The following is a 126,055-nucleotide window of genomic DNA, read 5'->3' as shown; positions in this document are numbered from 1 at the left end:
GGGCCGTTGTGCTTTGTTTGCAAGTGGCATCTCCTTGGGCCACTGGTTAAATGTGCTTTACCCAGGAGAGGGGCTGTTAGGGCTGCAGAAGGGCTGCCTGCCTGCCGGAGGGAGCAGGCAGGTATAGGTGCTGCATGCCTGGACGTCCACAGCCATCGTCTCAAGCCCGATGTACCCGGCCTGGGTCAAATCTGGGGCAAACCTGGGATCACATCCGAGCCAGAGCCATTGCTTTGCCCCTCTGCCCCTAACAGCACCGACTGCCTTTGGTTGCGCCTCGTCCTCTGCCTTTTGCATCCCCACCAACCCCGCTCCTTGTAACAAGGATTTTTATTTTCCAGCCTAACCTTTGTCTGGTTGAGCCAGTGAGTCATCTCACTCATTAGCTGAACTTTGAATATCTCTTTATCCGCTGGATCCCTTTCAAGCTCGTTCCCTGGCAGCGGAAGCGCCTGCTCGCCTTCGCTCTGCTCTGGATTGCAGAGGAACCGCCTGCGTTGCTCTTGCAGCGGCATCTGTCTCCCCAGCTAAGGCACACTAATAAAATCAGAGGGGAGCAGGGATGGCTTTCAGCCCATGCACGCCTTCCCGTGCCCCGGGGGTTAATTGCTTGGAGGCAGCCCTGACCATTTAGGGACCCCCCCAGATTTTTGGCTGGTGCTCGACCCCCATTCTTCCACCCACCACCTCCGTTATTGCTGTAGTTTGTGTTTGCAAAGTGACAAGGACGCTCTGCAGCTGCTCTTGAAGCCGGTTGTGCTCATAGCTGGCTGCTGGCGGAGCCCGACAAGAGCTGCCCCGAGGATCGGTCTCCTTGCCGTCCTCTCCAGAAGGTCCAAATCCTTCTTTAGTTGCCTTCTCTGCTTTTTCCCCCTCTTGCACAGACCTCCCAGTGAGAGCAGGGATGGCCACATGGCGAGGAGAGGAAATTTAGTCTCTTGCAGCTGAACGAAGAGGGTATGGGTCAGCTGTGAAAGGGCATGGATGATTTAAAGGGTTTTAAAGCAGGTGGGAGCAGTGTAGGTGACCTCAAATCACTGCTCCTGACATACTCCTGGCTGCTTCAGCATGGGTGAAGACTCAGGGAGCCTCTCGCCGGATCAAACAAGAGTGGAGGGTGCTCGGTCAGAGGGAGAAACCCCTTCCCCACTGCTCCCTTGAAGGTGGACAGGAGATGACTTTACCTCCTGGAGAAGACCAGCAGCCTCCTCGGTGTCCCCGCTGCCTTTCGGCCAGGTCATTTTGCCACCGATTATTTTTTTTTCTGGTCTCATCATTTAGCAGCACTAATCACCTTTCCAAATTGCTGGGCACGTGACCGAGAGCATTTCCTTTGGCATCTCAGCTCTCCTGTGCCTGCTTACGTGCACGCCGGTAATTTGTGTCTCTCTGAGCCGGGGAGCTGGAGAGCTCTTCCCCATGAGGAGCTGATGATTCACGTCCCCAGAAAAGGGAATCAATAAAGCATGACTAAGGCAGCCCTACATCAGGATGGTGATTAGAGACTGCCTCCACATCTTTGTCCGGAGTGGCAATTTACTGATTGTCTTTACGATTTTTGTCTTGCGGGGTCTTTGCCAGGCTTCCAGCAGCCCTTTTTATTTATTCATTTATTTTTTACTCCGGCATTTCGCAGGGTTTGGATTTGCTGCCTTGCGTTTTCTGGGGATGGAAAGTTGTGCCTACCTACAAATTTCTCGGTGATCCGGTGAGAACGGTAATTCACGCTGCCCTAAACCATCCCAAACACAGAGATGGGTGTTATTAATCACTGCTATGGGGCCGCTTGGGGATTGCTTGCCCACAAAACCGCTTTGGGGCAGAAGACTTTTTGAGAGTTTTTGATTTATGAACTTGCCACCAAATGCACCTAACACACAGACAAGTGCACGCTGGATGCAAAACTAATTATATGCTATCTGCAGCCAGCCGTTCACGAGAAGGTAGATTAATGCTTGGCCACGAGACAGAGGATACTTGTACACCTTTTGCAGCCCAGCTCCCAAGAGTACATGTACGCGCAGGTACTCCATGGCTCTCATGTGGTTTAATGCTATTCCTCCGTGCTTCTCCAATTCACCATGTGCTGAAGCCTTCTAGGAGCAATGCAGGGATGCAGAGATGTGCCTGGTCACCAAACCAGCCCCACTCCTAAAGACTCCGGGAGCATTTCTCTGGCAGCTGTGCTGTCCGAGCGTGGCCTAGGGAGGGTTTGTCTTTGCAAGATTATTTCACGCCAGATCAATTGCCCAGCTCTGATAATGGTACAGCCCCATGGTAGTGAAGTGAGGGATTTGGGGGCTGTTAAACAGGGAACCCCAACCTTAGCGACAGGTAATGTGAGGATGGGGCTGGGGGCCACCGGCTGGTGCAGGAGGCATCAGGGAAAAGTCTTCTTGTGAGGAGGGGCTGCTTGGAAGACCCTCCATAAGGGTAAGCTCCTGGAATGGGGGGGGGCACAGAGACGGCACTCATCACCTGATGGCATTACGTGGGCATCAGAAACACCACGGGGAGTGGAGACCCTGTCTCGGAGCAGTCCTCAAAGCCTGAAGAGGTGATAACGGGGAAGAGGAAAGCCAGGAAGGAAGAGATGCTTCCCCACACCCATGCCAGGAGGATGCAACACATAATTCCTGGCACAGAGGTTGCAGTTTCCACGGCAGTCCCCGAGGCTCAGCCCAACCTCCCTAAGCACAGGGAACTGAAATACCTCTCTAACCTACCTGCTTGTGAAGCCAGTTATCCTTGTGGTACCCAAGCGATGTCTAACAAGAGAAAACACTCTCGGGATGGACGAGCACAGGAGGAGTGGGACACACCTTAGCTTAGACCCTGGATTTAGGCTCTGCCTCATCCCATCCCCAGTCCAGCATGGTCTCATCTACCCGAAAGAGCTGCTTCGACATCCCCAAAAGGGCAGATTTCTCCCTGCAGCCCTTCAGACGTGCTTAAACCTCTCCATCAATGCACCCTCACACTTCTTAGTACCAGCGTCATTTTTATTACCTCCATCAATGGTGCATGGGGCTGCCTCCAGGGGGCAAGCCAGGATGCCTAAATTAGCTCTAGGGAACCTGTATAGGTGACTTCAGTCTGTCCAGGACCAGCGAGGTATCCCCAGCAGAGACTGAGTCTCCCTGCTGTGCTCAGCCCACCCAAGCCCCTGGCCCTGTGGGGTGCCCTGGGCAAAAGCCTCTCCCTACCTGGGCATCTCCCGCTGGGTAAAGAAGCAAATAGAGGAGGTAATGGCAGTGCTGAAGCACGTTGCTGATGGAGACCTGGAGTTTCGGTGCCCTCAATCCACCCCCCCTCCCAGTTTCAGGGATGCTTTTCCAACAAAAATGAAAATAAAAGCCAGATGCCAGCCATGCGTCACAGGTGTGGGAGTGCTGCTGCACCCAGCATTTGCTTTCCTGAGTGGGGACACACTTTGGCTTAGTCCCCCTGGTCCTGGCTCCAGGTCCTGCTGGGGACGGGGATGTCACGAGCAAGGGTCCCACTGGAGCTGGTGATGCTGTGGGCAAGGGTTCTGCTGGGGTTGGCAATGCCATGGGCGAGGGTCTCACTGGGGCTGGTGATGCTGCAGGTGAGGGTCCCTGCTAGGGACGGTGATGCTGTGGGCAAGGGTCCCGCTGGGGACCCCGCTGGCCCTGGCGATGCTACTGGCTGCTCGGATGCAGGTCCTCATCTCAGCCCGCCTGCGAGGCTCCCGTTCCTGGTCGGTTCCCAAAACCAAGTCAGATGACAGGGTTATTTACTAAGGCTGGCAGGAAGGAAAGGCCATAAATTCCCCAGATATAACGGCTGAGTCAGAGAACGAGGCAGCCGCGGCCAATTCCAGCGTGGCCTGAAAGAGCTGCTTAAAGGGAGGGGAGAGGGTCAGCTGTGGCTCGTGCTGTCCCCCCCTAACCCGGGAGGTCCCTTGGAGGCTAGGAGGGACGAGGAGGTATCAGACAGCAGGTCCTACTATCTCCTGGCAGTCCTGGAGCTGTTTTCCCCAGGCAGGCCACCCTGCCTTTGCTTCCCATGCTGGGAGGCAGCAGTTTTCTTTGGTCTCCTGCCCTGCTCAAGGATCACAGTTTGGTTGAAAGGCCTTGCAGACAGCCTGCCCTTCCACCCCGGGGATCACTGCTTCCCTGGCAGGAAAGCAAAAGGTTCAGCCTTCGGGGCTGAAGACCACGTATTAGCTTCTGCAGGGTTTTTGCAACCCCTTGGGTTCTTTTAAAGAAAATAATTGCATGTTCCTAAAATTAGCCCTGACGCGCTGCAAACGCAAAATCAACACATTTCATTAAGGAAAAAAAAAAAAACCAACAACCCACCATAAGGAGACATTTGGATCCATTCACATGCATTTCTTTTTCCTCTGTTTGTTTGGTTGTTTGGGAGCAAATTCTCCAGCAGGCTTCAAGCAGCCACAAACCAAACCGGATAAATATTGTCTCTCCAGAAGGCTTTACCCCACACCGCCTGCTCCTGTCCCTCGCAGCATATTGCCTCCACAATTGACCCACCCAGACCCCATCCCTCACAATTTTGCTCCTGGTCTCTTCATCAGTCGCTGCATCCATTATTTCTGCTCTCTCCAGATTTCTTCCTGCTCCATCTCAGGGGCACTCTAAACCTCCTGGGAAAGACTTCCAGTGGATGATGATGGAGGGTCCTACAGTTTCCGACCCCCACCCCCCATTCAAGTCTTGACAAAAGCTCTGGGAATTGCAAAACGTGCCGCTTCAGGACCGGATCCCACCACATCTCCAGAACTCTTCGTTGTCACCGTTGTATTTACCTCCCCTCTTCAGGCCTCCTGTTCCTGGTGTGGTGCTGGTGTCTCAGACACCAGCATCATGGTGCTGCAGCCCCCAGGACAACTGGTGATGCTCCGACCAGGGCATCTGCTACAGGCAGACACAGCCAGGAGAGAGGACGGGGTGCTGGGGCCCGCCGTAGAAACCGCAGGTGAAAACAGCACATCTCCTGCCATCTCCACCTCTCCCTCCATCCTCAGCAGATCCTGAGAAGGTTGACAGATGAAGGTCTCCCCTTCCCATCGTGGCTCCTGGCTCCCTCATTGAGGACAACGCTCTTCCCATCGCCAGCGTGATTTCCTTACACCAAGATTTCCTTACACCAAGATTAAGCTTTATCTGCAAGGGAAGACAAAAAGTCATGAAATCAGCCCCAGCAACAGCCTGTGTCCTTCTAGCTTGCTTAGAGAAGACACAAATGCTCCCAGGTCTCTGTCCTCCACTGCTCCCTCTCTCCTGACAGCCAGGAGAGCTTGGCTCAGCGCTTCAGGGACGTGGCTTATGCTACTCGAGCGATTCACGGCTGTTGCTCAAGACCTCACAGATGGAAAGGTCTTGAGCAACAGCCGTGAATCGCCCAAGTAGCGTAAAGAGAAGGCGGTCAGAGGAGCGTGTAGGCAAGCACAGACCTAGGAGGTTTCTGGTGGAACCAGTTTAAGCCACGTTAGCAGGTCGGAGCACTGAAGGCGATGCGGAGGTGGGACACACGTTTGAAGGCACAATGCTCATCACCAGCCTTTCAAGCGGTTTTCATTGCAGGTGGGGAAAAGAGGCAGGTAGTAAACCTGGAGAAGGCAGCTGCCTGCACTGGGCTGCCATGTTTGCTCCAGAAACATCTCTAAATATCAAACCAGCTAAGGATGAGGAAGGCTGGGTCTGCAGAAACACCTGTGAAAGACGCCCATAAGTATATTCGGAGGGTTAAAAAGAGACAGTGAGTGGGCTAAGCGGTGAGTAATGAAGATGTCATTCAACAAGATGAGATGTTTCAGTGTATTCAACACCACTTTATATTGGATGGAAATTTCCAGGTGTTTGGAACAAAACCAGAGAAAACTCTTTTATTATTTACCAAACTGCTTCAAATTTACTATCCTCTGTGTATGTCATTTTATACTGGAAGGCATCGTCCTTCCAGATCATTAGCAAAAATGTTAATGAAACTTGATCTTTAGCCCTGACTTTTGTTCTACCCCGATAAGTGCGCCTTGCTCAGTGTAGCACACTCTTGTTTAGGATTACTTACTGCATTTCAATGTGTTTTCAGTTTGTACAAACCACATTTCAGACCAATGCATTTTTTTTCTAATTTTTTTATTTCCTAAGACAAAGAAGCAAAATACATTAGTCAAAATAAAAACACATGTTCCTAAAGGCTGTGCTGTCTTTATCCTCTGGCTGTGCCATTCTCTAACAGCATTCCTCTTCGCACCAAAAAGAGCTGGAAAAGAAGAAAACCTGGCAGTTTTCTGTGCCCATCATCCCTCGAGTCTGACTCTTGTCTCATTGTAATTTTATTCAGTATCTGGCTTCTGCAAAGTTTCTCCCCATTGACACTATTGTGTGGACAGAACCAAGCTCTAAATATTTCATCATGATTTTTTCTTAAATATTTGTTCTATTATTTTTACAGGCTGGTGATTGCCAGAATTATATTCTCCCCTTCTTCGTTTTAAATCACCACTGCATTTCCTTTCTTCTGCCTCTCGGGATCATGTTGTCCAAAGATTTTAAAATATAGCCACCCGAGGATCAGTATGTTCATTAACTAATCTCATTATTGGCACCTGAGAATGAATACTGGATGATGTCTGCAACCTACACAGACTGATTTCTTAAATATAAAATTTATCAAGAACCCGTTTTTCCTCTTTATCATTCTCCTTTCCTTTCTCCCTGCACTTGGAGGACAAGGTTTTAAGGAGCGCTCAGAATATTGGCCCTTTTGGCTTGTCAATAGTGTTGTTTTCCTCCTCACTCATCTCCCTGCTAGATTTTTGGGTGTAAAAGCCCTTCTTAATCCTTCAGTGAAGTCCAACTAGTTTTGCTGCCTGGCCACTGACCTCCTCCCAGCAATCCTTAACTATCTCAAAGGGCTCCCGCTTGGTTACCTCCCTCTATTTTCCAGTCACAGGCAGATAGATGTTCACCCCGCAGAGGGCTGTGCCAGCTGGAAATGTCACCGTGCCCCAGCTAATTGTTACCGTCCTCAGCTGGAAGGGACAGTCTGCACCGCTCTGTCAATGGCAAATATCATCCTGACCCCAAAACCGCTGCGTCCGCTCCAACAAGCGATGCTGCTTCGTGTTAAATGGGCTGGAGCAGCTGGTGGGTGGGAAGGAGCGGCTGGAGGGGGAGCACGTCCAGTGGCACAGCTGGATCCAGGAGCGCACATCTGTCCACGGCTCCCCATCCTCGAGGAGCCTCTTGAGACTCAGCCTCAGCCAGCTTTTACGTTGGACAATCTCCTGGCCTTCAGCCTTGGGTAGAGCCTTGCATGGGATTTTCCAGCCTTCTCCCTCACTACTGGCTTTTACTGTGCCTTCAAGCATAGATTTAAAAGACCCCAAATCCCTGTTTTGCTTTCTAGCCCTACGCAATCCTCTCTGTGGCCCTGCTGAACTCCATCACAAGCTGTGCGTCCAAGGTTTCCCATCCATTCCCAGTCTGTAAGAAGCAGGTTTAGGAAGGTCTTCCCAAGCGTAACTCATCATACGAGTGCATGCGGTGGACTCTTGCATTGGGATAAGCTGAGTTGGAGAGAAGCAGAGAGGGGGTGGAGGATTGGCTGGAAAAATATAAAAGCTCAGTGCAGTCTCGAAGCAGCAAGACAGCACGACCCAGTAGTTTAAGGGAGGCTGGGGTGGTCCTTCAGGCTTAGAGCAGGATCTGCCTTAGCACTGACGCTGCAACGGATGGTGCCGATTAGCCACGGGCTCCTTTTCAAAGCATCATGCCATCCTCTGGCTCCAAGGAACTGGCGACTCAACCTCACTCGGCGCAGCCGTAACCAGCTGTGACAGCTTTGATTTCGCCTGTGTTTGCCGTGTTGCCTCCAGGCTCTGCTACACCACCCGGAGGAATCGGCCCTTGCTGACAGCTTTGTCACCTTGGGCTGCCTGCAGCTCGGTGCCCCGGCGAGAGACGCCGGCGAGGGCTGCTCCCAAAATAGCAGGGAGGCTCCTGGCTTTGGGTCAGATGTCCCCTGCGCTGGCCTTGTTGTGAGGGACGCACTTTGTGCCGGCGTTTCTGCTCTCAACATCCAGATGTGCATCTGTGAAAGGGGGAAAGGAGAAACGTTTCAAGTGCAGAAGCATTTTGGGGGCCCCCGTCTCATGCCCGAAGCACCACCCCTCTTACACAGAAAGCACAAAAAATGGAAAAAACATCCCACTTTAATCACTACCATGATTAAACTGAGAACCCGTGGTGAGTAAGTATCAGATTGCAGCCCTGCCGTGGGGAGTAATCACTAAATCACATGGACTCGATGGTCATCGCCTTGAGGGGCAAATGTGAGCGGCGATGTCAGCCTGCAAGCCTGCATTCCCCTATAGGGTGGCTGTCGTGTATTTTAGCTTTCAGGCCTTTCTTCTTCCCCAGCACCAGGCTGTGAATGGATTTCTCTGAAAGCAAGTGAGGATCTGGGCGTGATTTTGGCTGCTTGCACCCAGCAGATCCTGGTACACAAAGTTCATGAGCTAATGCAAAGCCCTTGAAGGTCTTTCTTACAATTTTATCTGCTTATTGTGTAACTAGAGGAGACTAAGCAGTGAGGGAAGGTCACAGGCTTAGAGGATCCTGGGGCTGGCAGGGACAAGCCTGGAGGTTTGCTCACCTCCACCAGGACCGCAGCTCTGCAGAAGTCATCCCTGGGAGGAACCACCAGAAATTGCCCAAGGCAGGATCTCTAAAGCCTTTTTCTCCTAAACAAAAGAGTCATTTCCCATGGAAATACCCCAGACAAACCCCAAACACCTCATCCTTTCTTCTTACAAACTCAGCCATGGCAGGGATGCTCTATTATCTTTCAAATCACAGTGATTTGCTTTTCCTCTCCCAACTCCTTAACAACAGTCGGTCTTTAGGGGGCATTTTCCCTACATTTACCCCATGCCAGGGAGCTCTGTTTGTAGTAGTTTATACAGAGGGTAACTGAAGCCAAGAGACAAGGTAAATGCATTTTTCAGTGCTAGAGCTCTCAGGAGTTGTGGCTCCTCTGGACCTTCTCCCCCACCAGCCTGCCAGGGCTGAAATCTCTGGGAAACAGAAAACAGAGATATTTGGGAAGAACTTTCCCCAAACAAGCATTAAATCCTCATCCTACCTCCAAAGACTTTCCTCCACTGCCCTGGGCAAGCCACTGAGTTTATTTCTGAGTCAGAAATAATGACATCTCTTCACTTAGCAGCGTGAGGGTACAGAAAGGAGAATATTGCTTAGCAGTGCTAAAAACCTACCACGCTCCTATTAACTGTGGATTTCTGAACCTGCTTCTGCTTCGCGTGCTTCATCAACATGTTCACAGTTGCTGTTTATTTGATACAATTATTTAGCAGCAAAAGCTTTCCTAGTGGTGTTTTGACATCTGCCTCTTCTCCGAGAGGTTCGCATCTGAGGTGCAGATGTGCCGACTACAACCTGCTGCCTGCAGACGTCAAATTGTCGAAGGAGGTTCAGACGAAACAGTTTTGATATATAGAGCCCTAGGGCCCAATGTACCCCACCTGTATTCTCCAGGCTGTAACAACACTCTTATTTGTACTGAAATCTGTGGTAAAGTTTTCATCGACTCTCACTACGCTGAACCAAGGCCTACAGACGGCACTGAGCCAAAATATGATTGATGATTTTGCAAGCGCAAGCCAAAGGTGGGTGGAAAATGCATCTTGGAAACCGGTTTGGTAGCACTTTGATGCCTTCTGAAGTCTTAACCAGGATGTGAAAATGTACCTGGCATTTTGCAGCTGTAAATATGGTCTTCACAGCCACATACAGCACTTCCAGCTGCACAGACGCTACTTATCTTTGTGTTCTCCTGGAACAAAACCTTGCTTTATTTTTCTCACTTCCAAAATAAACTTCCTTTTCTGCACTCCCACAGAGAATCGCCACCGGGAAGAAAAGCTGTGCAGAGTTTTCTATCCAGCAGATTGCCTCTCTGTTCCCTCTACCCTGAGAACCTGAAAGCAGAGCAGGGCTACTGTTTACAGAAAACCGAAGAGCATTTAAAGATGTCTTGTTTCTAAATACATCCATTTCTGATTGAAAGAAGCTGAGCTAGTCACATCGAAGGAGCTAATTAAAATGTAAACAGCATCGCTTTTAATTGCTAGCGCTAAAAATTGTCATTATTTATTTTAAAAGTCAAGGTGCATAAGAATATATGTTTAATTGCAAAAAGAAGGAGGAGGTGAATTTCAAATGTACTTTGGAGATGCTGCAGTCTGAGCTCTGGCTGGCTGTTTCCATGAGAAAATGCGGTGGGCTTTTTCACCCTGCAAGTCCTTCAATGCAGACACACAGTTTGATTTTTTTTTTTCCCCTCTTTTAATGCATTTGTTTGTTTGTTTGTTTGTTTGGCCTTTCTTTTTCAAAATCCTATTTCCCATCTTCTGCAATTCTCACTCTTGGAGGAGTCTGGAAATCAATCCAATGCTTCCAGATCAGTCATTATTGGATGCTTTTCTGTTCACGCTGGTAAATGGCTCGATTGTGTGTAATTAGTTAAAGATGTGAAGTGCCGACTAAGTGCTAAGTAATGTTACATAAGTGTAATGTATGGCAGACACACTGTGCCACAAAAAGCATAATACTATTTTGTACTTAACTAGCACCTTTTACCCCAGGTTGGCAGAGCTCCTCGCTATCGCTGCTGGAGGTTGTCAGCACCCCGGCAAATTAGGTTATTGTTTTAATACGTGTTTACAGCTGAGAAAACTGAGGCACAGAGCAGTTAAGTGCCTTGTCCCCGTTCCCCTGGTGGGTTAGCAGCGGAGCGGCACAGCAAAGCCAGGCATCCCAAGTCCCACCGCCGGCTCCGGTTACGGGTGATGCTCCGTAACCCCTGGCTGCATGGCTGCTGCCACGCTGGCCATCGGCAAAACCCCGAGGTGACAGCCTGGGGACAAGCCGGGAGCAGAGAGGGAGGACGTTTCGGGTGGGCTCGGCAGACGTTGCAGCCCACCATTGCGCGGGGAAAGGACCACTGGGTGGGTGCGCGGCCATGGGGGCTGCTTGTAGATGGGCTGAGACAAGTGGCTTGTGTCCTCAGAAAGGCTCCCATCCTAGCGAAGGACGGAGACCCCACCTCTTTCCTCTCCATGGCCAACCGCTTGTTAGAAAGATCAATTTCTTTTGAAGGTGGTGAGCTTCTGCTTCCTGCAATGCGTTTTTGTAGGGCTTGCTACATTGAGGAGGAAGAGGAAGAGCAGCTTCATCTCCTGCTGCCGGGCTCACGTCATTTCCCAGCTCATGCCCATCCCATGGATACACACTGGACCAAGATGCCCGTTAACTCGAGGACTTTCCACCTGCGAAATCCAAGCAGCCGTGTAGTGAGCCAGCACAGGTGGGGCCATGGTTGAGCCACGGCAGGCCACTGCTCTGTGCCTAAGGCCACCAGCCAGGAGCTGGGACTTGCCACCTTGATGGGATGCTGGTCCAGACCCAGCCAGATCGGCCCTGGAGGGCTTGGGGCAGGATGTGCATCACCCTGGCTGCCCGAGCACCCCTGCTCTGTCCCTCTTTTGCAGCGTTGCTGTTCCCCCCCCTTCCTCTTTCTGGTGAGCGGAGTACTTGCAGCCTTTCCCTCCCTCCCCAAGGCGTTTTCTCCAAGGCCTTGAATTGCTTTTGTAACTGTGCCCTCTTCGGATTTTCAACATCCTCTGGAAAATTTGATTTCACACCGTATTTGTATGTTTAACAAAAATAATTCCAAACACCAAAAACAAGCCGTGCCCTGACTGGCATTACGCAGCATTTGTGATAATTGGATTCTCAGAAAGCCAAGCACTTTCTGGGTTTTAATGAGATTCAAACTTTAATTACTGCGTCCCTTTCCCAGGCATGCAGTGGAAGCAGGGAGGAAAATGACCATAATCAGGTCTCCGGCATGTTGCAAGACGTGGCCTCAATGGATCGCATTTCGGTTCCTTAATGAGGGGCAATTCTTGCCACGCACAGTTGGAAAGCCAGTTTCTCTTGCATCGTGGCCTACATTTACATCCCTTAGCATTTTGGCCACAAACCACTGCTGCATCCCCTCAGAAGAAGGCACTTCTCCACTGATGGAAAGCCAGGAGAGATGGACCAGCAGGACAAGAGAGGGAGACAAGGACATGTCGCGGACTGGTGTAGACTTTCATTAAGGACTTGATAATGAGTGATATAACACAGGGTGGTCCTTGGGCAGGGTCCAGGACCCCTGCAGGACCAGCATCAGCTTCCTGCAAGCCCTTTGCATGGCTCTTCTCCTCCTGCACAGCGCAGATCCCAAGCAAATCTTGCCTGTAAGGCTGGGATGACTCATTTGCTGGCTTTCTCACTTCCCCGCCTCCATCCCGGAGGATGCGGTGTTTTGCCGAGTCTTATCTGCACTGAGGTTGGAGGAGGCAGATGAATGCAGTGGTTTCATGTCTGCAGAGCGATGGCTTCAACGGAGGAATGGGGTCATTAACAGACACGCTTAAACTTTATCTGGGAGGAATCAAGATACCGCGTGGTCATCTGAGAGGACCTTTAAATTGCAATGTTCAGCCTGTATGACGATGTTCAGATCCAAGTCAAGAGAAATTAATTAAAAAAAAAAAAGGGCTTTGTTGGACACTGCATCAAATTCTTCACAAATTAGTCGATATATTGCCTTATGGTGTTCCCACATCCACTCATTTTGTAGACTGATGAGAAATCTCTCCATCTACGTGTTCTTGGTAGCCCCATAGCTTAACTTTTGTTATTCCATCATCCTTTAGATGGTCAGAGATTTATGCCACGCCCTGTCTTTCCCCTTGCTGTAATCAGGACCAAAGTCAGAATTGCCAGGTAAAAATTTCCAAGTTTGCTCTTCTTTCCACTTCCTGACCTTGTTTCCAAGTTCCCAGCTATCTCCCTGGTTTTCCATCACTTAAAAAAGGTCACCGCTGTTGCTTCTTTTCCTCTCTCAGCAGTCTGGAGTACATGCTGTCCTTGCGTAATACATGCAAGTATTTTCTTGGAATTACCTTCTTTTTAATCGCTAGCTGGTTTTGCATTCAGTCATGTACTTCAGATGCCTACACAGCGAGACGTGACTGCTTATTGCTGGCAGCAAGGGAAGCCAAGGTCTAAGCGGGCAGGAGCAGTGGGTGGCTTGAATCACTCTTGACATGAGACACCCCAGCAGTCCCTGTGGGCAGGTTTAGCACCTCCGGTCTGCCCGTGGCCATGATCTCCATCGGTTCCTGACGTTACCCAGCCGCTTTCTCTGTTGGCTGGACGTCAGCAACTCAGCCGGTTTAGGAGGAGGAAACCCTTCTTCATGGCCGCGGGGTCAGCAGCAAAGGAGCCGCATGGGGAGCTGGAGAGGTGCTCGGGGTGGAGGAGCTCGGTGGGGTAGGTGCTGTGGGGGTAAAGCCTTGCATGGGGTCCAGAGCACCACTGGGGACGTGCTTTTTGTGGCCATCCCCTTCAGCCTTGCCCAGGCAATGTCAGGCAGAGCAGGTTTACATCTTCTAGCCCTCATCCTCTGGAGATAGACCTGTCTCTCTGGTACTCCTTCAACTGGTATTTTTGCAAATCTTTCACTCCCCTTTAACTGTTCTGTAGCACTGATCCCCCAGCTCCGTGCTTTGTTGTTGTTCTTCCCTCCACCTTCCCTTTTCCCGTACAAACCTGGCTTTGTTCATGCTTTCTTCTTCACTTGCTTTGCCGCTTTCCATTTCCAGAATGAGTTATTTTTATCTTCGGAGCTGTGTATTCCTGTGGGGAGCCATGTCTGCTGTTGCTGTCCTGCTGGAGGAGGCAGGGCTGTTCTTCTTCCCCTGGGCTCATTTTTAGGGCTCCACAGCAGGCGTGGGTCGTAGGTGCTCCCCAGACATTCAGGGCAAGCAGAGAGTTGGGAACCGTGAGTAAAGCCGCAGCTTTGGGGCACATGTAGGGCTATATTTGGTGAGGTTATGGCACACCCTCAAGCTTCTTCCAGTTTTGCATGGAGCCATATTCCCCATCTTTGACAAAGATGACCGGATTCATGGCAAAGGGCAGAAACAAGGATCTTGGGGAAGATAAGAGGGTGAGCTGGAGGGCTTCCATGGGCTGAAAGCCTCACCTTGCAGAAGGACACAGGCAGCCTTAGGCCCCATTGAGACAAATCCCAGGAACAAAGTGCCCGCATAAAGGGGCTTGGGCTTATGCAAAGCAAACTCCTTCTCTCCCTGCAGCGATCAACGACCTTGAATTTCCAGCATGTAAGTCTGGACAAACATGAATACATCAGCAGGTAATGCGGGATGACCTGTGTGGAAAGCAAAGTCCCTTGCTAGGTGTCCAGACTGGATAAAGGCAAGCTGCCTTTTGGGCTGTCCATTCTGTCACACCCAGGACCAGGAGCAACTGGGATCTGCTTGGCCTGTGGCACGCAGTACCACTTCAGGATGTTATTTGAATGTCGTCTTGTGTGCCAGTCTAAACCAGCAAGGGAAAACCTGTGCCGGATGGGGTTAGGAGGGAGCTTGTTTTATTCCAGCATGTGTTGGGCTGATACTCCTTGGACCATGCTTTTCGAGGTGCCCACGTTGAAGGACATAGTGGCTTGGGTCATTCTGCTGTCTCTCTTCTCCTTTGGCTTTGGGTAGGGTATCCTTCCCCTCTGGCACATCTGGAGCAGGACCCCTCATTCTCAGCTATGTAGGGAGGTCCCTGAGCCCCACAGCCAGTCCGTGGATATGGGAGCAGGTCAGGAAAGCAGCATGGATGGTACTCACGCAGCCCACAAACCTCTGAGTTCTGGCTGCCAAGCCCACAAATATGACTGCCCGTAAGCATGAGTCCATCCCAAGCCTTCAGCAGTCACAGGACCGTCGTCTCCCTCCTCTTCCCAGGACACAGATTGCAAACCCATGTAACCACAGAGACTAGCAGTGTCTGAATGGGCTCAGGCACCAGTCCATGCCCATCTGTGGCTCCTGGGAAATTGCTTTCTACGTGGTGGGAGAAGCTGAGCATGGTGAGAAACGAAGCCTCCTGCCGGGTATGTGGCTCTCCTGCCTTCCCAGAAAATGGAAATGCTGCCCTGAAATGGACTGGAAACTGTTGGATCTATAGGAAAAAACAGCTCCGTCCCATGTGTCACCCCCCAGCCCCTCCAAACAGCCTTTCGAGGGGATGGGGGGGGTGGCTCTGGACAGTACAGAGGAGGTCATTTAGGTGGATTTGCTGCTGGGGCAACTTCTGGAGAAAAAAAAATGCAACTTGGGACCCATCAAGTGACCTGCACTGAGAGAAGATGCTTATTCTTTCATGTAATATTATTTTTTAGTTTGTTGGAAGGAAAATTCATCCCTCTTCATGGGAGCAGTGGGTCCCACTTATTTTCCACTTGAGCCTGAGTGCCAAAGACGGTCTTAAGTGGAGCATCTAGCCATGGTGGGGAGGGTGATCTTGATGAATAGGCATATCCTTCCCCAAGCCCTGCCCTTCCCAGAACTGCTGCCAGTATTTCCACCTCCTTAGTACAAAACCAGGAATAGACACAACAGGAAGCTATTCTCCAGAATCTTTATTTAAGCCTTTCTGAGATTGGGCACAACCCCTCCCCGGGGAGCGCTGGGATGGGGTGGTGGGTTTGGCACAGTCTGTCTTACAGTGGGCAATGCACCACGACAGCGTGTCCACAGATTTGCATTTCATCAGGCCTGGCAAGTGAAAGGATGCTCTCCTTTTCCAGAGGTCAGGCATTATTCCTCCTTATGGACCTCTCTGCAAAGATCGGGGAATGCAAGTGGTGGAGAGGATCAGTTCCAGGTTATCTGTGGTTTCTCCTCTCCCTACTCCTGACTGCGGAGATTCCGAGTGAGACATCTGTATAGGGTGTAGAGCAGTTGGCAGAAGCTGCTGAGATGGTCTGCGGCTGGCTAACCACCATTGGGGAAAAGAGACGGGAGCTGGCATAATCTCCACGTAGCCTGTGGCTGGACACTCAACAGGAAACGGGGAGAGCCCAGCAACCTCACTGGAAAAGTCATCTTTTGCACATATCAAAGCACGAGACTGTCTCCAGGACGAGAAAATAAATAGAGAGCGTGAGAAACATCGGCTTATTTAGAAAAGAGGTAGAGGGAGAATGGGATTGCCTGGATTGGCTGGAAAGTGAAAGAGCCAGGCTTACAGAGGTGGGACAGCAGATCACAGGGGCGCGACCAGGAGGGCACTGGGACAGCACTGACGGTTTAATAATTTTCATATACAACAAGAAGAGGTTAAAAGCATTCGTTTGCAAATCCAGAGCATAATTAGTAGTGAGTCATGGAAAGTAGTGTTCCAGCTACTGTAAAAACAAGCTGGCGCTGAAGGGTCTGCTGGTCATTTGAAAGCGTTGAGAGCTTCAGCCCAAGATTCCTTCCTTAATTGCACCACTCTCGGCCACTCGCTCTAAATTAAGCAGACAGGAGTACAAGAGAGCTAATGCACTGCACTGAAAGGCAAACTATTAACCAAAGTGTCTCTCAGATGTTTAACTTCAAGGAGGCACGATTGAAATCTCATCAATTATGATCAGTGGACATGAGAAGGGCTTGAAGTTCATCCATAACGTAATTTGCAGAATAATAAAAATTAAAGATGTGAAATCTCTTTTAGGTTGAGTCTACTCCGGTCCCCAGGGTGAGTTAGACAGGTCTCTGTGTCATGCTTCCCGCTGTGCTGCATGCATGCAATAAATGCAGTGCAAGAAAAGTTTCCCTGATGCACTTTTGTTACTCAGAGGATGTTGCTATTGAATATTTACGCTACAGTTACAGACGTAAGCCCTTTCTGTCCAGTCCCAGGCATATTCCCTGCTTTTGTCTTCACTGGCAGTTTTCCCTTTCTGAAATCCACCCAGTTATTCTTACAGCTCTTCTCCTGGATCGCAAACAGCTAGCTCTCCACTGTCCCTGGCATCCTCTTCCTTTAAACACTTTGCACAAGTCCCCTGCCCTCAGCAGACTAGTCAATGGAAACAATGAATTTAGGGGAGACCGTGACATTCCTGATTAAAAAACAAGATTGAGTCCTTCACTTCCCACTGTGCTGCTGACAGCAATACTACTTAGCACTCCTACCCTATGACGCATTACCCAAACATTAGCTAATTATCCTGCCTGACTCCTTAGAAAGTAGGCAATTAAGCATTTAGCTCCATTCTCCAGATGGGGAAACCTGGGCACAAAAAGAGGTTAATAGAGGAAAGGCCAATCCTACTGTGTAGGGTGGAGAACATCCCTGCGGTTTGGAGGAGCAATGTTGAGCATGGGGCTTGTCTTACCCATCTCAGCCGTCTGCACTAAAGCTGAGCTTCTTCTAGAGTTGGCATAAAAAACCAGCACCTTGGGAGAGTGATTCACCCTCTCCCAAGACGTGTCCCATTGAGGTGGGCTGAATCGTCTTCCAGGAAGAGCACCCAAGAGCACCTTCTCCACACTGCCAAGGGAAAGTGGAGCACCTGGGAAGGTGTGGATGCCCCACGCAGGCAGTGTGAGCTGCCTCCAAACCCCAGACAGCAATGTTTCCAGGATCAGTGCTCAAGAGCTCCTGGATCCTGGGAAATGTTTTGCTGGCATCATTTAAGCCGACTTTGATGTGCATCTTGGAGCACCGCGACAGAAAGCAGGCTGTAAGCTCCATCCACACCATCAATTTGGTGACCAGTGCTCCATCGCAACCATGAATTTGAGCTATCTTTGGAGAGAACAAATGCTGAAATAAACTATTTTTAATGCAGAGAGAAAGCATTTAGCAGAAAGGTCTTTAAAATAAAGCAACAGAAGGAGTCCAAACCTAATAACAAGAGCTCTAGCCATTGTGACTAAGTACTCCATAAAATGTGTAATTATGGCACTATAGCAACTATTGAATTCCAAGGCACATTTTGCATCTGAAACACAGGACAGAGCATCCTCTTTGGGTGATTCAGAGAAATAATCACAACACCCAAGCGCTCCACGTAGAAAAGGGAGAAGCGCTGAACTGCAGCGTGCCACGAGCAGCGCGCGCCTGGCGTGCAAGCGCGTCCCTGTGGGAGCAGCCCTGCCCAGGATGAGCGCACCTGCCTGGGGGGAAGAGACAAGCAAATATTTTTAGCCCGCGGCGCAGCTGCGAGCACCTTGTCTGCTTCTTACAAGCACCCGCTGAATCGTGGAGTGGAGCCGAGCACGGGGGCACGTCACGCCGGTGGGCACGGAGAGGGTGGCATGGGGGTGTCATCGGAAAAGCGCATTTTACCAAAGCACGGAGGGTGTGAGTACGATTTGTGCCGCCGTTCCCATCTCACGAGGTTTTCCTGCCCTCAGGTGCCCCGTTTCAGTTCAGACGGGGCCGAGCACGCAAGGGTACCAAGGAGATCTTCTTTCCTCAGCGTGGCTCGGAGCCACTTGCATCCCTTAAAAGGCATCTTCTGACTCAGATACACTCTCCCCCATTGTCTGGGGCATGTTGTTTTGCAGCTGGAGACTGGTGAATGAAGCTGAGTTACTGACCTTGATTCGAAAAAAATGCACGCTTGTGCTTTGTAAAACAAGCCTTTTAAAGCTGGCTTTTATGCAAAGAATTATGCCAATGTGTCTATGGAGGCGCTGGTATTTCAGGCCCCTTTCAATCTTCTGGATTGCCAGTGAGCCAATTTAAGCCTTTAACCAAAGGACGGATGCTACAAGAGGTGGTGAAGAGGACTCAAGCAGGTATTTAAGTGCGTGGCTGAGGAGCAGATGCTTGGATCAGGGCCTAGATCAGGAGAGGTATTTTATTACATTGAAGGAGGTATTGTTTTACTACGTTGTAAGTAGGCACAGATGATCCCTCTCCCCAGTTGGGGAAAAAATGAAATAACCTGTCTTTGAGGCCTGCTCTTACCCCTTTTCAGTGTGGAAATGCATTGAGACCCTGCAGAAAATGGGTCTATTAATCAGCTGTGCCACTTTTTTTCCATCGTGTCATCAAAATGAGAGATGATGATGGTTTGGGGAGTTTTTTGGAATTGCCTCTAGTCCCACTCCAGCCTTGCCGCCAGGTTAGAGGTAATATTCTTTGAAGACGCTATGGGAGGGAGCACATGTTTGGCTTGGGATGATGCTCTCCAGCCGGGGTCCAGCGCAGGCAGGCAGGTTTATTGCCCCTGCACAACATACTGAGTTAAAATGAAGCCCTGGCTCCGCAGAGGGAGCTTGGTTACGTGAGCGAGCATCGCCAAAATCTGGTACGACAATACCCCGTCAGGCCAGCGCTCCGCTTCCGCTCAGAAAACAATAGGAGTTTACACAACTGCAGCCCACTTGAGGTTTTTGCCTTACTTCACGGCTGAGCAACGAGACCCCAAATGTTACAGCTCTGCCTAATGTCCTTGGCTCTGTCCTGCTTTGGAAGGAAACATGCTGTGGCCTGCACTGCCAATGCTATTTCCTCTCACTTGTCTTTAAAGGTCTCTTTTTCCAACAGCTGATCGGCTCTGCAGCTCCGGGGAGTACGTGAGATCCGGCTGGCCCACAATCTAGCTGGTATGGCCGTGTGCCATGTTGTTGTTTGTATTGCTTTCATTTTTTTGGCGTTACTTGGCTCTTCCACGCAACTTGTTTTCATCCTGAACTATGTGCTCATTACATATCCAAACACCCACGCAGGTTTTGCATGAGGAAACTCAAAACACACGCGCAGTAGAGGAGCAAGTTTGTGACGGAGGGAATGAGATATTTGTCTCAAGGCAGACACAAACAATTGTCAAATCCCCGAGCTGCCCGTGGTTGGATTTCAAGCTTACTGACGACAAGCATGTGAACACCGTGCGCGCATCCTCCTGGCAAAGAGATGTGGGGCACATCTCTTGTGGTCACCCTGGCCTCTCCCAGCAACTCCAGCTACCATCCAAGGCACCCGTCCAGGGACCTCCTGGCTCTCTGGTAAGCTGTGCCCTGAACGCCAAAGGGACCCATTTTTGCTGCTATGAAAGCTCTCGCTTCCCCTCTGCAGCCCCGTTCTCACAAAGCAGCCAGCCTCAGGCAGCACAGATCTACCCGGCCAGCTCAGGTCCGGCAGGCATCAAGTTGTGCTGGAGGGTTCCAGCAAGGTCCCAAGCGAGGGGGTCAGAAATAGGACTGTTCTGCATGGTATTTGCTTCCTAAGTGCCCTCTTTGGGGTTTTTCCCTAAAGCAGTCGGTCTGAGTCGCTGCCAGAGGCAGCATGGGCAGCGTTGGTGCCACTGGGCCCCCAAGGTCGCATGGATCCAGCGTTGCATTAGTGCAGCAAACGCAGCATGGCCCTGGACTAGCAGAGCAGGGTTCAGATACTCATGTTTTCCGAGTCTCTCTCATTTTTACGCCCCCACCGCCACCACAGTTCGGCTCTGGCAGCCGCCCTGATCGGGATGCAGAGAGCTCAGCTGGAGGCTCCAGGCTGTCCAAATCTGCCGCATGCCGCTCCCCTGCACATCGTGCTCCTCCCCACCGTGCTCGGTCCACTCAGAGTGTGGAAAAACCCTCTCCCAGTGACTACCAGTAACTGCAGAGCGCTGGGCAGGCTGAGCCCGAGAAACCGGGGGACTCGGTTTGCAGCTCGGAATTGCTTTGCCTTCCCTGCTGCCTATGCTGCAGATGAATAAAGATTTTCCAGGGCTGTCAGTACTGCAGATTTCATCAGCATTCACTTCACTTTAAGTCCAAAATGTGCTAAAAATAAGCTGCCTCGGCATCCAGGTCTTGATTCAAGTGGTAACAGGATAGCGAGCAGAGAAAATCCTAGGGTGGTTTGCACTGTGCAGTGGCGAGCAGGGGGCTGCTGGCTTCTCCTCCTCCCCGCTGCTGCAGGGCTCTCGCCCACTGCTCGCTCGCAATCCCCTAAATTTCATATTCGAAGGTCACAAGTTTTACACAGCATCGCTCCTCTCGGGTGGGTTGTTAGCGAGGCTCCAAATGCTGAGGTAGCATCTCTTCCTCTGGGGTTGGGAGTATATTATTAGTGAGATCTTTAGTAAACTATTTCTTTTAATACTCCTACGGTAATTATGGGAGGGGGATGCCTGCAGACAGAAGTTTGGATAAGTGAAGTCTGAAATGCCACGGCAAGGCCACAAACTTCAAAAAGCCTCATTAGTGCAGGAGTGGAGGGAGGTGTGGACGTTCGCACCTCGTGCATGGACTTTGTTGCGCTGTTGCAGAGCTGCGTGGCTTTGATACCAGTGAAAACGCTGAGAACCCCCCTCCTGGGCAGGGGTCTTGAGAGGAAGCGCTTGCTGCTCCCCCTTGCTTTTAAAATACCAGTTGACGTTCAGCCTTCAAGGCTGCTGAAGGAGTTTTTCATCTGCAGGCAGATTTTGCTGCCACATTCTCACTCGCTTTCCTAAAATAAAGGGGGAAAAAAAAAACAACCTTGTGCTAATTTAATCTAGCCAGGCATCTTGCTGTCCTGCCTGATAATATGTCTCCAATCTGTCATGTCCAACAGACAGCTGTTTATTTGTTTGGCTTTTTTTTTCCCCTGGTCTTGAAATATCTCCTCTGCTTTCTCAAGCAGCCCAGAGCTGCCCCAGGGATGTCCCAAGCCTCCCCCCTGCTTTGGTGGGGGCTGTGGGTGAAAACATCTCCCTTCACCATGAAAAACCCTACAACAACCTCAGATAGAGAAACGTGTCAAAGAATACCCAGCTTACGTGCTGGTCCTTTAGGTGTTTGGGGTTTCAGAGCCAGTCTCCTGGCACGCAGCCATGCAGAGGGCCAAAGCACTGAAAAAAAACCTGGTGCAGGTCTGGAGATCTTGATGGGAGCTTCCCTCCAAACCGAGCATGACACCACAGACCCAGAGTGGTACTGGTGCTGCCAGTGAATTATTCAGCAGCATCAACTGCAAAGGAGGATATGATTAATATTTTAATATCTGTTTAATATCTTCAGAAGTGATCTGGATGATGGGATCAAGTGTACCCTGATGAAATTTGCTGATGATACCAAACTCAGTGGGGAAGCGGACACTTCAGAAGGGAGAGCCACCCTGCGGAAAGACCTGGATAGGCTGGAAGAGTGGGCTAACAAGAACCTTATGAAGCTCAACAAACACAAATGTAAGGTCTTGCACCTGGGAAAACACAATCCACGAGCGCAGCACAGGCTGGGATCTACCCGGCTGGGGAGCAGCTCTATGGAAAAGGACCTGGGTGGACAAGCAGCTCAGTATGAGTGAACAGTGTGCTGCTGCGGCAAAGCAAGCCAACAGGATGCTGGGTTGCATCAACAAGGGCATCACCAGCAGAGATAAAGAAGTCACTATCCCACTCTACTCAGCGCTTGTCAGGCCACACCTGGAACACTGTGTTCACTTTTCAACACTGCTATACAAAGAAGCCTTGGACAGGCTGGAGAGGGTCCAGAGAAGGGCCACAGAGATGATCCAAGGACTGGGAAGCCTGCCCTATAAGGAAAGGCTGAGAGAACTGGCTTTGTTCAGCCTTGAGAAAAGAAGTCTTAGGGGAGACCTTATCACCATGTTCCAGTACTTACAGGGTGGCTACAAAGAAGACGGAGACTCCCTTTTCACAAGGAGTCACGTGGAAAAGACGAGGGGTAATGGGTACAGGTTACTCCTGGGGAGATTCTGATGGGACACAAGAGGAAAATTTTTCACAATGAGAACAATCAGCCATTGGAATAATCTCCTCAGGGAAGTGGTGGGTTCCCCAACATTGGACACTTGTTAAGATTTGGCTGGACAAGGTGCTGGGCCATCCTTAGACCATGCTTTTGCCAAGAAAGTTTGGACCAGATGATCCTTGAGGTCCCTTCCAACCTGGTATTCTATGATTAAATACAAGTTATTTCCTAAAATCCAGAGCAAAAGGAAAAAAAGTTATTAAATATGACAGCGCGCAAGATGTGGGAAACCACTTGGGTTCCTTCCCAACCTGGGCCTCCAGGTTGTCTCTCCATGAAGCACATAGATCAGTTGTTGTATGGACTGAAAAAATGACCCAAGTTAAAAAAAAAAAACAACAAACCCTGATTAATTCTGGCGCCCAGTGCTCAATTTGCAATTGCTTTCAAATGGGAATGTTGGTCAAAAGCTAAATCTGGGCACCACTCAATCATCCACATTTTCATTTTAGTTGTTATTTACTTTTATTTATCTGTTTACAGTTATTTATGGTGACTTCAATAACTCCTTCTTGAAAAAGAAAAAAAACGAGCCCCCCCCCAGCATTTAAAAATTGGCAGAAATGTCAAAACGAGCTTCCTGGGAAGTTTAAGTATACACGGTCAAATATTCAGCTGATAAAATGGAACAAGGGAGGTTAACTGTGCTACCCGCGACAGGGAACTGCTGCAGGAGCCAGCACAGGATCGAATCCCACTGGGTTTTCCTAGATCCCTTTCCCAAGCACTCACCGCCGTGGGGCCGGGAAAGGAGACGTCCCCTTTGGCAATCAACACCCCACTCCCGACCCATGGTGCTTCCCCCTGAGCCCCACAGCCCACCTCAGCCCCACGGGGCATCCCCTGAGCCCCCCCCTCGGCCCCATGGGGCATCTCCCTGAGCCCCACAGCCCACCTCAGCCCCACGGGGCCTCCCCCTGAGCCCCCCCTCAGCTCCATGGGGCATCTCCCTGAGCCCCACAGACCACCTCAGCCCCACGGGGCATCTCCATGAGCCCCCACAGCCCCCCTCAGCCACACAGGACATCTTCCTGAGCCCCCCACAGCCCCATTCAGTGTCTCCCTGAGCCCTCCTGCCCACCTCAGCCCCACAGGGCATCCCCCTGACCCCCCCTCAGCCTCATTCAGTGTCCCCTTGAGCCCCACAGCCCACCTCAGCCCCACAGGGCATCCCCCTGACCCCCCCTCAGCCCCATTCAGTGTCCCCTTGAGCCCCACGGCCCACCTCAGCCCCACAGGGCATCCTCCTGAGCCCCCCTCAGCCCCACGGGGCATCTCCCTGAGCCCCCCTCAGCCCCCTCAGCCTCATTCAGTGTCTCCCTGAGCCCCACAGCCTCCCTCAGCCCCACGGGGCATCTCCATGAGCCCCCACAGCCCCCCTCAGCCCCACAGGGCATCTCCCTGAGCCCCCCACAGACCACCTCAGCCCCACAGGGCCTCCCCCTGAGCCCCCCTCAGCCCCACTCAGTGTCTCCCTGAGCCCCACAGCCCACCTCAGCCCCACGGGGCCTCCCCCTGAGCCCCCCCTCAGCTCCATGAGGCGTCTCCCTGAGCCCCACAGCCCACTAGCAGCCCCGCGGCGGACCCCCCCCACAGCTCCAGGGGCCGTCACCCTCTAGACCCCACAGCCCACTGGAGCCCCACGGCCCGTCCTCCCCACGCGGGCCCCGCCACCCACCCGCGTCCTCCCCACACAGAGGGGAGGACGCGCGGCCCCTTTAAGAGCGCGGCCCCGCCCCCCGCGGTCGCTGCCGGGGCCGCGGCTGCCGCTGCTGACAACAAGATGGCGGCGGCGGGGCCGGCGGGCCCCGAGAGCCGGGTGCTGGGTTATACCCTGCACCGCTGGAGCAGCTTCTCCTCCACCTACCTGCCCGAGTGAGTCCCGGTTCTCGGTCCCGGTTTCGATCCTGGGTCGCTCGGCGCCGCGGCGGGGCTGCCGGGCCTGCGCCGGGCCCTTTGCCGTGGCCTGCTCGGGGAGGCCGCGGCGGGCCGCGCTGCGGTAGCGGCCGTTCTTGAGGCGGGGGGGGGGGAGTACGGTCAGCGCCGGCGGAGGGGTGCTGGGGCGGCCCGGGGCTGGTGAGGCAGGGTTTGTGAGGGGGAAGTGTTTTGTGTGAGGGAGGGGTTGGTCAGCAGGGTTTTTTTTTTGTGGGGGGGGGCTGCGTGTGAGGGAGGGTCTGTGGAGCAGGATTGGGGGGGGTTGTGTGTGTGGGAGGGGGTGGGCAGGAGGATTTTGGGGGGGGCTGTGTGGGGGAAGGGGTGCTTATGAGGGCTGGGAAGGTGTTTGGGGAGAGGGTTGAGCGCCGGCGGTGTGTGTGTGGGGTGTTTGGGGGAGCGGTTGATGAACAGATTTTGGGGGGGGGGCTTTGTGTGGGGTGGAGGGTCTGGGCTGCTGGTTTTTGGGGGGGTGAGCAGGTGGGGAGGGCCTGGCTGCCAGGCTAGGGTCAGGTAGGAGGGGGGGTTGAGCACCAGGCTTTAGCGGGTGGGCAGTGTGCATGGGGGGGTGAGTATGGGTAAGGGGGGGGTGCGCGTAAGGAGGAGAATCTGGCCCTAGATTTGGGGGGAAAACGGGCACTGTGTGTGGGAGAGGCTGGTCACCAGGTTAAGTGAGGAGAAGGGTAAGTAAACCTTTCCCCCCCCCCGCCCTCCAGCCCCACCCCGCAGATTTGGGTAAGTCAGGTGCCTGTGGGCAGTGTGTTTTTTGGCAGCCGGGCTTCCTCTCCTGGCCCTGACCTCTGAAATGCTGGAGGCTCGCTGGGCTACCGTCGTGTGTGGGTTTGGGGGAAGGGGGTCATCTGCTGCCCTCGCGTTCTGCTTTTAGGAATTTGGGGTTTGGCAAAAGGAGGCTGGAGGTGCGTTTCACAGTCATCAGTTTGCGCTGCTGTACTAATGTCACCCTGTCCCAAATGGGAGGCTTGGCTGTATGGCAGTCCAGCTATGGCTTGTTAAATTCCTCTAGTTACTGAAAGTAAAATTTGGAGTGACTGTAATGTGGTCTAAGTGTGCTATTTTCGATACGCCTTTTCGATAAGTTAGCTTCAGTGTTGGAGGTCAGGAGGACCGTTAGGATTACTGCACTTGGACACCTTAGTCATTGCAGGCTGTAGAGTCTTGTCTAATCATTGATTGTGCTGAATTTATTAACCTTTGATTGAAATATCTTTAAGTCACCCACTATGAACAAGTGACAGGGTTGCCTTATTTGTTAATTAGTAATGTTATAAGTTATCTCTACTTTCCAAAATGAAGTGAACCTTTAAAAAAAATAAAAGTTTTTCTGACTAAACTAGTCGTTGTATCTTTCTGTATATTTACTTTGTTAGATATTAAAAAGAACCGGTTTCTTTTCTAATTGATAATCTTTGGTGATAATTTAGTAATCCCTTTACCCTTCTGGTTAAAAAGACTTGACTTTAAGGCATTTCTTTCAGGTCTGTCTTCATGCTTGTGATTTCTACCAGCATTTCTGGCTTTCAACATTGTATTGAAGTGTTGGTCCCTGCATAGAAGGGTGGCAGTCCATTATTGATCTTACTGATGCTATATAAAAAGATAACACCATCTTTCTCCTTGATATTCCTTTCCAAGGCTCCCATTAGTTCTTTTTGCTACAGTCTTGTGTCAGGAATTAATGCTCACGTGGTATCTGCAGTGCTGCCCGAAGTCCTTAATGTCATTGCCTTCCATGATACAATTCCCTTTTCCTATAGTAGGGCTGGTGTTTTACAAATGCATGACCTTGCATTTGGCTGTTTTTTAAGATGATGTTTAAATGTGCTTATCATCAGTAAAAACAATTTTAATGGCTTTTAAGCAGTGTTCAATAATCCCAGCAATGGGGTTATTCTCCAGCATGCAGACCTTGGTCTGAGGGATGCTGGTCCTAACGCTTGCGTGCTGTCTTCTATGAAAGTTTTGGTTTTTGCTTGCTGTCTGCTGACTTTTGATTCCCATCTTCTGGGAGAGAGCTTAAATGGAATCTGAAGTGGAAAAGGGAGGTTTTGACCTGCAGTTTAAGATTAGATTCTTGAAAGGAGAAAATTTGTAAAGAAACATATGGGAGGGTAGGTTTTTGGGGATGGAGTGAAGATGGAAAACTTTAAAATTGCTGGGACAGGAGCATAACATACTGTGGGATGAACACACAGATAGAGCTAAAAGTTGCCTTAGTATTTAATATGTGGAACAGAGTGATGCTTTTCTGGAATGATATTGGGAATTCTGGTTATACTGTAGTTTAAATAAGTTTGCAAGCGTAACTGGGAAGAAACCACTTTAACCTTGAAGTAAAAGAGGGACTCTGCCATAATGTATGTAGGAATACATTACTTTATTTAATAATGTTGCTTGTCATTGGGAGCTGTGGTATTGCAAGCAAAGTGCTTGTGGAAGAGGAACAGAGTAGATTACCCATGTTTTTTGTTAGCTAAGTACAACTTAAACACACTTCTTAAGTAGTTGTATGGTTTTAAATGTAAAACAAAGCAATGAAATATAAAATTTCCATTACTGCTGTCTAGGGAAAAATTAGATGTCTAGTAACTGAGATCGCATCTGCTTATGGGATGCTGAACTGATACTGAAGTTTTTCAAAACACGGAAATTGCCTGATAACTGCTCTTGTTAATTAAAAAACAAAAGTGTTTTTCAAAGACCTTTCTGGTCATGTTCTATTTTAGGATCAGTAGTCTATTGAAAAACACCAGTTTTCTTTCAATGACAGAGAATTTTCTTCTGGTGAATGTCAGCATCTTTCCTGTTGTGTTTGCTGGTGGTATTAGAGGATTAGTTAGTGCTGGATCCAATTTCTGGCTGTTTGACCAGTGCTGCCGCTACCTGCATGTTTGCAAAGACCTTTCCAAACATTAAATGAAGATAGTCCTTCTCTAGGCTGCCAAAGAATAGTTCTACTGTTTTTCAGACTGCTGGAGTTATCCTCTATTGGCTTGTAGCTGCCAGCAGGAAGACTGACTTGGATATTTATTTTAAAAACTCTGTGGGTAGAAGTGAAAGAGCTGGTCTAGTAATAGTGTCTAGTTCAGCCTGCGTTGTAGGGGAGGTTGTGCCTTTGGAAAGAAAATTGATCCAAGAGGAAATTTGTTCTTGAAACATCTGGCGTTTGCAGAGACACTCTGCCTGTGCAGAGGCAACAGTGTGTTGAGAGGCTTCAGCTTGTCCAACTTGGAAAATGTTCAACCCAGCACGTCGCCTGAGATTCCTCCATCAGATCCCTTCCTTGCCTCTCCGCAGTTCCTCCCCGAAGGAATGGAGCCATGTGGGAGGCTGCTCCCTGATAGAATGTCTCATGAGAGACCGGCTTAGGGATTTCCCCACCACTAACAGTCGCTTCACACGAGCCACACAGACGAGTTCTGGTGTCTTTTGACGTACGTTGGGAGAGAGAGACCTGGACTTTATTCCCCTCTCTCTTCTAGCCTTCTGCAGAAAGTGATGAGCTCAGTCACTTCTCTTTTTGGTCATGGAGGGAATAAACAGTTTATAGAAGGTAATGTAGCCCTTGTTCAAACTTGGGTTTTTTTTGGTAAGGAAGAGAACCAAAAGCTGTTGCTGTGCATTCTGAGAGAAGCACTTCATATCCTGATTTTTTTAATAGCCTGCTTTTGTACCTACTCCAGTTTGAACTGGCTGCTAAGGCGAATAAAAGGTGAAGTATTGTGCTCTTTGCCATGGCAGTCATGTACCCTTTTCCATTGCCAAATGCTAAATTACTGTATCCTAGGACCATGATTTCTAGTGGTTGCATCAGACTAGTGACTGATGGTACCTTGTAGTTGGCTAATGCACTCGGGTCCTTCTGTCACTGTTTTGTATGGCTGAAATCCTACTTCAGAGACTAACAAGAGCTTTTTACTGTGTTATGCTAGTCATGTAACTTTGTGAGGAAGTTTAATCCCATTTCTATTCCACAGTCATTCAGGTTTTCCTGTATGGTATCTCTGTAGAAGAAGATCAGTATATTTCCTAGATTTGACTTCAGGATTCTTATTGGTATTTTGTTCAATTATTTCTTGTGCTAAGGTCATTATAAAGAATATAAAATAAGATTGGTTTCTTAGCTGATAATTAAATGCCATTAGCAACCTCCTCCTAATTGGTAGTCACTTTTTCATTGTAACCCATTTTTATCTATTTCACTGTGGACTTCAGTTATCCTGATAATTCCAGTCTTTTCTAGTTTGGCGCCTTGTGTGGTACTGCATCAAATACTGAAGGCTGGATGGGTCTGTTGTCTCTTTCCTAGAAAGCAGACTGAAACAGAGAAAGATCCAGCTGATCTGTTACAATACACTTAAAATGAGTGTGTGCGTTTTTGCTGTTTTTTCTGTATTTCCATCAGACCAGAGGAAGTAAATGAAGTGAAAGATGCTTTGATAGTAAAGTATGAGTGACTTGTAGGCTTCAAAAGTGAGAATGCAAATGTTTTTTGCTTTTTAGTTAAGAGGACGTGACAGTAAGTTCCTGCCCAGTCTAACCAAACATCTACTGCTGTATTGTGTTTACTCTGAAAGAGAGATGTACTCTCCTGTGTTTTCAAATCTAAGGATTGCAAAGCATTAGTAAGAAGATACTGAGAACATGTGTAACAAACTTTTGGGGGTAAAGTCCATAAGGATTTAAAAAAAAAAAAAAAAAAAAGCCTGAAAATAACCTGAATTCCAGCTACCCTGTTCTCTGAGGTTTCTGTAACAGGAAAAAACATGTATTTGTGGCTAGTGAAATGTGACTCAGTTTTGCCTCCTACCATGTGAAACTGATGATTCAGGTCTGTACCTTATCGGTTCATAAATCTTGTTATAGATGCATCCAGGTCTTGAAGACTCTCATGTTCAAGTTGAGATCAGTCATGACGAATGAAAAGGTTTGTTTTTACTGTTTTATTTTCTGACACTGAGCTTTGTTTCCCTGACAAGGTGAAGATACCTTCTGCTGAGGTCTCAGCAGTTTAGGGTTATCTAAACCCGACCAACACAGTGGACTAGCAGAGTGTGCTTTGGAGCTTCTCTGGCAGGGTGAACTGTGTTCATTGTCCATATGCTAGAAGTTTGGATGATACAGCTTATGTCTCGTGGTCTCTTAAATAACTTCAGTTACGTAGCAGTGATGATTTCCATTCTAGTTGTAGAACTGCGACTTTGGGTTTGGGTTTTTTTTTTTCTACATATAAGCATGAATGTATTTTTTTAACTTAAATTGTCAGCATTTGTAGCTTTGAGTATTTTCATGTAGCCAATTCACTTTCCTTGTTCTAATTGCTTTGCCTTTAGATATGGGAAGATGAACAGGTACACCTGTTGGCTATCTGTAATTATGTCCTTGTGATGTCTTTGCAATATTGATCAATACTTTTAACATTTACTAAAATGAGCTAGGAATGCAAACACTGGTTAATGAAGTGAGCTGACTGACTCTGTTCCCCCCTGGTGAACCCTGTGTAGAGAAATGTTCTCAGTTCTGCTTCTCGTTGTTTTCAGTGTCCAGTGAAAAATATTTTTTTTTCCCACTTGTTGGTGTGGATTTTCTGGATGTTTCTAGACAACCTCATGTTCTGACAGGTATTTTCCGCCTTGCTTACATCACTTCTGTAGCCTAGGATTTTTCTCTGGAAGCTGAAATTCAGTATTAAAAAGCAAAGTATTTCTGTAGACAATAAAGTTAATTACAGATTGAATACATAAATATTGGGTGCTTCTCCAGTGTCTGATAAGGTGAAGTGTTGAGAAAGAAAAAGGTCAGAGAGGTGCAGGGAGTGAAAAAAATCATAAAATTATGAAGTTGTTCATTCCTTACATTGGCATCAGAAGTCTGATAGCCCTTGCTTCCCAGGTAAAAGCACAAATGCTGTAGTATGAGAAGAAATTTCTTTAAGCTGCAGTTAAAATATAGCCATTATTTAAGAGATTAGACAGAGTTATTCACTGGCAGAAGTATGAAGGTGAAATGCTAATTGCTCTAGTTCCCTGGTGTGACTAACCTGGCAGAACCTGTATTACTCCGATGTTCAACCTTTTCTGGGATGGCAATTTTGGGGAACATTAAGAATGTAAAATTTTCATAGGAGGTGTTAACATCATCAGATTATGGATCATTTGTTCTGTATGTGGCTTTATATCCTGCAAGCTTAATAAAGGCTTTCAAGCTCCTGATTACTAATTACTTGCTTAAAGACTAAAACATTATTTCAAACAGAGCACGTTTTCCTGGGATAACTGTTGTTACTGCTCAGACAGCATGTACAGTGTGTTTGATTTTTGTCATGGCAAAGAATATAGTTTCTTATTCTGCGCATTCATCTTCTTTTTAGCAGATTCCTCTTAGAATGCATGGTTAGGTTTATTGCAACCATTGATTTTATGATGTGATCATGATTTTTCTGTTGAGGTTAAGTGGTATGTGCAGCATTGATTCAGTCAGCTATCTAGGGGTCAACATGTTCCAAACGTCCAAAGCAAGCCAGTGCTTGACTTACTTTATTTGCATGTTAATATAAACTTCTGAAACCAAATGTAGTTTTGCTTTTTTGACTATGGCCTGTTGAATTTTGTAGGAACAGTGGACTGTAAGTTCAGCTGGGTCCAAATTCAATAATATACTAGTTACTGGAAGGGGAGGAGGGAGTGCTGAAGATGTAGAGTGGTTTGTTACCTTAGGTAGTTGCTATTTTAGTCATTACTTGAAACTTAGTATGCATAATCTTTGAGAAATTATTTCCTGGATCAATTTAAATCAAGGAGCACAACCATATATTTGAGGATAGCAGCCTGCATGTCTGAATTTGAACTGCAAAAGCGAACTGGTTGATAGCGCTTGCTCCTCCTCTGCTGGTGTGTTCTGCAGTTCCTGGAAAATGACATGATCTTGATAATGGAGAAAAATTGCGCACTGGTAATTTTGAGTTTGGTGTTTTCCTCAGTCCTCTCTGCCTTTTCTCCCCAGACTGACTGCTGGGTTCATAATGTCACTCTCAAGCACTGGAAAGGTGCCTGAAAAACGCTGAAACTCTGCTTAGGACATTACCTGTATTTTTCTTGAATGCTTTTCTGTAGGTACATGCTTTAAGCAGTGTTTGGCTCTTATGGTAGCTATTTAAATACTAATTTGCTAGTCTGTTCTATATTTGAAAGTTGTATTAGTAAAGAGGTGCTCTTAACACAAAGTGTTAAAATGGAAGAAGAAAATTTGGATTAGGTAAATTGACCTGTGAGTAAGGAATTGCTGAATGAGTTTCCACCCTGCTTTTTCATGACGGTGTGCTATTGCTAGCTTTCACATTTTGTCTCCTAAAAAACCTGCTTTCTGGTACAGGGTTTGGAAGCTGTACCTATGAAAGTAATGTTGGCTTGGGAACTGGTGTACCCTTTAGCACAAATTATTTATATTGCCCCAAAATAAGGAATTATTCCATAATGTCGCTCTAGGGGCAGATGTTCCTGACTTGTAATGCAATTCCCCAAATAACCAGGACTTAATGACAGGCTGGTATTTCTTTATTTTCCCAGGTCAATATTTTGTCTTCTGGACTCCCTGTGTAGAGTTACATCATTAGTGAGAGACCTTAATTTTGAAAGGAAAGCTAATATGGTGAAGGTGGTCCCAGCTGGAACCAGGAGGCATTTTCCATAGTTCTGGTGAAAAATCTCCATACCTGATATTAGTTTGGGCGGGAGGGGGCTTCATCTGTTTTGTTGAACATAGTCTGCTTTAAATTCTTTTACAGGCATCGTTTTTTTGGGTGAACTTTTTACTAAGTGTGAAGTTACAGTGCTGATGAATGTTAAAGATGTGTTTATGGCTTACACTAGGAATTTATATCTTTACATGTAATCACTTAGTCTGTTTTTGTGGATTCCTCTGTTGAGTGGAAATATTACTAATACTGTGGCATGTAAGAACATTGTTGCAATGCTGTGAAAACATGGAAGACCTAAATCTACTTCCTGGCCTTCATAAAATTTTTCCATGTGTGTGTTAGTCAAACAAAAATACTCCAAGGTTGTGATGCTTCCAAAATACAGCGTAGGGGATTGACATAGATGTGTGCTAGACATTGCTTTCTTCTGATCTTGTAATCTTGTCCATTTCCAAGAAAATGCTTTTGGAAATGAGAAGTGAGAGCAATGCAGTACTGAAGTGCTCTATACCACCAGTATTGTGGAAGATTGTAGTGATTGCTGGCAGTAGGAGAGTGGCTTTTCTGGTGATTGCTGGCAGTAGAAATCCCAGTGTTCACAGACTGACTAAACTATTTTCCCAGCAAGAAGTGAGATTTTTTTTTTTTTTTTAAAAATGAAAACTGAACTTTGTTATAAAGCGGCTGTGGCTGGTGATGTCTTAAACTCTGGCAAATTTTACTACAGTATTTTATTTATTGGCAACAAATCCAGTGAGATGAAGAATCTAATATCTTTGACTTTTTCCTTGAATATTGAAGAGTGGAATTCATCCTATTCTTGGTCTTTTTACCAAGCCAGGGTTTTATTTCTGCTCAGGGAACCTCCTGGAACCTCACATAAGCTAGATTGCATGCATGCCATGTTGCTGGAGTTAGTACTTTGTGGATCACTTAAAAGAATGGATTTCAAGTATCCTTGTGGCTTAGACATGTAGAAATGAACACTGAGTATGAAAAGTGGACAAAAGAAAAGGTTCAAGATAATCTTAGATTTAGTAATATCAGTTCACTAAGTTGATCAGGTGAAGCAGTCTTTATAATTACTGATTTCATCAGCATTTTAAGTTTTTTTTGTTTCAAAAAGTAGATAGACTTCAAGTACATGGAAAAGATCTGTTGTTTCAGTGATCTAACAATTCTTAAATTTAAAACCAAAGCTCGTGTGGGGAGAGAACAAACCTTGGTAATTTTTAAGCTTAAAGGTTCAGCACCACTTACCAGTTAAATTGCATCTGAACTATAATCCCTAAACATTGGGACAATTAGGCTGGTAGTCACCTGTGATATGTGAAGTTACTGTGGTTACCAACATATGTGCATAGGCCTGACTTTATTTTATTTTTTCTCCAATTTGTTTTTCTGCTGTGCTAGCACTGATATTACCAAAGTGAAACTGGGAGCTCTTGCTGCTAAGGATTTGGGTTGCTCAGTGCTGTGATACAGTCAAAAGTTTAATCTGTGATTTAGGGTTGTTGAGTGTCACTAGAATAGAAGTTATTTACCAGGCTCTGATAACTTGCTGGGAATTGACTATACTGCTGCAGTTTTAGTCACTATTGGTAACATTTAATTCCTGGTGTGTCAGGAGGAAGCACTGATGAATCAAAGATATCTATCTTGTTTAAAGAAGCCTTAACTAGAGGAGGGGAGTGAAAAGGGGTGCTTTCTAACTTGTGTTACTGGAAATGTCTGCAAGTGTAATTCTGTGTTTAAGGAGCAGTTTGGTTTTTAGTAAAGGCCTTTGCCTATCATTGGGCTGGCAGTGATGACGGGCAGCTTAAAAAAAAAAAAAAAAAAAAAAAGTAAACTGTTCCTTGAAAGAAATAATTGAGAAACTGGTTTTAATAGAACTATTTCTAGGCCAGAGCTAAGTGATACCTGTTTGTTGTCCAGTATAGTCAGCTGTGATCTGATAAGTATATTTCTGTGTGGTGATTTCTAAATTCATCAGTTTATTTTTGTATGCTGTACTTGCTTAGCTATTTTACTTTTGATAGAAGTAAATTTATAATATACTGGATGTTTGTGTGAAACTCTGCGGCTGAGGAGATAGAAGCAAATTCGAGCAGTACATTGGCAAACCTCATGACAGTATAGTATTTAAAATTGCACACCTGTGTACACGTTTAACTCAAACTTTGTTTTACTCTGCAAGAGGTCCTCCTGTACTTCTCAGCATGGGGTTAAGAAGTCCTGTGTTTTAAAAAATACAAAACCAAAAAACCACATCCAAACCCCCCAAAACCTGTTTCCTCAATGTATATGCATACTGCATAATAATTGGGCACGTTTTACTGTGTTTCAACCAGGAAACTTTCATGTCTTCACATCCTTATGCCATTTTAAGCAGAGAACTTTTCCAATGGAAAAGAGAGAAACTTTATAACAAAGTCTAAAAAGCTTTTTTTGAACTGCTTTGGGGGAGAGCCATAGGTACATAAAGCTTTTTAAACATCATAGCCAGGTGGTTTGAAATCACTGTTAGCTGCACAGAGTTTCTGGGAGTTGCAGGAGAAAAATTTCTCTAGTTCTTTCCAGATCCAAGGAACAGGGGTTTTTTGGTGGTGTGGTTTGTTTTGTTTTGGTTTTTTTTTTTTTTTTCCTTCTGTTTTTCTTGGTTAAGACTGTGTGTACATTCCAGTGTCTAGGCTGGGCAAGAGTGTCTCCGTTGATACTTTGTACTTGCTGGTGTGATGGTTCCATGTGTTTGAAATAGTTGTCCCACCATGCCTTACAGCCTTCTGTAAAGGGGAGTTAGTGGAAATTTTAATCTGTGTATTCTAGTGGCTGTATTCTTGCTAGTTTGTTTTGGGATGGTTGTAGGGGGGGGGGCGGGGGAAAAGTCACATGGACAACCCTGAAGACCTTTGTCCATTTTCAGTCAGACTGTGTTTTCATAGCACTCCAAATGCTTTTTGCAGCTTAATGGCATGGTACCTTGGCAGTTTTCTAGAAGAGCAGCATCTGAGTTCCAAGTCCTCTTGGAGATGTGTGTGTCCTTTTCTGCACAGCTGCTCTCTGAAGAGCAATTTGAATATGCCAAGCAAAGCTAGTGTTTTTGGATTTGTTTATTCTTAAGCACTTGTTCCTAAAGTCACGGATTTCTTTAACAGCAGCTTCATGAAAATATTTAGGTTAGATGCAAATTATAGCAGCCTTAAACCTAATTTGCAGTATATTCTGCAAAGTCATCTTATTTTTCCCTTCCCTCCCCCCTTAGAGTTTGTCATGCCTGAAACCACAGAGCTTTTTGCACAGAGAAGTCCTCTGGTAATACCAAGCGTGGGGACATCTCTAATTCCAGCAGAGATCAGCCAGCAGTTGGTACAACGGATATGATGGTTTCTGGGTTGGTAAAAGGAAAAATTATCTACTTCCAGCAGTTGCAAGACCAGTGCCTGCATGGGTAGTAAAAAGAAACTTCCACTGTCTTCTGCCAAGAGGGCTTTCTACGCAAAGCAACCAGAATGATCCACTTCTCTTATTTAGCAGTGGGAACGTTTACAGTAATGGCTTAGATGCTAATAGCCACGAAGGAAGCTAGATTATGAATTTAAGGCACACCAGTACTGCCTCTGGACATGTTATTGTTTGTGGTGCAAATAAAGTAGCTCCTTCTGCTTAGCCTTCAGTGTGGGGTAGGATTGCCCACAAAGTAGCAGAGGTACCATGATACCTAATTTTTTTTTAGGAGTTACTTGCCAGTGGGAGAGTGGTATTTGGAGTTCACTCTAGTATGAACCCCTAGTTTGGATCCAGCTGCTCATCTTTTTTTCTCCTTTTGTGCTGGTGCTAGTAGTAAGCTGAATTGGAGAACTGATCTGACTAAAGAAGTTATTTATGCTAATCTTTATTATAGCTGCTGGTGTAGGGAGGGGGAGGATCAGGCACAAGTGGGTGGAATGGTCCCTCTTGGCAGTGTTGTAGATTTATGCTAGACTAGATCTTGTATCTACAGTTTATGATTATGAGTTATCTCAAACCGCATTTAATGGGTTGCTTTTTTTCACAGGAGAAGCTTGCGTAAAACTGTTTGGTACTTGCAGTAGCTCAAGGGCTTACAAATACCTTTTTTTAATGCTTTGTGAAAATTACATGGAAAGTCATTGAGTTAATGGAATTTTCACTTCTAAAGTTTCTCAGATTTTAATCTAAGTGTCATATCTGAAAAGCCTGCCTTCAGGTACTGTGTAAGAGTTTTGCGATGCCTAGAAAAAGGGCTTTACATGGAAAAAGGTGTGTGTCATTAGGATATGCATTTGTTTGTTTCTTACTGTCTCATGACTGCTGGAATGCTGGAATTCTTCCAAGTCCATAAATTTTCTCAAACCATTATGGTAAATTGACTTTGTACATACAGACTTCTGTCTTCAATGTTTGTTTAATATTAATAAATTAATAACCCATGTATTTTTAAACATATGTATAACTCCATTGACACTGCTATCTTTATCTTTTAAGTTTTTTAGCCTTAATTTTGTGTGAGCTGCCTGTCCCTTTTCTCTCTCTGCAGAAGAATTTTTATCTTGTCTAGCTGTACTGATTGAGGTCCTCTTTGGTTGTGGCAAACTGATCTTTGACCCGGAGAAGCAAACAAATCTACTTCTAAAAATACGATCTTTGGGATCTGTCCCAGTTATAAAATGCCTCTTTCCAGCAGGGTATTATCTGACCACGTAACAGTGCCAATTCCTGCAAGTGTTGCCTAATGTATGAAGAGCTTATCGTCTAATGTTTAAGCAAATGTAATAGCATCATAAATAAAATTTATTCTGTAGGGTAAATTGTCTTCTTGCATGCTAGGATAAACTTCCATAAAGAAGAAAAACCCTACAGTGTTATCTGGTTTTATCTGCCTTCATGTCCCTTAAGTATTTAATATAAGATATATATCTCTTTCACGTTGAGCACTTTTTTCTCTCTCCAGATATTAAAAGGTATTAAGAAATAAATATCCTTTTGCCTTGCCTGTGGCATGGTATAAGCGACTGCAGGTATGATTCTTCTCAAAACAAGTGTGTTTTGGTTTCTAGTGGTGACTTAGCTTTGAGATTGGCAACTTTTATTAGAAATCTGTGTCTCATCAGTTCCCAAATTCTTGTCTTTGGTTTGGTTGGTTGGTTTTGTCCCTGTTGTAATTAAAGACGGGGGCTAGGTTTTCTCCTGGAGTTGAGCCTCTTCGCGCTGCATATTAGATATATTTAGATGGACGTTTAGTTATGCAGACCAATGGCTTAATGTTTCCTATTTTGATGGGGTTAGAGCAAGAGGGTAGTGCATGTCTGTATGCTGTTCAAATGCGTTTACCCCATTGGGGCTGCATGAATAAACCAGCTGCAGGCATGGGCCAGTGCTGGCATTGCTGTGTTAATACATGCCATGCTATGATGGAAACTAGCTAAAGGGAGAGGGAACCTGACTTTTGTTCCTATGCTGTGTAAAAATCATGACACGTCCCTTGTAAAGCCCGCAGATGGACAGCCACTAGGCCAGTTCTCTAAAATGTACGTATTTTAAGGGGCCCACCCTGGTCTAGCTCCTTGCTGTCTCCCTTGTCATGGTGCGGGACTGCTTGGATACCGTTGCTAGTGTGGTGATTTTGGTCTGCCCAATGTGGAAAGAGCGAGCTAATTTCTCTGTCTGTTAACGCTCAACCTCTGACTTAATCTCTTTCCCTTCTGAGCTTTTGTATGAGTGCTTTTTCCTCCAGTCCTTTGTAGTAATCCAGATGCTCGTGTTCTTTTCCTCCTACACAGCAGATGGAGATGGCATAAGCCTTTTGATGACTGCTTCCTTCTTTTTACATAAGTTTTACGAGCTGGTGAGTTCATTAGTTGGACACGGTAGAGCTCGTAAGCCCTGTCCAGCAGGTGGTGCATCGTTACCTTGCCAATAATTATATATATTTTAAGGATTTTTTTTTTTAAAGTTTTTAATTTAATCTGGGAGGTGAGCTTTACCACATGGTTATAGGAGAGTGGAAGGCAGATCCCTCGTATGACTCTCTGATAAATCTGTTTCATTTTAGCCAAAAAACCTATTCTGAATTTATGTTAATTACCTAAATGCTGTCCTATTCCAGACTGTAAGAAAGCAACTTGGAGGTAATTTTGTTGAAGAGTTGAACTTCTGCTTTCTTGTGTGTTGTTCTAGGCTTGTAGCTCATATGAAAAATACCTGTTAAAATTTGGCATGAGTTAGATGGTCATCTTCTACCCTCCAAGAAAGCTTAAGTAGGATAGCAGCTCGCTCTTTCTGTTCCAGTATCGTCTGTCTAATGGAGGACAGTTTTTGGCTTGCTAACTGCTGTACTGCTCATCATTTTGACCTTATTGAAAAGTTCTCACCCCACTGAGGTGAATGAGACCATTTTTTCCACTTCATTGCGGACTTGGGCCTATGTAAATTCATCTGTTTTACATTTATTTCACAATTTACATTTTTATTTTTTTAATTTTTTTTTTTTATTTTGCAACTTGGAGCTCCATTTCACAACCACAAGGCTTGGAGGCGTATTTTGATGGGTCCTGTAAAATAGCGATGTAGAAAATTTTTAAAAAAAGAGGGGGAGAAGCTTAGTCTCCACCTAGCGATTTAGGTAGTTGCATGACAATGTTACTGATCTGCATGTATGACAGAACTTACTGGAGATGTAAAATATAATGTGGCTGTTATTTAAATTAATTCTGGCTTCTCATTTTTTAGGAATATCTTGGTGGATAAGCCCAATGATCAGTCTTCAAGATGGTCTTCAGAAAGCAATTATCCTCCCCAGGTAAGCATCTGAATCTCTGCAACTGTATAGCTGTGTGGTACAACTTAATATATACTGGAGTTTTTATTTTAAATGTAGGCTCCTACTATTTATATTGACAGCCTTTATAGTCTACCTTCTCTCAGTAAAATGCAGGTTGTTGGTACATTAGGTATTTACATTTCCAGCAATTTATTTGTGATCTTTCAAGAAGTGCTTTTTTGTGGGGGAGGTTTCACGTTTCATCCTTGACAATCGCGGTTGTACTGGAAATAATATAACCTTATGGTTAGATTAAGCTGCTAATGAGGCATGCAGGTCCCCCTTTGTCAGCACTACTGGAAACTGTTGTAGATTGCTGGCCTTGAATCCTGGATCTACGGAGCTTGTATTTGTTTCCCTAGTAGCACGTTTAGAAGTGTAGACTGTTTAAAGAGACATGAATGTCACCTCTTCTGTTGGTTAAGCAGCTTATTAAAATAAGATTTGTATTGATTTTAGCATCTAATTTGCTTTTTCACTATTAATTAGATTGTTAGATTATCCAGAAAAATATGCTTATCCTTTTACTTAATTTTTTTTCTCCAGTAAATGTGTTACCCTTCTCTTTATGCTGGTTCTATATCTTATTGCTCTGGTAATGTTTGGTCAGCTTCTCTATCTCTTATGCTGGTTGTTTTAAATTCTTTTGTGTAAAACACTGATGCACAGCAGAGTGTGTTGTGCAGTATCTCTCTCATGCAAAGTTCTTCTGCTTATCTACTTATTTAATTCCAGTATTCCGCATGAGTTAAGTCTCAGAATTTTTGTCTACGTAAATCTTGCTACTTTGAAGGTGTGTCTAGACTGGCAGCTCCCTATTGCAGCAGGTCATCTCATCCAGCTGAAAAGCTTTCATCTTGATGAGAGGGAAAACTATCCTGTTTATTCCATTAACATGTTTCATAAACCTGCTTGTGAAGACTAGTAATTTTGATCCTCTTGATGCCTTTGTGCATCTACTGCTCTTTCAATTTTGTGTTTTTACATAATTTTTTTTTTTTTTTTTTTTTTGATAAACAGCATAGGAATTTAGTCCATAGCCTGAAGCACTTTTAGTCTATCTAGGAACTATCAATTGCAGGGTAATGGGTATAGAGCATGTATTGTATACCAGTCTGTGCCATCCTTTACTTCCTTTCATGCAGGAAGCATGTGTTTTTCTTAGGACTGTCTTGTTCACAAAGCAAGGTTGGCTTGTGGTGTAGCTTTGGACAGGGTTTTTCATCTGAGGTGCACTTAGTTGTTGCTAAAATTCTCTGAGCCATCCTGAATATTTCGTGCTTTTAAAAACCTGATTCTGGAATGGGAATACATCTCTTGTAACTAGGTGCTTTAGAATATTCCCAACCTGTGCTTAAAGCTGGCAAGCAGTGATACAAGTTATATTCAGGCATGTAGATTAAGCAGGGAATAATTAGTGGCAGACTTCTGTATAAACCACATGAGCTTGTTAAAGAGATGTCTTCCAACAATTTTACATGTATTGATCATGACCTGAATTAAGATGCTGTTGCAGAACTGTTGAATCCTGCATGCTAAGGAAGTCATTTAAACCAAACTTTTCAATAGGGGAGAAATGAATTAACATCATAAATCTACCTCTTGCTACCTTGCATCTACCTCATCTCTCTCTCTTATCTCGTATCACTCTAGCTCGCTCTCTCACCTCTCCCTCACACGCACCCTGCATTCCCTCTTACCTCCCCCTCCTCATGCACCTCTGCCCCCCTCTCCCTCACACATCTCCCTCTGTTGTACCCCCCGGGCTGTCTCTCATACCTACCCCCCCGCCCCGCACCCCCCGTCCCTCCCTCTCTCTTACCTATCTCTCTATATACGAGGTATCCAGAATTGAGGTCCTTTGATCTGACTTAGAAAAAGTTAGTCTTCGTAGTGGCAACTGAGATTGGCAAGACAGTATTTCAGTTTTATTCTGTGTTATTTAAAGACAAAACCAACAGAAAACCTGGCTGCCTAAGTGGAAAAAGCCATCCTGCTGGATTCCTCTTACTGGAATCCCTGTATCCAATAGTGACAATATAAAATGCTGCGTAGCTGCTCGTGTGTTCCACAAGCCCAATCCTGAGTGCTGAGTGAGAGGGATGATGTATTTGCAGCGTCTCTAATATGTACCTTAGCTAATTCTCATACTTCTAACTTGATTGTTTAATTATTCATGTAAAGCATTATTTACAGTGTAACTTCTTTGTTGAAAAATTAACTGGAAAGAGGGAATAGGGAATTAAAATTATCAGAAGAGGCCTGTGTGCAAAGAATGCTGCTTTTGTTATTTCTGTGTATACAGAGAGAAACAGTTCCAAATTGTGTTGTCTCATACTTGACAAAAGAACTTCAGATTTTGGTTGCATTTTTCTCAAAATAGCTAGTTCTCGCACCTTGCCCATTGAAAGACTGCCACATTTTAATGTAGGTAAAACTTTTATACAGGTTTTCTGCTTCCTCGTTCTTGCAGATGGCTGAAGTTCTTAAGGCATATTCTTAGCTTGGAAAACTTCAGTTGAGACAGTGGGTGACCGAATTGTAAGTGTGATGAGGAGAGAAGTTGGCGGGGGGAAGTTTGTTGCTTTATGTTACAATTTAGGTATTTCATATTAAAAAAAAAATGATGATATATACACAAGACTTCAAATTTCCAGAATAAGCGTTGTGTATCCTATGGAAAATGAAGTTGCAAAGCATTTTACGGCTTGTGTGTTGGCATCACTTCATTTGAAAATTGGTCGCTTTGGCAGTGACGTACTTGTTAAAATGTGTGGGTGGCCATAATAGTCCAGGATAGGAAGTGAACTAAAACTCCGTAAAATAAAGCTTTCCTTGTTTCCAACTTTGTTAGCTGAAACTAGGGCTAAGACACAACACAAGGACTAATGTCAGTCATGCTCACTGGAATGTGCCATGAGATATTTTAATAAGCTCTGCAGCCCTAATCGCTAGTGTCTGTCTCATCAGTGTGTCTCACCTTAAGGTAAGGATTTAGTAACTCTGGGCTGAGGTGGTGGTCCTCTGCTGGCTTCGAGGTGAAAATATGAGTGAGTCCTTAAACATTGATTTATTCCCTTCCCTTGTTGAGTGAAACAAAACCTCTCCAGGAACCTTTTCTTTCAGAGTATTCCTCTTGCTAGGATGAGCATGAATCAGAAGAACATAGGTAAAAATCTGAGAATGCGTTCAGTAGCTCAAAAAAGATCCATACTTTGCAGTAAATGTGCTGGAGTCTGTATTAAACCTTTTTGAAGAGGGAAAGAAAATGAAAGTGGAAGTCTAGGCACTTGAAATGCTGCCATGTGACTATATTTAGTAAAGGGTTTCCTCGCTTTATGGGTATGGTAGAGTTAAATAATTCTTGTGGCCATGAAAGCTACCAGTTGGTTATGAATGAGTGCCAATGAAAGGAAATACATATGACAGCTGTTTTTCTGTTTATTAAACTAGATATCTTTCTTGAGTCTTGAAATAGAATGACCCAGAAATTATATATTCAATAACAAACCTGTTATGTAGTAACCTATTCAGGCAGAAGAGGGCTGATCGTTCTATTTTTAAACTAGTTCTAGGCTTACATAGGAAGTGTGAAGCAATAAGGCTGGTAATGCTGAAGACCTTGGCCGTGTCATAAGTGCTCATCCTGATGGCTCCAGTGATGGCCTGACTTGGAAGACTGTGTGCAGAAGAACAATTAATTCCCTGCAGTGGCTTGATTAATAATGTGTAGAACAAAAGGATAGATTTTTATTTAGTCATGAGCTTAATTGCAAAAGCAATGGGTAGGTTTGTGCAGTGGACAGGGGCACCTCCTGTTATTTTGTGTTTTTATTTTCACATGCAATACAAATTTCACTACTCCTTAATAAAAAAATGCTTGAGCAGAAATGGTTAAAGAGAAAGAAATTAATGAAGTACAGTGGGACTCCAATTGCACAGGCAGCTTGCATAGTGCAGTTTGGAATCTCATCCAGTGTATTTGATGTGGAGATGTAAATTTTGAACAGTTGAAGAGCATATGTATAAAGTTAGTGACGCTGTCCAAACAATTGGTTTCAGTTTTGCATCTGAGAAGACCAGTTTTTCTCTCTTGATTTCCATCCTGCTGTGTAGATTGTATCAGGAACTAATTTAAAGTACCTTAATAAAGTTGTGTGATGCAGAAGCATACATATGGTTGTTATCAAATGGTAGCAGAGACCAGAGCTTCAAAAAAGTTTGGAATTTGCTGCAGCTCCCGGTGTGACAGGGCTGGATTTGCCTTTTTTTTTTTTTTTTGGGTGTACCATAACAAGCTGTTGAGGTGCTGAAGTGCCATATATGACTTCCTCTACTCTGGTCTTTGTGCGTCTTCACTTATAAATATATTTAATCATAAAGCAGCAGTTTTACTCTTCTAATGTTTTGTAGCTTTTTTTTGGTAAGTATTGTAATTTAAGGCTTAACAATTAGGCTGAGGTTTTTGCGCAGTTACACCAATTAATGTCTGTGTGCCATGCTTCTAATGAACAAACACTTCAGTTTATAATTTGGATTTTTGGAATACTTCATGAATACTTGGACATTAAATGTCCTGATGTTGCTTATAGCAATAGGATGGAAAAGTGTCAAATATCTTTGTATATGTATTTGTCTGAAATATCATAGACTTGTTCTCTCCAGGTTGAATAAATGACTTAATCTTATGTACACTTCTATCACATCTTTCAAAGTTACAGAGAATACTCTGTCACATCTAAAATCCTGGTAGCAGTCCAAAAATATCCATGCAGCCAGCTGTTTGTGGCTCTTGAGGCAATGTATTTTTTCAACATCAGTGGGATTTGTAGCTGGTTCCTGCGGTGGCAGCAGTGTGTATGTTTGTGTATAAAAACAAAAAGTACATCTATGTATGTCTTTTTATATGTGTCTGTGTATATGTATTAAATATAAAAATGCATACGTATGTACAGGTATTGGGCCACGGGCTTTAAAGCAAACCTGTCTTTTGTTTCCATATCAGTCAGCAGATGAAATCACAAAAAGGTTGTGTTTAGCTTTTGTGCTTATATTTTCTGTAACGTCTGCCTGACTTGGCAGGTGATGGGATGTGTGGAAGCAGGAAGGAGGGCTGCAGAGTTCCCTCTATCTGTAGGTTTAAGAAATGACTGATAGCCATGTGGAGTAATTGCTATACCTTGCTCCCTTCTAGGCATGTATGCCAGGATAAAGGATTTAACTGCAGTCCTGGTTTTCTCTCCCTTAATTTAGGGTAAGAATTGAATAATGCAGGATGATGTTTGTGCCAAGCTTTTGCAAATCTTGTGTGGTACTTGAGAAAGTATGTCTTCATGACCCAAGCATTAGGTTTGTGATTTCAGCAAGATTAAGAATTGCAGTTGCTGATGCTGGTAGTGCTAGCTTCACTTTCTCAGCTTCGGGAGAAATCTGCAGGGAAGATATGATGATGTAGGAGGAGTTCTTAGATGTTGTTGTGTACTGTCTGTTCTGCACGGGAATTTTGGCAGCAGGCTGTGCCATGTATCAAGTACTGCCTTGCTTGTTACAGGACCATCCTTTTGCTCATCCCTTCCTTTTCTCTGCTTTAGAAAAAGCTGTTTTCTGTATAGAATTTTGTTTTTTCTGAAGTTTGGGAAGTACTTCGAGGCAAAAGCATGGCTTACTGCTAGTTAAAGTAACAGTAGGTTCTGACATTTAGGTGGATGGTGTTCACAAAACTAGAAATTTTTCATCAAAAAAATAAAATCTGGAAAAGCACCAAAGCACTTTTCTGTTGTACTCTAGCAGTGCTGATACTAGTTTATTTTCTTCATTCTGAAAAATTTTAAATTACTGGAAACATCTTTGGCAGTAAATCTTCCTTTTTCTATTAGGTACCTATCCAGTCTGCGTTATCATCTGTCTACCAGTATATATACAGGTATTTCTTTTAAGCTAAGTTTTTTGTAAATGTAGTGAGAACCAGCCATTGAAATCAGACACTTATCCTGATGCTCTCTAGAACAATGTCAGTACTGCTCCTAGATTGAGTATTAGTTGTTTTATAGGGCCATGACAGACTGAGAACTAAATTGATGGCAAAATTTGTTCTGCTTCTCACCCAAAAGATACGCTTCTAGGGTAAGATTGTCCTACTGATGGAGCTGTTTAGCACAAGCAGAGTGATGCCCGTGGCACTTTATAGGGAGATACTAGTCTCTACTCAGGAACCATAGAAAACAACAGCCAAATGCATGCAAATACTCGATGTCGGTGAAAGACTCAAAATACTGTGTCATGTCTGGTTTGGCAGTGCTCCTTCTTGAAGGAAAGTGCCACCAGCAGGGCCTGCAGTGGGAGGTGTCGTACAACGCCTTACTGCTCTGCTTGTACTGTAGCCTTGATCACAGGGTTTTGTAACAAAATCCAGCATGATGAGTAATTGCGATTCTGCACTTTGTCTCGTTTCTCTGTTGTGTACTGCTTATTTCTGAGAAGTTAAGGAAGAGAACTAAACACATTGTTTTCAGGTATAAAACTTGACGTATTCTGCAAAACAGGATGTCTCCAGGCTCCCTCCAAGACCTGTTTTGTAGGGGAAGGTTAAATAAACTTGGTGCTTGATGGTCCCTGATGAACGGTGCAAGTGCTTCTTTTGCATATGCTTTTCCAGTGGAACAGATCTTTTCTTCCAGTGGTGCTGGTGAAGCTGGTAGCTGGGGCCTGAATATAAATAATCTGACTATTCATATACTGTGGGGTGGACATCTGTGTAAGGGGGGAGCAAATGTTCACAAGGGAGAACATTTTCATTGTTTTATGTGTAAAGCCCCTTTATTGTCAGTTAAGTGGCTTGGTTTTATTTGGTACGGTTAATAAGCAGTTGGTTCCTATGCTAGCCACATATCAAACTTAGTCTGTGTTCAGTGGTTAAATAGTGTCAGCCCAGAGAGGAAAAGTAATTGGATGTTCTCTTAGCATGTGGAACATACTGTATTTATCTAATTGTGTATTCAGTTTAGGTTTCATTTCAGGCTGTAGTGGGCGTTTGAATCATCAGTCTCCGTAGTTTGATCCTATTTGCCAGATTTCAGGAAGTCTTGCATCCAGCTTGAAGGAATATATGTAAGCCCTGAATAGAAATGCTAGGAATAGGTAGTTTGACCAAATCTTTTTCCTGGATAAACTGCTTTTAAAGTAATATTCCTAAAAACCCTTTGCTTCATTCCAGGAACAAAGGAGAAAATATAATAATGGGGAGAGATCGTCTTAACTTTCATTCTCTGGCTTTGTAAACTGAATTTTTGAAGGCTGTAATGCTTCTCCTTTCGTGTGTTTTGCAGCCTTGGCTTTAATACTAAAATTCACTGTTCTTTCTTCCGCAGTATTTGATTCTGAAACTTGAAAGACCTGCCATAGTCCAGAGCATCACGTTTGGCAAATATGAGAAAACGCATGTCTGCAACTTAAAGAAGTTTAAAGTCTTTGGTGGGATGAATGAGGAAAACATGACAGATCTCTTATCCAGGTAAGATGTGATTTCATCAGCTATGGTAATCATAAAGGCTGGACCAAAATGCTGTTCCCCTTCACTCTCAAGCAGACACGTGGCTAACAGTGTAATAGAGTTGTGGTTATGATCCTGCAATTAGCTGCCCTTGTGTTTATGGTTAGGTCAGAGAGCAGCAATCCCAACACTCGCTCCAGGAAGCCTTCCTTATTCTGCTCTAACCACAGAGGATTTGTGGAGAGTGAACTCTTCAAGATTTGGAAGAGCTGAGAGCAGGGTGCAATGTTGCTGGATTGCGATTCCTTTCTTCTGTGTGCTTGAGGCACAAAGAGAAATGAGTCCCCAGGTGTGGGTAACTTACAGTAGCTTTTAAAAGCCCAAGTAACCTGCCTATGTCAAGAATCTTGTTGCAGCTGTAAAGGTCTGAACTAGTCAGCTGCTCTGCCTTTTTCTGAATGGGTAAATAAATCAAATAAGCAAATGGAAAACCCGTGATTTCCTTTGTTTAGCTTGATTTGGTAGTTGTGCTGATAGGGACTAAAGAAAGAGCCTTTTGGCTATTCAAGCTATCCAGAACTTCTGAGTAGTTGCCAATGTAAATTTGCAAGGGCCTTTTAAGGAGTCTTCTGTTTCAGAAAGGGAAATGATAATTTAGGTATCCAGGAGTACAAGAGAAATGAGTAGCAAGGACTAGTCTTTTGGAGGCCTACAGAAGGAAAGCCCACCTCTGGGGAATGTATGGGTGTACGTCATCTGTAGTCAAGCAGAATAGCCATGGAGAAACATGGGAAGTTCTTTGTTGCAGGTGTCCTTCAGGACCATATAGAAACCAGCCACAACCCTTCTCGCCCTTTTGCCCTCTTTAGATAGACCAGTCTTGCAATTTGACTTTATTGCTGCTAGAATTACGGGGGAAGAGGTCTTAGTAGCATAGTAATTATTGATATTTAATGCCATTTCACTTGCACTGAAGTTTAATAAAAATCCTTATTTTGGGACCTGTACTTGTATCTTCAGTAAAAATGGACTTAAGAGTTTTGATAAATTATACTAAATATTTGATATTTTTATAAAGTAATGCCCATAAATGGATCACAGAGCACTTTGGCAGTGTGATAATTCTGAGAGCTGGTCCATCTCCCTCTTGAAAATGGAAAAGTGTGGTTCAGGCAGATCACTTGCTGAAGTCGCAGGGTTACAGGTGCAGCAGCATTGATCCGATGTCAGTTCCCTCCTGAAACCACTAGTCAGTTCTGCCTCCCAGGGAGATACAAGATGGTGGATAGCAGTCCAGGCATTGGTCCAGCATGCGTACTTATGATTCATAGTAATATGAAACAAGCTTCGCATTTCAGGCATGACCTAGATTGCGTTTATTAGCTAGTCCTAAAATACAAGGTAAGATTTAGTAACCTTATTTATTTTTTCCCACAGTGGCTTAAAGAATGATTATAACAAAGAAACATTCACCTTGAAGCATAAAATTGATGAACAGATGTTCCCCTGTCGATTCATTAAGATAGGTAAATGCATTTTTTCAGCATTCTGAGTAGAAAATAATCTCTTCTTATACTTGTGCCAGTCTTGGCACTTGTGACTTCATTGTACTCAGGCAAAGTATCCACAATAGCTGTTCCATTTCATGATCTTTTAGGCTGGCTAGATTGGAACACAGTGAAGTCCTGTTACTGAGAAATAATAGCTTCATAATTTAAATCCTGGGGAATGAAAGTGAAATACAGTAATTTTCAGAAATACAGTTGCTGAGTCAACTAATTGCTGGAGAAGCTGCTTACTGTCCTACTATAAATTGCTATGCAGAGCTTTAAAAAAAACCATTAAGCTAAATACCGGTAAAAGTTTCAGCATTGACAACCCTAGAGTTTGAAAAAGGTTGGTCTTTTGTTCTCAAACATGCTCACAACACATAGAGCAACAGCAGAAGCCTTTCTTGTTCTCTTCCTGCTACTCTAATCATTATGTCTCATTTCTGGCTAAAGATGACATCCAGGGCCAAAGAAGAATTATAACCTGTGATGCCTAGTCTTGTTTCTCTGGTGAAGCTTGCTAATGGGGGTGCTAACGAAGGCTGGTTATTATGACTTGTGATGGGAGCAGGTGAGGATCTCTCTTCCTTGCTTCATGCAGGTCAGAGAGAACAAGTGTCGTACAGTGGATGTCAGTGATACTCGTTGGATTTAATGCAAGACTTTATAGCCTTTCAGCTTTTTGTAGCTCAGTAAATTTATCTACCCTTCCTACCTATTGAGATAGTAAAAGAATTACTGGTTTTAAACTAACTGTTTAAGGTTAAAAATAGAGCAAGGAGGTAATTGCTGAAAAATGAGATAAGATCCTGTTGACTAATTTAGATGCATTTAGGAGGGTTTTGACGTGTTGGGCAATTCCTTTGCCAAGACTTGGATGATAGTGGCTGTGTAGGGGCTCCCCTTGGAGCCCTTTGCTCTAGTGTCTTCTGCACAGCTTTCTGAATCTCCTCTCACGTTTGCCTGAGGAATTGAAAGCTTCAGGCTGGGAATCAACTTACTTGTGTGCCATAAACAGTGGTATTTCCCATTCTTAGAGAAGTAGAGAAATTGGTTGTTCATTGGATTTGGTTTTGGCTGCTACTTTTGGAAGCCTCTGTAACACTTGGCTTTAGGAAACCTCAAGAGGAGCAGAAGAATAGTTAAGAGTTAAAGGTTGACTATATCAGGAAAGTTAAATTGATTTTTTTTTTTTTTTTTAAGTGTGTTCTGAAGCTTCCTGCATTAGGTTTTTGGGAAATGTTATTTTTCAGTGGCTAAAAAACAGGAAGTAGTTACTGGAGGGCTTAAAGGGGTGAATGGAAAGATTACTAGCTACTTCTTTGGATGTGTAAATTGTATTCCAGCAAAATGTGTTCTGAGATTATGAAATGTAGCAGTAAGTTGAAACTTGTTAGGAAAGTGAAATGCTGATTAATTTCTACTACCAGGGTTTTCTCTCTGACATGACATGAGTAGTATTAATAGTTATGTGGCTTGTTTTGTTGGGATGGGTTCCTTATGTAGCAATAAGCATTCTGTGTTATATACATTAATATTAGATTTGTATTTAACTGTCACTTGCTCACTAGTTATGGTTTGAGATGAGTTTTCCTTTTAGCTACATCTATACCTTTTGTTTTTTGAAGCTATCTTCTATGAAGAAATTCCTATGCTACGACAGAAATTAAAATGATCTCTTCATCAAAACGTGTTAAAACCTCTAGTTGATGGCTAGCGTCATTTTGTTTATGAAGTTGTGAGTGTGTTTTTTGCTGTGAAACAACTGCAAAATGATGTTACGAAATTCTGTTATTTTTCAGATTCACAGCTTGAATATGTTTTCAGTTTGTTAAAATTTCCAAGCTGCTAGCCAAAGTAACTCAAAATTCGAAATGCCGTGCTGTGTTCCTTGTAATGCTGCCAGTAAACACGAGGCCAAAATCTGCCCTTTTGGACTCTTAGAGACTGACACCACAAAAGTTACTGCTATCAGTGAGGTTTGTGTCTTTGGGGAAGGCATTAGTTCAGCAGCGACTTGTATCAGGCATTTGCTTTATAATTCTGCAGTTAAGCATACTGACCTATACACCACTGTTAATAACACAACAGTGAGGTTTATATGCACGGACAGGGCAGGAGGAATATGACATGGGTAGATCTGTGAGAGGGGAAGATACTTTCTACAACTTCCATTGCTCATGTGTTAGAGGAATTTTCAGACCATAAAAAGCAGAAAAAATAACTTCTCTCCTTTTGTCAAGAAAAGACTTGCACTTCTTTTGATTTAATTAGTTCAACTGCAGTTTCTTAGCACTGAAATGCCCAGTTGTGCAGGCTTTTGACCTACTTGATAAGTGATTTTTACATTTAATGTAGCACCTCACTGAAGAACTTGGGAGGGGGAAGAAGATATTTATCTGGACAAAATATTGAAGAACAATCTTTTTAATGTCTGTAAGCTTTGTTTCTGGCTCTGTTTTTGTGGTTACTCCAAGTAGAGATTTTTCTTTGTACTGTGTCCTTGAAAGCAGAAGGTGGTATAAAGAGTGATTGCCATGAAAGAGCTTGAAGAAATGCGGGGTGTAATTCTCATGCCAGTTCATTACTAGCATGGGAGTTACTAACTAGGCTTCAAGATTTTTAAGCTTTGGTGTAATAGAAATGAGCAATACTTTCTTCATGGATGTTTCCTGCATTTTTACAGACGTACGCTGTTTGTGTGTCTACTGCCTGTAGATGTGGCATAAGGAAATTAGCTTGAGAGAGGTATTTGAAATTACTGTACTGTGTTTAATGCCTCTGCTGCTGTCCTCTCTAGCATACAGGGTTGCAGTCCTTGTCTAGGCATAGCTTCAGATTATTGAGAAACATCCACTAAAATCATCCTTGTGTGGGTAAAGAACTGTTTAAGTGACTTAAATACCTTCCATTTCTGTTAAAGGGATATTGATTTTTTTATTATTATTATTTATTTTTTTTTCCTCTGCTGGGCACCTCTCACTGTAGAGTGACAGTTCAACTAGTCTGAACAGTTATGTGTGTTTCAGGATGGATTGCTGTAGTACATGCAGCAAAACCCCATGCTGAGATGGCTCTGTAGTAAAAACTGGAGGAATACTGTAGCTTTAGGCTTCAGGTTCAACACCTTTAATTGTAGTTTATTTCCATCTCAAAGATGTGTGTGGGGAAAAAAGCAACATAGCAAAGAGTGGATAGCGCAAAGTGTAGAGACAACAACTGTATTGCAGGACATGGTATTCACTGATTTTTAGAAGGGGACATTTCTCAGCTCTTGCAGAGGCTTTAGTAGGTTTGTCTCTGCCTAAGCTGCGGTGTGAAATCTGAAGTGGGTGAAGGGGAGGACAAATAAAAACCAGCCCTGGGGAGATGTGAGAAAAGAATGAGTTGCACCCAGGATCCTAGACTGCTGTTGCCTCCAAACTTTGTGCAAAAATAAAAATGGGATTTGTATGTCACACTGACAAGTAATGCTTATTGCTGTTTGTATGACTGTTGCTACTTCCTTGCTGCACTTAGTGTCTCCTTCTTCCAGGTCTAGGTTAGATTGTGGCTGCTTTAAAAGGAGATTTGTCTAAAGAGCTATGCACACCTATGGAGGCCTCAAAAAGGAGAGGGCAGAGGAAAGGATGAGAGGTGTCTCCTTCGTGTAGCCTGGGAGCCAGGGAAGAGGTTAAAAAATGGAGAGATGATCCAGCGGGACGCTTGATCTTTCCTAGCTGGAATAGAAATGACATTACAGTTTCAACCCTTCTGCTTTCTTTCTTTTCCTACTCCTGTGGAGTAGTTTAAAAAGATCAGCTTCATTTTTCTCTGTCTGTGCAGCACTGGGGAAGCATTTACTTTGCATTCCCTATACAACTTAAAGTCTGTGCTTTCCTTGAAGTAGATGATTGCACCATGAAAATCTTGATCTTAAAAATCAACATTGCTGGTGTTTTGTTTCCTTCTTATAAACAAGACTGTTGAAGGCTCTGAGTTAACTGGGGGGACGGGAAGTGTTAGCAAGTTGATGGCTTTGCATTTTTTTTGTGTTGATAGCTACCCAGGATTCTTATGCACATCCCCATAATGTCTTCTGTGCTGTAGTTGGCTACCAAGAGGGTGAATTGTTAAATTTTTCTGGGAGAAGTTCATATAAGTTCTGAGAGGAACTGTTGAAAAGAAGTAGAAGTGGATACATCTGTGTTTTTTCTGGAATGAGGTGAGAAGGTGGTAATACATGCGTTTTGTTTTTCACCCAGTAAACTCAATGTTATGAAATTGGCCTCAGGTTCACCATCAGAAAATTTATGGTCTTGGTCCATTTGAGGTGGTCTGTGGTTTGATTCAGTGTTTCAGTGCAATAAGCTGATAGATAGACTTTGATTCGTTATAGCTGAGCAAATGCCAAATTTAACTTCAGTTTGGTCTGGATCTATGTGTTCAGGTCTGAAGACAGATCAATGGTGTTAGCCTTACAGGTGGTATTTTGTTAGTCTGCTGCCTTAATAGGTGGGATATCTGGGATTAAATTTATCTGTGTACTTGGATGTAAAAGTAGTAATATTTTAGGGTATTAAGGTACCATATTGGCAGCACTCATCTTGTGCAGAGGACAAAACTAAGCAAGAAAGAAGTTTCTTGGGCAGAGCGTATGCAATGTGTGCAATGTGGATGGAAGACAGGCAGCTCTTAGTTTTTCTGAGCAGTTCACTGTCCTGTGTTCACAAACATGTCACTACTGGAAACTGCTCTGAAAGCATCTCACTTTGTATGCTAAATAGCCAAGTAGAAAGACACTGAACAGGATGATTTGAGAGCTGTAATGTACAAAGTGCCTACTTATGGATATTAAAATCAGTTAAGAATTGCATATTCAAAGTCTCTTTGGATCTTTTCTAAAAATCTCTTCTCTTGATGACTGTTCCCAGAAGTTGTCATAAGTCTTTAGCAATAGTTTTGTAGAAACACCCTTAAAATTTAGAAAATCATGTGTTTGAACATATGCTTTGTGCCCAAACACATCACAGAAAATAATAGATCTAGCTTGTTTGAAATATAAATACTTAAGAACCTTTAAGAGCGCAGGAATAACTTTAAGACAAATTTTGGGTTTTATTCCCTCAAGGAGTATGTCAGAAAACTTTTAGTTCAACAAGTTAATCTCAGTGGTATTTCATAGTGGTTTGAAAGACAACAAGCAATTTCTCTGTGGCAAAAATAGTTTCTGTGGAAGGGAGGAAGTAGTGGACTCCATGCTGTTGCTGGTAACTACTCATTCATCTCTAATACTATCTTTTCCTGTTTATCAGTTATGGTCAAATAAAAAGGAAACAAAAGTATTTGAAATGAAACCACTTGATTTCACTGCAGTTCTAAGGAGTCAGAGTTCACACAAAAGTTTTCTGGGAGTTAGAATTGCTTCAAAAAGCAGAACCAAGTCTTAACCTGCAGATTAATCAGTAGATCAGTGCAAGACCTTAGATGTTAACACAGAGTGGTAGAGAAGCCTTAGGTGAGAGGCTGCAGTGTGTTTCACAGGTCATTTAATATTTTAAGTGTGTTTGTACCAATATGCAGATAAAACAGTATTATCCAAAAAGCTGCACAGATTTAAGCTTTAAAAAAAAAAAAAATTAGATACAGTTTTTAAAATGGAAACTGACAGTTTTCCCTCCCTCCCTCCTCCACAACTTGCAGACGTTACTAATTTTGTAAAATTTAAAATACCCAAGCTTCTTGTCTTCACCATTAGGGAAAATAATTGTTGCTGACAAATGTGGAAATAAATGTACTGTGAGGAGCAAATACTGTCGCTGGTATGCTCGTGATTCCCATCCATGTCAAAGCTTGTTGCCTCTTTGAGCTGCTCTAAATGATAGTATTTTTGCTCTTTTGCTTAAAGCAAGCTTCTGCTTTGTAATGATCTGCTGTGTTAAAGTTGCTTGGCACAGGTTACTTTAAATGACAACTTTAACATGACTTATTTGGTAATTTTTCTAAGCTTACTTAAATGAACTAGAACTTATGTCAAATCAGAAATACTGAATTTTCTGTAACCTTTTAAATGTATTCTGTTGAAATAGTACTATGTATAGCCTGATGAGACTAATGCAGTGGTTGTTAGATGTTTATGCATCCTTTTTCTCCTTTTCCTTTCTTCTCCAGTTCCACTCTTATCCTGGGGACCTAGCTTCAATTTTAGTATCTGGTATGTTGAACTTAATGGCATTGATGATCCAGATGTGGTCCAACCGTGCCTCAACTGGTACAGCAAGGTAGGCCTGCATTTTAGATGTCTGTTTGAAGATTTGTAGTCTCAAAAATCTTGTGAAACTTCTCTTACTGGAATTACGTGACCTTTTCATTCCTTGAATATCAGCTATTAAAACAACAAACACGCATAGTTAAAACGCAAACCACATGGCTGACTTTGACTCTTAAGTGAATCTTTTTGAATTGTATCTGCTTATTCTCTTTAACAAAAAACAACAAAACACCCCCAAAAAACCCCAAACCACCACCACTAAAAAAAAAAAACAAACCAAAAAAAACCTACCCCAAAAACCCTACAAGAAAAAGCCTGCTAGGTACACATCACAAGAAAAATATAAAAGAAAGGAACACTGAGTCAAACGGGACAGTATTAGTAAAATAGTATTTGTACTGGAAGGGAAATGAACTTAACAAAAACAGATTTCATTTCTCCCTCTACTTGCCTTTAGATTAGTCACTCTTTTACCATACCAGTCTTTCTGTAGAGCTATATGTGAGCCTAGAGCCTTTCGGGTTATATATGCAGCTTTTGTTACAGGGTATAAAAATGAGCTTGTTTTAAAGAGAATCCATGTTGGTGTCTTTCCTGTTGCTGCTCCTTGCACTTCTGATGTTTCCCTCTTACTGTCTTTTTGCTGAGTACTCTGGAACAGAGGGGAGCTGATGCCACTGGACTGTGAGATATGCCGTTTGTCACTCTGATAGACAGAAAGTTCAAAGGGTTCTAAACATTATTTGTATAAACTGTATTTAATTGAGTACAACGGATGCCTCTTCTGTGGGAGGGAAGTGCACATTGACAACCAGAATTCATTTTGTTGCTGCTTTTTATGCATAGATCTTCTGGAACAATTAATGAAATTCATATTGTGTTGCAGAGAAGACATCTTTCCCAGCTGAATAAGACTGAGTACTGGAACAGCATATCTCTGCTTCCAGAAGGAAAAACTTAAAGGGAGATAAAGATTGTGTGTGGTAGTACTAAGACTCCCTCGCCAGTTTATGGTGCTGCCAGTGTGGTAAAGAAACCTTGTGGCCATGCTATCTGGCTCATACGTGTTTATACCAACACCACAACCTTCTTCATGGAGGATTTAAAAACAGTACTAACAGTCACAGTGGAAATTGTCTGTAGCTGCTTTATGATTAAAGTGATATTGGGTTGTCTGCTGATTACTGATGTCCAGTTCTGAAAAGACCGGTTGACAGAGGCTGCTGATGGTTTTCTGTTTTCTTTCTGCTGCCTCTGCACATGGTGGTCTCGCTGGCTTTTTTGACTGGTTGCTGCAACTAGGAAGCTCTGATTTTTATATTTTTTGGTCAGGAGCCATTTGATGATGATGTCAGCATCTGTTTTGTTCCATCTTATTCCACGGAATCAACACTTCTCATGTTCAGCATGTATGTAGTGACAGCTGCTTCAAGGGGTGCCAGCATTGTTCTTCTAAAGCTTAGAGCCCTAAAGCAGCAAGGCAGAGACTTAGTCATGATTGTTTGGGCTCTACTAGGATCAGTTGCCAAGTTTTTGGTGATGAGTGCATGTCTCATTGATGTTCTTTCTCGCAGTCCTGAGAGGCCGCTGTTGCCGGATCCACATAGGAGGATATGTGTTGACCCATATTTGGGGAAAGGCAGAAGGGTTGACCTGTTTCTTCCAGTTCTTTGAGATGGTGTGAATATTTTCATGCATGTTCTTGGAAGTCTCAAAGGCTTTGAAATCTAATAATTCTTTACTGCCTGAGACATCAGATGAGAAGAAGGTTCTACATGAAGTTGCCCATCCTTTTTGTTGTGTGTGCTTCAACCAACAAAACCTCTTTCCTGAAGGGAGTGGAGTTGGGGGTAACAGATAAGGACTCAAAGCAGCAAGCGCGCTCCTCAGTGCCCTCCCTACTGCTTTCTCTTTGCTGACCAGCTCAGCCTACTGCCTCCTGAAAGCCTTAACCACTTTGCTTTTACTGAAGAGTGGGCATACTTTAGCAACTAAGAAGTGGCAGTTTATCGATGGCTATCACTTTTGGTTTTGATAATGAACACTTAAATATTTTTAATTCTGCTAGTGTATTTGACAGTGTTAATATCTTAGACTCATGCTCTTGTTACGTTTTTAACCATAGGAATTATTTACAGCTTCAGATCAAAGCTATTATTTGGGTTGTCATCTCTTTAAACCTGTATGACAGCTTTTAAAAAGGAGCCTTTTATATACTTTTATACACCTTTTTGCATAAAAAAAAGTTTTAACATTTAACTTCTGAAGTACTACTATGGTGTCACTTGAATACAAACTTTTATATTGCATCGAGTGGCCAACCTGCATTCAACAGTAATTTCATGTTTTATAAGCTAAGCCTATCAGTCATGAGAGGCTCAATGGAAATACACCAAGTCTGAATTTTGTCTAATGTCTAAACTAGAGGAGCTGAAAGTGCAGAAGCTGGTTATTACTGGTGTGCAGCTATCCTCTTGCTTGCTATCCCTTTGAGCAACAAAGAATCTAATGTGGTTTTGGCCTTGACTGATGTAAGTGAATATTTGCTTCAAGACAATGTTTTGGGTATCTCTTAGAAAAAAAAAAGAAGGTTTTTTTTCTGGTTGTGCTGTAAAACTCTTTCAGCTTTAGTATTCCTTTACTACAGTCTTGCATTTTTATCAGTACTTGTCCTTGGCCTTTTTCATGTGGGCTGGGAACTGATTTTCTAAAAATGCATAGTTCTGGCTATTTGCAGCTGTGAAATACTGATGGATTAAGAACTAAAAATATAGCACATGGCCGTGTTTCTTTTTAGCTGCTTCAGTTTATGAGATTCTTGCTATAGAGCCATTATTTTGAGAGCACTAATTTTTGTTGAATGTCAGTGTTAGTTCTAGGTTTTCAGAAAGATTCTATTCATTTAAATACTATGAACTTCACTTTTAGCAGTGGTGTCCATTTAGTAGTAAAATCTTTTGTCTGTAATTTGATCAGTCTTATAGATGCTTAAAGGTACACTTGCTTTTTACCAGAGTAGATGTGTGTTGAAGACGGAAATAGAGATTATTTTTTTCTTTAATGCCTTAAAATTTAGGTTTGAAGAGTCTATTTAAAATGAGTGGTTCTGCTACTTAACAACTTAAAAATCTGTGTTACTTATGCATATTGTTAGCAGCTTTGAAAATGCAGTGGATGATTTGATAGGTTAACAGCACAAGCTGTAGCTCTTATGAGTTTACTGTTCCCTCATATTTCTGTGCCTGGATGTTTGACCCAGCGTGGGTTTCTCTAGCCGTTCTCACGCCTTCCCACAGCTGAGTGGGAAATGGGCAGCTTTGGTTCATCTGCAGTATGAAAGCAGGGGTTCTGCTTCAAGATGCATAGGAAAATTTTGAAAGTAAAACTTTGGCGTGCATGTAAATCCTTGCTGCCATTGATCCGAAACCCTTGCGAACCCGCAGGATTTGGGGTCAGCCCTGACTTCTGCCTTTCCATTGCTGAAGCAGTGGTCATTGCAAGTATTCCTATTCTTGTGTTGTTTTTTTTTTTTTTCTTCTGCTTCTAGAAAAGCTGTGACCTACTTACTCTTCTAAATTATTTTGTTATGTAAGAGTCATACAATCAAATTATGTAACGCTGATAGCGAAGGCTTTTTCCTGCTCTGTACTTCGTGTAGGCCTCGAACAGCAGGGCCAAGCAGATGGGGGGGAAATAATGGTCACTCCAGAGATCTGGGACACTGTGCACTCTCTTCTTCTATGCTTATTAAATTGGATGATACCAAGTTGTATAATTTCTATACTGTTGGAAAGTAGATGCCTGCACAGCTTGTAATGTCTTTCATATAGCGTTCCTCTGTAAGCTCGTGAGCAATTTATGTGCAGTGTGTATAAGAGATCCTGCTTCTGTCTCCAGGAAGGTTCACAGGTACTCCCCAGCAGTGCTGGTAAAAGAAAAATCTACATGTCTCATAGGTTTTCTTGTGTTCCAGTAGTACCGTGAACAGGAAGCCATTCGCCTTTGCCTAAAGCATTTTCGTCAGCACAACTACACTGAAGCTTTTGAGTCGCTGCAGAAGAAAACCAAGATTGCTCTGGAGCACCCTATGTTGACAGACCTGCATGACAAACTGGTGTTGAAGGGAGACTTCGATGCTTGTGAAGAACTGATAGAAAAAGCTGTCAATGGTAAGAGAATCAGAGGGATCTGCCATGTTAATTAAAAAAAAGTATTGAAATGTTACTGCTTTTAATGTTATTGTACTTAGTGGTGGAATTGGCTAGTCCATGTACTATTTCATAACTAGTGTGGTGTACTGTTGGCTTTTGGACTTGTGAGTGTGTGTATGATGAAGTCTAAAAGTTCAGTCATGAAATCTCTTGTCACTGATGCTTTTGGAGTCTCTTTCCCCTGGAGATGGCAATGTGGTGCACTTGAGTGGGTAAAGAAAAGTTCTTCATGTAAGTGGCTGGCAAGCTGAAGGTGGGCTTAACTATCAGAAAAGTCACTGGAGTGGTGAGCAGGGAAGTATAAAACCTGGGTTCTCAGTAGTGATCTGCATCATGGTTTCTGGTTAGAGCTTACCGCCTAGTAGGTGTTTCAGCAGTTTTCAGCTGTATTTGAATGAGAATGCTGTCTTTGCTTGTGGGGAAAATAGACCTTGGAGAATGATGTAGAAGTCACAGTGACTGGAGGCAGAGCCTGTTTTCCCTTGCAGAGCCAGGCATTGGCAGCTGGTTTCATTGTAACTACTATTAATCCTCTACTTGAGAGCTTCTAAGTTGAAAGCTTCCAACTCCTAAAATAGGGGAGATGCACTTTCTTTTGTTAGAATGGGATACAAAAAGAGTTGGACTATTGCACTGAAGTGTCTCCCAAGACCTGTGCAGTGATTTTGGGTCACAGTCTGATAAACAGAGGTGGTCTTGGCTGTGAGTGTAGTGCTTCGCTCTTTATGGGAAACTTGTATTGGCGTAAGAAGAGAACCTTGTGTCTGGTGCCAGTAGTTAGGGGCTTAGTGGACCCATTTCATGGATGTGTGGCGCCAGAGATGTTTTTTTCTAATTCTGTGCTAATCAGTCATTTTGTGATACTTTTTGGGTAGATGCCAGTGTACCTGCTTGACTCCTTCAGTGCGATTTGTACCACTAGAGTTGGAACTGGTTCTCATGATATGTTAGAAATGATAGCTTTCAAATCAAGGTTTGTCTTCCATGAAAACTCACCATCTTTTTGTGAATAAGCTGTTCAACTAAGCAGAGCATTAGCGAGCTTATTGCAACAGATCATGAAAAACTGCAGTAAATGGCTTTCTATGGGTTTTGGCTCAAGGTTTCTCGACTATATAGATAGAACAGCTGAGCTCTGCCCTGCGTTGAGCTTCCTGAGCAGCTACAAGCATTGAGATGGAATTGCCAGCGTTCATCCTCGCCCTCCTGAGTGTTGCCTGCCGTCCTGAGACAATGTAGTGTTGGCTGGGATGGGAGCGTGAACAGCTTCCTGCAATGCAGGGGCATTTTGCAACTGGCAGCTTCCTCCTGAATCTTAAGGGCGAGGGAGAGTTGCAGGATGAAAAAGCAGCAGGGAGCTGTGGCTGGCTGTTGCTGTCTTTGCAGTGTTTCTGAAAGACATGAGTGTCTGGGGGGAGCTGATGAGCCCACCAACGTGAGGCAGGATCTGCTGAGAGCCAGAGGAGTACTATGTGCTGATGGTCATGATTTTATCAATGCATTGGTCTCCTGCCTTGGCTGTGGCTTAATCTTGTCAGTGCCTAGAGGCCGTCCTCTTTCCACTTCATTGCAGGCTGTAGTAGAAGCTATTTCTTGAATGGAATTTTTCTAGAAGTCTAGAATGTGCTGAAAAAGTTCCCTCAGAAATGGACTTTTTTTTTTTTTCCTTGGGCACTAATGAAGTGTTTGTGGCCTCATTTTTTTGAGCTGTTATATATTAATTTCTTCTACTACTTAATACTGAACATATTGCATTTATTCTATCCAGCAGTTTTTACCTAGGACTTGAGCTGAGGTGGTGTTTCTGTTTCCCCTTGTATGTTGAGAGTGGGGTGATGTCTGCAGTGCTCAGCTTTTCCAGGTGTGGAAGTACTGGCAAAGGACTTGCCTGGTAGAAAACTGTAGGTCTTGTATTGTACCGTCTGACAAACAGACACTTGCTTCTTGTTAGATTTGATGTGAAAAATCCTGCTTCCCTGGTTCTTGTAATCATGTCCCTTTTTGGAGGCAGAGGAATGTGGTGTCACTTAAGCAAACTAGAGAAATGTGCTGTGGCTTGTTTTATCAGTCCTTTTCTGTTCCAGCAAGTACAGAAGCAAGTATTTCTAGTAACAGGTAGTGGATAACTTAGCAGAAGAGTCTTCAAGTAGCATCATTAAGTTTTGTAACTGCTTCTGAGGGACAGAATAATATGCATGAGGATGTTTATATTGCATCCTTTTAATCTGGCACCTGGCTAGCTGAAGTTAAATGTCAGTGTATGCATCTCCCATTGCTCTGTTGCTCATCCTTAATGATTTTGCTTGTCTTTGAATATATTAACCTTCCTTCCCCCATCCTTCTGTAATTCTTTATGCTGTCTTCAGCTTTTGTACCCATTTAAAGCTCTGTTGCCTCCCAGCACCCTTCGGAGAGAAGTGCTATCTGTCCCGAGACACTGAGGCTGTATCTCATATTTGCTTTAAGCTGACACAACTGCGGGTTTTTACTAACTGGGTCAATCCTGCCCTTACTCAGGACAGTGTGTCCCCTGGCCCCTCGTTTGCTGGCACTGGTGCTTGTGCTGCCACATGGCAAACCAGGTCAGGGAGCTGATCGGGCTACGACGGGAGAGAGGATAGGACAAACCTCTTCTGATAGCCTCAAAAAAACTGAAACTGCAGCTGGAATAGTTTGTCCGGAGTTGTACAAGATGACAGTCAAGTCAGGGTGTTGGATGTAGCTGGTATTTAACAGCTGGGTCCTTCTTCTTGGTAGGATGGGAATACGTGTTTTCAGCCTTCAACATGTTGTCCTGTAGTATTGCTACCGTCTGCTCCTTGTGGTCCTCCGCAGTTACCTGTCTTTACTCAGTTCTGTATCTCTCTCAAAATCCTCTGTTTGAAAGAGGCTCGTTAGCACCCAACATTTTACCATTTTATTTTCTTAGCAGCTTTGTTGTGAAGTCTCTATAGCTTGCTGCTTAGTCTCTAAGGTGTGGGTGTTCTTATGACTGAACTCCTCTCTGATGTGTTGTTTTTCCAAATAAAAGCAGATTAACTTTAGTCCTGCGTATGGTCCATGTACTGTACTTGAAGTGTAGAGTTAATTGAGATATACAGATCCTTAAATTATCCCTGAAATTGTTCAAAGAGCAAACTGTTCTGTAACAGACTGGACATGAATATGTGAACTTCTGACCTCTTGCTGATCTGAGAGTTCATTGCCTTAAAGGAACAAACAAGTGCAATGAGGTTGACAGAGATACTGCATACTCGGTTCAGCCTAAAATGTCTTCTGTAGAGGCTAATATTTGCAGTGGTAGGTATTTAAAAAGTGAAATGCAATGCATCTCTCGCAGGTTATTTCCATAGGCTTAGTCATGTAGAAAAAGAGTAGGTGGTCAAGAATTAGTGCTAGCAGAGCTAACTCTTGTTCTTTTGCATTGCTAATGATGAACGCTGTCTTCCACCTCACATCACCAGATGATTTCTTTTGAGAGCTCAGTGGCAGGCAGCCACACTTTTCCCGCAGATTCTTTTGACTTGTGCATTACACTTAGAAAATGGGCAAATGGAAACTCTGGCAGCTGCCTGACTTCCTCTCAAAAATAAAAGGTTCCCTAAATCTCAGCTGGTTCACAGACTTGGTTCAAATGCTTCACATTTGGATTCATTCCTATAGCTTTCAGATGGCCTATATTATTGAAGAAAAAAATCTGCTTAATATTCCTACAGAGAGTATGTGGAGTGCAAATTATTTAGTTGAACTGTTTGCAGCTACTGTAGACATAGAAAGCTCCTTGAAATGGATTGAAGATCTGATAGTTTCATATTAGTGTTCTGGGGACCGAGGTGTTCCTTCTGGGCAGTTCTTGTGTCAGTATGTGATACGTTTTTATCTGTTGACAAGTCAGCCCCGGATGACAAACAAGAAGTTGTGATGCACAGCCTGCAGGCTCAAATGTCTCCCAAAACTTGGGATGCACAGGAGCAGTTGTAGTCTCCTGGAAGCTCTAGACAGACATGTATACCTTAATTTTACCATCAAATATGTTTGGATTCGGTTCTGAGAAAGTATGGATGCTGGCTTGCTGCTCTGTAGGACTGGGATATATGGAGGGGAGAGGCTTGATAGGGATCCAAAGCCTATGGTAAGTAGGTGGTAGGGTTTGTGTAGAAGCAGCGTATATTCTAGGGATTTGAAGGCATACCTTGTTTCGTATTTGTTAAGAAGAAAGTACAAGAGAATGTTACAGCTTTGAGGCTGGAAAAAATTGTGTGTTTCCTTGTTGCTCCCATGTCTTGAGGAAACTGTGGAGTAATGGCTGGATTTTTATCTGGTGTCATCTTTGTTTTCTGCTTCAGCTTTTCTTTAGAAGGATTTTTGTGACTATAAAACCCTCAGTCTGTTTAGGTCTTTTGGGTATTTTTCTTTGGTTCAATAAAAATCTTAAAAAAACAAACCCCAACACCCAGAAATTATGGGCTAAATGCCACTCTGAAGTTTTTTCAGCCATTGGCAGTGAAGTGAATAGATTTTTCGTAATCCTATCTAAAGATGCATGTTGTCTAAGAAGAAACTTAATACAACTTTTACTTGTTCCTGATTGGCTTCAGCAAGTTAAATGTTTTTGTCCGCAATGTTTGTCCTAGTCCTTTCTAGGTAACCTGTAATTGGCTGACAAAATAAAGGCTTCGGTTATCAGGGAGGTTGAATTGACTAAGCTTTAACCACTGTGAACTTCATGTTGTTACATCCAAAATGCGTCACAACTTGCTGCGAAGGGCTTGAAAATAGTACAAAATAAAAGTACTGGTTTTGGCTGTGATTTTAGAGAGTAAACATGGACATCGAAATGAGAGGCCTCGAGTGAAGGAAAAGACTTGCTTTAAAAACTTGCACATAACACTTTTTTTTTTTTTTTTTTTAATACAGGATCCTTGAAATTTAGTTTAAACTACTGATTCATTTGAAACAGCTGACAAACCTGAGCAGGCCTAGATCTGATCTTCAGTGCCTTGCAGAAGCTTTGGAGACCTTTTGGTCAGCAGTGCTATCCTGGCATGAAAAATAAGGAGTGTGCTAGAATAGGTCTGGCATTGGATACAGAATCCACCTAGAAATCCTCCTTTTTTCCCCTGGTGGTGTCAGACAGGTGGTGATTCAGCTTCCAAAACAAGCTGCTGCTGGTTTGCAGTGCAAGTAGAATGAATGTGGAACTGCTTCCAGCAGAAAGAAACATTTCTGGGAAGCAAGTTGGAGTATTTCCAAACCAATGTCCCATGGAAGACAAGAAGCATTATTAAAAGAGGCTGAAGGCACAGTAGGGGAGAAGTGTCATATCTTGACAAGTGCAGCCTGTGGGTGTTGAGCATGGGAGAGAGGTTAAATCACCCTTTCAGATCGTATGTGGTGTAATTCATCCTGTTGAGCTATTTATGTCCAATTATCTATTGGCTGCCATAGGGATAAATACAATTTTGCGTTCTGTCTTGAAGACCGAACGCTCTAATGATAACCAAAAGGCTGGATTTCTGTCTAGGTTTGTGGCTAGAAAAATCTGCCTGAGTCAGTATGGGATTTCTTACAGCGCATGCATTTGTTCTGTTGGAAGTTGGCTTTTTTGAATCAGAATTCATGAAATCTCACGCTTAAAGCCTCTCATGTCTTGTCCCAACATCATAAATGCTGAAGAAGTGGGAGTTAAGAACCCTACTCATATGACCAAAATAAACCACTTTTCTACATTCGTTGAGCAAACTTTTGGCTTTCCTCAATTACCTAATGCTAGGAGAGAGCTGATGTTTTTGGCTTGAAGACAGGTGAAAGTAAAATCTGCCCTGCTTTCACAGAGTATTTAATTTGAAAAAATTGCAGAGTTGAATTTATGGAAGTTGAAAGCAGTTTTATATTTTAAGACCAAATTCAACACCTTTCAGGAGCTCTTGAGTGTCCTTATTTTCCTATTAGATGGTCTCTAAATAGAGTATTCATCTTCTCCCAGGAAGTACTTGCTGGCTTCAGTTTTTAATTAAAACCTGGATTTCAGTCACAACAAACTACAGGATGCCAGGAAACACTTTAAAGTATTATCTGAACATTGTGTCATGCTTAACAAAGATTTTTACCTTTTTGTAAATAAATAGGGATGTGTGCAGTAAGGCTTATTCTTTTTTGTTTGTATGCCTACCAAGGGATTTTCTATAAATAAATGAAGGCATTCCTAATCTGTTAAATTCTCACCTCAAAGCCGCAATTACTGGGATCGGAAGAACTAAAAAGTATTAGATGCAACTTAGTAATTTCATTTTTCCTTTCTCTGCTGGGGAATGTAAAACTGATTCTTGAGCAATTTTGCTGAGTACCGTTCTACCAAAGAGCATAGCTGTTGAGTATTACGTGATTTAGGACCCCTGAATGCATCCTACATCTGAGCGGTGTATGTGCAATGTACTGTTTCAATACAAAACTGTGTAAATCTATCATTTGAGTCCTCAATCTGCCTGTGGTAGTTATCACTGTACTAGTGATGTAAACTGGGTGTCTGAACTCCCATTTTTTATTTCAGGTAATGCATAAATGTGGAAGAAATGCTTGTCATGAAGAGCTTGTATCTTGAGGTGGTGGGGTAATGGGTGGCCAATGGGTGGTGGGGGTAAGAGGCTGGCCATTAGTGGTCTAATAGTTTGTTGTGCCTGCAGAAGGTAAGGTAGATTTTTTTTTTTAGAGGAGACATTTGAAGAACAATAGCAACAGGTTCCCCAAATGCTTGCCAAGCCCTTCCCAGACTGAAGAGTGGTCCCAGAGACCGTGCATGTTCTGAATCTCCTTTTCAAAAAATTAACATTTATGTGATAGACTGATACCGTGTAACCAGAATTAGGAACTGACCTCTGGATGCTGAAGAGATGAAATGTGGTACATGTACAGAGGGAGGGGGGTAGGCATAAGGGGAGCTTGAATAGGGTGCTGGAGTTAATGCTTCTTAGAGAAATGATGCAGTTGGCACATCTGGCCAGTGACCTAACGCGTCTTCTGTTTCTCTTCTTTCTTAACTCTCTGAAGAGAATGTAAACTATTAGTTTGTTTTTCATTCAGTGCTTGGTTGTCCCATATCATAGCATTTAAACAATCTGCTTTTCTTCCCTTTTCTTCTTAGATGAAGCTCCAGAGATGCTGCCTGACCTAGTTTTAACTTAAAATGTACTAAAATGGTTGGATTGTACATGTACTCGCAACTTTCGTTTTGCTTGAATAAGGGGGAGGGATTCTATTCTTAATTAAATACACCACACTGGAGATTTATAGACAATTGGTGTGACCTGGCAGGCAAACTGGGTAATTCTTGATTGATCAAGTAATGAGTATTCTTTTTATTTTAGTGTGTACTCATTCAGTTCATTAACAAGTTTAACAAACTAACTGACATATATAGAGAATTTACTGAAAATAAAGGCTTTGGAGTAGCATACTGGATTGTGTTAGGCTGAAGTTACCTGCATTAAAAGTGATTTTGCTGTAATGGAAGTATAAACATTTCATCCTGCAAAATTTTTGTTTTGCAGATGGCTTATTCAATCAGTATATCAGTCAACAAGAATACAAACCTCGCTGGGGGCAGATCATCCCCAAAAGCACCAAAGGTAAGGACATTTCTTAAGATATAACTCATGTACTGCCAGCTCTGTCTTGTTCCTTTGAGGATATTGAGCAAGAAAATGATGCAAGAAAGCTTCCTCTAGGACAGTTGTTCCAGGGAATGGTTTAATCTATGAAAAATTTGCATTTGTCTGCAAAGTCAGTGAAATGCAGCCTGGTTTGTGGTTGAGTGAGGAACACTACAGGAACACTAGCTGAAACTTCAAGGATAGCTAATCAGTTCAGAAACAAATCTCAGAATATAGGTTAAGCATGAGAGCAGTTACCTGTATGGCTGGTTTTAATGCATGGAGTCAACTTAAATGTACACCAAAGAGTGGCAAATGAATACGTTATCTTAACAGGGAGTACTTGAAATTTGAGATGCGTCTTTTGGAGTCTTGGGTCTGTTGCACAGTAAATCTAAACTGCAGGATCTTTTTCCATTGCTTTCTGCCTTGAGAGGAGACTCGTAGCCTTAACTACAGAGTACAAAAATCACTGTCATGCAGCAAATGTAGGATTCAACGTGACAATTGCCAAACGTGTAGCACTGTACCCAAACCTCTTGGGAAGGGTTGTCTACGAATACAAGCAGATTTCTTTTCCAGCACCATAAGGGTTATCTTTCTAATGTTGCTTCCCATAGTTGACACCTGTCCTGAGTGCTTAAGATATCTAAAGTGGTTGGAAAGCTGCTTTACTTGGACAGTTGGCATTCTCTTATGTGAGAATTTGTAATTGGTGCAAAGCTAGCCATGCTGTATCTATACCATTGCCTCTTTGCTTCCATCCCATGGGTACATTGTCGTTTGAGTATCTGTTTTCACTGCTTAGCCTTCAGGCAGCTCTCAGGTGGGGAGAGATGGAAGGGGAGCAAAAGGTTGTCTGTGTCCTCACTGCTGGAGAGCTGCAAAGATAGCTCAGACCTCAGTTGTGTGGACCTGCATGCTTTGGGAACTCTCAAGCTCGAAGCCTCTCAGAGTTGCAGCAGAGTACTGTATTCGCTTTAGCTATCTGTACTAGCAGTCAGCAGATAATTCAATGCAAAACTGTACAGTTTTATAATGCACAGAAGAATACCACCCGGAGAAAGTGTTGTGCTAATGTTTAAAGAATGATGAGTTATTAAGTTGCTCTGCTTCCTTATAGTATTTAGGACATATGTGAGTTTGTATCTTTCTTTGGTTTAAAAAAAAAAATCTTATAATGGAAAACTCTCCCCTCCCTCTCTTTTTAAAGGTGATGGGGAAGACAGCCGACCAGGAATGAGAGGTGGCCATCAGATGGTTATAGATGTTCAGACAGGTGAGCAGTTGTTAAGTTTCTTAACTAACTTAATTATTTAATCAGATGTTTTTCAGATAAATATGCAAATGAATTTTTCTTCAGAGACTGTCTTAACTTTAGGTTTTGAGGAAAAAAATTGCACTTTCTAATAGTTGATTAAATACTCTGCCATGTCTCTGGAACTATACTCCAACTGTCTTTCCCACCCCCTTCTTCCCTGTTAGTTCTTTGTTACGCCTTAATCATTGTCTTGTCTTAACTAAGAAACCAAGAACAATTGTCTTTAATTTTTTGCCCCTCCTACCCTCTTTGAGCAGGAGCTTAAACAAGAGAAGAGAAATTAGTGATGATAATTTCCCTTATTGGCTACATACTATGCTCTTTGGAATAGTGCTCCAGCAGTAGATCTGATGTGTTGAAACATTCCTTGTATTTTGGTTGGAGTGGCTTCTAACTGTGTGCAAGAAACTCCTGTTAAATGTAACTTGTTAGACATTTTTTACAAAAATGTTTTCTATAGCAGTTTAAAGAATGGTTCAGTCTCAGTTTCAAAGAGCCTGCAGAGAAATGAAAGCGGGGGAGGGTATAAGTAACAGTTCCAGTGATTGTTGTTCTCCGTAATTTTCTATCTCTTTGTCTTGCTTTTATTTAATCAGATTTCTGTGGTATGTCATTCCTTACTGAAATAAGGAATGCATCTGCCTGCATCTTTGCTCAGTAAGTGATTTGTATGAGTAAAAGGATTGTTCTTAGGAAAGGAGAAACAAGATCGGGGTGTGAGTAGCATAGAGGACTATAGGGTGGCGTTGAGGCAGTTGGCAAAAAATTACCATGGCCTTATCTGTTGTGGTCATATGGATGGGGACTGAAGCATGTGACAGGATAGTACCTTCAAGAGTAATTTGCTAAGTCATAGTGAACAAGCAGAAATGCAGCAGTAGCTGCGGTCGGGCTTTTACTCAGTGTAGTTGCTGCTCTAGAGGAAGCACTAGGAGTTATTTTGCATGTGAAAGCAAACTTTTTTTTTTTTTGGTCGAAGAGGTTTGAGTTTCATTAGAATAAAAGCTGCTGGAGGATTGCTGGTGTTTGCCTACAAAAGAAGCTGTGAACGCTCCCTAGTGGCCTTGGTGAATAAGTAGACAGTGACTGTTTCACAAGCGTGCCAAAGAAACATGAGGATTGTCAACTTGGAAATGATAGTCCTCTAGACCTCCTGAAAATAATATATTCATGGTAGTGTGAGTCTTCATTTCCACTCCTGTTGGTTTTCTTAAGTCCTAGTAAGCTTATCTCTGCCTTTGACTTAAGTTTTCACTCTGCTTTAACAAGGCAGTAAAAAGCATTGGTTATCTTTTTTACTTGCACAAAACTGGAGAGCACCTACAGAGGTAGAGTCCCAGTGTGGGGAAGACTGGTTCTCCTTCTGTCACGTGAGTTCTTTCTTGCTGCAGCCCTATCCAGAGGTGGCGGGATACCTTCAGAAAGTTTCTCTGGGATATTTGGGAATTTGCTCTTAGTTTTGCTTCTGGGCCTGCTGAGCCTTGTAAAAGTGTAAGTGTTTTTGAGATTGTCAGTTTTGCCATTTAATTTGGCTCATGAACAGGCCAGGGGAAGTTCTTGGTGCTGTTTATTCTTAAAACCAGCTGTTGATGATTGCTTGAGCTTTCCGTTTGAATATATGTAGTGTTTAATGAGACTGTGGGAATTTAGCCAGTTATGTCAGGATGCGTTTTACAGACTGGAGCTGTAAAGCTCCCTGGCTAACCTTGAGCAAATCTAGTGTTAATGGAAAAAGGAGCAGCGGAGTACTCTTTCCTTCAAAGACATCGTCCCGTCCTTACCCACACACTTGTTGAGTTGTTTTTTTTCAGAAGTCTTTGGCAACTGATGAAAAATAAGGTCACTTATGGTGAAGTCCTTTTCAAAAATCAATATTTTCTTCAACTTTAATATTTTAGAAATGAAGTGAAACACCAAAATCGTACATATAAGGAGGTTCTGAAGTTTCATACCACATAGAATAGGTGTTGGAAGCAAATTTTAATCTGTGATGTCCAGACCTGCTGTAGCTATAACTGAACTATAAATGGTTCTGCTTTCTGATTAACCTCAAGGAAATATTAACCAGTTATTACTCACTACAAAAATATAAGTTTATTTTTAATAAGTTTTGTAATAGTACTGAGCCTGCTAGATGCACATGTGTTAGTGTTAGGATAGAGGATACAGGTTGGTAAGCAGTTGAGCTAGACCTCAAGTTACTGATAGTGCACTGAGTCACTGAGACTCTGTTTATGCTTTAAGTTTCAGGTAGAATATAGTTTAACTTGGTCTAAACTGCCTTTTAGCATGTTTTATCTTCCAATTAGGGTAGGCTGAAAGTAACTGAAAGAGCAATTCTGGCATCTCTGCTGGCAACTGTAACTTGTGCTGTAGCTCACTTCCATCTGATGTTCACGTTCTTAATATCTGCTGCAGCTATCTTAGATTAAGTGTAGTGTTCTTAGTGCTTTGAAAAACTCTTAAAGAAGTTTGAAATGAAAGTGTAGGCATTTTGGGATACAGAACTGAGGATGCAGCATGATATCTTCCTATAAAAAAAAATAAAATTGGGAGTTACTGATTCTCACAATGTCTTCCATGCTTTTAATCATATTAACACTCGGACTGGAGTGACTCTGGATGGCAGAATTAGGAACTTGGTTTTGGTATACATGTGCAGAAACATTTACTAAGAGGCATTCCTGGTTATAGTTGGAAACCACTGTTATGTACTTTAAAGCTGTAGACTGTAAACGAAAACAGACGGCTTATGTTATTTCTGCTTTTTCCTGCAAGGTCCATGCCTTTTGTAGTTCTCCATATGGAGAACTGGAGAGTTTTCTGCACTTCTCTACAAGAAAAGGGAAGTATTTGTATAGTAACAACCCAGGGGCGTAGATTAAAACAAAAGTATCCCCAAAACACCAAAAGTGAAAACAAGCCCAAAACGACAGAAGAACATAATGTGTTAAGTGTGCTGAATGTCAGTCATGAAAAACTATACTGCTATTTATGTAGGCCCTGGTGAAATATTCAAGCAGTAAAGCGCAGGCTTGTGTGTAGTACTGTGTTCCCAGATGCATTAAGCCCTGGTGCAGTTTTGGACGAGGATGTGGGCATCTAGCACCGGTACCTTGATTAACATAACTTTGATTATGCCCTCTCAGGGTTTTCTATAATTCAGATATGGCATGCATTTTGAAATACCAATGCTTATTCTGGAAGAAAGTGGGAATGGATAAGTTGATTGCCAAATTCAAGTTTTAAGAAATAATGTTGGTACTTCAGATGAATGTGTGTACTGTGTCTTGGAGATTTGGTTTATAATTCCATAGTTGAGGTGGAATTGATCTCCTGTGCTCTTACAGGGCAGACACAATTTTGTGTGAACAACGGTGTAGTCCATAAAGCCATACAATTTATTTTGGTAACAGAATTATAGACTATATAGAAACAATTCTATTAAAAAAAATAATTTTTTGTGGTTATATCCTGTTTGTTTAAACATTCATCTTTCTGAAATTTTCTGACGAGCCTGTTCTAGAAATAATAGCTAAGCAACCAGGATGATTTTTTTTGGTTTGCATTTCTCTTCTCTTTGGCAAGTGAAACTTTTTTTGAAGAAAAATGTTAGAGAAATGGTCTTTATTGTTGTGTTACCTCTGTTCACTCACTGGAGTGAAACTACTCTGTAATTTTGGTTGTACATCATTTTGCTTTTCCTTTCGTAGGAGGGAATTCTGTTTACTTCATTCTGTTAGATAAGTGAGAACAAATCTGTAGGTTGGGAACAGTGGGAGATTCAGAGCAGTGGGCACAGTGGGCCCATAGTATATGTGGGCAACCCAGTGGAAATGACGAGGCTAGTTCAAAAGCAGCCTAGAAAGACAAAAAAAATGAAGTGACAGCAGCAGACATGAAGAAGGATGCTGTTTTGCCTGAGGAAAACACTGCTATCCATAAGATATTTAAAGACAGGACTTGTGTACAAGATGAAGAGATCTCTGAAACAAAACACAGATGGCTTCTAAGCTCTGAAACACAAACAGCTGCTGAATCCTGGAGGTTATTCAACTTCATGGTGCTTTCATATTTGAGAGGAAGACTGTATGCCTACCCAGACCAGCTCTGGCCTGAAAAAACTTATATCCAGCCACTGTCTACACAGAACTGTGATTCAGAAACTGAGTGGTGTGATACTTCAAGAAAAGTTAAGGTCTGGCTTTATAGTTGTGCTCTAAGTGCTCCTTACAAAGTGGACAATGCTGCTTTCAGATAACTAAATCTATGGTTAATACATAGGGAAGGGGCGTCCTTTCGTAGAAGGCATTTGAGATCTCTTACGCCTAGAAGTTTTTACTTCTGAGACGAGCCCTTCTTAGTTCTAGGGACATTGATTCTCAAATACACTCTCAGCAAGCTTGGGGTGGTAGCAGATTGGGAGGGCTGTGGCTGACGAACTAGAGAATAGGGCTGTGAGTCAAAGGCACCCTGATGGGCTGAAGGGGAGAGCCGCGTGAGGTTCAGCCGAGACAAACGCAGAGCCCCGAACCTGGGATGTAACAGCTGCGTGCAATGGCGTGGGCTGGGGACCGACTGCATGGAAAGAAGATTTGCAAGCTGGTAGGCAGCTGAATGTGCGTCAGCGTTGTGTCCTTGTGGCGATGAAGGCCAGCCTCCTGCTAGGCCGTGTTAGCAGAAGTACGGCCAGCAGGTTAAGGGGAGGGATGGTACTTGAGGCCACATCTGGAGTACTGTGCCCAGTTTGGGATCTCTGGTACGATAAGGATGGTGACAATCTGAAAGTGAGCCTGGTGAAGGGCCACCGAGGTGGTTGGGGGCTGGAGCACGTGATGTATGAGGAGATGCAGAGGGAGCTGGTTTTGTTCAGCTGTTTTTGTTCGGCTTGCAGAAGAAAAGACTCATGGGAGGATCCTAGAGCTGTCTTCAACAAGCTGGTGGGAGACCATGGAGAAGTTAGCCCGACTCATTTTGGGAGGGTGCGGAGGGATAGGATCAAAGGCAATGGACACATTGAGGAAGGGAAAATCTAGTTAGATATTTGGGGGAAAAAAAAAAACAAACCGTAATGAAGATGATCAGTCATTGCAGCAGGGGTCCAGACAGTCTGAAATACCTATCTTTGGAGATATTCAAAGTGTAACTGAATACTTCCCTGTGCAACCTGGTCTGTTGCTGAAGTTAGTATTACTGTGAGGGGTTTGGGCGATGACTGATGGACCAGATGACTTGCAGAGGTGTTCTAGGTCCATAATTTTCTCATGTTCTATGGAGAACTGTTCTAGCAGAGACACGGAAATACCATTTGACCAATGTGTTTAGTTAAATGTGTCACCAGGATTGGAATGTGTTCATTGTGCCTATTTATTAGAAGGTAAAAACAGGGATGCTCAGGCATACCAAGCATCTTTTATCAGCCTGGCTTTAGCAATTTGCCCTGTAACATTCTGATCGGATGAGAAAGACCTGCTGTACCTGAATCCCACCAAAGATTTCACTACACGGGGAGGATGCAGTTAAGAGAAGCTAGAAAAGCTGACTTGGAGAACATATGTGAACCTAGACTGAAACTACCCCTGGTATTTAACAGGGATTGGAGGAGGCTGCTTTGCATACTCTTCTGAAAAATAGAACTTAAGGAGAGGTTAACAGGAAATATGTTAATTTTTGGGAACGTACGTTCTCTAATAATTTGACGAGTGCTTTGGCACCTTCTAGTTTTCCAGAGCGTAAGGGAAGAAGAGAATTCAGACATTATAGAAACAATTTTGACTGAGCAAGCAGTTTAGAAATATTCAGAGAACGTACTTAATTCAAAGTGTTGGATTTGTATTAAAAAATAAATGTAGAGGAGATAAGGTTAAGATGCTGAAGGAGAAATTTGACTTCCAAAATGTAGCTGGTAAAAGCTTTGGGTAAATATAGCCGCTTTCATGTTTTTCTTGTTGCCTTGCAGGTAGGTTTGAAAATTCTTCTGCTCTGTCCCTAAAGCAGAATAGAGGCTTGCTTTCATAAAGCTGCATCAATATTGCTGTGTTACATACTGCTCGGATACAAAGGAAGAATCCTTCTCTCTGCCAGAGCAAGATGCCCTGCTTGCATGTTGAGTTCCCTAGTGCTACTAAGTAGAAATAGTTATATTGATGTGAGACTGCTGTGCTCCCTTCAAGCTCTCCTGCTCCTGCTGCCTGGAAGTTTGTGGTCTCTTCCCTGTGTCTGCCTCTTGTTTGAGTATTTGCTGATATGTTGTTTACGTCGCAATGCCTGGGAGTGCTGGGCATGCATCCTGGGTCTGTCCTGGTTGGATCTGTGCATGCAGGGTGAAAAAATAACCCTCCCCACAAAATCTGAATTGACAAGTAGAGCAAAAGATGTGATACTGGTTGGGGAACAGAGTGAAGTTTGACTTTTCTTTAAAACCCAAACAAACAAAACCAAAGAAACAAAAAAAAGTAAAGAAAAAAACCCGAAAACCAAAACAACAAAAAAAACCAAACCCAAATCACCAAAAATCTAATTTTTCCTTATATCATGGGAGAACAATTGCAAACTTTGGAAGAACTATGAAAAATTATTTTCTTGGCATTACCAGCAACAGATGCATTTATGCATTAAGAAATGTTCCTTTAAAAATACAGAAACTTCCTATAAAAATATGTATATAGTTCTGTACTAAGTCATAAGACTAAAATTGATAGTCATTCTGAGTCTAGATAGTGATGGAGCCTTTCCTTCATCTGAGCTACAGTTTTACATCAAGATGAAACATAAATTTGGCACACTGTTCATGTGTACTTCTGTTATCACTGTCACTCTTGGACTCCGAAGATGCTCACAGTTTGCACTAGCTGTATGATTGTACTCCTCTTTCAGTGCTTACATGCCATTTAATTCTGTCAGCTCGATTTAGGTAACTTTCAAAATCTGAGTTTTCATCAGAGTCATTCAGGTTTGCTATTAAATTTCATCTGAGACAACAAAGCCTTTACAGGCAGGCATGACGTTTTGGCAAGGCCCCAATAGGATACTTAGCTGGTGCCAAATCTTTTATTTTTCTCGGCTATCAATGAAGCTGTTGTGGTAATGTGGGTTTTGTGAGCTGTGAGAATTTATGCGCACAAAGGGACCTGCTCTTTGCAGGGAACACTGGGAGCCCTGAGTCCAGTAGGAAGGGTAATTAAAGTTAATGAACCAGGGTAACCTTTCCATGGTGATGACCACTATCCTGATGGTAGGTAAGGGTCAGGGACTATTCCTATTTTATAATCGCACTTCTAACTCTGCTCTCTAATTGGTTTTGGATTAAAAAGTGGCCATTACCTCTATAATAGAACTGGTTTGTGGATTTTAAAAGAGTTTTTCAAAGCTGTGCAAGTCTTCAGTGGCTTGTTCTTCTTTGACTTGGCTTTGTGTTGTGTTTTTAATGCAGTCTAAAAATGAAGTATTTTTAGCATTTGAGACTAGATAGTGATGTTTCTATAATGGTTAGTTATCTCTTCATATCAGAACAGAGACTTCTTCCTTAAATGCTTCCCATGTTCAGAGGCTTCATCTGGTTTTATCAGTGAGTCTGAGAAGGCTTCGAACTTGCTGTGCACGGCGCGGTTGTGGGTTTAAGGTGACAGGCTCTGAAGATAGGCCTGAAACACTGACTTAAATCTGTAACTCTTCTACTTACTTGCTTTTGTGACATCAGGTAAGTTACTTTGTGCAAGGTATTCCCCTTGAAGAGGATTTCATAGTTGGAAGTAAATTTTTCTTTCTCAGAGATGGACTAAACAGAAGAGCTTTGCTGCTGCTATCTCAGAAGTCTTTCTGATATATCGATCTTGCACCAAACAGGGTACAAGCTGAGATGTCGTTGGTAGACTAAAATGCACAGTGTCTAAAATGTTAAATATTATTCATTTGTCTGTCTTGATTTTTAGTCAGAAGGCTGTGGATTTGATTGCCTCTTATGTAAATGTAGAAATAGAAAATGACTCCTTGAGAATTGGCTGTCTATCAATCCTAAAAACTTCCATTACTTAACCAAATCACACCACAGTTCTTTGTTTTGGTGACTGGTGCCATTTAAAGAGGAGCAGTGCTTTAAGTAAGAATCAGTTTCAATTTCTCTTCGGGTTGTTTGTCACAGGTGTTCCGTAGGTATTAGCCTGTTTAAAGGCATTCTCTTTTTAACATAGAATTAACATGTTACTCCTTTTTTTAATAGAAACTGTTTATTTGTTTGGCGGCTGGGATGGAACTCAGGATCTGGCTGACTTCTGGGCATACAGTGTGAAGGAAAACCAGTGGACCTGCATATCCAGGGATACTGAGAAAGAGGCAAGTTCTGCAAACATCCATATTGTTAATAATACAGGAATTGTTGCACGCAAAAATGCCATGCTTCTGAAGTGTTTGTATTGATGTGTAGTGTGCAGTGAGAGCCACAAAATTCGGACCTTCAATTTCTGAAGACTTTTGAAATGCTTACATTGGGAAAATGTGAGATGGATGTGGATCTGAAGTGTTAAGATTACTGTAGGGGAAAGGTTTATTTCTCAAGAGCAGATTGGCCAAAAATCAGTTCAGTGAGTAGAACACGAGTGAAATAATTTGATAGGACTTAACAACTAGACTTGCTAACAAACATTTTAAGCCTGATGCTGGTATTGAGCTTCAGAAACAAATTGTTTATTTCTTTAGTTTCTGTCAAAAATGAGTAGAAATGGACAACTAACAGACAGAAATCTAGAGGAGAGGGGTAACTGCCAGAGGCCACACAATCCCGAGAGCTTTTGTGGTATTCATTTGAGCCGTTTTCCTTGGCTTCTTTTGCTCACTATTTGACGTATGAAACCTTTGAAATGAATGTAGCTTGGGTTATAGGACGTAACAAAAAAAAGTCCAAGACCTTTGGCTTGTGTAATTCGTTCTACTGTATACTGTGTAAGGTTAAAGTTCCATGTGGTTATTGTGTTTTGAGTTTGTTACTTGTTTGTCAGAGCATAACTTAAGGAAATTCATGCAGCCTTTTCTTGAAGGTATGAAAGTTTGAGATTCCACCACTTTTTTTACAAATTTAGGTGTTGATTTCCTCAACTGTTTGAAAAAAGTATAAAAATGTCTTATTTCCCATTTGTATTTTTCCACTTTCTTGTTATAGCCAGTTTTGTGAGCTTCCATACCAGATTAAATAACACTTTAATATTGCCTTTTTTTCCTGGCAAAGGTGTTTAGAGGTTGTAATCAAGTAGGACAAATAGCCTGAGCTGAAAAAAATCTCACAGTAAGGCACTTCCCGTAGCCTTCAAATCTTTGTGTGTGTCATGCATTTACTGTTTCTAACATCCTTTACGAAATGGGCAATAACAAAACTGAACATGATTTTCTGGTTTCTATCATAATAGAGATGTATAAAAGTAAAATTTTCCTTACATTTTGTATCCTTATAAGTTGTTTATTCTTACTGTAAGTTGTGGTTTCTTTACTGTTAGTCCTTTCATCACTGTTCATGGCTATTCATTTGTTTACTGATACGATGCTGAAGCTGGATAGTCTTTCAGTGTCCAGTCCTGCAAGGCTGGGCTTGTGTTGCTTCTGTTTGTCTTGAACCATGGGCTTTACTATTTTTCTCGCTGTCTACCAATAGGTAACCTCCTTAAGATAAGGAGGGATGTGTGTGACATAACACCAAGGGGAAATTGGGACTCATCTCTTTTACTGACTGTATGGTAAACAGCTAGACCTTCCTTTCCTTTGCCTCCCTTTATAAGGAGGTTGGGAAAGTGAAGAGCAGCGATAGAAAAGAAGGCACAACAATTTTAATTGTCTCTTCTTTCACTTTTCTTCTGGCTTTGTAGCTGCGTAGTGTGTACGTTTGTCTAGCTCAGGATGCAGTGAAATAGGGCCTTCCTGTCAAAAAGGGGTTACCGTGTTTTCTTCCTGCACAAAGGAGTGTGCGTAGTTCTGGTGTTTAAGGGATTAATTTCCTTTCTTGCTGGGATCCTGCCGCATCCAGTTGAGCTTCTGTAAAGCTTGGGAGGCCTGGCTGGGATGCAAGGCATCCGTGGTGCCAGAAGCAGCGTATGTTTTCTCTTCAAGTTCCTCGTGCCTGACGCTAGCCGGGTAACGCTGGGATGGGAGAAAGAAAGGATGTGCAAAGGAGGGCTGCAGAGGAGACACAGTAGAAGAGTTGTGAGTTGATACGATAAAGTGGCTATAAAGGGGTTTTGGAGGTAAAAAAATAACAGGGTGCAATGGAAGGTCAGGAAATTCAAATGGAAGTTGAGAAGGGTCTTGGGCTGAGAGGATGCAAGATAGGGGAATTTAAAAGAAAAATTGAGAATGAGATGAATGTATGGGGAATTTTGAAGAAGAGATGTACTTAATAGAGAAAAGTGCGAAGAAATGTGTGTGGCTTTAGAAATGGAGTTCTAGAAAGACTGCATGGATATAGGCCGCAGAGGAGTTCAGAAGAAGGCCTGCCGAGGCATAGTTCAGGGTTTTGGTGACTTACGGAGGTACGGTGAACTGGCGGCTTCTGTACTTGCAAACCAGCAGTGGTTTGGGTTTTGTTTTGTTTTGTTTTGCTTTTTTTTTTTTCCTAAAGCAATCTGGATAAAACCTGATTTAGAAATGAAAAGGTCAGTCCCAAATGTTGAGAAGTAAATTAAAAAACAAAGATTCCAGATGTTTCTCTAATAGGGACATCCACTGTTCACAAACAATTTGCTAAAAGGAAATGTCTGTTGACATGGAATTTTAAAAAATATTCAGAGTAGATTCCAGTAGGACTTAGTCTTGGTTTTGTGTTGTTTTGTCCTGGTTCTGCTTCTAGCTCTTTTGTTTTAATTAATCGGTGACAGTGGTTAAATTAGCCACTCAATAATTAAGCTTGAATAAGAATAGAATGTGATAAAAGTTGCATCTTACCCAGTGTTATTGTAGGGGTAACACACAGTAACGCTTTTGGGATAAAGGTACTGGTAGCTTCTGTTGCAATGCAGCGTGACCTTTTCAGTAAACTCTGCTGCTGCTGTTTTTCAAAATTTGCCAGTGAGCTGGAAAAATGTCTCTTTGTCACCTGAAGTTGCATTTGTGATTTTTAACAGTTAGACTACCAAAGCTAATTTTCCGTAGTCCTTTTTACGTCAGGAAAAAATGCTCACAGCACTGCTGGAGTAGCTGATCACTTACAGTCTTAAAAAGGGGGGGTCTACAGGACCTGCTTGCAGTGTTGGGCTGAACTTCCAGCGTACGTACCACAGCTGCTGATAGACAATCAGACCTGAATTAGAACTTCCTTACCATCCCTTCAGTGTATGGATCTGGCAAGGCTCCTGCAGTCCTTGTCAAATCATCCTCCTCCAAGCCTGCATCTTTCCAAGGAGATGCACTATGGAGCAGCTCATGACCCCTCAACTGTACCCACAACTTCGGTCCTTGTGTCTCCCCTCGGAGTGCTCAAACATGCAACAGCTCTACAAATCAGTTAGCATGAGGCATAGTCAAAACATGTTTAGTCTAAGAGCCTTAAGGGTTTTTACCCTGAACAAAGTGGAATGTTCTGACAAATGCCATTGTTTCCAGGGGTTTATTAGTGGTTGTAGATCGGTAGACCTCTCCACTGTTTGGGAATAAATAGTTTTGAAAAAACAAACCTTGTCATTCCTTGGGCATTTTGATCCTAGGCCAGTGTCAATTAATAGAGAAACTTAATGTGTGTGTTTTGATGTCTAATATTTCTGGTTTCCAAGCAGCAACTTTCTCTTTTGAAGGCCAGTTTAGTGAAATTCAGTACAGGAGGACAGTTTAAGTGAACTGTAGGAAAGACTTCGCTTGATATAAATTGATATTATGTGGATTTTTAAATAGGATCAAAATGCTGAGGGATGTTGATGCCTCTGGAGATTTGATAAAGGAGAATAAAGAATCGTGATAGTTGGCATATTTGGTATGTCACTAGTATTCCTGTGCCTTGATTCAGTATTTCCTAGAGACATGAGAAGAGTTACAGGATCTCCCTTCAAACAGTGTGTTACTACACAACTTGGTAGCTTCTGTGGTGCATATTTGTAAATATGGTATGTTGACTCATCCTCATTCTGGCTTTTTTAGAGGAAAATCCTGCTCACAGATCAGCTCTGTGAAGGTCGTGGAAATTGTGTAAACAGGTTAGGTTTAGTTGATGCTGTGTTTCTCAAAAACTTTTTAAGTGTTTCTTGCCAAAGGTACAAGTGAAGGTCTTTGTCATGGGTTAACTGGTTGAGAGGATAAATTGCTTTTCACAATGAAGGAAAGCGTAGGTCAACAAGTGCCTACTGTTCAGTAGGTTCAAAATGATATAGAAAATCGGTGTATTGTTAGGTGACAGTTTGCTGCTAACACCAAGTGCTTTTCCTGGATACTGAAAGTGAAAGCTGACAAGTGTAGAAAGATCTCATAATAGTGAGAGCCAGGGTGAATTTCATCTGCTACTGTATTTTGATTTAAATTTTCTATGGTGTCTGCATGCTTTTTTTTACGTTTGTTGACATGGATGAATTTACCCAAAGCTTCCAACATCGTATTACCCCACAAGCATTTTATGTATTTGTAAGCGTTTGTGACACTTATGACTGATGTTTGGGTTTGGTTTTTTTTCTTTTTTTTTTCCTGGTGTGATGCAGAAATATGTAAGCTTATCTATGTAAAGCTTTTACCCTATGCTGTTTTAAGTGTAGGAACTGAACTAATCTCAAATATTGACTTCTTCCCACGGATGGTGATACACTTTGGAAGACACTTTAAGTAACTTGAGGGGTTGTTTTGTTTCAAATACTGTGATGTTTATGGACTTGATCTAATATACTGACTCTGCCATGTCCTACTTCTCAGTATTTCCAGTTATACAGATGCTCAGTTGTACAAGATGCCTGGTGCCACAAAAGCACATAGGGAGAAAGCAGCTGTCCCCAAAAGCCTGCAATAGAAACTTGGATACTGCAGATACACCTCTGAGCCAGCTTCCTAAATAGTGTAAAAGCCTACAAAAGTAGGGACAAAGAATGCAGAAGCTGAAGTGAACCAAATGAGAAGTATTCTAGGCCGCTCCTAAATATTGCATGCTAATGTTTTATTTTCCTCCCTGCTTAGTAGCATAATAGTTTTAAAGTGTTCTAGCCACTGTGCTTTCTCCAAAATGTTAGGCTTTCCGATATGCCTGACTGACTTCTCCAGTGATTTCCACATAGGCAGCCTAAAACAAAAAGACCCTGTTGAGGGAAGAGTACCTTGAGATTATTTTTTTTTTTTTTTTAAAGTAAACTTTTTGGAAAAGATCTTCAGCTTTTAAAGGTAACTTCTTATTTGCTTGTGCTACCTTGTGTGCCTAAGGAGCTTTGTCCTTTTAACCCTTGTTTATTTGTCTTTTTTAACTTTGAAATTTTTTTTAAAGAAAAGATCATCCATATTTTAAAACAGCTCTGGGTGTTAAGTTATTCAGTTCCGTCACTAGGTGCCTGTAGTTCTTGCTTCCAGCATAAAAAAGTGCAGAAAACCAGCCAAACTTTAGTTATTCCTAACACCAGATGTTTCAATGTGTGGAAGTCCCTTTCCTCCACACATTGATGTTGAAGTCAGTCTTGTAGAGAAGGGAGTACTTAAATAAATGCATTATGCACAGTGTTCTGAAGCGGGCAAAACTTTGGCAGTCCTGGAGCTTGTGTGTGCCAGTCTTCAGATTATACGTGGATTTCCAAACCATCATAAAGCCTTCAGTTGCAAAGGGTGCAGCTTGTAAACTACTTTTACACCTATAAGTAATGCATCATGCATAGTTGGTTTGTGGTGTTTCTGTTCTGATAAAAATCACCACTTCAACTCTAGCTTATGATGAGTTTACTGCTCTGATCTCTGATCTGGAATGCAGCTTTATTTTACTTAAATGACTTTATTAGGAAGTTATTGCATCATCCAGTTCCCTGTAAATTGCAGATGAGGCAGTATACAGAGACACGCTAGGGTGGCTGTGAATGCATCTTGGGGAAGATGACATGTTATTCAACTGCTTAAAGTATTACAGAATTTTCAGGTAAGGATTTAGTGATGTGATGGATATTGTTATAAGGAATGCTGATTTATATCCTTTTGGGTTTTAAAGATACAGAAATACACACCTGTAAGGCGAGCCAGCTGGAATCGCTGGAACCCTGCATTTCCCACTGAATGGATGGGGAAGAAGGATTTTAAAGAAACAGGAGAGTATGTGGGGGTAGAAGATGGGAGGAAAGCTTATTCTTTTGCCAGCAAGGTGAAAGTGGCTTCACACACCGATCAACTTTGCCTTGGAAGTAGAGTAGTCTCTTATTTCAGCTAGACTGTGAAAGACTTCTGTTACATTAACTTTCCTCAAGCTGTACAAATACAGAAATCCCTGAAGAAATATTGGTTATCCCAATACGGTAACATAGGGGAAGCATTCTCAAGTAGTATCATAGACAAATTCTTAGCTAAATTGTCTGGATAATTACATGCTTGAAAATGTAGTAAGTTTTTGTGGACCTTGCTGCTAATGATGTATTTCTGCCACCGGGTTTTGGAGGTAATTAGGTCTTAAGCTTTCTAGACTGTCTCAAGAGCATATACTGGCAGAATGGATAGTGCATTGATATGTTGAGTTCTCAGACCTGAAAGAACTTAGTATGCTTAATAAGACTTAGTCCATGAATTTTCCAGGGCTTGTATGTGATGGAGACTTTATTGATACTTAGATTCAGGAACTGTTGGGTTCTAGTCCTTGCATTGCCCCATGCATGCTTTGTTTTCAGTGCTCTGTCTTTATAAGCTTGTCCACATATGCTTGCTGCCATGCATTATACTTAGTCTTCTTAATATATGCACGGTGCTTCACAGACCTCCAGTGCAAATACTTGCACTGTTTCTTGGCTGATTTTCCTGTGTGGATTATTGTGAAGTTGAAGATGCCTTGTTTCTGAGGCTGTGACACAGTAGAGACTACCTGTGTGCTGTACTTCCAGTGGTAACTGGTGCGATTCCTGCAGCTGGATAACTAAATTATGTTCTGAGAATAGCTGAAAGGTGATATAAACAAAAAATTCACAATCTACATCCTTCCTTATCTATCAATAGTTCAAAAGAAGGCATGGCAGTCTCCACAGTTCTGTTTTTTTCAATGCCAAACATATTCTGTTCTGATATATTTCTGTGTTTTTTCTCTTGCGATGTTGCTGTAATAGCTAACAGAGGAAGCCTGCATTAAACTGTACTTAGTATCTGTATACCTGAGATGGCAATCTCATAGCCATGGGGTTAGCCTGAGGGGAAAAATTATACAGCCACTTTTATGACTTTCTAACACCTCTGGGTACAAACTACTCCTTTGTCATCTGTTTAAGACTGTCTTTGCTTTCTCAGAAACATCTGAGAGCCTGTGGCTGTCAAAGTATTTAGACTTGTAATTTCATGTTTGTTTATCACCAGCTTTTCAAGGACAATTAGTTAGAAAAAAAAAACCCTTCAAAAATTCTAGCCTTGCTGCATCCTCATCTTTGTGGCTAAACAGTCCATAAATTACTAGTTTTTTTCAGCCTGCTAGCCTGTTGGTCTGCAAGTGTGACTGTAGCTAAGCCGAATAGTTAGCATCTATGGAAAAATCTCTCTTGGCTGGATCTTCGCTAGCCATTGTTACTGGTAATGAGAGGACAGTGTGAACTTATGATGCATGCAAAAATGACCTCATTCAACATCCTGCGATTGTTAATGGGGTTAGTTAAATTCGGCACACGAGGGATGTTGTCCTGAGGGCCCATCTCTCAGAGCTGGTGAAAGCTCTGGTTCTGTGGTGGGTCATCTGTTATATTTCATCAGTGTTACTGAAAGCAAAGCTGAGCAGTTGATGTGTACCAAAGCAACAATTTACTTGTTAGAATTTAAGAAGCTACGTTTTTATTCCTGTAGTATCAGTGTGAGTAGCAATCAGTTTGCAGGTAAATTGTGCCTTTTGTTAGAAATAGCACAGTATTGCTGTCCTTTTGCCTCAAGGTTGTCTTGTACTAGGGTATTACTTCAGTGCTTCTCTTGTTTGCGTTTGTAAGCTGAATCATGTAGGCTGGGTGACTTATTTTTGTAAACTAAAGCCTAGACAAGACCTTCGTATGCGTTCCTGCAACCTGCTTCACGTAAATGAAAGAATTATTTCACACTGTTTGCATGCTTGAAGCTCTGTGAGTTTTTTTTCCCCTTTCCACTATTCCACTCGCTTGCCTAGAAATTCTCTTCGTCATAGGATGCCTTGGTTTACTGCAACATGAGATCCACAAGTGTTACGCATTGCTGGAAGGCCTCGATGGTACCTTGGTGTGAGAGCAAGCCAAGTAAGAGCACATAGCTCAGAAATGACCCAGGCATGTGGCTCCGCTGCACTGGCAGTAAAGCAGGCATCGGTTGCCAAAGTTGTTTCTGCACTGTAGGTAAACTCATGCAACACAGCTGTCAAAAGCAGAATATCAGTGCTTTGGAAAGTTTGTGAGTGAATTCATAGGGCACACTTTATTTCTTCAGAGATGTGTTAATCAGGGTTCATCAGAAGCCAATAGATCATGTGATAGTTCATTCCTTTATGAAAATACTCTGGAATTAGTTGTTTCTGCAAGCAGGCCTGCTGAGAGACTAATTTTTAACAGGCAATATCATGGGAACAGAACATTAAGCATCTCTTCGTTTTCATAGCAATGCTCATGTGCTGCACTGAGTCTGTGCTCGTCTGTGCTGTGATGAACCTGCACTGATCCCTGAAGGATGGAGCAAACAGTCTGAGTAAAGTCTTATGTAGGTCTGGAAGGGATGGTTCCCTCATGGGTCATCAAATCCAGTCCACTGCGATCATAAGGATCATGTCGTATGATCTCTGAGCTTAATCATTTGACTTATGAGCTCATTGAACTGTTTTTCAAAAATAGAACACCGGGCCATTTATTTTTTACTTCTAGTGTAAGCAGAAAAAGTCTCTTTGTGGAAGGCTCAGCTTGAGGCCATTAAGTATCAACAGTGAGAAATTAGGACTATCCCAAGTGTGTGTATGCTTTTAGGAAGAAAAAAACCAAAACCCCTTCATCCTGTTTTTTTGTTTTCCCACCTTAAAGAGCTGAATCAAAACTGTGTGCTAAAAGCTGCCTCTGACTTTAATCTGCTCCATCATGTCTGAGTCAGATGCCCAGAAAGGACTTTGCAACTAAATCTATTTAGTTGCATTGCTATAGGAGGGCACTTGTAAGGAGATTAGCTATAGCTCAAATGCTATGTCAACTGCCTGACCGAAGGATATCTTCCTTGTCTTAGCTGTGGCTAGACTTATTAATAGTTAATTATTTGCAAATACTTGTCAGAAACGTTTTGATATCTAAATCTAATATTTGTCATAAGACGTTTAACTCTTGTGTGTGAAAAATTGAGTAGACCTATGGCTTTCCACTATTCACCCTGGGGAGTTCTAACCATCATGACTCTTAGCCAGGTTCTGATCTATTTAATAGGCTTCCCAAAATATTTATTGGCAGAACATATTTAACTTTTATACTCTCAAAGAATATTCTGTATAGCTGGTACAGCAGCTGTAAAAGTAAGTTGGAATATCTGTATTCTTGCATAAGTAGCAGCAAGAATATTAGAGTGGAAATGCGTGGCTGCTGACCTAGTGCAACTGTTAGCTTCATATGCTGCTTTAAGCTTTTACTTCAGGCAAACTTGCAGAGTAATTGAATGAATGGAGTGTACATTCAGCATCCAGAATATGTTTTGTGGAGCTAGACTCACATCTTGTGCTCCTAGAAACATTTGAGATCCCAGTTTAATCTTTTGCTGTATCTACCCCACGTGGCATTCAAAGGTTTTTAAGTCTAGTGCTAGAGCTGTCAAGTCTTGACATCAGATGACACGTGTAGCACTGACTTCTGCCATCATACAGGGTAGGAAAAAGTAGCTGGGATATGCTGTTCATGGGAGGGTCTTGCACGCTTAAGAAACCCTTATAGACGGTGCACAGCCCTAGCCGTGTGCCTGTGCTGGGCTGCTCTGGCCACGAGTGCTGTCTGATGCTCCGGTTTTGTGCCTGAATGTGCAAGACCCTGTTCCCTCTCGTGACTTGGCGCTCCTGGCACGTGTTTGGTGACCGCGTGGACATTAGAAGCAAAGCAATACATCAGCCTCTGCTCATTTTGCTTTGTGTTTTGGGCTGACGGGCAATACAAATGCCCAATGCTACTGTAAAAACCAACACATTCAACTCTTGTTACGTTTCTGGCACCCCTAGGTTATGAGAAACTTAAAATGCTTTCTGTAAGCAACTTGTATGGGATGAAAGTGTTTTATTTTGTGTATGGCTGTAGTTTTCTTCTCTTGCTGAATTTAGTACTTGTCTAGAGTAAAGCAAATAATTTTGAGCTACAGCTTAGATTAAACATTTTGGGAGTATGCATTAGCTGAAGACTGGCATTGATAAAGCACTAACAAGCTCTAATCTTAAAAAGAGTATAGACTTGAATGAATGCTAAGAATAATATGCATTTCCTTTCATTTTCAAGATTGTGGAGGACTATTCCTTTTTTTGGGGGTGGGGTGGGGTGGAGGAGGAAATGAATTATACTCTGAAACTGGGAAATGAGAGCAATTAATCTCTGCAGTTGTGTGTAGGCAGGAGGGACTATTTGTTGCATGACAGCCTGATCTCAGCACTGGAAACAAAGTAGGTTGTTTGTGTCTTTTTATGTCCTCGTCCTAGTTTGCTTTAGGACAAGAGCATTTACCTCATGACGCTTATTTTTGAACTTTATACTGGAGGCAGTGTTCACATTCCATTCAGTCTTTTACAGCACCAAGAAGGGAGAATTAGTCAGCTGTTCTTTGTTTTTATTTCCCTGACTCTTGAACAGGGTCCAGGCTTGCTCCTGAGGTTTTTCATCTGGATCAGTCTGAATAAAACAGATTTTCTTGCAGCTGAAAACCCTTTATTTGCAAAAGGTTGTGATAACCAAAAGAAGCCAAGCTCCCCCAGTTTTTGTTTGGGGGTGGGATGGGGAGTGGAACTGGCTTCCTGCAGTCCTGTTCACATTAAAGCAGGTTTGTAGGACATTTATTTAAAAACAAAACAAAAAAATGAAAGCTATCATGTTTGTGCCTTAGCAGAGCATGCCAGGATGCTGTTGCTAAGATGATGCATGCTGATTCAGGCATAAATAGTTATTTGAGGAGACCCTACCCTAAGGAGTTGAGTCCCAATCCTTTCTCTCCTGTATAGGAACAAATCAATTATTCTAAGGAGGCAGTGTTGTCTCTCGGTGCTGTTGTGTTGCTTTTTGAAAACGTTTTGTAAGTTAGTCCTTAAGTGGGATAATTGCTTTCAGCATTTGCAAGTTAAATGAAGAAAGCTCTAATTAGATTTTATAAAGTGGCTTAGCATGTTGAGAAGGCTTTTCATAAAGTATACTGTGTATTCACTTGGCGTTGCACAATTGAATTTCGTGTAGCACTGACGAAACCAAAAAATCCTATTTGGTCTTGGTCGCTCCTGGGCGCTTAAAGGATTGAAAGCCTGTCTTAGGTACTCCTAGCTGTACATAATCTCTCCCTTTCCCTGTCATCCCACCCTCATCAGGGCATTTATCTGTATTTTAGAAACTGGAAGAGTTGCATCAAGACAAACCTGCTTGAGGAAGGATATTAGAGTAGGGCATAGAAGCTTGGTATTTTGTAGCACTTTAAAACAGGGCCATGGCACACACTCTTTAATGTGTTTTAGCTGTTGTTATGCTGTGCTAATTGTACGCTGGTGCTGGATGGCAGAGAGCCATTCTGTTCAGGCTAGTCTTAGCTCCATGTGGGCACTTACTGAGTTCCACAGAAACCAAACAGTGCCTATGCTTAGTAATCTTTGGTATTGTTTGGTGTCCTGTAGGTTAGAAATGTGATATGCTAATGCTTTACTATTGCCATCGCAGCCTTGGCATAAGCGGAGGGACTGGCCAAAGCAGCGTAACACATTGCTTACCATCTGAATAAGAACTTAGCTTAGTCACAAGCTTCTTTCACGTGTGTTTTCTGCAGTGTGTGAGCCAGGAGCTTCCTGATGAGAATTGGAAAGAGTCCCCAAAGCTGGTGTGTGTTCAGATCGTTTGGGCACTGTTGCTGGACGTGACTTACTAGAGTCTGTTTTAACTAAGATGCACTCTGTTTGGGAAGTAATACCTCTACTAAATCAGTAAATCAGTTTTTGAAGCTTCACCTGCAAAAACGTAGATCCCACGTGTGAACAGCTTTGAAGACAGTTTGATGAAACTAGATCTAAAGAACAAGTATTTAACAAGAAGTCTTGCATTGATTTGTTATGAGTTCAGATAACCACAAAAGCAGATGAAAGGAAACTGGTCAAAACTGTTATTTGCCTTCTGCTCTGCTTGAGAAGGCTTGGGCTTGTTTAATCTTTTGTGGTTATCAGTGTGCGGGTGGAACTGTCTTTATTAGCTGCAAATATGTTTGGGAATGGCAGGTAGTAGGTTTAGAGGAGTAGCAAGTACAATAGATACTTTTTGTGTGTCTGAAGTTGATCTTTGGTGATAAGGCCCAAATTCAAATAAGGGTATAGAGATCTCTAGGAAGATCCACTCACCTTGGGATGTTAACTCATGGGTCATCAACCAACCTGCATCCTGACAGGAGGGGACAAAAGGTTGTTCTCCTGCTCTCTAACCATACTTGGATCTCTTCAACCATAGGTTAAAGAGAGTCATGTCTATCATGGTCAATTTTTCTCACTTGTTGCTTATAAGGGGTCAAGTTCTCTGAACGCTTCTGGAATCAACAAACTTTCCCATTTGAATTTGGTGGGTCACTTTCTCCATGACAAGTTGTGGCAGCATGTTCTTTGTCTGAACAACAGGCTTGCTATTGTAACCGCATGATGTACACGTCTTTGAATGAACATTTGCAACCGCCCACGGGCTCTTGATTCACTTAACCACATGTGCCTTGAAGTGTTTTATTCATTTTCAGTGTCTGCCCATATCTGTCTTTTTAAATGGACTTTGTGTCCCCCTTTGAAGTATATACATATTACAAGGACTTCCATGGTCAAATTGAGTAGCTTTCAAGCGAAGACAGATTTAGGCCTTTCCCCTCTTCTGCCTCAAATGTCAAATCAATGTGTACCACTGTTTAATGGAGTTATTTACTCGTATTGGTAAACATGTAGTCTAAATTGGAAGCTTTTGGCAGGTTCCATGTGATCTTCTAAGTGATATGCAGGAATAACTCCAGTTTTCTTTGAGAAAAGATTGCGAACTGGATGAAGTTTTCTTTATTACAAGAGATAGTTCATGCTATGGCAGGCTCTGCAAGCTGGTGAAATTAAAGTTCTTAAGTGAACTTGAGGTGATAATGTGTCTGTGCCTGTAAAAATGAAATGGTGAAACTTAAAACCTTTAGTAGCTCTCTAAAAAGGCGGATATTACTGTGTGAGATGTGACCAATACATATCTCAAGAATGAAGATATTTTTCCTGAATTCTTTCTCATTTTAACATAGTCTTAGGAGTTGAAATTTTTTTGTTGTATACTTAGCCAGTCTAGTACCGGTGCTATTGATGCCAGTGGCTTGAAACTGGTATTGTAGGTTCTAAGTGTCTTAGACTTACGTCTGTACTTAAACAAATTTCAGTTGAAGGTGCAGCTTTTCTTCAAGGCAAAGCAGGTCTGGAGATCGATAAATTGGAGATTTATTCCTGAAAGTGCCAAAGATGTTATCTGAGCAAATTTAGTAGGATTCACTTTAGCCCATAGAGCATATAGAGGTGAGGGAGTGGGGGAAGATACTTAAATCAGCAGGTTCATTCAATTAAAAAAACTGCAATGACCTGACAAAGAGGGGAGAGTCAGGAAGCACAGGTGGGTCTTAATGCTTCATCTACGAGGCAGCTGTCCCAAGGCAACTGTGTGCTCTTTGGCAGGGGAACAGTGGCATATCCTTAAGTGTTGCAGCTGCATAACTAGAGATGGATGTTCTCTACGGGGCTTACTTTCTTGTGAATCAGGAGCAACCTTTGTGAATACTCAAATCGGTACTTTTCATGCAGAGAAACTGCCCTTTATGTTTGGAACGGGGTCCTTTGGAAGATACTGATTTGTATTTTCTAGGAACAAGATAAAGTATGTTGCTGCCTTCTCTGTCAACTTCTTGTGACCAAAGGCAATGAATGAACTTTTGCTGCATTTCAGGATTTTATGCTAGTGTTTTGTGCTATGAGTATTTTTTTCAGAAAAGAAAATTATCTTAATTACCATGAAGTAACTAATCCTCAAAGCTGTACTGATTGCTGACATAATGCTTCATATTTACAAAATATGAACAATTCAGTTCACCTCTTCAGATTGTTGTTTGAGTTACTGTAAACAGTTTCTTGCAACTGTTCTTTAATCAAGAAATTGAATTCTATAACATGAGTAGTAAAGTTTTGACTACACAAATGTGAAGTTTCCTTTCATATTTCATCCAACTTAGTGAAATATATTCCATCAGTGTACTTTAAGTTTAGTAATAATTTCAGCATAATTTTTTACATGAAATGGTACAATTACGAAGATTTGTTTTCTGTAAAGGCAGTATTTGGTAGCACTTGGAGCAAATATTGTGCTGATTATTTGGTGTGGCATGGCTACTTTTCTTTAACAGTAAGTCTTCTAATAAATGGTGATTTATATTACATATTTGCTTAATGGCATAATCTTTATTTTTCAACAGATTTTAATAGATTTTTTTTTTTCTTTCATACTTCAGTCTTCTGTACATTTTACCTTTTTTTCACTTGAAGTCTTTTCAGTTTTCATGTGGGTTTCCAGACTCTCAAAGTTAGCTAGCCAGCCTTGTTCTGGCATCCTCATTTACAAAGTGCCAAAATTATGCAAACGAAGACCAAATAAACTATAGAGTTTATCTATAAGCGTGATGCCAGTTTTTACTTTTTCTTTTGTCTGATCTTTTGCAAATAGGCTTCGCACATCTTGATTTCTAGTATTTTGGAGTACAGAAGTATCGCTTATGCTTCAAGATGAGTGTGCGAAGGCTCTCAAAGTTAGATTTGGGAAGCAGAAAGGATACTGCCCAGTAATGTGTAGCATCGTTGTAATGCCATTGAATAAATTACTCTATGATTTAAGTTGAGCACTCCTGGATGGATAAGCACATAATAATTTGACAGGGGCCCTCTGTGTTTCTCTTGAAGACCATAACTCATGGCAGTTTTGCTTACCGTGGGAAACTTTCTTGTAGTTGGAGGCTGGAACGGCCGTATCTATTTGTGAAGGACAGGGAGTGCTTTTATTACCTTCAAATACCCATTACGGGATATGATTGCTTGTGGGAGTGTCTGGTTATGATCTGTTAGAAAACAGCCTATTAATAAAACAGAGGCTCTTGTAATAGAGCACTTCTTAATCTTCTTCCTATGTAGTTATTTATAGGCTGTGACATCTTAATTTGCCTCTCATGTGCATCAACTTCTGTTATTTTAAAAGATCAAGTAGCTTTTACACGCCTCTGAGAATCACTTCTGGAGGAAACAGTCTGTTTTCTAAGGAATGTTACAAAAAGGCTTTAAGTCATGAGTTTATTGTAAAAAATGTGTTAAGCTTTTTGCTGGTGTCTTTCTAAAGGACAAAGAAATTATGGAATGTCCTGATATATAGATACTTATATATTGATCCTGTATTTGTCTGATTACAGTCAGGATCTTCTTGACTCTCAAAGGTTTTCCAGTTGCTGATAGTACTTATTTGCCCTTAATGAGTGTGCAGTCTCCTACCTGGAGCAATATTAAATATATTATTCTCTTTATTTTTCTGGTCATTTTCTTTATTAGAGTGGTCCTAGTGCCAGATCTTGTCACAAGATGTGCATTGACATTCAACGAAGGCAGATCTACACGCTGGGACGCTATCTGGATTCCTCCGTGAGGAACAGTAAATCTCTGAAAAGTGACTTCTATCGCTATGACATTGACACAAACACATGGATGTTACTAAGTGAAGATACTGCAGCGGATGGAGGTCCAAAGCTGGTGTTTGATCATCAGGTCAGCTACACCGATACTCTTAGTGCAAGTTCTCAATGTTTGCGAATCAATTTGATCATAGCCTCCTGCAATTTAGAAGTGCTGTACTGGGTAACATAGGAGTGACGAGGAAGGCTGTGATCTGCATTCAGTTAAATTCTAATAGTATTGTTGTCCAATGCCACTGACTACTGGTATTCTAATCAAATTGAGTCAGAAGAGTCATAAAAACCTTTGTAAACGAATTCATTTTAGTAAGACACATTTTATTAAAGCTCAAAGCAACAGTTCATCTGGTTTTAATCAGTCTCGTTGAGCTGGGTTTGCGGATCTGGTTACTCAGAGGACATTGGGGAACAACTTGCAAAGCTGTGTATGGTACCTTCAGAAGAATACTGTAAGCAAGCTGCTGAAATGAGGCCAACAGGATCAGGATTCTTTCAAAATTGGTTATCTTTTAAAATTTGTAGAATGTGCTTGCTTTGTAGAGATTGAAACACCTTAGAGGAGTGGCTACTAATCTTTTAAAAAGCCACACCTGTCCGTGTGTTCAAACTGAATATTTTTTTTTACTTCTGTTGTGTGTTTAATGGCTTTTGTGTACTTGAAAAAGGTATTTTGTTCTTAATTGATTTTTATAAAGCATGGCCAAGAAACAGCACATCAGTACTCATTCTTCAAGCAGCCCAAGAACTGCTTTTATTGGTACTAGCTGTTTTGTAACTAAAGCTGTTGTTTGCCAGCATAATATGTGTTTCTGCTGACACCGAAATTTAAAGATACGTGTTGTCTGCAGAACAAAAGCCAATCAGTCTTTCTGTTCTATTAATAACGAATACCAGTCTCCCAGGTGTTGGGGAAAAGGCAAAAGTAAATTGTCAGCTGGCAAGGCTACTCTGGGTACCTTGTTTGCCTGCTTCTGAAATGGTTTCTTTTTTTTCCCTGCTGTCTCTTAGGAAAGAATGTCCTCCCTGAATTCTTTATCAATCTGCAGCTGCTCTTCTTCTCTCCCTCAGTACCTACTGTGATAGCGGTTTTTGTTTAACCTTCACAAAAATATGCTGCACTCGAACTGTTTTGTGTAGGCTTTGCTGAGTAGCATCTCTATCTTACTGTAATCTTGTCTGTTTTGGTGGTTGTTTTTTTTTCCCCCTGGTGTTTTGTAACCCTCTGCGTTTTACTGTGTCTGAAAACATCACCTGGAGTCAGGGAGTTTTGTCTGATTTGTACTGCGGTGCAGCTCTTCTGTGCCAGAAACTGAATTCATGTTTTGGGGATAAACATATTTCTGCTGCAGTCTCATAAAAAAATCCTTGTCTAGGTTATGTCCCTGCTTTACGTTGAAGTAATGGGGGTAACAATAAATGAATGCTTGGGATGGAATCTGAGTGACAAATCACAGGCTGATTTTTGGATTGATTAAGTGGTGGTCAGTAAATTAGCTGTGATCTTGAATTTTTCCCTTACATAGCCATTGTCAAAGGTGATATTCTGTTAACTTTCTGGCAGAATTGGCTACGAATTCTGGTGAAAGACTCTAAATGTTTTTTCCTGAAATGAGCAGCTAGAGGCAAGTTTTTTAGGTGATGAAGGGTACCTTTAGTCTTCTCTTTTTGCTTATTAAATAATAAGTTGAAATTAGACTCACATTTTAAATTAATTAATATTCTGAGATCAGTACCTGTCAACCGTGAAGACATGCGTGTTCTTTTCTGTTTACTAGAGGTTCAGGAGATGTGCAGAGTACTGTCTTAACTTACTAGCTATTACTTCCAGAGGAGGGATGTTTAATCTTTCATCTTAGAGTGTTCAAGTCTTAATGTGCTGGCTTAAAACTACTTCTCTCATACTTAGATGTGCATGGATTCTGAAAAACACATGATATATACCTTTGGAGGCAGAATTCTGACCTGCAATGGCAGCGTTGATGACAGCAGAGCCAGTGAACCGCAGTTCAGTGGATTGTTTGCTTTTGACTGCCAGTGTCAGACATGGAAACTTTTGAGAGAGGATTCCTGTAATGCTGGACCTGAGGATATCCAGTCCCGAATAGGACACTGTATGTTGTTCCATTCTGTAAGTATCCACACCATACTTTGATTTATGATGCCTGACTTTAAGGAATACATATGTTTTTGATTTTTCTTGCAAGTTTGAAGCTCTTTAATCTCCCGAGTGGTGTGTTGTCTCACTTGGTTTTATATTCACTGACATTCTGATGCTTCTTTGGTAAGTGCAGGTGGTATTAATTCAAGTCTTGGAGCTTTCATGACTTCAACTGAATAAAATTTCAAGTAAAAAACAAGGTGAATTTTAATTAGTTGATTTTATTTGAATAATGGCAAATAGACCCAAAGGCTATGGTTCAATTTGATCTAAAGAGCTTTTCTTTTAAAGTTGGTAGAGCAACTTTAGAAGTTTCTGGTCTAGCAGATACCCTATGTAGTTACTGGAATGGTAAACTTGACTAGTGCAGGGGCTTACTGGGTGTGTATTGAGATGCACAGGCCTCATTCCTTTGTGCTGAGCGCTCAGCTGCTGCTTGTTGTCTTGAGCAGCTGTTAACAGCTGGGCACAGATGGGTGTTACGGGCAGTGCATCCAGAGCCTGATGGAAAAGGGGGGGGGGCAGGGTGTGTATAGCATTTTATTTAGTATTGGGTATTAAAAACCACCTTCCATTGCCTTTCCAGTTGTGCTCATCAACCGCATGTTTGCTTAAGTGCAGAACACGGGAACTGTGGGGTGAGAGTGGTAAAGGGAGGATGGTTAGTGTCATATATCTTCTAGACTAGCTTTCCACATAGGTGTTTTCAGTGGAATAGCGCAGTACAGAGGGGATTAGCATCAAGCAGGAATGCTTGCGTGGGTAGGTGTGGTGCAGTGGCAGTTCTGCACTGAATTTAAATGGCAGCTTCTTAGTGGTCGCAAGTGGAGTTTGTAGAGTTTTGCTGACATTAAACTCTGACTTGGGAGTGGGAAGAGAATTAAAATTAATATTGTGGCATTCAAGTGTATACTGATACCACCAATTCAAAACTGGCCAGTTTTGAACAATTTACTGAGTTTATTTCTCTTTCCCTTTCAAATGAAAGATCAGAATTTTTATAGCGAATACTGTGCTTTCAGAGCTTTCAATTTTATTCTTGTTTTGAATGGCTCTCTAAAATCTGGTGAAAAACATTGCCACACAAAATTCTGCACAGCTACCTGAGGATTTTTCAAGTGTGTGTCTGTGGTAAACATAAGAATACAGGTTTCTGTAAGCACAGGTCATGGAAGTTTAGGTCCTTTGCTGTTTTCTCAACCATTTGAAAGAAAAATAATGCCTCTTACAGACTTTCCACTTGGCAAACTTGAAAGAAGTAATAAACCTGTTATTCTTGGCTTGCTGCTTGCCATTTGCCTCTTCCGAGTTTAGTAATGTGCTGGTACCTGGATGGTTTCTCTTACAGTCTGTCTTTTGCTCCTGGTTTTTTTTTTTTGGTTTTTGTTTTTTTTTTTTTTTTTTTTTTTTTTAACAGTGAAGTTACGATCTAATAGGTTTTAGGCATGGAGGCTGTTAATTCTTTATATTAAACTTGAAAAATGAATTGCTGTTTTAATGTTCTGAAGTTATAGCTTGATCAGGCAGGGCTACAATAGTTAACTGTAAAATCTACCTAGTCACTCTGGAGCTGAAACTCTGTTGAATCCAGGTTTGTCATTTCATATAGATCATGAAAAAAGTCTTTAAAATTGCATTTGTAAGAGGCTTTTTGGGGTGTAGAAGCTGTGAGTCCTTAATGGTTGAGCTCTTGAAACCGAGAAGTCATAAATTCAAGAATCCAGAAGATCAAGAATCCAATCAAGAATTCTTAAGTTTTTATTGAGTTTGAGAATAATACCCTGTTCTGCATAATTGTTCCCTGTAAATCTTTGTGGAGATGACAGTAAAAGATACTTACCAAATTAAAACTGGCAGACCTGATTGTTAAGGCATGATTTTAAATTTGCAAGTAACATATCTGTTACTCTCTGATTCATTAATGTTTCTGTTAATGGTCACAGTTGGCCAACACATGCTTTCTTGAGCTTTGTGAAGACAAACTTTTTTTTTCCATTCTAGAAAAATCGCTGCTTATATGTGTTTGGTGGCCAGAGATCGAAGACTTATTTGAATGACTTCTTCAGTTATGATGTAGACAGCGATCATGTGGATATCATATCAGATGGCACTAAGAAAGATTCAGGGATGGGTAAGAGTATAACTACATATTAATTTCTTCGCCTTGGTACAAATGAGAAATATATTGTTAAGTAGGTGAAAGGCCAGCTTCAGTGTCCTGTGGTATCAGGTTAGCATCCTTAACTAGCCCTATGTACCCAAGTAAAACTCCACAGTATATAGGTTAAACTTATGCCAGCTCTTTTGTCCTTCCTGTCATTTGACACTTACTGTTTTCAGCACAATACAAATAATTGATGTGTGAAACCACATAGCACCTCCAAAAGAAAAAAATTTCACCAAAATAAGAACTAAAAATATCTCCTTTGAAACTCCAGCAAAGACCAAAAATAAACAAAAAGGCTGAAAAAATAGTTTCCTTTAAACCAGGAAAGGAGAAAGCAATTTTTTTTTTTCTCTAGTTTTCACCAAGTGAAAGATGCCATAAAATAGAAATAATCTGCTTGGTTTGAGATGCAGAAAAGCAGGTAGGATGCTCAAAGATAGAAAATTGGAGTAGAGGGACAGAGGTTATTTTGCCTGGCAGGAGCTGACTAGAAAGATGAGGGCTGTTGCCCTGTCATTCTTGTACTAAAATATCAGGGAGGGCCAAAAAAAAGTAAGAGGAGGCAGCAAGGCTTCAGTCCTGTTTGGTTCATACCACTATATATGTGAGCTATATACACTAGGCATAGTTCTGTATAGCAGAAACCTTTAAAACCACCCAAAAGGCATTGTAATGTAACCATAAAGAACTGATTTTATACCTTTTCCCTTTCAATGACATAGAGAAGAATGATCTTTTTTTTCCAAAAAGGATTTCTGCATATATAAGCACATCATTTTCCTGTTGCAAATATCCTGATTTTTAGCATACAGCTCAGAAGTTGAAATTCGTGTTGCATTGTGTACTACAGAAGTTATGGATATTTCTCATATTGGGTATATTTAGTCCCCATCTTGTTTTCTCTTCTTCCAGTTACCAAAATCCCAGGAAGCTAATTTATCTTGAATTTAGGCTGCCCTCCTTATTTTCATCAGGCTTAATTTTTAGCAAGTAATTTTGCTGAACTTTTCAAGTGAATTATTGATAGTTATGAGTTATTGTTTGCTCATTAATTTAGTTATGCCAATGAGGGAGAAGAGTACCCAAGCTCTTATTCTCTGGAGTCATTTATTTACTTGAGTGCTTCCAAGAAAGAACCAGCTTGTATTGTTGACAGTCTCCTTTATTAAGGTGCCTGCATGTTGTCTGATGCTGCTCTACACACACCTACGCACCGTTTGTTGTCCTTAGAGCTTTCAAAGAATTGATTTTTTTTTTCCATGAAATCGCTAGCATTCTGCCATTTTGCTTTTTTAAAACTACATTTCTTTATAGCCAGAAGCTTTAAAACATGCGGCTTTAAGCTGACACCTTTGTCTACTTCAGATTTCAAGATACTGAGTTTGTCTTATGGCTGGAGAAGACACTGAGCTCTGCTTCTCAGCAAGTACATTAACTGCAAGGTTCAGTTAAGCAAGTGAGGCTATAGTATTTAGCCCTCCTTCCCATTCCCACAGGTCCCGAAGTGGTAAATAGTAGACTTTGACTTTGGAAGAAAATGACTCATTGGAAATAATTCACGAGTAGATTTTCAGTTTACTGTTCTCCTGTGTATAGAAAATAAACAGATTTGAATGTTTTCCTTGCTTTTGAAAGAAAATGCTAGGATTATTTGCATTTTAACAGGAAGAGAACAAAATGCTTGTTACATTCAGGCAGCAAATGTTGACAGCACTATTTTCACCCCAAAAGCAAGTCTTTTATTGGGCTCTTGTTAAGTAGTGATATACCATTTTGATCTTTATGAACAAAGTGACTCCCTGACTGGTCTCTGTGAAGTTTTAAGCTGCTCAGTGTGATGAGTCAAGTTGAAGATGCCTGACCTAAATGTTCCTATAAAGTCCCATGATTACTTTTAGTTCCTGGCTTGCATGTGGCATTCAGTTCTATTCTTAGTTGAGCTATTTTGATTTTTACCCTTTCTAAAAGAACTTAATTGTGTATTTGTTTAAAATTTGTTAGAGGAGTTAGAAGACTTTAAAAAAAAAGTAGTAAAATGGATAGTTAAGAATTATCAGTAATATGGAGTTGTTGCAATGCTAGAAAACTATGGTAATGATGGTTGGTTTTGCTGCTCTCATCTTCTGGATGAGATATTTATGCTGTTCAGTGTTTCTTTGCTCTTAGTTGTGCCTTTGATCCTGGAACCACTTCCTTGTATAGCTGATGTGTGTGAGAATATTGGGTGATAAGTATCACTTAAATTTTCTTAATTTGGAGTAAAGAACAATAATTTCAGCAAGTTTAGATGTGCTTTTTTCATTTCTGGGAAAAGTTCAAATTTGATCAAGGTACAATTTCTAAAAGATGGGTTTGCGCACAGCTCTGCCTACTAAAAATGTCTCCTGACTTGATCTGCTTTGAACATGGGTAAGCCTTGCAGCTCTTCATGTCTGGCAAATGCCATTTGCCAGTGAGCATGGGTTCTTTCTCCAGCTCATTGCATCTAAAAACCTGGTGCTTTCTCGTAGTTGTCAAAGGAGGGCACTGCAGTGAAATTAGGCCATTAGGGATGGTTATCTTTCTGCTGCATGATAACTGTTAGGAGCAAGAAGTTTGTTAGTTCAGCTAGAGAATGGACAAAATGGTACAGAAGAACAGAAAATGCAACTGTGATAATGAGTCGGATGTGAAGAAAGGCAGTAGTGGTACAAATTGGAGGAAGTGAGTACAGTTGAATAGAGCCCGTGATTGGAGGAGAGGCAGAAATGTGTACGTTGACGAACGAACCTTTTTAGAGTAGTTGTATGCTTTAATTACTTTAAAAAAACAAAACCAAAAAAACCACAAACACCACCACCACCACCAAAAAAACCCAAACCCAACATGCATATGCCAGAGGGTATCTCTGAAGCGTATGCATGGTCTAGAGATGCCACCAGTATCAGATGTCTTCAAAAGGCTGTACTGACAGCTTGCCTGACTTGCTTAGCACACAATCCATGACTAATCACAGGCAGTCATTTCAGGTCTGAGGGAGATAATGAGAACACTCGTGGTCAAGGTTCCTGTGATAATCCTGTTTGGCCCTGACTCAGGTGGTATGTCAGAGCTGTTGGTCAGAGGGAGAATTTCCTTCTGCAAGAGAATCAAGATCATCTTGGATCCCTTGGCATTGAGTAACTTCCAAAGCTGAATAAGAACAAGCATTAAACATTCTTGTGGCTCCTTTTAATGGTGAAGTAGATCTTATGGGCAAACTGCAAATATTTTTTAGCTACCATTGAAGATCCCATGTCTCTTGCTGGGGCAGGTGCTCATTCCAGATCCAGAGCTGTGCACCTGGCAGACGGGAGATTTCATGGATAAGTACCACGGACAGAGGCAAGACAGCCCCGTCCAGGAAATCCTGATTTAAGACAAGACGATGTCAGAAAAACATTAATCAAAATAGATAGCACAGCTTGCTCAACGTGGCCAGGATCCAGCTCAGACAAGCAGTCTGAATATCTCATTTTGATCGTCTTGTTTGTGACACCTGACATGTTTTGCCCTTGTTCAGTTTAAGGTCTACCTTGCCAGTGGCCAGCACATCTCTTGCCTTGGAAGCACTTTGTTTTGTGAGGGACCTTATGTGCTCTTCATCTTTTGAAGTGCTTCTCTGAACCAATCTCAAAATACTTTCCTCTGACAGTGAAGGTGAGGAGGAGAGCAGGCAGTCACCTAATCCTCAGATGCTTTATAGAGATGACATAGCAGCAGAATTCCATTCAGATTTACTAACTGACTTGTTTTTACCAAAATCTCGTGTTGCTTGGGAGAGAACTGAGTGCTGGACATTGGGTTACTGCTTTTTCAACATGACAGCCGAACTGTTCAAATGGTTGTCTTAGCTGCTCCTTGGCTGACTGCCAAACGCAGTCTCATCATGAAAAATCCAAGAGGATAATCATTATCTTGCTGTGTCAACAGCTGGCCTGCATGCTATCTCTATCACTCATCAAGGTTTGCTCCATTAAAGTTCGGGCGAGGTGCTGCTTCAGTTTTATATGGATTACAAGTTGTGGTATGGAGTAATTTGCTGACCTACTGGTTTTTAAAAATTAATCTATCGGTGAGGTGCCAGACTCTGGTGAACAACAATATCCATGTGATGTAGCTTCCTCCAGTTTTTTAATCACGAGGCTTCACAAGGAGGGAGGATACTTGCGAGTCACTTGTAGTGGTATTAGGAGTAACGTGTTCTGAGGGTTTTATAACTTCGGTGGCACTAAAAGGCTGTCAATTAACTTGCTTCCCTTAATTATCCTTCACACAAATCCTTCAGAAGTGGTCTGCAGTCTACAAGTTTTATATAATTGTTTTGCCAATGCCGAGTTTCAAAGCATGTTTAAAAACATGCTATAGCATACCCTTGAATGTGAGAGATGAGATTTAATTTCCAAACTTCTGTCTAGTACTGAGAGAACCACATCTGTGAACTCCGATTTACTGCTTTGCAAACTCTGCCTCTGTGTAAAAGCTCTGTTTTCATGCTTAGATACTGGCAGCAGCCAACAGTGCGCTTGAAATAACTAGCTGTTTGCACATACAAGCCAAAAAATATTCAGCTTGCTGAAATGATCACTGTGATCAAATAAATGCCAGTAAGTAGGGACTGTGGTAGTGAGAACATCTCGGTTTCACAATTAGGTGTCACTTTTGTAGAAAAGCTTTTCCAATGTGTTACATTTAAATAGAAATTATATTGTGCAGGGTTACGCAGCATCTTATCAAAGCTTTCTCAGGAATTACTACTTGTTTATGTAACTAGCTGCTAACTCAAGGCCTGTGTGGCTGAATATTGTTTTCAAATATTGAGGCCATGAGCTTTTTATTTTTGCTATATAAAAATAAATGAAAATGTTAAGTTCTGGAGAGAGGATTCAGACTTCTTGTTTTCAATTAGTTACTGTCCTTCTACCCTGTACTGGTTAATGAGATTACGGGGGAAAAAAAATGCAGTGGCACAAGAAAAGGATTCACCATCTACTAGACTTTTTGGGGTTGTATTGTGTTTAGTAATTTCTCTCTACAGCTTTTTCCCCTTCAATCAGTAATGCATTGTCATAGGAGCCAAGTTAATATCGCATAGCGACAGGCCAGTGCTGTGTTCAAAACAACCAGGGCTAAGTCCTCAGTTGCTGTTTTATGTCCTTCGAGTTGTATGCCCACAGCTGACCTGAGCAATCACTGGGCTTGAGAGGCACTCTGAACAATGTGAAATTGGTGGAGATTTGCTCCGAAGCTGATTTACATTTATGCAAAGTGGAAGAGCGAGGGAACTTCCATGGAGCCATTCTTAGGACTTTATGCACCCCTTGGATCTAGTACATTGCAAATAATAGTTCTTGCAGTGCGCTGGCATTACTGCATCTGATTCTCACCCCTTGTTCATGACTCTTTACTCTGAGTCTTAAAAGTTAAAAAATATATCCTAAGCAATCAGTTACTGTCACAGGTTCAATTTTGTCTCCCATGCAGGATTAAATTTCCTTCCCAATGTGCGCTAAATTTGTTAGCTACATATCACAAGTACTTTTCACAAGTTTACAGCCCATGTCCCTCTCTAATATGCTGACCGCAATCATTTGAATTATATCCAGAATTTACTGCAACTCCGCTGCACTTGCAGATTATGAAGCTCTCTTACCCCCTAGTGGAAGTGTTTGTCAGTCGTGAGTATTTTATGTAGCCCTTTTGCTCTGTCAAGGATCAGACTTCCTTGGTAAACATCTTTTTGTTGTTTCTGTTGTGTTTAAAATATCACAGCATCTCCCTCTTACTGTGTGGTAGCTTGCCTTATTTTCTATTTATTTTCAGGGACTTGTTTACCAAATTTGTGTTGTCTTGTGGTTTGTGGTTTGTTTTTTTTTTTTTTTTTTTTAATCAATTACATCTAACTTTCTAGTTCTCTCTTCCTCTGCAAAAGACTAGATGTCAACTTTTTCTAGCCCAAGGCACTACTTAAATATGGTTTCTACACAGTTGCTTAGATAGGTCAAAGTTTATGTAAGTTGTTCCTTATCTTAGGCCCTTACTAAATGTAGGACATATATATTTTTGATATATTATTTTTCTAGACATTTTGCATTTCAAACAGTCTGAAGAAAAGATTGATTTACAACTGAGGGAAGCCTGAAATTACTTGACCTGAATTTGGTTTTGATTGCAGTTGCTGTGGATAAATCCTATTCTTACTATCAAGTAAAAAAACAAAAGGCCCTGAACTTTGACGGCTTTTCCCTCCATTATTTAAATAATTTCAGCTTCAGGAAATTGAGCATAAACTAGATGCAAAACTCATTTATTTAACATTTCAGGAGGAGGGATGGGACTTCCATAGACAAGTTTCGTATGCTTTCTGTATCAATGGTAATATAGCAACCTTATTTCTCATGATTGTAATAATTTCATTTCAGTGAGCCTGAGGTATTAATGCTCTGAAGATTTGCATGCTTTTTTTCTAAAAACCTGGAATGGTCTTGAATGTTCAAAGCAGCAGATAGGGTTGCAAAGACATTTTCCATGTACATTAGAATTGCTGATCAACTTTAGATGGCTCTTCTGGCAGACATGTCTCAAATACGCCTTGAATTTAATCCTTTTGGGTCAATGATTTAGTCCTTGACTATGCAAGCAAACACATTACATGATACTTTTCAAAAATTAACAATATTTAGTCTATAATTGTCTTTTTGTTCTCAATTTCCTTATTGGGTGACTTTCACAGTATTCATTAGTCTTATTTAAAAACTTCCTTGTGGTCTGTAGCTAAAACAAGGTATGTAGTTGTTGTTGTGCCAGCATTGTTCCCTGCTTTTGTTCTCTGCTCTGCCACCCATTTGCTTATAAACTGGATTAATTTTCCTTTGAAACTTTGTGGCAAAATTGGAGGTCAAAATAGGCAGGCTTATGCTGATGAGGGCTCCAAAGGCTCTGCCTCCTGCTTTTCCGTAAAACCATAAGCAAGGATTTTGTCGACAGGACTCTTGAGAATGACTTATCAGATTTTTTATTTTTTAAGAAATGTTTGGGTTTTTTGGCTTTGCTAAACATTTCAGTAGGGGCTTAAACTGTAGAAAACCAAATGCTGCTCAGAATTTTTTAATTGATGTTTATTACTTTCCTGGCCTACCAAATGAGAAGAGTGAAGTAGGAGACCAAAACCTATTACAGAATGGGCTTGCAAAATACAATTTTGTGTGTTCTTAAACAGCAATATTAAATGATTTATTAGTGTAGGTCTTGTTTTCTAGGCCGTGTGTGCGGTTTGCAGTTAATTGCAGGGAAGAATTTGCAAAATACAAGAGTTCTGAGAATTTTTCATGCCAAAATCTTGATCGAAGGCCAGGAACCTTTACCAGCCTTTGTAAACTGACCCAGAAAGAGAAATGAGACAAACAGGGTCTGTAAACAAAGATCACGTGCTCTTCACAAATACATTTTGGAAGGATGGTTGCCTAGGGAAACAGGAAATGGGGAATTATACAACAAACAAAAAGGACTGCCAAACAAATTTGCTGACCTTTTTTTCGGGGAATTATGATGAAAACTGCTGGAATCCTCAGTATTTCACCATATTTCTAAATCTGAAGGTGGAACAGAAGAATAGCTTGGTAATTATACCACAACTATTTAGAAAATACAAAAAACTTCCTTGACATCTTTGTCCTAAAGGAAGCAATGCAAGATTGTGAGCTATGTAATCTTGAGTTCATCTTGAATTTTTTTGAGTTTCCCAGCTTTTGCAATTAAGCTTTTTGGAATCAATGCTTCCTTTTACAGATGAGATAACAAAGTCACTCTATTCATATCTGCAAGGGTCATCTAGCTCTATCTTTAGGCAGTTTAATCCTCATTTCTGAGCTGGTTGTCTCCCAAATAGCTCTGTCCATACCTTTTCCTAGGAAACAGCAGCTCTCAGAATGGTTTTTGTGCTTCCATGAGTCACAAATAGGAAGGGAAGAAGAGAATTTGCATTGGACTTGTCCTTAGCAGGGAAGAAGTCAGCCTCTGGATGAAGTTTCTTCCTCTCCTCCCTCTCACCCTGCTTTGGAGGACATGTGCAAGAAGCAGATTGTTTGCTTGGCGACTCCTGCATGCCTCCTGTTTTGAGATGTGCCATTTCAGTTTTAAGTTGTGGTAGATAACGAGATTGCTGTGCAGGAGAGGTCACAGAAAATACCAGCTTGGGATCACTTTAGTCCATTGGGCTTGGTTTTATGTGAAAGATGAAGAGGTGAAAGTAATTAAGTATAACCCATTTTCTTCTTTTTAAGATGCTATTTATCCCAGAATACTGAAGAGGTAGTTATGTGAAACCTCATGCTTGTACCATAGATATTAGAAAATCTGCTGAATTGCAGGGGGAGGGAAATGCATTTGTCTGATGCTTGGATCCCTTCCTGTGTCCTCCGTTGTTTTCAGTGTGTAACTTTTTTTTTTGTCAGTTCCAATGACAGGTTTCACTCAAAGGGCTACCATTGATCCAGAACTGAATGAAATCCATGTCTTGTCAGGGCTCAGTAAAGACAAGGAGAAGCGGGAAGAGAATGTAAGGAATTCCTTCTGGATTTATGACATTGTGAGGAACAGCTGGTAAGTCAATGCAAGAGGTGCTATTTCTAACATCTACAATGACTTTCTTTAGAAAGCAATCCTACACGATCCTGTCTCCCAGGTAACTCTATAACCTCTTATAACCATGGAATGGTAATGTTGAAGACAACTGAATTCCCCTGAGGCACATCTTTTTCCCATAGTCTTTAGAGACACCATGGCAATAAGCCAAATGGAGGCAAATCATTATTGGAGGCAGGTGGAGGGGATGAGGGGAGGTAAGCCATTATAAGAAGTTTTTCCTGTAGGAAATGTTCAAGGCCAGGATTCATCATCAGTGCAGAAAACTCAGTCAAATATAAGTTGTTAGTAGCAGTGTACGTGGTACTAGTTATTAGAAACTAAGGAAACTGGTCTGCTGTATGAACGGTGATGGAGAAATCTTCATGCTAGATCTATCAGCTCTTTTCAGGCTGCATGCAGTGGTACTTCAGGTAGCTGCTAGATCCAGTATTTTGAGGAAATATCTCCTTGTCTGTTTGCTGTATTGTATTTGGTAGCTGGTTGCCACTGTCCCTTTCCAGAGCTGGCAGCGTTTTTTTGTATTCAAGGTCTCGTCTAATGTGGGGCCAATCACTTTGAAAGGTGTGAATGTTGTTTTTAAAAAATAGATTTTCAGTTACCACTGAAGTCTGCTTGGAAATCAGTAATTGAAATACTAGCTTTGCTGTAGTCTGTGACCTTTGCTATAGTCTACTGTGTCCAAGATGGTATTCTCCATAATGAATAATGCATCATGCTGACAATTCTGCTAGCAAATAGTGCAACATCTAAAGATAACTCCAAAGCTCATGATGTAAAATTTTCTAGAATTTTTTCCTGTTTGTCTTGTGATTGAGGACTGTGTTCAGCCAAGATGACCTTCTCTGATTGTTGGATGGGTTTCTTTGTAAAGCTAAGAATGGGGATATGACAATATATAGAGAAGTAAGAAAATCTTTGGTGTTACGTGCCAAGCAGTTCAAATTGACATCATTCGTACCTTATAGCCTTCCTGTAGGTACTACTAATCCTTGCTTCCTGCCTTGTATTTCAGGTCTTGTGTCTATAAGAATGACCAAGCAGCAAAAGAGAATCCAGGTAAAAGCCTTCAGGAAGAGGAGCCCTGCCCAAGGTTTGCCCATCAACTGGTGTACGATGAATTGCATAAGGTATGAGGGTCCAGATACATATACGGTGATTTTTTTTAGTCTTAGTGCTCTTAAGGTGTACTTGCTTTTTCAAAGATGGTACAAAGAATATAGCTTTTTGTGTAGTGTTAATGTTTGGGTTAATGTGGTGGGTAACTTCCATTTAACTTACTATCATCTTTTGAAATAAGGTGCTAAGCTACTTTTTATGTCAATGTGAAGTAGACATGATAGCTCCTAGTTGAAATCAAAATGCAGACAATGGGATATAATAAACCTCTACAAAGTTGTTAAGTGGCTAGCTCCTAGCTGTTCTTATGCTTGAGAACACTTGAAGCTTCGTTCCTTATCCTCAGGGACTTAATCTCACAACCTGTTAGTGACTAAATGGTCACAGATTGTTACCAACATTTCTAGGAGAAAGTGCGTTTGAATGAACTAATCACTGTTAAGAATCTGCTCCAACAGAGGTGCCTTACTTTGCCCTGCATGTCAGAAGCAACCGTCATTCTTTAGCACTATCTGACTTTAATGGACATATTCATTCTTAAGTGGACTTAAAATTGTTTATAGTGTACATGACTGCTCAGTAAATTTAGGACTTTGTGCATATTAACCGATAAAGCACAAACCACGGATTAGGTTACCATAACTTCATTAATGTATGAATTTAAATTACTGTGACACACTTACTTAACCTTTCGTGGATATTTTGCAATTACAATAAACTTTTTCTAGAATTTCTTTTTAGTCTGAAACAGTTTGGACTGAAAAAGACAAATATATTTTAGTCTTATTATTCCATGGGATGTTAATCAAATTTGGGAAACCCAATTAGTCAAAAAGTTTGGGGATAAGGGTGATTTTCAAGAGGAATAGGTGCACCTTCTCTAGGGAGAACTTGTATTTTTTGTCGTCTTCACCAACTTTAATGATAGACTGTGAATACTGTTCTGCCTTTAATGGTTTACTTCTGAGTGTAAGGTACCTTGAGATTGAGAGTAGCATTTTATAAGTTATTGTGAAGGCTGCTAAGTCATGGCAGTTGCCCAGCTTTATCTGAAGAGCTATTTCATGTGCTTGTTTTGAAGAGTCTTATTTTTAGAAACCTCTGTTCAAATGACCTTTCTAAACTCCTCTGATATAAATAAGGAGAGCCTACATCAGTGGGATGCAGAATACATTGTTTTAAGTGATTATTTTTAAAGCTGTAGAGAAAGGTAGCCTGTTGGACTTCTTGAACCTCAGTATTTAAAGACCCTTTGTGGCGTGTTTAATATCAACAGTCCAGAGTCTGAAATACCAAATGATGTGAAGAAATAAAAAAGTGAAGAAATAAACAGTCCTTTTTTAACACTTTCACTTTTCTTGAGATTTGCCTTTCTCCATAAATCTAGCCTTGCATTTCAAAGGTGTTGTATCCTGAAACTATTAGAATGGCTGTTAGACTACTTCATTTGAGCTACTGTGAGCAAAAATAGATTTTACGTACAGGTATATTTAGTATGTCCGTGATTGGCATCTCAGGATTGCCAGAATCTTTTCTGAAGACAATCGCAGTAGTGGTTGCGACTTCTGATTCTAGATAAGTTTGGTGTTTTCTTCCTCAGTTCTTCCTAACATTACAGTTTTGGCTTTTTGTTTTACTCTTTATTCAGTTAGCTTTTTCCTTTCTGCCCATGTAGTGTATTGAGTGTCTTGCAGCTAGACTGCTGTATTGAGGCAAGACAAATCTGCCCTTCTAGAGACCATGGAAATATTTTTCTCTGCAAGTCAGATGAAGGCTCTGTAGAGTTTATGGGACATGTGGGGACACAGGCCTGCTGGTCATCTCCCAATATTATGCTGGACTGGGCTTGTTGTCACTTTGAGCATCTTTAGGACTTCCCACTCACTCTGTCAGTGGCCCTTGTCTTTGGGGAAGATAATGGTCTTCGCTAACTCAAGGCAAAGGCTGCTCGTCTGAACTGTGGTGCTTTAGCAGTGCAGCTTCACCAACAGTGCTCTGATCAGAACCAGAGCATTAGTCTACAAAGTCCCTTTTTTTCTGAGTCTTCCTAACAAGCATAAATGTTTCTTCTTCAAAGAAAATGCATGATTGGTGGAGTCATCTCTCAATTATATGGGTATAATCTGCTCATCCCCAAATTAGAGAAAGCCTTAATACAAGTTCCTTAATTTAGCCTCTCATGACAACAAGAATTTGGAGTCTTTGAGGACAAGATTGGAGAAGAGGTTGGTAATCCATCAGTTTAAGTATTGTTTGCATCAAGTATTTTGAACTGGGCAAAAAGAGTTGGCTCAGATACTTTTTTTCTGCTCGTATCTTACATGCTTAAGGATTTATCACACTCATAGGTTTTTTCTAAAGAAAGAGATTGCATGGTTTGTGGATGTATGCTTATAAATGTCTCAGGAATCTGCTAGAGGGAGGTGCTAACAGTGCAGCTTTTTTTATTTTAAAATGTAAGCAGTTTAAGAGAACTTTCTTCATCTCCTAGGGGACAAAGTAAGGCTAATAATAAGATGGATCAGCTTGTCTAAAAGGCAGTTTTCTCCCTCCAGAATAAACCTCTACGAAGATGCTGACATAGTAAATAGTCTTTGTTTAATGGATGTACACAAACAATCAACTTTTTGATCTGCCTCTCATTTGCTTAGGTTCATTATTTATTTGGAGGGAATCCTGGTAAGTCCTGCTCTCCAAAGATGAGATTAGATGATTTCTGGTCTCTGAAGCTCTGTCGACCTTCAAAGGAATACCTGCTAAGACACTGCAAATACCTCATAAGAAAGCACAGGTATAGAAACAAAAGGTGTTTTGCAATTTTCTTTTCCAATGTGTTTGGTGGTTTGTTGTGGGGTTTTGGGGTTTTTTGGGGATTTTGGGTTTGTTTTTTTTTTTTTTTTTAAAGTTGCTAATACTTGAATATTTTATAAACTTTTGGGAGATGTCACTTCATTGATTATGTGATCATCTTCAGGTTTCTTGATTATTTTTAATTTTTAAAAAATTATGTTAATAATAAAAAGCAGCAGGGCAGGGCTAAACTACAAAATTAACTTCATTCTGCTTTTACCATGTTATTCTAAAACTAGAAAAATCTGGCTGTTGTGTGGGGAGTTGTGGGGAATTTTTAGATTCCCTTTTCACTCTGCTGTTCATCAACATGTGTTTTGGTACTGTCACCTCCCAAGGAAATGGAGAATGTTTGTGAAACACTGTGCTAGGAGATAGTAACAGCTCTCAAGGATGCTAATGAAGTCTGGGGGCTGGATGCCTTTGCACATCTGAGACTCAACCGTGGTGAGGTCATCAGAGTTTCTCATTCAGAATCACTTGAAAGATCTCACTTATGCAGAATTCAGCTACACTGTGATGCTTCTTGCACTCTGGATGCTTCAGAGCTGCTTTATATTTGCTATTTAGGGCAACAGCTTTTCAAAATCAAGCTTATGGTGTTGCCTTAGGCAAGAAATTGCAGCAGCGAGACAGCCTTTCAAGACCCAGCAAATTATTTGAAGCCAATAAATAGCTCTTTCTGCATTCTTGGTGAGAATACTTTGTTATCAGGTTCTGCCAAGAGTTGGAGGTCAGTTTTTACTGATGGTGTTTTACTTCTGAGGCAGCGAGCAAATTGCTATACTCAACTCATAATCACTGTGGCTGGATGAGGCCTTTTGCGGGTTAGCCACGCAATAGATGTGAATACCTACAAGAATGAATAAAGGTCTTGCCCAGTAATCTGGGAGGTTTATTAAACCCACATGTGGTTGTATGCAAATGCAGCTGTACAGCCTCCAGAGACAGCTCTGGATTACTTGTTTTTACTTGCTTAAACTGCACTCAAAGGAAATGTTGCTGCATCTTGTCTGGCAGAAGTTTGGGGTTTATGCACCATGCTCCCATTTATTGGGGTCCATATGAGGGAGCCCAACATGACCAGCCAGGGACTGGTATGATGGGTGCTTTGCCTCTCGAGTTCGTGTGCCTATCGGCGCTGGAGCTGAACTGCTGCAGAGTCACTTGGCTGCCTGTTACCTGCATTCCATCAAGCTCGAGGTACCAGAACAGGTACTTGGCTTTCATACACAGCAAATCCACTGCATCAGCTGGAGTCCTGTTTGGCCTATTAGCTTGTTTAGTACCAGTCAGCCATAGTGGAACTAAGCTGGCTAGGCGTAGAAGAGCAAGGTGTCAGTGGTTCCACTTATTTCAGGTCCTCCAGCTCTCCTGGACCATGGCAATATCATCTAAGAATATCTATGTGAATGTTTGGAAGAAATCATGCTTAAATACCCAAATGTCATGTTCATCAGGTAATAGACATAGTCTTAGTGCTCCGTACACTGGCTAAACGACCTGCATCTTTAGACAATTTCAAAATTTGGGCTACAGATGTCCACTACTGTATAAATAGCCAAGTTGATGACCCAAATAAAAAAAATAACAATATGATTAAATCTATTCAGTGTGACTTCTTTCAGTTTGACAAGCTATACTCTGTTAAAAGTAACTGAAATATATTATGAATAAAATATGATGTGTTCCTGTAAGGCAGTTGATACAAGGCAGTTAAGTAGGGTCCTCATCTCTGGAAGGATCCAGAATTGTCTGAGCTGTTTTCCTGGGAAGGCTTAATACTGTGTATTGGTGATGGAGAAGGCAACAAACAGAGTGCGATACTCCACTTGGCGGATAGGTGACAGGAGAAAAAGATAGGTAATTTAAACCTCATCTTTTCTACGCTTATGCATCTAACTCAGTGCTGCAGGAAGGTAGCTTTGCTCACTGATGGTGCTGAGCCTAGAGTCATTTTCTGAGAGCTATGTTAACTCCTTCAGGGAATTCACGGAAGTTACAGTTTCTGTTCATTAAAAGAAAATGAGAAAATAATGGTGGTAGTGCACAGGATTTTTATGTACATGTACTCTTTCCGAAGGTGGGATATTAAGGCGCAGTATTCATTGAATCTGGGGATTTTCACCCCTGTCGTCCCTTTTTCCGTTGTCTGGCAGAAGCGGGGAGCGTTCTCCATCCCTTTACTTTTAGTTGCACTTCTGCACAGTCAGGAATGTAAATATCCCTGGGACTGAAGTGCTGAAGGCTTGCCTGTGTCTGAACTGTGCTCCTCACATGAGGTGCTACTCATACCTTACTTTATTTGTGGAAAACAAACTGTCCTACATGCTTTATATTTATGTATTAAGAAGTTATTGTATGTATGCTTTTGAGTATTTTTAGTAAGAGTGTAATACTTTGCCCTTGTAACTCCCTTACACCCCCAAAAAATTCTCCTCTGTGTTTCAGTCTGGCTTGAAAGCGTGTACTGCTGCAAGTAGGAGGCTGAGCTGCCATTAACATTGTGTTGTTTGGAAATACTGGGCTGAAGGTTTCGTTAGATGGGTTTTGCTCTTTGTAGAAATAGTAGTACTTAGTCCTGAAGGAAATGGCTGTGCTCAAATTTTCTGTCTCTTTGCAGGTTTGAAGAAAAAGCTCAGACTGACCCTCTTAGTGCACTGAAGTACTTGCAGAATGATTTGTATGTAACTGTGGATCACTCGGACCCTGAGGAGACAAAAGAGGTAATGATGACCGATCCTTGTCTTAGTTATAAAAAAATGTAAACTGTTGTTCTCATGTGGAGTTTTGAGCCTCTTAAACCTTGTTTTTATTCAGTTTGAAAAAGCTCTACTGGTGCATGACACTTTGCTATATCATGTATTTCTCCGCTCTAAAGATCATACTGCTTTAGAAGCAGTCATTTTATCTGGAACTGCAGTTGTAAAATAGCTTTTGTACTCATAATAGTGAAGACTAGGCCTTTGTTTTAATTCCAACGTACTGGTGTGTATTTTGGGAGCTTTAATTGAAATGTAAACTCTCTGAAATGTCACGAGTCTGTAGTTGCTTGTGTGGTAGAAAGTGAATAGAAGCTCTTACTCACTCTGCCTTTTGACTTGTCAATATTAAGTAGCTCTGGGGGAAGGCAAGAGGTTTTTTTCTCTAGATAAGTATTTCTGCAAGTAGATTGTATATATACATTGCTTGCTAACCTTAAAATCTTATTTCCTTTGCCTTTTGAATATTATCCAGTAGGCATGTTCTTTTATTTGTTCCAGAAATTTGTTCCCATTTCCTGTTTTGATTCCATTACCGCAGTATGCGTCGCTTTACAAAAAGGCTTAAAGAAATAGTGAAAAGTGTCAGATAAGGTGGTTGATTTGACTCTGCCATTAATTTCCACGTGGAACTTGGAGCAGCCAGCTATGGAATGAGGAAGAGGAGACCATGGTTCTTACTCTCTTCTTCCATTAATGACTTTGGAGGTGATTTGACAGCTTCTTTTATAAAATTGCAATAGGAGAATGGGTGCTGTTACTCCAGGCTGAGTCTCTGGATTAAATCACTTGATCTGGTGGTTTTAACTTGTTACTGTACATAAATAAAAGATCATTATACAGGCACTAGAAGCTTTTGGGGGAGAACATGCTTCTTGCATATGTACAGTATAGAATTGTAGGGTTAGAAGAATCAAGGAAAAAAATATTTACTCATACTAGGATCTTGGAACTGATCACATTTGTCAAATTCTGGTTAGCATTTATAAACATCTGATCCAGTAAAACATTTAAGTGCTGTGCCTGTAACGTTTCTCTTAGATGGTTTCTCATTTAAGTTGTCCCATATCAAGTAATTTCACATCCTTTCTAGCCATTTTAGCGTAGGAAAGACAAATAACAGATAATGCTGATTTTCTTCAGCTAGAAAAGGAGATAATTTTTTTTTTTTTCCCCCCATGCAGCATGCATCAAGGGGGCTCAGCGCAATTATGCCCTGTCTTCCCAGTGTGGTAGCACTTTCCTCTTCCTATTTGAACCTGTAATAACCTATAACATACAACAACCCTTCTGATGCTCTCTTCTCCTGTTCTTCTCCCTCCCACCCGCTATAAGACCATGTCCTGTGTTCTCTGATCTCCCTTTTTCTCCATGTCGTACCTGTGTGCTGGTAGCCCCATCATGCCTGTGAAGGCCATGTCTCATTTTGGCCAGTTACTCCTAAAGAGATCTTGCATCTCATGACCGGCTGTGCCTTTTTATTGCCTGAACAGAAAACATTTGTAGTGTAATCAGCAAGCTCCTCTCCTTTTAGTTCATGCTGGCTACTGTCACCAGCAGACCAAAGTAACTGACATAAAAGCTTCTCATTGTCCACATCTGGCATAGGAAATCCTTTAATAGTCTACATTTGATTTTCCCAGTTCAGGGTGTAGTATTTAATTTGTCCACCTTGTAATAATGAAGAATTTACCTGACTGCATGGGCTCTTCTGAGATTTTTGGGGAAAAGTAGTAGCTTTATCATACAAGGTAGAAATAGAATAAAATGTTTAAAAAAAAAAATCATCCCTTTTCATAGAGCATACTAGTGTTCTGCACACTAATGATGTAGCATATGAGCTTAGGTAGCTCAGTCCAGCTGAGTGAATATGTTGTGAATCCTTTCTCTGCAGGCCTAATGCCTGATCTGAACAAAATTCAATAGCTTCTGTCCATCATGCTGGTCCATCTGATCAACGCATACCATTCAGCAGAATTCAAGCTTCTGTTCCAGTGGTCTCCTAAAATAATTTAACAATTTCTGGGAGGCTTTTTTGTTTGGGTTTTGGTGGTGGTTTTGGGGGTTTTATTTGTTTGGGTTTTTTTTTGTTGTTTTTTTTTTTGGACTTGTTTGTGGTTTGGTTTGGGTTTTTTTGTTTGTTTTGTTTTTGTTTAAATTGTGCTGGTCAAAAAGCTTTAACTTCCAAAGCTTTTTATGCTGCAACAGATCTGCCAGCTATATGGCATAGAGCCAGCTACTGCGCTGGTACTGTCCGGGTGTATTTCCAGTTGACGTCAGTTTACCTTCCGGTTATCACATTGAGTTGGCTTTTTGCTCTGGCATTGCATCTTCAGATTGCTCTTGTGCTTTCCAAAGGACTGATGCAGGCTTTTTGGATTTTGTATCAAATTTCAAGCACCAGTTTGTGTATCTCAGCCCAGACACCTATATATTCTATCTTTATTTGTAGCTGAGATCGTCTTAATTAATATCAAAGGCTATATATCTGATTGGCTTGCTCTGTGCTGGCTACAGTCATTGAATGTTGTACGGCTTCTTAGTGTGGCAAACGTTAAGGGAATTGGTTTCTGCCTGTTCATTTCTCTCTCTCTCTAGGGCAACTGTTAAATTTGAGAAGGACCAAGCTGAATAAGTTTATCCCCAACTTTGTGCTACAGTTCTCTTGGAGACTGGTCTATATGGTTTCATGTTTTATGGATTGAGATATGGGTAGTGTTATCTAATATTACAAGTAGAATTTCACTTTGAGGTAAGGCTTACTGGCTTTATAATAGAAGTAATTTCTTCTAACTTAGGCAAGTCTCTTCAGCTGTTTTGAGTTGGATGCCAAAGAAAATAAACAGACTGTTCTTGAAACTTTGGTGTTAGTAACCAATTTTGTTTAAAGTAGCATGAATGATTGATAGTAGAAACATAGCCCCAGACTTTTGTTCCTTTGTTGTGAATTTTAGGGATGTTAATAGGATTATAGTTTTATTTCCTTTTTTATTATTCTAAGTGAAGTAGATGCCTGCAAGTAACAGGTATTGCATGGGTGTGTGTTTTAGTAGCCACAGGCTATATGCCAGCTCTGTCTCCGCTGTTCCCCACAAATGCAGATCCAGTTCTCTTTAACTGTGATTCTGCTTGAAATAGCTTAAGACTCTTCAGGTAGTTCAGTGTTCTCTGGTCAGTGAATCTTTTTTTACTGGCTGTAGATTAATAGCTCTGACATTGTATGTAAAGGAGGATAGATCCCCAGAGCACGTGGAAGTTTGTGTGTTCTAGTTCATGCAGAGGTTGAGGTCGTATGAAAGACTGGCATTTGTTGGTGTAAAAATTTCTCGTGGCATGGGTGTTCTTCTATTTCATATACACACAGAAGTGCATCTGGTGGTAGGTTACAGCTAGAGGCTTTTAAAGATAAAAGGATGGTCAAAATAGAAGATCAAAATGAATTCCAAGTTTTGTATTTGTGTCAAGGAAAAAAAACAGGTGCTATTAGAGCACAGAAACATTGGTAGATCACATACAAGGCTAAAGGTGGTGTTCCTTGAATGCTGGAGTAACATGCCCAGAACTTGGCTGCTGCTTAGTGGGCTATAGAAGAAATAAAGATGATATAAAAAGTGCCCAGTGCTGTCCAAGTAAAGGCGGGTAAGATGACTTTGTATGTTGAGATTGAGATGCAGCTCCTGGTGAAGCTCAATCCCATGATCTCTGTATAAAACAGATACAAAGTGCAAGTAAAACTTGAAGTATGTTTTTCTTGGAGCATGGTAGAAGAAAGAGCAAGAACCTGGAGGCCAGTTTGAGGCCTGACTAGCTTGTAGACTGAGGCCGGAGGCCCCTGTTCAAGGCTGCTTCATACTTTCCATTCCTAAGACCTTGTCTTTAATAAATTTGCCAGATGAAGCCAGCGGGGCCCAGAAGTATTGTTTGAGTCTGCATTAGACTGATATTTCTGGGAAAGTTGAAGCCCAAATGGGAAAAATAGTTCTAGGAAGGAGCTAAGAAAAGCATGCTTCTCTTCTTCATGTCCTGCTGTGATTTTTTTTTTTTCTTTGTAAAGCTTCAGAGTCTGAGTGCTGCGGGATCAGAGGCTTTGGAGCCGAGGAGCCTTTACAAAAACAGCTTTCAGCCTTCCCAACTTCAGCTAGTGATGGCTCCGTCCTCAAAGAATTTGAGCCTCTCTTTGCTTCTTTGAGCCTACACTACGAGGCACCATCCCAACAGAACTGGTCAAAGCTGAGAAACTGTTTTACACTGTGATCCGAGCACTCACCATACAGACATTACAGAGGAGGAATTATGTCTGATTCATGCAACCTGCCGGGTATCCCAAAAAGGAGTTACTTTTTCCCCCTTAGTGTTAACCATTTCATTTGCGCAAAAGGCAGAAGCGTGCAGTAAATATACTAAAACTTGCATTGGCTGCCACGGAGCAGAATTGCTTTTTTGCTGTAGGTAGAAACGTAGATAAATTACACATAAGTGATAAAAACACAGTAACATTGGAAACATGAAGGTCATAAGATGGAAAATGCCAGTATTAATATTACCTATGTAGTCTTAATTTGGCCTCTCTCTGAATGAGGTTGATTATATTAGTTAGATTATATAACTAATGCACCAGATATGTAACTAATACAGCCTCATATTGGTTAAACCATATATATTTATCTCTGAGGAACCCCTGCCTCAGTTCAGAAAGTGGGTTGGGTCTCCGAGAGAAAAGTTAATTGTGTAATGAAGAGAACTGTTGTCTTTTGAATGGACGCTTAATTTGGAATGGATGAAGCCAGTGAGCCAGAGGGATTGTCAGAAGAAAGTGGGTGGTGGTGTGATTAAAGCATTGGACGCTTCTGCTGGATAATTGAATTCTGGTCCTGCCTTTGTAACACAGTTGCTATGTGACATTAAGCAAATCTTTTTTCAAATCTTTTTTCGTAGGTGGTCATTAATTGGGTCTTTCATTCTGGTGCCTGTTGGGAGAGAGCTGAGGTGTGATTTCCTTGAGGGCTTTGCTCTTCTGGCTGCAAGTGAATTCAGAAGCTGCTGCATAACACTATGTATTTTGAAAAAATCAGATTCTGGTAGTTTCAAATAGGGGACCCAAAATTAATCAGTTTGAAGTGCTGTCTGTTATGGTAACAATTAATATGATAGAAAAAACTGAAGAAGTTAATTCCTCCTTTAGAGAAGAGTTTAAACTTCATGAAGAAAACACTGTATTGGATATACGCTGTGAATGGTATGTAGGAAACCTGGTCTTGAGTAAGCAGTAACCTTCCTATGGATTGGAAAAGAAGTAGGGGTACTTTGGGAGAACATTATACTGTTAGCTGGCATTGTAATGCAAATGCAGAGTGAACCAGGTTAGGCTCAGTGCTGTCCAAAACTGATGTTCTTAACTTACGTGCTTTACTTTTCTATCAGAAAGTGCTTTTTAAGTGTGAGATGATACGTAAATTTTCAGAACAAACAACAAACCTCAAGGTTAACTGAAGTGCAGTGTCATCAGTGAAGAAGGAGACAAGATGCTCCTTCCCCACAAAGCTGGAAAGAAACTCCTAGCTGAAAATCCATCGTGCCTAGTGCAGATGAGGCTGGAATACTTGGCAGAGTCTTTTAAACGAATTTTTGGTCTCAGTTCAGCAAGATTCTAGCTGGATCCTGCTTATATGGTCTCTTAGTTGGGCATCCTGAGACCCAACCTCAAGCACGGCTTGCTTTCTGTTTGCAGCAGGATGGCTGCTGGCGTTGCTGGGGGAGGCAAGGGAACCCCTCGAAGCATGTGGCATCCGCTTTGTCCCGGCATAGCCAGCTTCACGTGCTACCAGGCAGTTGGCAGCAGGCCCGTAAGGCAATTGTGTAGGAGGGAAAGATGGCCAGGACATGGCATTTGCTATCAGAAGCAGCACAGATTTAGCCACTGGTTTTATTGGAACTTTTGGAGCTATTTATGCTGGGCATCTGTTGAAGTACGTTGCTGATTCGGAGCCAAGCAACTCTTACAAGTTACACTAGCAGTGAAATACACGTGTAGCATTGCAATCCCTTTTGATTTCATGTAACCAGACCTTGCACTCAAGAGGGTACTTAAATCAACAACTTCCCTCTGTTCTGCAGTTTGTCAATCCTGTACCTTTCTAACCTGTTCTTAAATACCTGCCAGTTCACATGTTAGCATCCCCAAAAGATGCAAACTTAATCTGGCGCGCTACTGTCCCTATTTTAGACTGTTTTTTTCCTGATGAAATGTTGAAACTGATCTTGCTGAAGTGTTTCTGTGGCTTCTTGCACTTAGTTGTAGATTTACGTTTTTGTAGCGGCCTTTTACATTTGTGACTTTTTGCAGTTTTTGTCCTTGGGACTTTCTTCTGTGGAAGCTCTGCAACCCTGACTCCTTTGAACTTTTATAAAGCTTGGTTTTTCAGACCACTTGATTTTTTTTCTAGTGCTTTTCTCATATGTTGCTAATTGATATAGGGCATCCAGAAGTGGTTGCCTTACTGTGGATGAGACCTACGAGCCTTGATAACAGGAGTACTTGATTTATTTGAAGATCCTACTCCTTTGCATGCATTTTCTATGCATTTGTCATTCTTGCAATAGGGTGATACTGATCTATTACAAATCCTAAAAGCATTTTCACAGAGCCTGTGTACCCCAACCTGTTTTGTATAGCTGATTTCTCCTGTTTATGTTGATTTGCACTTGGCCCTAGTGAATTGCACCTTGATCCCTCATTATAAGCTGGATGAAATGGATAAACAGTCTGAAGCCTGTCTGCTACCATGCTGGCAGTCTGAGTGTGGTGTAAGGTCTGTGGACTCAGTGAACACTTCTTGTTCTGTCAAGCAGGTTATCACTGTAAAACCCAGAATGATGCTGACCCTGGGGCACAGATGAATCACTTCTGATTCATGGCTCCCTTTTGATGTCAAACCATTGACGGTTACCCACAGTAAAGTTATTTGACCTATTTGCCATTCCCTGTTAGCTTAATCTAGGTGATGCCTCAATAATTTGCCTTAAATATCAAATAAAAGTATCAGAAGTCCTATGAAAGTCAAAATGGACAATGTCTATTGCCAAGTCTGATCCATAGGGCCTGCTGCCTTGTTGTAGAAGAAATCAGATTGATGTGATACAACTTGTTGCCAAATCCACATTGGCTGCTACTCTTCGCCTTCTCTGCTCCTAGATGCCTGCAAATTGTCTGTGTTCCCATTTTTTTCTTGAAATTGAAATTAAACTGATGGATATGTAATTCCTGGCTGTTCTTCCCACTCCTTCCCTGAACATATTAGCTTCTCTTCTGGTTCCCCCCCCCCCCACCTTCTTTCCTTCGGGCTGTGTGCTGTAAAGACACAGACAGGAGACAAAAGATTACAAGCCTTTAAGGAATCGTCTAATTCTTTAAGGAAACATGACAAAAGCACTAAGCTTTGCTACAAGTGGATAACTGAAAACAGCAGCCGGAGGCAGAAGAAGATACTCTGTTCACTGTCTCAGTAAGACATTAAGGGAGAATAAAACCATGAACGTGTTACTTAAAACGTTTTTACTCATGATTCTGATGTTTCCCAAGCAAAGAACTTTGTTTTGTTTTGTTAAAAAGATGTTCCCTTAAACTTGTGATACAAGCTTCTCTGGTACTTCAGAAAGGTTGTTGCCATTTAAAGCTTTCTCTGTGTTCAAGAAGTTCATGCTGCACTGTAGCAGCTACCCTGTTTTCATGCCACCTAATCCTTGCTCGCTGAGACTGTACCACGTTCTTCCTTGGGAATGTTGTGTGGAAGAGGCTCTACCTTACTTCTGCACTGTGATATCTGCCAGAGAGGCAAAAGAGTATATATTAAAAAATCGGGATTAGGGCTCCCAGTCAAGTACCTTTAATTGCATCAATGCTCCTCTAATTCTAGGAAAAACCATCCAACTTGCTCTGCCAAGGTGACAAATTGTATTTTTCATATGAAAGTGTCTACTGCTGTTATTCGTGTGTATGGCACAGTACTTCTAAGGATTGTTCAAAGAAAACCCAGCAACTCTAAAGCCACTTGGACTTCTGTGAATCTTTTGGGTTTTTTTCCTGTGCAATTAATAATACTTTTTTCTTCTTTCTTTGTCCCTCTACCTCCTCTTCTGCAGTTTCAGCTTCTTGCCTCAGCATTATTTAAGTCTGGCTCGGATTTCACCACTCTTGGTGAGTATTGTGTATCAGAAGAATTACACTGAGTATGTTCCCTCTGATAATGACTGTTAGTTTCTGCTGGTTTTTATATCAAATGCTATAGTTCATGTGAATGTTGTAGGCCTTTTTCAGTTTGAATATGCAAAGTGCCACGACATAGACATTTGAGAGATTATTTATAATGACCAGTGTCCAGTGCCTTGAGCCCATATTTAAAACATCTGTCACCAGTGGTTTTAAACCCATGCCTCCCGGGATCATTTTGTGTCTCTTATTACATCTGATGCTTCGCTGTTACCCAAATAAACAGAAGCTTTGGTCAGAATAAAGCACCTCCTGTCATGTCACTTTGGAATCTCACAGCATGGCTACGGCTCTGTTTGCTGTGATAACTGCAATTCCTGGAGTAGTTTGGTTCGCTCTGTTCTTTGCAAAACTAGTTCTTTGGGCAGAATGTCAAGAGCGAAGAAAACAGTGGCGTGTAGGGCTGGAAACGGGAGGTCTGAGCCAAAGCCATAATTTGTTTCACTATTCTGCCCAGTTAACTCTTTTAAACAGTTAAGAGATTAATCCTGGGCAAGGTATAGGAAGGCTATAGGCATAACTTACATTCTTGTAATGATGTGTTGTCCTCAAGTTACCGACTCTCTCTAGGAGCATGGATGACTTCAGTTTTTGATGAATGCCTAATTCCCAATCTAAGGAATTCAAGGAAGGAAAAAGCCCACTGCACTATCCGCCCTGCTGGTTGAGGAAGCTCTGCTGAGCTTGTGTGGTTTGGAAGACATTGTCTAGTGGATGCTATAAGATGAATTTTTTAAAGGAAGAAACCCCAAGTTTCAGAAAGTTGTTTTCTCCCTAGTTTTAAGTGTTCTAAAAGATGAATTAGTTCTTGACACAGCACAATACTTTATTTACAGGTAGGAGGATACATACATGAAGTGGTACTTCTAAAATAAAACAAAAAAACTAAGCCCTCCTTGATTTGATTAACTTGGTTGACTTTGATTAACTGAAGGGCAAGTTCACTGAATTAAAAAGCATTCCTTTGAGATACCAGTGATTGAAGTAATACAAAGCAGAGGAAATTGTTGTGTGCCTGCTCTATTGTTCCTGCTGTTGATGGTTTAAGTATGGGGATTTGGATAAACAATGCTTCTGCTGCAGACTAAACCCTCCCCTGTTGGGAGGCAGCACTTCACAAAACTATTTTGCAAAGCACCCTTGTGCCCAGATGCAGCCTGGGTCCGCGGTGCAAGTCCAGTGATTAAATAGCAACTCTGACTTGGGACTCCTACCATCAGCAGAGCTTGTCTCAGGAAAAACTGCAAGCAATACAAGTACCAGTTCTGGTTAAGACAGTACTGAAGATAATGAGGAAAGCCTGAGGACAGAAGAAATGAGGCACCAAATAAAAATAGCTACACAGATTTTGTTTTCTGGGACATCAGAGCAGTCCCCTGAGGACTCTTGCTTCCCCCATTTCTTCAGGACTGTCAATGAGCTTGACAGCCGTTTGCTTACTACTTTTTATGGCATTTTGATTGCAGTGTTGGCTTGGGGTGACGTGATCTCTGTGTTTATATGCACATAGTACTGGGACGGAGAGCTGGCAGCCTTGTTAGTTGAGGCAGAAGTAGCAAACAGTTAACATCTGTCCAAAATGGACAACTGGCATATCCCACAGCTAAACTGAGTGTTTAAAGTAGTGAGCACTGACTTGCTTTCCCTTTTTCTTCCTCCCCCAGGATTTTCAGATGTTGACCACACGTATGCGCAGAGAACTCAGCTGTTTGATACGCTAGTCAACTTCTTTCCAGACAACATGACCCCTCCTAAAGGCAACCTGGTGGACCTCATCACGCTGTAATGGAGCAATCACTGGACATGTGGAAGAGGGGAAAAGCATCCATTTTCAGTATTTTAATTTTTTTACTGCATTGATTGACTGCTGGGATGAAGTAATATAGTAACCCCTAGGTGTTTGAAAGGGGTTTTATACTTGTATGGTGAATCCCTGAAGCTTTTCCCTTGGAGTAGGTTAATAAAATGTAACTGACGTACTTCCGACTAAATATATATATTTTTTCTGACTTTGGATTTTGAGTTAGCAAATGTAAGATGAAAAGGTGGGGGGAAAGATAAAAAAAAATAAAACCCAATCATGAAGTGATCGTTTTTGCCTGTAGGGGAAAATGGAGATTTGTGGGTTGTCTGGAATTAAAGATGATGGGTTTTATTTTGGGTTTTGTGAGAAAGGGGGAGGAGGTTGTTCTTTGCTCATTTGTAGCTAGTCATGATGTATTGCTTTATCCTACAACTCCATCCTCAGCAGCTGAGTAACTTGGTGGCAGGACACTGGCACGCATTGAGGTAATAGTAATGTATGTGTCTTGAGTCTTGTAATCGCAGTGTGTCATGTGAAGGGGAGCACATGTTACAAATTAGCTGTCTCCTTGTCCCAGAATCGGGCTGACAGTAGTGTCTAATTGTATCTGATACCTGATCTCAACCTGAATGCCTACATGCCTATCCTCTGTTCTCTGGAGCCTTCCACTTAAACCTGACAGGCAAGTGGGAACCTCAGAGAAATCACTGGAAAACAGGAGTGTGGTCACCAATCTGCACAGGCCCCTTTTCAGGGATTGTTCTGTTTTCGCTGCTGTGCATTTCTGGTAGGAAACTGTGCAGGTCCTCACAGAGCCCAGCAGAACTGGGTCTTCCACCACACGCACACCCAACCTCTGCAACCTTACTCCCAGTTGGGTGTAGGATTTCTGAAGCAGATTGTCTTCGTTTACATGCACCTATGCTTCTGTGTGCGTTTGTCAATGTGTAAATGTAAAGAGGATTGCTCCGAACAGCTTGTCTCCTTCCTATGTAGTGCAGCTCATTCACTTTTAAATGCATTTTAGACCTAGATCTGAACGTGAGGGAGGCCTTTTTAGCATAAATCTCTTTGAAAGCAAGCTCATGCATATGTATAGAAAATATATTCTTCCTTGCTGAAAGCCTTCTTTATAAATAAGGTAAGGGCTTGGTGCTGCACTATGAAGTGGAATGAAGGTTACGCATACCCAGCATTAGATACTTTTCGCATTTGGTGTCAGTGAGCATTCAGTACAAACTGGCAGATGTAAATATTTATATGAGACTACAAAGCTTTATGTCCAGAAATGTTCATGCCAGGAGGGTATCATTGCTGCACCCACTGTGGCTACATGACTCCTGTTGAACTTGATGGAAGTCTTGTGTGTGCAAAGGTGATTTGGACTCTTGAAATAAAGAGTTAGTGAAGTGTCTTTTTCAGAGCTCGAGTGTCTGCTTGCTTTGATTGCATTGTATTACCTCTTTATCATGTTCTTTGTGCGACTTTTGTAGTCCTGGTACGTTAGAAATAACTTCAAAATCTCATACTAGTGTTCAGTCACTTAAGAACAATATGTTAGAGGCTGGGCTTTGCTTTGTCTTCAGGGAGGACTATACAAATAGTGTTTTTAAGTAACCTGTAACTTGAGACTGTTTAGACATTGTATACTTTAGTGGATGGCAAATCAGATGTCTGTGGAAGAATCCACTCAGTACATAATGCAGTAAATGAAATCTGATTAAATTGTTTCTTTGAAACATTGCATTTTTTTTTTTTTCCAGTGACATGGAAAGTTTTACGTCACCACTAGGCTTTACAATGTGCTACCTTTGCTGACGCTTTGTTAACTAGTTAAAGTGGAGATTATAAGGTACGAATGTGGATGCTGGCAGTGCTATACTGGGGGAATATTCCAACTGAGGCATTGTTTCCATTGAGGTTGAATTGAGCACTTCTAATGCAACCAGCCAAAATGTTGCAGTCCTCTAGTACTTAAACCTGTAGTGCTGTTGTGCTCCCTTATTGCTTGATCTCATTGCCTGTGTACTCTCCAACTTCAGTCAGATGATTAATCGCTTTTTGTGACAGTTTTCTAATCAGCCAAGCTCTTTGTAAACTTTTATGCGTACACCTTCGATGGCTATGTTGACGCTGAACCCAAGAGATACAACTAGACCAAGGAGCCCCGGTGAGCAGGCAGTGGAAGTTTAGGAATGCCAAAAGCTTTGTGAATGGCGTTGGTGCCGAGCAGTGCATTGTGTCAGGCTTGGTCTGTGTTATAGAAATTTGATCAAAACTCATTGTCGTCTGCGTCGGGGGTGCATGCAAAGCCTGACAGCCTGGCTCAGTTTTTTGTAGCATAGCATAAATGAATGATTTGTCTGAACGAGGTGAACACTGCTTCTGCAGGACTGACAATCCCAGCTAATGAGAGCACTTCAGGATGATCAAATATTGACCTACCTTTATCCTGAGCAGATCGATTTCAGCTCGCACGAGTACAGTTTATGGATTACAGCTGGTGATTAACTAGCAGAAACATTTGCTCAGCTTTGGAGTATTTGTTGAGCAGCAGAGGCACCCTGTGGCCAGAGAGGTTAATCCAAAGTGAAGGTTTCTTGTGGCTTTGCCAAGGGTCTTTCCTGGTACTGTGTCCTTAAAGCTAGGAATCAAAATTAAATGATTTCTTTGCATTGGTGTATGCTACACTACCTGATTTAAAAACTAATTAAAAATTCTGAGCGTTGAAGTATGAATTTCCTTTCAAAATAAGCCAGTTATTAACAAGCAGTTACAGGGAGAGTTTGAATTTAAGTACATGCAGATCTTTAAAGATACTGGTGATATTCCAGGAAAGCATTAGATGTGGTCATTACAGAAATACTGAAGTACAAACAGAAAAAACCCTGACTTGATCTGAAAACAGCCACCTGAAAATGTTTCATAGCCCAGTGCATGCAGTGTTATAAATATACAAGCTGTATGTGAGAAGTCTTCGAACCTCAGCCTTCTTGCTTGCAGGCTGTAGCAAAGACTGCTTTTTAGCTTAAACAAGACAAACATACTATATTTGCCTTTACCTTATATTATAAGGTGACTTTTTATATGGATTTAGCACTGCATAATCTTTGCACTACAGTAGTTTATCTCTAAATGATGTGTTAACTTGTAAATTAGGTATTGCAAAAGAAAGCATCATTACCTGTCAGGGAGACTCATTTATGATCACTGGGGTCTTTAAAGCCAAAGTTACAAGGTTCTGGTATGTTTTTTAAAATTATAGGAAGTCAGGGTGGGATAAACTTGATACAGACTTCAAGACTTCAGTCCTGATTTAACTTTTTTTTTTTTTAAAAACCCTTTTGAGATCCATGAGTTTGGTTCTTCACTGACACTGGCCTTCAGCCTAGTTGCCCTTACAATATTATTCAGCAGATCATCTCTTTGGAAAATGTGAAATTATTCTTTATGCAAAGTTGTTCCTATCAAGTGACACATTTTCCTAGAGAAATAAAGCCCTTCAGATTTGATTTCTGGTCACTTGGATTAAGCAGAATTAAGTGAGTTTCTTAATGTTTGTCTTATACAACCCCTCATAGTAGTCAAAAGGCAAAAGTCCTTAAGAGTTCTCCCAAAATGACTTCTCCGAGCAAGTACTGCTATCGCAGCATGACCCAACTTGTTTTTATGTGGTAGGTGGCAGAAGGACCTACTTAGATGATGTTGTTAAGAATGAGAAGACTATAGCCACCTTCTTAATTAATATTGATCCTGGGGAGACCTGAAGGGTGATGCAAAGTGGTTATTGAAATTAGTTGTACCTTTTCTCTTCTGGCTCTTTTAAAGATAACATTTTTGACATACTTATTCTTAAGCATCTCTTCCTTTTGCTAAGTGTAATGAGGAAGGAGAACTTTGTTTTTGAAAAGTTTAGTTTGCCCTTTCTCTGAACAGCATCGTGTATGTGTAGTTTAGGTAGCCATATCCAGTTGTGTAAATAAATGTCTGGGATTCAGTTCAGTTTGCCCAGGATGGCTCTGTGTACACACAGGTACACGCTGGCTCAGGGCTCAGGCTGGAAGTTCCTACTAGAACACCAATTAGCAACATCATACTTTCATTTTGGAAAATCAGTCCTCGAAGACCCAGTTGGAAAGGCTTTGCTGAGGTGTTTGCCTTGTGCAGTGGCAACTAGAGGGAGGTTAGGAAACTTTCCTGAAGAGCATACTAAAACTTCCCGTTATGAGGATTGTACTGGAGTAAGATGCGGTGACAGGCTTAAATTGCTGAAACTTTTTGGTCACTGATTATAATAAACTAGCCTGAAGATTTAATGGTTGAGGAGTCATTAAGCAAATTAAGTGGACCCACCTATTGGCAGGAGGGCAGGCTCTTTGCAGAGGTACGGGGGCTAGCAACTCCTTCCAAAGCAGAGTAATGACTCTGGGAGAGTTTTTTCCATAGGGCTTTGTGGAACAGCCGTTTTCTGAATCATATTCCTGATGTGTGCAAATTTTTAGAAGGGAGTTTTCTTTGTCACAAAGTTGTACGCTGATCTTACCCTGCGGTGCAAACCTGCACTTGTGAGTGCCGCAGACAAGTGATAAATTCAGAGCAGTGTTCT

At 41.9% G+C, this 126,055-nt stretch overlaps 1 protein-coding gene across 6 annotated transcripts; it reads left to right on the top strand.

Annotated features, from left to right (window-relative positions):
* Positions 1-24,420: 24,420 nt before the first annotated feature.
* On the top strand, positions 24,421-121,624 carry MKLN1 (muskelin 1). 6 transcript variants are annotated; one of them, XM_030015514.2, is made up of 18 exons: positions 24,421-24,550; positions 39,069-39,138; positions 46,527-46,669; positions 48,086-48,174; positions 54,349-54,458; positions 58,425-58,617; positions 66,207-66,284; positions 67,522-67,587; positions 75,848-75,960; positions 91,523-91,735; positions 93,569-93,790; positions 95,822-95,951; positions 104,459-104,606; positions 105,664-105,778; positions 108,419-108,558; positions 111,241-111,343; positions 119,519-119,573; positions 121,310-121,624. In XM_030015514.2, the coding sequence occupies exons 1-18, from the start codon at positions 24,459-24,461 to the stop codon at positions 121,429-121,431; spliced, it is 2,202 nt and encodes a 733-aa protein (XP_029871374.1). In that variant the 5' UTR covers positions 24,421-24,458; the 3' UTR covers positions 121,432-121,624. The 6 variants fall into 6 exon arrangements, with proteins under 6 accessions (XP_029871374.1, XP_040979693.1, XP_029871376.1 ...); XM_041123759.1 differs by lacking the exon at positions 24,421-24,550 and adding an exon at positions 32,324-32,341; XM_030015516.2 differs by lacking the exons at positions 24,421-24,550; positions 48,086-48,174 and having other exon boundaries at positions 39,063-39,138.
* The last annotated feature ends 4,431 nt before the right edge of the window (positions 121,625-126,055 follow it).

The sequence above is a fragment of the Aquila chrysaetos genome, chromosome 5, assembly GCF_900496995.4.
Source record: "Aquila chrysaetos chrysaetos chromosome 5, bAquChr1.4, whole genome shotgun sequence".
NCBI lineage: Eukaryota > Metazoa > Chordata > Aves > Accipitriformes > Accipitridae > Aquila > Aquila chrysaetos.
The sequence above is the reverse complement of the archived record's forward strand: the minus strand, read 5'-3'. Positions and strand labels throughout refer to the sequence as shown.

What these genes read in the sequence shown, in the direction of transcription:
- MKLN1 (XM_030015514.2), top strand. Translation starts at nt 24,459, where the DNA reads ATGGCGGCGGCGGGGCCGGCGGGCCCCGAGAGCCGGGTGCTGGGTTAT. An exon ending in GCCTCAACTGGTACAGCAAG is followed by an intron (nt 54,459 to 58,424) that starts GTAGGCCTGCAT and finishes GTGTTCCAGTAG; the next exon opens with TACCGTGAACAGGAAGCCAT. An exon ending in TAAGAAAGATTCAGGGATGG is followed by an intron (nt 95,952 to 104,458) that starts GTAAGAGTATAA and finishes TTTTTTTGTCAG; the next exon opens with TTCCAATGACAGGTTTCACT.